Source organism: Cavia porcellus, unplaced genomic scaffold (assembly GCF_034190915.1).
Source record: "Cavia porcellus strain 051 isolate PalLab524CR breed Dunkin Hartley unplaced genomic scaffold, mCavPor4.1 scaffold_7, whole genome shotgun sequence".
NCBI classification, from domain to species: Eukaryota; Metazoa; Chordata; class Mammalia; order Rodentia; family Caviidae; genus Cavia; species Cavia porcellus.
This window is the reverse complement of record NW_026947490.1, coordinates 40,137,314-40,281,492: the sequence shown is the minus strand read 5'-3', so window position 1 is coordinate 40,281,492 and position 144,179 is coordinate 40,137,314.

The following is a 144,179-nucleotide window of genomic DNA, read 5'->3' as shown; positions in this document are numbered from 1 at the left end:
ATCTGGGTAGTAACAGGGACCCAGAAATCCTGGCATCTGGAAGTATTTGTCTTAAAAGAGCCAAATTCCTTCTTGATGTTGATTATCAGTTCAGCTTCCAGCCAACAGACCAGATATTCTCTTCCATGGCCCAGACCCACAGGATGCTGCCTTCAGGGTATGTGAAATGTCCCTTCTGTGGGCCACTATGTTGAGGGCATCCACAGATCTGCTCCTACCCCAGTCAGTGGGGGAAACAGGTGGATGCCAACACAGCTAGAGCATTTGCAATAGACTCATGGGTGTGCATGTGCACACACACACAAACTCACTACAGAAGATGATATCAGACACTGAGGAGGTCAAGTGCAAATGTCCTGAGACAGGACACCCTAGTTAGCTTAAAGAACTCACCCTCTGGCAGAGACATTAAGTATTTATTGACGTGCAGCTATGTGCTTAGCTCAGCTCTAAGCTTTGACACTTTAAATTGACAATTTAAGAACTTTTCTGGGTTTTTTTGTTGTTGTTGTTGGTTTTTTTTTTGTACCGGGAATAGAACTCACTACCTCACGCCTGCAGGCAGGTGCTTATGCCACTGAGTTAAATCCCCAGCTAAGTTACTTTTCTTCCTGAGACAAAATACAGGGTATCCAAGTTAAAGGGTGAAAGATTTACTTAGCTCACTATGTGTAGAGGTCTCAGTACATAATTGGCTGGCTCCAAGGCAGGGTGGCACATGGCAGAGGGCAACAGTTTATGGCAGCAGAAGACAGCAAAAGTAACAAGAGAGCAAGGCATTCTCTTCCTGCCCCTGGTATTGTATCCAGTCTTCTGGGATCAGCTCGGTGCCAGTCCAGTCGGTGGGCTGATCAGCAGTCACCCATCCTTCATCTCAGCACCCTTATCCCAGCACTGCACCACCATCATACTCTAGACTCAGCCCCCTCCAAATAAATCCTCAGACTACAGGAGGTTTTGTGGGGAGAACTAGACACAAACTTAACACTGGTCAAGTGTGATGTCTAGTACTGGGGAGTCAAGAATGCACAGAAGATGGAGCTCACAGGCCACAGGAAGGGAGGAAGCTGACCCCACAGAATTCAGCCTCCTCCTGCTCTGATCCTGTACAAATGTCTTCCCTGCCTGGGCTCTGCTACTCCCATGCTTAGGACAGAAAGTGCGGCTCCAGGGGTTCTAGAACTCCCAGCTGAGTGGGGGGCTGCCCAGTGCTTGGGCAGAATTCTGCAGACTCATGGTTGTGCCTAAAAACTATGTAAAGTCCAGCAAATGTGGTTTTGTGTATCTGACCCTCTCTACAAGATTTCCTGTGTCTATTATAGAAAGGCGAGATTAAGAATACATAAGCAAAATATAAATATATACTGTACAATTTAAATTGTTCTCTTATTTTGCCAAGTATGTATATTTAATTCATAAATACGCATTGAAGAAATATGACCAACTGTTTAACATTCCTGCAAGTTGATCAGGCTTAAACCCCCTGACCTTATTTTAGAATAATCTAGTTAGAAATTTCTAACAGAAACTTACTTTCTTGCAATAACTTTGCAAACAGTGAACAGGCCTGAAATCACCTCTACTGATTTCTCTACAGTAGCAAAGCCACACACACAAAAAAAGCTACACAGAGAGCCCAGGGTCACCAAGTTCTTTACTTGTTGATGTTTTTTATTTTTTGAAGTACAGGGCATTGAACCAAGGGCCTTTGCACTGAGCTACATCACCAACCCTTTTTTAAAAAATTTTTAGACGGGATCTTGTTAAGTCATTAAGTTGCATGGGCAGGGCTTGAACTTAGGATCCTCCTGCTTCAGCCTCCTGAGTGCTGGGATCAGAAGTGCACACAGCCAGCTCAGGCATTTTATTCGCATGCTGGAAACAGAGAAGCCCAGCTGGCTGTGCAGTGGTCTGTTTAACAAACTACTTGCTGGCCTCCAAGTACTTTGTTTTAAAAGCGTTTTTTCCTGTGCAAGCCAGCTGGGGAGGTGGAATTCCCCTTTTAGTGGAAAGAAGCCACATTTTTACATAATCTTTGCTGTCTGACTCTCCTGCAATATCTTCCCCAGAGGTAAGTAGCCCTCAAACCAGCTCTTTCCAAGAATGCAAAACCTCTAGAAAGTTTCTTTTATCAGGTTTTTGATAAAGAAAAACCTTTTCACCTGAGCTTTCTAGTCCATCCCATTACAGCTCTGAATTCTCCTTCTCTCCCTGCCCCGGGGATTAGGATTTCACAGGCATGAATTACAGCCGTAGCCCTTTATTTATTTATGTATTTATTAGCCAGGACCACCCTATATCACAGCACTGCTCAGGCTGGGCTTGAACTTGAAATCTTCCTGCCTCAGCCTCACAGAGTCCTGGTATTGCAGGTGCACGCCGTCAAGCTTGTGCCCGAAGGGCGTTTTGTAGAATTGCTGGGGTGACAGCAATTCCAACTCAACCCCTGCCCTAGTGAGAGAAGTTAAAAGCAAGAGCACAGCCAGCTGAAACCAGTCTGAAATCAGCTGATGGCAAACTCATCAGTCAGTACAGGGGATCCCGGGTGGGGTGAGGCCTCAGGGCAAGGGGCAAGGAGGCACCCCAAGGTCCTCGCGGAAAGGAGCGCTGGCTTTCTGGTAGGCGTGACCTCCATGGCGCCGCTCCCTGCTCAGCAGGCTGGGTGGCAGATGCCTCCTCCCCGTGTGGGCCCCTCCCCAACAGGAAGGCTTCCAGGCTCACTGCCTGTCTCTGCCAAGGCCGTAAAAGTATCTGGGCACAGGTGCGGACGCTGCCAGCCTCCAGGGCCAGCAAGCGGAAACTCAGCGGAGAAAATGGGGCTGCGCAGCCACAAGGCCATTATGTTTTCCCAGAACATGCAACGCTCCCAAATAAATGTGTCTCCAATGTTATAACAGCACAATATTCATACGGCTCATTACTGGTTTTAATTTTGCCCGTTGCTTATTTACTGTCTCCTTCCCCACTTTACTGCCAGGGTGGAAGAGTTCTCATCCACGCCCAGAACGGAAGAGCCCTGGAGCTAGCCTTTGCAGAAGCCTGGCCCAGCTCAGGACCTGCAGGGCAGAGGGGCTCCGGCCCAAAGCTACGCAGCGCTGAGGGGTCTCCAGCGGCTCTTCCTGCCACCGCCCTGCCACGGGAGAGCTTTCGTGTCCGTGGGGTGTGCCCGTCCCCGTCCCATGTGCCAAAGCTGTGGCACCACCTCCTGTAGAGGCAGGTGGACCTAGATAAGGATGCGGAATGTGGGTGACTCTGCTGGCGTAGTTGGAGGACACTGACACTCACAAAGACGCCTTCCCTGAGCAAACCACTGTCCCTTCCTGCAGTGAGAAGGGGTCTGCTATGCTTACCTGCCAGGCCCTCCTTCCTGGGAGCTGATGGGACCCCAAAGCCACCTGAAGAACTGTGACATTCCATCTCCAAGACAAAGGCCTCCACAAGAGCAAAATCCACCTCCCCTTGAAGGGAAGAGGATGGGGAAAACGATCTCACTAACATAATTTTCAAAACTAATTTGGAATGAATGATTTTTAATTTTAATTTGGAAAATCCAGAAAAGTATGAAGAGGCAAATCACTATGCAATATCTCTCTGCTCATCAGAGGTAAATACCGTTAACAACTTTTTGTTGCTTTTATATCTTTATTTTTTTTTAACCTGGGTAGGGGAGCTGCAGAGCATAATCCTGTCCTGGAACCTTTTATTAATTCCATTTTCCAAAATGCTAAAATCACCCCTGCTCCTTGTAACCAGTGTTGAAAAACAAAGGCACACATACAAAAGTATAATGTATCCCATTCCTCCATTCCCTTCTCCATCCTCATAAAATAACCAGCGCTAACAGCATGTCCCAGGCCTTTCCACTGCTGTGGTTCTGTTCATAAACAAGAAGCAAGAAAGGCAAGAAGAGGAAAGGAGGAGGGCGGGGAGGGGGAGACAGAGAGACTAATTTAACAACAACAACTACAAAAACATAGAAAAGCTAAAAAGGAAACCAAACAAAGATATAACAAAAACAGGCTTTTAATCGCAGACACACACATATCTTATGACTTTTCTTTCCTCTCAGTTAATTAGCATGGTTATCCTTTTGGGAAAACAAATTTAGACCTTGTTCAGACACTCCTTCACCTCTTTCTCTCCGTCTTTCTTTCTTTCTTTTCCTCCTACATTATGTTCTACACTTCTCTCACACGCACTCAAGCTATTCCATCATTTTTTCAGAAGATCTTCTCTCCCTACTTTGTGAAAATGTTGCTTTTTATTTATCTGCGATAGAGGCATAAAGTAAAATCTCTGGGACGCAGGATGCTCGCACTTCCGTTTCCACAGATTGCAAAGTCGGTGTTCCCAAAAGGCTGAAGCAGGTCTCACTGTCTCTGGCAGGGCAGCAGCTGCTTGATACATGCTTCAACTGTCCCTGGTACATTGCCCTCAGCTTGATGGATAAATCATGATACTTCATTTTTATTTTAATTCTCTTCTCCAATTCCCAGGTGTTAAACACGTTCTCATAAGTTTGTTCAGCCTTTGGATTTGTAAATTGCTTGTTGACAACTTTGCCATGCTAGTAACTGGGTCACTTTGTAGATACTCTTATATGTTGTAAGATGATTGTAAATAATGATCATGTACTATTTCAAAAAGTCGAGTTTGAATGCTTTTGTCATAAAAATGATTAACATTTGAGAAGCTAGATACGTTTAACCTGATTTAAATAGTACACAATATATAAATGTATCAAAATATCACATGGTGCCCCATAAACATGTAAAATTTTTTATGTGTTTATGTATCAATTAAAATTATATAAATTGAAATTAATTTATCTACACTCCTGCCAAGGGTTGTGAATATTTTTTCTCAATCTCTATCACTGCATGACATGCAATTTCTCATGTCTTTCAACACTGTGTAAACATAAGTGATGACGCCCACAGCCCATCTAGGGTGAGAAGGTTTGTGTCACCCTCCTCCACATCACTGCAGGCTCACATGTTTCTCTCATGCCATATTTGATGGTTTTCCTGTGAAGCTAGTTTGCACATTTGGAAAAATAAGAACTTATTGTTAAAACAGTTTTATTAAGTTAAAATATGAACATTTGAAGCGCTGTTTTGCATAGTACTAGGTTGCTCTCTTAATGGTTACAACCATTTGCTCTGCACCAACTCCACATTTGGTCTCTTTAGACCTCAGGATCATTGGAACAGACTACAAGGTGCAGCACCCTCTAATTGTGCAGCACAACTCTAAGCATGCTCAGCGACCTTATCTTTGACAAGGGAGCAATACATTCGCTGGAAGGAAGATACCCTCTTTCAGAAATGGTGTTGGCAAAAGTGACTTCCCACGTGCCAAGGACTGAACCTAGACACATATCCCTCCTCATGCACTAAACTAAGATTGAAATGGATCCAAGATCTAAATGTTAAAACAGCTGGAAGATAGACTAGGTAAAACTCTTAAGATGTAGCCATAGGCAAAGCCCTTATGAACAAAACCCCAATTGCATAAGAAATATTACAGTGAATCAACAAACAGGATCACAGCCAATTACAAAGCTTCTGCACAGTGAAGAAAACCACGAGTGAAGGGAAGGGCATCTTGTGAAATGCTATGCATTAATGGTTTAAAATAGTACGATGATATTGTTTTCTAAGATTGATAATTTTATATGCTCAGACATCTGTCTTTACTTATGAGTCAACTTGTTTGTGTTGCCTTTGCAATTTTGTTTTGGAGTCTTGACTTTTTTATGTATGTGAACTTCTGTGTAAATAAGATGAGATCAATTGCTGTATTTTTGGAAAACATTTTCCCAGTAGTATGGTCTGTATCTGGATGTCCCCAAGGCCTCAAGTGTCTGGAGGCAGGCTCGTGGAAGGCGGCTGGATTAAGGGGGGCGATAGTTGGTTTGCTGCTAGGTGGTGGGTCTGCTCTGCGAGGTGATTCATGGGGGCTGTGACCTGCGGGGGGCTTATTTTCCTCCCTGGCTCTTACTTTTCTCTGCCGCTGCTGGGATGCCATGACCTCAGCAGCTTCCCCTCACTCCAGCCTTCAGCCCTGCACTGACAAGGCAAAGACTAAAACTTCTGAAACATAGGCCAAAATAAACCTCTCCTCCTTTTAATTGTTGGTATTGGGTGTTTTATCCCAGCAATGAGAAAAGTGACTCAGATATTCAGTTATGAGTTCTCTTTATTGAACAGATAAGACATTTAAATCCTGTGGAGTTAAATCCATTGGTTCAGTATGATATTTTCCCTCTATCTTTAGTCCTTTATCAGGCAAGAGATCATTTCATGCATTGATGTGTTCTTATAGTTTATAGTGGTTGGATTTTGTTTACTTAAAACTTAACATTTTATTCTGCCTTGGCTCATGTTGGAGTATGCCAATGCAAAAAATCTGATTGTTTAATTTGTGTACCTTTCCAGTATCATTCAGTTAAATGAACATTAAGGTCTTTTAACAAGAGACTTTGGGAGATCTCTGTCTTGTGTTTTAAATGTTTATACAGTTGATCTTCAGTATCTGAAGAAGATTGGTTTTAGGACTCCTCACATACAAAATGCTCAGATGCTCAAATCCCTTGTATAAAATGTATATTTGCATACCATCTATGTACATCTTCAAATTAACTTTCAATAATCTTTAGATTACTTGTAATACCTCATACAATGTAAATACTGTGTAAATTGGTGTTATATATATTATTTAGGAAATAACAACAAGAAAAGAACTTTCACATGCTCAGTACAGATACAACTCTCCTAGGCTTAACTATGTATATAACACATCAGCAACAATGTAACTTTTTTTTTTTTGTCTTTTTGAGACAAGGTCTCCCTGTGCAGTGCAGGCTGTCCTTGAGCTCACTTTGTAGCCCAGGCTGATCTCGAACTCACAACAATCCTCCTGCCTCAGCCTCCCTAGTGCTGGGATTACAGGTGTGAGCCACCACGCCTGGCTCAATGTAACATTTTATGTAATAATTCCATAAGCAGTTGATTGAATCCATATATGCATAACCAATAGATACCCATGACCAATTTAGTGCCATTTATCAAATTTAATAACCCTTGCTTCATGATGTATTTTATCTTCTAGAACACGGCTACCTGGGACATCAGCTTTCTATCCCATTGTAAACCCCAGCTCTTCGGCTGAGTTTGGGCACCCTTTTCATCATGGGATCAGGTAAGATGAGTCGTGAACCAGTGTCCACAGCGCTGTGGAGTTTTAAGTCCCTTTCCTCCACAAGATTCCCTAGTGTATTTCAAGAATGTTTATAATATTCTTCCAGAGAGGAAATAGATTTAGTTATTTTCTGGTTTTGATTTTTTAACTGGAGTTCACTCATATAAATATTCCAGATAGCCTTTAGAAACAGTTTGTTCCTTACTCCACCCCAAGAAATCCTTTCAACATTTTGATTAGGATTACATTGAACTCCAATTTAATTTAAAGAGATTTTAGGGATTCAGTCTCTCCATTCAATTACATTTACAGTTTTTTAAGTTCAAAGCTGTTCTTAAAATTTTTATTACTATTCTTCGTATTTTCTTTAAGTAGATTCTATACCATTCTTAAAATTTGTCCTGGGTGTTTATTCTCATGGTTTTTAATTGAGTTTCACTGTTAGGTTAAAAAAAAGAAACTTGCATGTTTATTAAGAATGTAGTCATTGTATATAATTATAATACTAATAATTATAAGACAATGGTAATAATATTGATTTTATAGATGTTACACATATCAAAATTTTTAGTCCAATTACAATTACCAATTGTATTAATAGTAATAAAACTATTATTAACTACATCTGGAATTCTTCTAAAATTAACATTCTCTATATGCTTCTAAGATGCCATAGATTTTTGTGCATGGCTTTTGATTTCTTTCACTTTTAGCTTTAAGCAACAGGAAATTTGTTAGTACTTTCCAATTAGGAACTTTTCAAATTAAGAACCAAATTTTGTCTAAGACAGCAGAGATTTCTACCAAGCTTTAATTGTTCTAGAAAGTAATTTCTGCACTCATCCCTGATGGAAGCTGTCACTTCTGTGATTTCATTGGTCAGCCTAAGGAATAATGTAATACTTATTTCCCTGAACCCATTTCAGTTTGCAGAGTTTGTGAGTGCTGGTTGTATAATTACGGTAACTATGAGAACTATTACAATTATGTCAACCAGGAGAAGGCTCCTTTCCAAGCATACTCACCCTAAGGACCTGGCTCCAGACACCCACCTCAGCCTTCACTGACACAGGTCACACTCCAAGGGCTCCATGTTCATTATCTCCTACAATTCTTTTTTAGCATTGTTGGAGTATAATTGGCAAGTAGGAATTCTATATATTTCATATATACAATTGCTGTAAAATCATAGCCATAGTCAAGATAATTCATAATTAACATACTCATTGCCTCACATATTATTATTATTATTGAAAAAGTTATGGGGCCATGTTATCCAGGCTTATCTCAAATTTCTGGGCTGAAATGATCCTCTTACCTCAGCCTAACAAGTATCTGGTACATAGATGCATGTCACGGTACCCAACTCTTCCTGTTTTCTTTTTTCTTTGTGATAAGAACATTTAAATCTATGTATCTACATCATTCACAGTAGCCAAGACGTGGGAATAATTAAATATTCATCGAAGGATTACTCAATAAAGAAACTGTAATATATAGACACAGATACATGAGTGTTTTTCAGCACTTTTAAAAAATACGATCTTGGCATTTGCAGCAACATGCACGAACCTGGACTGCCTTTATGCTAAGTGAAACATGTCATTCTGAACACTCTGTGTCTATACAGCTTGAATTCACCATAGTTTCCCAAATCCAGATAACTCTTACTTCTATTCTCAGTAGACACAGACTTAAATTTTACCAAGAGAAAGAGGGAGAATTAGCCTTACATTTCCAGTAAATTTCTAACTCCAGTTTGCAATTCATCTAACAAGATGATCATTTCTCCTGCTTTTTAAAAAAATAAATCATGCTGTGCAAAATTTTGGTGAAGGTGATTTCTCTAGATGTACATATTGGAAATTAGGAATTAAAATTACCTTTATTTGAAGATAATGGGATGTTTTAGATGGAAAAATATGGACTCTAGAAAAAAATATACCAGAACTAGTTAGAGTTTAACAAAATCACAAGGTATTATATCAATAAACAATTTACTAACAATAAATAATAAATTTTAAAAATTTAAATTCATAGGTATATTAGAATATCAAATATGCATAACTATACTTTAACAAAATATATGCAAGACTACTAAACATAAAACTATAGCACCACTGAGAAATTAAACAAAACTCTACCAAAAGGGGAAATATACCATCTTCATGGAGTCACCGAGATACTGCTTCTTTCCCAAATGAACTACAAGTATAATAGTTACAATTAAATTTTAGCATGTTTATCTCATTAAAGAATTTGACAAAATGATTCTAAAAGTTATCTATAAATTCAAGGATCTAAAATAACCAAATAAATTTTGTAAAGAACAAGTTTAGAAGTATCTTACTCCCTGCTTTCAAGTCTTAGCATAAAGAAACAATAATCATGACTATGTGCTTTGGGCATAGGGGTAGACATATAGATCAATGAAACCAAATAGATTGTTCAGATGGAGACCCATGTGTATGTGATCAATTGATTCCTGACAAAGGTGATTTATGGGGAAAGACTAACCCCCCAGCAAATGGTGATGAGACAATTGGCTATCCATATGGGTGTAAAAACTTGCAACTCTTAAAAATTGTTAATGGATTATAAACCTAAGAATGCAAACTAAAGCTAGTTCTGTGAACAAAAACAAAACATAGTTGGAAATCATTGTGATACTGATTTAGATCAAGAATTTCAGGATAAAAAGGTACAAATCAAAATAAATATTGGTAGAATTGATTTCATTAATGTTAGGACATGTGTTCCATAACATACACAATGCTCAAATGAAAATGCAAATATTTCCAAACTACAATAAAGAAATTACATCCAGAATATATAAAAAGCTCTTACAGATCAATAATAAGAAAAAGAGATCAACAAAAAAATAGTCAAAACCTTGAGCAGTTATTGTTGGCTAAGAAGGGCACAAATAGAAGTTCAACATCATTCATCAACAGAAAAAAAATCAAAGTAGGAATGTCATGGCCTCATTATTTAGTTACTACTAAATCTAAAAAGATTAAACAGAATCATGGGCAACAAAAGAAAAAAATACTAATTTGAAATTTATGAAATTTTCAAAAATTTGTACATGAAAAGACACTGTTGACATGATAAGGCAAATCACAAAACGGAAGGCATGTGTACATACCATGTAGAGGGTTAGTATTCAGATTCCATAGAGAACTCCTAAAACACAACAATACAAGAAAAAACTGACTCAAAAATGAACCAAAGATTTGAATGTACAGTTTTCCAAAGAAGATATGCGGCTGGTCAACTGGTACATGAAATGTGCTCAGAATCACTAATCATTAGGAAAATGTTCATCAAGAATACAGTGAGATATCTCCTGATGTCCATTGTGATAAGGACTATCAAAAGCCAGTGGCAGGGAGGTGGAGACACTGGATCCCTTGTGAATGGTTAGCAGCACTGGTAAAACAATGAAAAATAATATGGAAATTCTAAACAAACTGTATTGACATAGAATTACCACATGAGCCAACAATTCCACTTCCCAGTGTATACTATTCAGAATGAAAGCACAGTCTCAGAAATTTTACATCTATGCTAATATCACTGAGGATTTTTTAAACAGTTTCAGTGTGTATGCTATTGAAGTGAGCCCTGAAGCAACCCAGATGCCCTTTGATGGGTATTTGATAAGAAAATGTAATATATGCATACAGTGAATTATTGCTCAATCTTATAAAGAATGACAGAAAATATCCTACAATATGGAAGAATCTATAATCAGTAAAATACAACAAATATAGATGTTTTAGTAAATAAAATAAGTCACTTACAAAAAGGAAGTCATTTTATTATTCCACTATAAAGGGCAGAATCATAGATGCAGAAGATAGCATGGTGGATACCAAGAGTCAGGGGTAAGTGGTGGAGTAGATAATGTTTAACGGAGGTTGAGTTTAAATTCTGCAAGATTAGAAAAGTTCTGGAAACGGATGATGGTGATGGCTTCGCAGAAGCATGAATGTACAATACTGCAATTCCACTAAACCATATACTTAAAAATGATTACAATAGTAAATATTATGTTATATGTACTTACTACAATAAAACATCGGGGGAAAAGACTGGAAATACCAACTGTTGGAGAGAAGGAGTAACTGGGACTTGTGTACATTGTTGGTGGAAATGTAAAAAATACAATTTCTTGAAAACAGGCAATTTCTTATAAAACTAAACATATGTTCAGCATATTACACTCGGTATAATGTATTGCGTATATTTTACCCAGCATATTAAACATATATGATATTTTCAGTCAAAATGAAGACATATGTTCACAAAAAGTCTTATGCAAAAATGATTATAGAAGCTTTATTTGTATTGTTCCAAACTGGAAATACCAGAAACGTCCATCAACAAGGGAATGAACAAAACTGGTACATTCGTACAGTGCAATACTGCTTGAAAAAATGGAATGACCCCTGATACACACCTCCTAATCATTATATTAAATGACTCAAAAGCCTGCACACTGAACAATTCCAATAATAGGACATTCTGAGAATAAAAGAAAAGCCAGGAACAGAAATTAGGAGAAGGATTGGACCCGAGTGTCATGAGGCATCTTCGACTGCAGTGTAAATATTCTTATCTTGGTTGTGGTGTTGGTTACACTGCTACGCATATTTTCCAAAAGTCAGGGAGTTAGTAACCCAAAAAAGGGTGACTGCTGGTGTAAAGTACACAAAAAAACCCTTGAATTTTAAAGTCTTAAGAGAACTGTATAAAGAAAATTCAACGAATTTTTAAGGAAAAATGCAAATCATGTTGGCTAAGAAGATACAATATTTCAAAGATCCTAATTCTTCCAAACTAACATACTGCATTTAGGCAGTGCTAAACAAAAATCCTAATGGATCTCTTCTAGGATTGAGATGAAACTTGACAAAATGATTAAAATGTATGTGCAAACGTCAGCTACTGATAATGCCAGAGAAAGTTGAGAAAAACAAAGCAGGAAGAGCAAAGTACTTACTACACACACACACACACACACACACACACACACACACACCTGAATGATGATTTTCACCCTCCATTGTGTGTGTATGTGTGTGCATGTGTATGAGTCAATGTGGTTGTCAGTGTGCACTCAGGTGTGTGCATCTATTTTGTTATGGTTAACGGGCAGTTTGAAGACTGAAAAGGATATTATATAAGAACTTCTCAAGAAAACTTTGCCGAACATCTCAGGAGAGAGAAAGCAGTTGAAAAATGGAGTACTGAATCTTATTCTCAAGTTTTAAAAACTAATTTTTTTAAATTACACAATAAGTAATTAAGGGATTCTGTTTTATATCTGAAAAGAGAAAACTGAACTTACACCAGAAATCTTCTATACCTAAAATAACTGGATTACATAATATAGTAATAATATTGTAATTTTTAATATCAGGTAATACTATAAACATTTGGATAACCTTGAAATATAGATTAAACTTATGGAAGGATAGCAAAAGAAAGATGCTCACTAATCTTTCAGAGTTTGTTTGTTTCTCTGAACATTGTGATGTGCCAGGAAGTCATTGTTGAACTCACCTGACTTACCTTTGGTATAAAATTTAATAATATATAAAGTTACAAAAAACCTTGAAATAATCATTCATAAAACTGGAATCAGCTATTCACTTATGCATTTTGTTTACTCATAGATATGTATGCACGTATCTTGCAAAACTAGGATACCTTCCTGACTTTCCCTTCTTTCCCGGAACCACCCCTTACATGAGCAGCCAACATATTTCTCCATACAATACCCATTGAATTTCAACACAGAGTTCTCTAGAATCCCAGTGTTATATACTCATATGTGAGCCTCTAGCAAGGTAATTGGATCACGGGTGACTGGCATCACTAGATTCTTTGACAAGCTTGTAGCTAAATGGGATTTGAGAGGTGAAACCCTGTTGGAGGAGGTGGGTCAATGGGGGTGTGACCCCTTCCCTCCATCTCACTCTGGTTCCTGACTGCCAGGCCAAAAGCAAACTTCCTCTCCCGTGCCCGTCTGCCATGCCAACCTGATTAGAGCCAGCAATCTATACATTGAAACCTCTACAAATTGTGAGCCAAAACAAGTGTTGCCTCTTGGCAACATTTGTGAATCTCGGGCACTGTACTCTAGTGACAAGAAAGAGATTAAGACACCTATTTACATAGGTATATGGGTTTATGTACATGATTTCTTTGAAGGATACTTTTAGTTCCTTGATTACAACAAAATCAAATATCTAGAAAGGTATATCACCCTCTTAAATGAGAAAATAATATTGTCATATACGTTACTTTTTCTAAAATATTACTTCCTCTAAAATTATAAATGTAATTATTACTAGAATTCAAAAAAGTTAAAATAAGCACTGAATTCGTATGGATGAGTATGCCTAAGATGTGCCCATAGGTCTCTGTTTTTGACTGTAGTGGGCATTGAATCCAGGTCCTGCACACAGAGCTATGTGCCTAGCCTTTTAAATTTTACTTTTAGACAGGTTTGCTATGTTGCCCAAGCTAGGCTCACACTTGCAATCCTCCTGCCTCGGTCTGCTCAAAAATATTTTTAAAAGTGAGTGAGGACTTTATGACTTAGGAGAATCTTCCCAAAAACCACCATAATAATGCTAGCATGGCATAGACATTGGAATAAACAAATAGATTTGCAGCAGTTAATGGGAAATTCAGAATTTGATCCCAGTATATGTCAAGCAATAGTTGGCAAATGACCCTAATTATTTAATTTGTGAATAAGGACATTTAAAAAAATAATTCTGAAAAAATAGTTACCCATACAAAAATAAATATTTAAACTGGACTTTAATAACCCAGACAAAAATAAATTTCAAATATACAAAAAGTTTAAATAAGACAAATCCTATGAGAAAATCAGAAAATTAATCATGCAATCTAGCAGTTAATGCAGACTTTCTATGTATGCATAGTAACTCAGAATCTAAAAAGGAGTTATATCTGTGCTTATACAATTGAAAATATTCATTTGGAAAAAATAGTAAAAAATCAACTTACAGATGGTATGCCTGGAAAGTAATATTCTTAATAAAGTTAACTTCTATGTGACAATAAACTCAGGCAACTAATTAGAAAATGGCAAACAATCCAATTTTTTTTTTTTTTTTTTTTTTTTTTTTGGTACTGGGAATCGAACTCATGACTGTGCACTTGCAAGGCAGGCACTTATGCCGCTGAGCTAAATCTCCTGCCCCAAACAGGAGCCCAGTACTCTCAGATTAAACATGAACACTGAGCAAATCAAAGAGGCATAAGTCACCTGCGCTTGAAATACTCTCCTCTGCTCCAGCTAACTCCCCTTTTTCATGTGTGTCAATCACCACAGAAGTTTCTCTAAACACAAGACCATAATCACCAGCATCATCAGCACAACAGGAAAATTGAGAAGATAGTATGATTTCACTTTGCACAAATTAAAAAAAAAAACATGTTAAAATCAAAAGGCGAATTGCTTGTTACAGAGCCCGTTACAGTAGACACAAGGGTCTCACCAGATGCACATAGGCCTGCAGGCCAGGAGAGGACGACCAGCTGACAGGGATCCCAGAGAAGCTGGTCAAGGGGATTTGGATGGTGTAGAGAGGTTGGTTGCTCTATCCCATCTTCGGTGCGTGCAGTGACCTGGCAAGTTCTGGAGACAGGACCATGCAGAGACAGACAGTCCGGGGAACAATGAGATCAGGAGTGCTGGCAAAGCTCACTGCTGTCCTCTGCCTAAGGGGAAGGTCAGTAGGGCTTATCTCCCACCCCGCCACCACCATGGACTAACTCCAGGAGAAGGAATCCACTCCATTATGAAGAACTGCAAGAAAAGAAATTTCAGCATGAAAAATCCTCTCTTCTAGCTCTGGTGGAAGAAGTTTCTTTAAAATGTGATCTGTACACACACTGGAGTACTATTTTGCCATACGAATGGACAAATCGTATCATTTGTATCAACGTGGATGGAACTGGAGATCAAAATGTTAAGTAAAATAAATTAGGTACATAAATACTACAAGCCTTCACTCAGGCGAGAAATATTAAAAGATGACCTCATAAAAATGAGCAGAATAGAGGTTACCAGAAGCTGGGGTGAGCAGATGAAGATAAGGAGGTGATAGGGAGAGATCACCTGATGGACACCAAATCACAACCAGGTGGGAGGAGTAAGCCTTGGTACCGTTGTGTTACAAAAAGGATGACTATATTAGACATACTGTATGTACACAAGATTGTGAATTGTTTTATCTCAAAGAAATGATAATCCTGTAATCCCAGCACTCTTCACGTTTGAGGCAGGAGGATTGCATGTTCAGCTTCACCCTGGGCAAATTAGTGACTTAACACTGAAAAGAAAATAAATAAAAATGACTGAGAATGTAGCTCCATGCAAAGGTACTGGGTTCTGCCCCTGTACCACACACACACACACACACACACACACGCATGCATGCATGCACACACATGCATGCACACACAGAGATAAACGTGTGACATGATCAATAAACTAAATATCTTTAGTCAATCAATACACAATGTAATTGCAACAAAACAATACATTGTACTCTTTAAAGACGTGCAGTTACAATCTATCCATAAAGGATTTTTTAAATTAAAAAATTATTTCTTTTCTTTTGCAAAGGAAAGGTAGAGTGACTGCTCTGTCAGTTGAAGCTGATTGTGAAGTGAAGGCTGGAAAATCACCTGTCCAGGGTGCCAAAGGAAGGAATTCGTCCAAGTTTTCAGGAAGGTTAACAACCAATCTCTTTGAATCCCAAATTTCCAAAGCCCTATGACCACATAGTCAGTAATGGATTAAAGGATTATGAGTTTGGCTTCTGCTTTCAAAGTGCACTAAAGATATTCTGACCCTCACCTGACTTTAGGAAATATTGCTACCCATATAGGAGATGAGACTAAGGCATCTCACTTTGATCAGGATTGCTTGCATACCCCACCCTTCCCTCCACTGAGAACATCACAGTGGACAGCTGAGACTTTACTTGGTCCTTCCTCGTTTATGAAACAGTTTCTCCATAACTGAATTTGAGCATCTCAACAGCTCATCAAGGGATGCATTTTCCTATGAAGTCAGAGAGTCATGGAGCTGTACTGTGTATATTTTCAAGGCACTTGCACTAATTATACAATTATAAATGAATTAAGTATATAGCTAGAGTTGAGAATTTATTCAATTAATTCACATAATCTGAGTCCAAGGTGGCCATCTCCACCCTCAAGAGTCAGAGGATCAAACAACTGCTAAGTCCAAGAAACTGGAAGACTCAGAGCAAGAGGAACCAAAAATGCAGACTCAGTCCAAACCTGAAGACTTGGAAACTCCTACAAGAGCAGTTGGTGTAAGCTGGCATCAGTGGCTGAAGAGGCTACAGTTAGATGCCCATAGTGATAGCAGCAGCAAAGTCACACCTACTCAAGGGCAACTGAGCTACAAGCTCAGGCCAGGCTTTTCTTGCTTCTGCTTTTGTTCCATCAGGGCAGGTCTTTCCACTCCGGTTGCTGGTCCACAAAAGTCATCTCAGGAAATGTCCTCGCTAACACACCTGGAAGTGTCTTCACTAGTCTCCTAGACTTCTCTCCATCAACTCAAGTTGATAGTCAAGACTGACCACCAAAACACTGTATGCTTAGGGAGACAACTTTGTCTGCAACTCAACTCCATCCTGCTTGAGGCAAAACTCTGAATCAGCCATGGATTCTCATTCAGTTCCTCAGAAATTCTTCCTCACTCCCGCTCCCTGGTCATCGTGGTGGAGAGAGGCAGAGTGGTTTCAGCATTTGAGCTGTCCTCTGTCCACGCATGTCTGTTAAGCTATGCGTGGTCCCTTTCTGTTTCTTGCTGATCTCCCAGTACACACAAGCATCAGCGGAGATGCCACCATCTCCTGATCTCATGATAACAAAGCTGCTGTGCTTTGCAGCCCTCCCTCACTTGTCTGAGACCCCACAGGAAGCCAGCTCACTCTGCCACCCTCTGAGCCCTTGGAAAGGCAGGTGCTCCCCACACTTTTCAGGTATGGCAGGTACTTGGAGGGTAACTGGACTGAGATCACCTAGCACATGCACTGGGTTACTCTACTGAGATTAACCAGAGTTAGGAAGTAGACCCTTCTGGATTACAGATAAATGATAATAATAACCACCAGTGTCTTCTTCAGATTTTGCTGTATGTTTCTGAGGTTGAAGAGTGAGTTGTAAGGAATTATGGGGAACAAGGAGCAGATGAGATTTCTGGGACTAAGGATTAATTAACAAAAAAAGAAAATTGATGTTTAGTAACAGCATCCCACTGCAGCAAAATTACGAGTTTCTAAGATCTCAGGCTCATCAAGTGGCAGAATTTGACCTGAATCCTAGGGCTTCCTTCCGAGGAGGAGCCAGGAGTCTATGGACTGAGTGCTGGCATGTCTGTCTCCATCCTTCCCCCTCCGCTGCTTCTCTAAGGAAGACATTGTTAACTAGCTGTCTTCAAAGCACCAAAGACACCCGCAAAGCTTCTTCCCCAAGGAGGCATTTTGGGTGAATCCAGAGAATAGTTGTTATCAACCAAAGGGTGTCACTCTCATTACTTCAAACACACTGCACAGAATAAGGACCCCAAGGGGCTGTGGGAACCTTGAGTGGGTACTACCATTCCAGCTCCACTGCACAGGGAGCTGTGCCTGTCACTCTTCCTTCCCATCCAGGAGACTGACAGATCTCCCCACAACACATGCCGGGCTAGGGGAAGGAATGACAGTGCTGCTCTGAGGGATGATTAATTCTTCAGAAAGAGGTGCTCATGCCTGGCTCTGCCACTCCCCAACCATGCTGCACCATTTTGATTGACAACACACATTGCTCCTGCCCTCACACATCATTGGGTGTAATTGCTAGGGGCTTATTAATTACCATGATTAAGGCCTCAAGCACACACACAGAGTGACTTTTGCCTCAATGCAGTCATCACAACAAAGGTGGCCCCTGTAGGTTAGTGACCAAAAGCCTGCACTCATGGACCTAGAAGGAGTTCCTCGGGCTGACTGTCAAAGGGCTGGTCATCTTGCACACTGTGGTTGTTCCTGTGTGACAGGATCTGATACTCAAGCACGTTTGGGATGCCATCTCACTGCCCAGACCCCAGCATTAACTCATCTTAGTCACCCAGACCTCTTTCCTGCAACCAGCACCCCAGACAGCCCAGACCTCTTATTCCTGGAGTGCGACATTCAGAGAACTCAGGCTGGCTGTGTCCTAGAAAGATCTAGCCTACACCTTTATTTTTCTAAGTGAGGAGATGAAGACCCAAAAATGACTGTGAACTAACTCAAGATTATCAAACAATGAGTGATGTGATGAAGTCAAAATGGTTTTTCTCTTTCAGAGTGATTAGGATTTGAGAGTTTTCAGCAATCACTACACTTAAAATGTTCAAGGCAATACTGATATCTATTGGGTGCAAAATGTGGCCTAAACTTATATTCTTTTATTTTTATTATTTCTTCTTTTATTTTTATTATTTCTAACAAGCCTAAGGCATTTATCTCGTTGGTGGTTGTTTTTGTTGCTTTTGTTTTTAGATGCATAGTTGCTATGTGCTATTTGAAGCACTTTAGTTTTAAAACTCTTATTTACTACTACATTTGACATTTCTATAAGTTATATACCATTCTCATCCCATACTGTTCATATCATTCTTGTTTCATGAAAGGATATACAAATGATACATATATGCATTTTTAAAATTTGCTTTATATAAAATGAAATGCAAGCAACCTTCTGTAGATTTTGAAGTTTCTTTTTTATTTGCAAAGCTGAGGATTGAACTCAAGCCTTCATAACTGCTTGAGTATGCAGTCATTCTGCCTCAGCCTCCTGCAGTTTTAGAGTGCATCACCATTTCCAATTCACAATTCTCTCTGTGTCAGAAAAGTAATACTTATTAACTTAATGAATCAATAATGGTGTGCATACATGTATTGTCTGGTACATGGGAGTTGGTGTAAGTATTAGAAATACAATGGAAAACATGATGGACAAGATTTCTGCTTTCAAGAAATTCATATTCTGGCAAGAAATACTGAAAGTAAGTAAAGATATTAATCAAAATAATCTCAAACAGTGAAAAGTCTCTAAAGGAAATAAAACGAGCTGATTTGATAATAAGTAACTAGGAATTCCTTTGTGTCAGCAATTATAAATGACTAAGTTGAACATAAGACAGAACAGAAGCAGTTGCACTGAAGAGCACTGGCGTGATGCTTCTGCATTGAGTTTTAGTCCACCCCATTCCTCAGACCTCCCTGTGTGGATTAAGTCTCCCTAGTGTGGAATGGACTCACTTCCCGACAGCAGCCAATCGAGAGCAAGCCCTCAATCTGCTCCCAGATTCAACATCAGCCTAACACAAGTTCAACACCTATAAGGACCATACCCACCCCTATCCTGGTACCTTCTGAGATCACATTGTTCACACGGTGCTCGACTCCTGCTGTCCGGTTGCAGGTGTGCTCTTGGGGCTTGAGCAGGCAAAAGTAAGGAGAAACTGGAATCAAAGAGCTCACCATGATCCTTCTGAGCTTATGTAGTTTGCATGTGTCCTCAGACTACAGCATTCAGTGATAAGGGCTAGAGGTGTGGCAGTACCCACTCACCCACTAATATGAATCTCAGCATGATAGGGCTACAAGGACTTAGTAGTAAGGTTATTTTCATCCCTCAGATCCTCTACCCTTTCCCGTTGTGTGACAGCCTAGTGATTAACAGCATCCACGTTTCCTGAGACAAATAGCAGTCAAAGACAGATACAGGTAGCTTAGGTAATGGGGAGGACATAGCAACATATCAAGGGAGAGGAGTGTCCTGTGTCATCCTGTCCTGGGTTTTTTTATGAGCTTTTGGGACAGAGTAATCCAGTGGAAAGTGTCAGACTTGATATTCAAAATACTGAGAGTCTATCCTGGCACCAACCTCAAATCTTACACCCCTAGAGAGGCACTGTCAGGTGTAACTCCTGTCACCTAAGTGACAGCTAGATGACAAAGCAAAATTGGACACGTCTTACTGTTATAAACCCTTCCAAACTGAAATCCATCAAATAATCACCGAAACACATTAGATGTTTGTCTTAGACAATATACACATATTTAGCTACAATATTTTTGTTATATACAAAAAATGTAAAAATAATAACAACCTCAATATTTACTATTGAGAGACTGATCAAATTGACATTCGGTTACCAAATACTATCCAAACATTTAAAGTGACATACTGGAAAAATATTTGACTAAGAAAGCTACATCTATGTATATTTATCAAAGAAAAATATCAGATTGTAAACCATATATGTCTAAAATATCCTGTTTTTTAAAAATATGCATTGACTATGAAGCATCAAATAAACAGCTGGTTCTAATCCCATGTGAGTAGTGGTCATACTCTTCTGTTTCCTGTCCACGGCTATATGATCATAACAAAAACAATAGCAGGAAGAGGTTTTTTTTCTTGCTTTTAAGAGATCTTAGGGATAGAGGAAAGGAGAGGATAGGAAAGGAAGGGGAAGGGAAAGGACAGGAGGACAGGTAAAAAAAATTAAAAGTGTGATATGAATATATGCTAACTTTCCACAATTGTTGTGTTAATTATACATCAGAAACACATGCTAATAATAAACCTATCAATCAAAGAGACAGAGAGCCCACCTCATCCTGTGAGCTTGGGTGGTGTATTGGGAACCAGACACTCAGATGAGAAGTAGCTGGTTTGGGAGCATTCCAGGGAGGGACCCCAACAGCTGCAGGTTTGGACCTGAGTCACTTTTCTAGTGCATATGAATTTCTGAGATTAAAGATTCTGTTCTTCAAGACAGAGACTTCAAGACCTTCCCACGTAAGCCATGTACTGGCATGTTTTCTGAGTCTTGCATTTCAATGTCACCTTACAAACCAAAAATTTACAAACTTGCTGAAGTTCAGCAAGAATGATGTGAAATGGCCATGATCTGGCCACAGAACCCAGTTCCCCTTTCCTTCATTCCAAGTCCTGCTGTGAATTATGCTGCTGCTGTCAAGATGGATACTTTCCTACGATCTAATGAAGGTACAAAAGGTTCTTACAAGGAGAACAAAATAATAGGAGGTCAGAAGTTGGAAGTCATTTCTCCAAACCAAAATTCTGAGGACTTTAGGTGTGGCTATCGTGCTCAAAATAAGCCTAGCCCACATAGAAATCTATGGATGCCCATGCCGAGGGCAGGTGGGCTGCCCTTTAACCCAAGGATCGCCATCTGAGGCATCGTATTTAGGCTCACATAGCCCAAGGCTCCTTTTATTTTGCTTTTTGCTGATTTCATTTCATCTTCCTTTTTTCTCCAATAGTAAAGATAGTCTTTCACCACTCTCTATATACCAGGGGCACTCAATGAAAAGTATTATATGTTTTGTCTGTTTATTATCTGCTGTGAACATAAACTAACTCTGTGGCAACCCAGAAGCCAGGTCCTAATGAAATATAATTAAACTCAGAACCTTCACATATCTGAAAAAGAGAAGTCATGGAAGCAGTGTAGGCCATATGAACATCTTTCTAAACCAAAAGGGGAGGTTTGGTTGTCACTCCTGAACTCTAGCTTGGGGATCCAAGGTCAGTTTCCCTGGATCATTGAGGAACTCACAGTATCAGAATCTCCAGAGTTCAGGCCTCGCAACTGTGGTTTTGGGAAGTTCACTAGCTGTTTCTCATGCATTGCCCTAAGGAAAACCAGTTTAAATTGGACGAGGTCCATGCTAGGGTTGTCTTTATTGCAAGTCCACTTAGATGCAGTTTGACTGACATGTCCTAGTACTAGGAGTTCTGGGCAGGGGCAGCAAAAATAAAATAGCAAGCCCTATTCAGTGCTACTGGAATTTTTCATGTAGATGCTTCGCCATGGTGAGAGAAGGCTGCTTCCAAGAGCCAGGGTGGTGGATGGAGAACCCCAGTTAGGTACCACAGGGATCTACCCCATGCTGCTCTACTATCCCCAGCCCAGGGCTCTTCTTCAATCAACAAGTCTACCTCTAAACATGATGGAGTTGTCAGAAAACACCCATTTCATTAGAGAGCGACTTACTGATGTGTTAGTGTACCCACCTCTACCCAGATGCAAATATATATTATTCCCAAAGCTGAAGCCCTGAAAGGTGATCAGGCTTCTTCTTAGTGGAGTCATTGGTGAACCAACAGTGACTGGTAAGAACATTACCCAGTCCTGCCTGCAGGGAAGATTGGCCTAATGGGAGAATCTATACAAGACCATTCAAAGCTAGCATGCAGATATTATTTCAGATAGTGTTCCAGATAGGACATTCATTTTTATTTGACAGATACTGTGTTTACAAAAGCATTTTTTCCAATATAAAATCCACATTCCCTTCTCCACCATCACCTTCAGATATGGCTAATCAGTTCATAGTAAAGAAAAAATGAAGTTTCAATCCAATGGCTATTATGCACTGGAATTGGTGACACAGGGAACAGTGATGCTTGAAAGCATACATATGTTTCCTATTTTAACAGCAGCCATCTTAGTCCTTCCTAAATGGCTGTTGGAACCATTAGGAAGCCCCATTCAGACAGGCTCTGATTTCCTTGTTCTGAAATTAGCCCACACATCAGTATTTTATCATTTATTTATCTATTTATTTAACTATTTATTTACTTTTTAAAAATGTGTTTGCTGTTTGGAGAATTGAATCCAGGGCCTTCTCACTGAGATAGGTATACTTTCAGTCCTATCTCATTTATTCTTGTTTTTTTAAGACAGGATCTCTCTCAGTCACTAAATTACCCGGGCTGAGCTTGAACTTAATCCTGCCTCAGCCCCTCAAGAGAACTTGTGTCACTATGCCTAGCTCAGAGGTTTGTATTGAAAAAAAATCACACAAGTTTCTAATAAGCAGCCAGGGCTAAGGATCACTGGTCTAGGATGGAGAATGAGGCAACAAACATTAATTAAACAAAACTTCATTGAGAACTTGTTATGTGTAAGGCATGCTACATGTGGACCATGGAGCTGGGTTTTCCTGGGGTAAAATGCTGCTCTGTAGTTAATATTAATGCCAGGGAAAAGATGGAGCCATTTTTAAACCATCTGTGCACACCGCTCCTTAGGAAGGAGTTGAACTTTACACATCGTACTGTATTCAAGCAGAACTGCAGAGCTCAACACAAACTACAGCAGCAGAGAATAAATCTGTAAGTGACACAGAAGGCTGGCAAAAGGGTGAGATATGAGAACAGAGACTGTACATTACGGAAATCTCTGGCAATTCCAGGATATTGACAAAGGTACATGCTGATAGCCAAGGAGCATATAAGGATTTTAATACCACATTTCCAGTTATGACTAGCGAAGCATAATTAGGTACTAAATTATAATGTTAATATTCATTTGAACAAATAAGTACTTGTAGTGGTAACACCAGAGCCCAGGAGGGCAGCAGAGGAGCTGATTAAGTGGACAGAGAGTTTCTTAGGATGAGTTTTGTCATGGGTTGGGTAAGGCTGGTTCTCAGTTGAGCCTTGAAAGGTCAAAACATCCACTGTCAAGGGTTTTATTTTTCCTATTGTAGTTACAATCAAAGGATTCAGAATTAAGCAAATAAACACACAAGTAATTACAAATTGCAGTTTGCAATACACGCTAGGAAAAGGGCAGCCAGAGAAGGCCACTGTGCAGGGCCATTCCAGACAGCAGATGGATAATGGAGCAGGAAGTCCTGAACTCAGCCATGTAATTTTTCTAGCAAAAATAAAAAGAAAGGGTCTTGCTGAGGTCTCCTATTATTGTGGATTTATCTATTTATACCTCCATTTCATCCAAAAAGAGTCTGAGGTGGGGCTTACCTGTCATGTGTAAGAAAATTAAAGTCATTTTCTAAAAGGGGCAAAAGGAAATTGAAGTAATGAGGAGGGAGAGAGAAAGAGGTTAAGAGAGAGACAGAGGAAAAGAGAAACAAGACACACAGAGCCACACACACAACCGTGCTTTTGAGTTCCTTTCTGAGGTCCAAATCTTAAATAGAGCACACTTTTCCTTTCGCCCATTTCCCCAGGAATTGGTTGTCTTCCCGTATAGTTTCTCTGGGCTTCATACAAAAGGAAAAATTCTGTACTGAGCAATACTAAGTAGCTGGGGCCATCTCAAGTATGTAACAAAAGCAAATCTATCACCAGCTGTAGAAAAAAAGAAAGAAAGAAAAAACAGTCCTCAGCTCCCCCAAACCCCAAAACACATAAGCTCAGCATTTTAACTGGCTGGGGTAAGAGCCATTATTTTCATTAATGGAGCTCATTTTTATTTTATTGGGCTTTTTTACTATCAGATTAAAAGCATGTTTTTTATTGTAGTTTTTTCTAATGCAATCTTGGGTGATGGGCTCAGGATGAATGGAATAGTTATTGTTTTAATTATTTTTTCATTTTGTGTTTTTATTTCGTTTGTTCCTTTTATTTACTACTCTTAAGGTTGCCACAATAACGTGGACTCAGGGTGTTCAGAGGCCTCCAGTCAGCATCCCTGCAGTGGTTTGCATCCGCTAAAGACCAAGGAATGAGAAAATCACCAGCGAGCTGATGCTCTCTGCACCCGCCCAGCCTCTAAATCAAACCTTACTGAGGGAGGTGTACCTTTAGGAGTAAGGGTGGCAGTGTGACTTCCAGGGGCAGCAGGTATCTTTTTAGGTCACTTTTGTTCCTGCTTCTGTTCCCAGCTGTCTTTGTTCACTAGGTCAAGGAATGGTTAGAAGGAGTCTCAAAGCAGAGAAGTCAACTGTGAAATATGTTCTTCACTTACAGCCACATTTCAGTGATGGCCAATTCCATGAGAACACATGGCTTTGTCAGGCAGATCAAGTTCTTGGCCCTTCCCAGCATGTTCACTGTCTTGGCAACCCAGCAGGCTTGGGAGAACCAGAGACAGGCCAGGGCAGGATGTCTAGATGCCTCATTTAGAACAAGAAATTGACATGCGAGTTGGCTGCTGAGAAATAATCTTAACAAATAGTGAATACCACAGGCTTCCTTGAAGCACTGTTAACAGGTAGGCTTGCCATTTACAACAACATGGACAAACTCAGAAGGCATTTTACTAGATGAAATAAAACAGACTTGGAAACAGAAGTACCACTTCATCCCTCTTACATGTGGACTCTAAAGTTTCAAACTAAGGAAGTGAAATGTGGGTACTGGAAGAAGGAAGTGGAGAAATGTTGGTCAAAGTGGAAAAGTTGCTTCTGTGTAGTTGAGTGAGTCTGGAGGTGTGACGACTGGTTAATAATGCCACAGTATTGTCACATACTGGAAATTTGCCAAGGGAGTAGACTTCAGAAGTTCTCACCACATTCAGGTAACTACAGTGGTACCTCGGTTCATGATTCTGGTCTCAAATTGAATTGGGTGATAACCAAATCAAATTTCCCCATAAAGTTAACACTGAGCCTAACCACCTTAGTTTTGTTTGACAGTGGTAGCAATCATTTCAGTATGTATATGAAAATGTCATGTTGCATATCTTAAATACATAAAATAAAAATCTAGGACTTGTAAATGCCTGCAATGGCCTGACCAATGATTTACTTGGTATCACTACACACCAGATACTTGCAGTCTCTCTGAACTTGTTCCTCACAGTGATGAAAGCAAGCATCCGCCTTCCACCATGGAGGCTCCCATCTGTGCCTGGGCTTCCCTCCCTCCCTCACATTCCCTGAGGCTTCTCTACTTTCTCTGCTATGGCTTGAATGTGTTCCCCAAAGTCCATCACCGAGGCAGCAGTGTTAGGAGGTAGGACTAATAAGAGACCGTATGTTAAGTGAAATGAGTCAGACACCGAAAGTTAAATATCGCATCCATTTCTCCCATATGAAAAATCCAAAATATAATACATTAAAGAGCAAAGCAAAAGAGAGATGGGAGGGAGCAAAACAAAAGAAAATGGGAGGAAGACTTCTGGAGACGGGAAAAAGATCAATGGCAGGAGAGAGCAAAAACTTTAGTTGTTTTTCTCATTGCTAAAACGAATTATCTGACAGCCACAAACTAAAGAAGGAAAGGTTTACTTTAGCTCACAGCTTGTAGAGGTTTCTTTCAGTCCATAGTCCACTGGCTTCAAGGCAGGGCAGCAAAGTCACCTCTGAAAGCTCCACCTATGAGCTTATGAGGCTTTGCAGGGATCTAGACACATCACAGAGGAGGAGTGGGGGCCCAAGCAAAGGACCAAATATGTTCAAGATATGATTTATATATATATACCAGTTCCCCCCACCCCAAATGATGTAATAATTATGTTTTGTAAACTCACACTAGTAAACAGAAAAAGGTGATGAGTTTATACAAGTGTTCTGCCTTTTTGGGTAGATTAGTGTCACTGTTGAAGATGTGAATTAGTTATCATGCAGTGTGTTACAAAAAAGGAGCTAATCTCTCCTCCCCAGCGTTGCAATCTGACTCTCATTGTCTCTTGCCCTCGTGCCTTCCACTAAGGGATGAAAGCCCTCGCCAGTTACTACTGCCTTGATACTGTGCTACAAAGCTTTCATAACTGTGAGCCATGAAAATTTCTGTCTGTTATAAATCTCCAGTCTCTGGAATGCTGCTATGGCAACACAAAACAGGCTAAGACTTTCCCTTTGCCTATCTGTACCCTCTTGCAGAAGTGTCCCCAAAGGATGCTCCAGTTTCCCAAGCTGGTAGCCTGTGTATTTATACAACTAGCAAAAAATTAAACATGTGTTACTTCTAGTACAAAGCACCTTTCCATCACTTTCAAATAAAATATGAATCCATTGAAGGTCCTCCGTTATGCTCTGACTGCCCACACACCCCAGTCTGGCCCTCGTTCTCATCTATTCCCATCTGTCTCTCCAATTCTTCCCTGTCCAGCCACTCTTAGAGTGAGGCATGGCTTCCTAGAGGCTCATTCTCAACTCTTGAGGGCTCTGTCCTAATAGGATCTTCTCAAAGAGGCCCCTTCACCTCCATCTGCCTCCCTGAAAGCTCTCTGGATGTACACATATCTGCTTCATTTCCATCATGACACTTACCACCCAATATTTTGCATCTTGTATGCTTTTGTTAGTGCCTCCCAGTAAGTGGATGAAGAAAAGATGCTGTCTGCCTTAACTACTAATGTATCCTCAGCACAGGAAGCATTGGGACCTAATAGATGGTCAAGAAATGATTCTAGGAAAATGGTAAAGACCCTCTTATTCCTGCTGTATCCCCAACACTAAAGCCACAGAAGATGGTCAATAAATAGCTGTTGTCCAGGAGCAGTTAATGCCAGCATTGCCTGACTGAAAACTTGTTACTTATGAATCAGGAATTTCAGGAGTGATAGGGACCCCAGTATGGAGGTGTCTCTTTCCAAGCCTCCTCAAACCCACAGAATACTATGAAGACTACTTCATTTTATTTCTGAAGAATAGTAAGGCATATGATATTTTAAAATCTCATTAAGCTCACTTCCTAATGAATGTTGAATCACTGGCACAGTTTATCACATCCTTTGATTTGCACATGTCTCTCTTCACAAGACATATTCTCTCTAAACCAGCATAAGAATTGAAACCGAATATTGAGCACAGTTTAACAACATCCAAGCACTAATTTGTGGAAACAAATTCTACTTATCAAAAGATGTTCCCTTAAGGGAAGTGAACACTACATTTAAAGAACTATTTTTTTTTCATAGGGGTAATTTGGAAGGAACTCTCGTGCCTTTGGAGCGAATACACAGATTTAAGTTACATACACAAAAGGCATCCATTTATCATGCTCCAAACTTGTAGCAGTCAAGTGCCAAGGGTTCTGTTATCTCTGGGCATCCTGAGCATCAGAGATGAATTCACCAGCAGTAGAGACTAGACTGTGATCCTTGCACAATGCTTTTGTGAATTCTATACTGCATAAAATTATAGTTTTCCTCAGAAGTTTGGAACAATCTGAGACATTAAAAGTTCTTGATACAAGTTAGGTAGGCTTTGGCTGATTATTTTTGCCAAACATCCCTTCACTTTAAAAAGTGTTTCAGGAAACAACCAAGTTTGTACGACACATTTATATAAAGAAAGCATTCAGCACTCACACACTACTGCATGGACTTTGGCTGGAAGGATTTGGGAGGCAAGGAGAGACTCAGGTTTAATCCCTGGGTTGAGCTGCATGTGGTATCTGTGTTGGCTCATCAGGAAGTGCAGACTGCTAGTAATTATTATTACACATTAATACATATTATAAAAATTATATGGTTAAACATTGTGTAAAGACAGCCATAAAAATTATAATGGCCAGCATTGCTTTCTCTCTACCAAACATTTAGAATAGGCATTTCCTCACTTAATCCCCACAGCAGTGTGAGGTAGGATTATTATTACTCCCATTTTCTGTTGAGGAAAGTGAAAAAGAAAGAAGACCAAGGTTACTTGCCCGGGAGGACCACTCTTGCAAATGGGACTAAGGCAAAGATGGGTATGTGAGCAGAGAGTGGATGAGATGTGATATGAAGCTAACAGAAAGTGTCTGGCAAACTCTATCAATCAGCTCTGGTGTTACACCCAGAGCTCTCAAGTTTTCAGAAGAAACCCACACAAACCAGGAGTAGTGATGCACACCTGTGACCCCAGGACTCTTGGAAGCTGGGGAAAAAGGATCCCAGTTTGAGCCTAGCCTGAGAAACTTAACAATTTAGTGAGATCTTGTTTCAAAATGTAAAAAAGAAAAAAAGTTGGAAAGGGCTAGGATTGTAACTCAGTGCCAAACCGCTGGGTTCAATTCCTGGTGCCAGAAAAAAAAAAGATTTAAATGTGAAAATTCAGAAATTCGTGTACTTATGCACACAAAGCATACTTCCTGGTCACAATCAAACCTCTGAATAACATTTGATCACCTGCCCTCTTTTCCTTCTCCTGTGCTAGTCGTATGGTTCATGGCTAATGTTCACAGCTAACTCATGCAGCTCTGAAAGTAACAACCCACATTGCATGTGGCGTTCATCTCCTCCTGGATGATGCTGGCTTTTGTTAGGAAAATGCAATAGTGCCTTGGGGGAGATAGTATCCCAAGTCCTCAGAATCCCAGTACTGCCAGCTTTTGTTTGAGTGGGTACAATCAGTCATCTGGAGACTTACCTTTCATTTCTCACTTACTTTCTTTTGAAAACTGCCCATTCTAAGCTGAAGAATGAGCCCAGGCTTTCTAAGTGGGTTTAAGGAGCATGTGAGTCTGGAGACTGAAGGTATAGGCTCAGGTTAAAGGTTTGACTCTGCCAGGCACAGCTCAGAGGTCTACTGCCAAAGACTGCAGCAACTATTCAGACAGCTCCCTGGTCTGCAGCCTCATTCGTGGTCTATTTACTTATAGTCTTCTCACCATCTGCCCTTTCTCTGTCCAAATTTGAAGGGACACTACACGGGCATATGGCTCAGATGTCCACATGCTACACACCAACATACAGATGTGCACACCCAGGATGTCAGAGCATGTGTGTTCACACCCTGTGATGGTTAGGTTAAGGTGCTAACTGGAGTGGATGAAGTGACACTCAGCGAACTGAGAAGGCACTATTTCTGGTGTGTCTGAGACGGCTCCTGGAAGGCCCTGGCGTTTGAGTCAGTGCATTGAGTTAAGGAAGATTCACACTCATCCAATGTGAACAAGTATCATCCATCTGGTTGGGGGCACTGATAGAAGAAAAAAAGGTAGAGGAAATGTAAATTCACTCTCTTCTGGAGCATCTCCAACTACCTTTTCCTGTCCTTGGACTTCAGAAACCCAGGTTCACCTGTTTTTGGATTCTACACTTATACTAGAGTCTGTCTATTCTATAGGGTTGTCAGACCTTCAGCCTATGACTGAGCCACACTAGTGGCCTTCCTGGTACTTCAGCTTACAAAAGGCAGATTATGGAAGTTATGAGTCTCCATAATTCCAAGAGTCAATTCCCATAACAGATTATCTATCTATCTATCTATCTATCTATCTATCTATCTATCTATCTAATTTATCTATCCATCTATCTATCTATTTCCCTATCCATCCATTAATCTATTGGTTCTGTTTCCAGTGTGCATATCCAAAACATTGGAACAAAGCTGACCAGTACGCTCATCTCACTTCAGAGACACGTTGGAGAGAATTCAAGGGTTGTTTATTTCTCTCATCTCCAGCCCAGGAATGAAGGAAAAAGAATGAACAAGAAGAGATGACTAGTCTTCTCAGAGTTCCTGAGAATAGATGATCTCTTAGTGTAATGAGGGAGCTAGAGAAGGAAGCTCCTCATGAGAAAATGAGACCAGGAAGAAGAGTGTGGCTCTTTAGTGTCCCCTGGCCCATGGCTGCCTCTGCTGTGGGTTTTACCCAGACAGCATCTTTCTGCGAGGATGAAATTGTCTTGGAGGCTGGTGCTGAGTCCTAATGCTCTATCCTCACTGTTTCTTTATTTTGTTTGTGTTTCCCATTCTAACTCATCAGGAAAAATCCAGGAGACAAAGATGGGGAAGAAGTGAGCATCCTGAGTTATGAATATTATCTCAGTCTTTTGCAGTCCTGTGAGGTTGCAAACACTTACCCAGGAGACACAGAAAGCATTGATGCAACAGAGTGTCTGTCCATCTACCCCAAACCCTCACACGTGCCTACAAGCATACACATGTGTACGTACACACACACACACACACACACACACACACACACACACACACACTGCTGAAGAGCCTTCAGCATGAACCACCACCTCATGCACACAGTGAGTCCAGGATTTAATGACTGAGCTTATCTTGTGCAACATTCCCAAGGCCCCATTTTTCATTAAGCAATTTTTAAAGAGTTTTATGACCCTGTGAACAATAATTTTTTTTAGTGAAAGCAGACTGAATTGTAAGTGGTGATAATTACACCAAACTAATTGTAGGCAAAATTAGTAAGAGGTCAGATCAGTTTGGTTGCAAAGGAAAATATATGCCTGGATCACACCTTAATTGATCTCTAGGAAATTAATTCATCATGGGAATAAAAGGAATTTTCCTAAATCAACAGTGCTTTCTCCTCCAAGATCTGCATGGGTAAGATTCTCTCTTTAGTTGTTGTTGTTGTTGTTGTTGTTGTTGTTGTTGTGGTTGGATATTCAGATGCAAGTTTGTACCAGAACTTCAATAGGACAGAGGACCAGAGATCTGTTTAAGTGCAGGGAGGATCCTATGAACATTGGTTTTGACAATGTCTTGCTGTGTTGTTCAGGCTGGATTTAAACTCCTGAACTCAAGTGATCCTTCTACTTCAGCCTACTTAGTAGTTTGAGTGACTCTGAGCTAAGCTTTGTGTGGACATCTTCCCATTCCCAGGTTCTGAGTCTTCTCTGCTAACATGGCCCATAAGATTCTTTGGGACTGACCCTTCCTACATCTCGGAGTTTTGCCTGCCACACTTGCTAAGATAGCCTTTGTGCCTTTGACTTAAACCATATTTTCCAGAAACTTCTATCTGCAACTTGTATGTCTACCTAATCCTTCCCTGTCATCCTCCCAAACACCTCAGTATCACAGCCTGGGAGCAATGGAGATTCTTTCCTACCTTCCGTTGGACTGGGGATCCCTGCTCTGTCCCTCACAGGACACTGATCTTGCATTGTCATAAGCACTTTTTCATCCTGTGTTATTATAATACCATGAGACATGAGAACATATAGTAGGTTCCAGATATGCACCAATCAGGGGCTGGAGTCAAAGATCTGGTGGCTTGTGATGGATGATTTGGTCCTGTTGTCTCCAAGTCACACACTTTGCTGTCTTTGGTGACAATTATGCCTTCTATGTTCAAAGAGAAGTAGCATTGATAAGATATCAATTAGCATATCCTTCCTTCTAGAACATTCTACCACCAGGCTCTGAAGCATGATCACAATCACCATTTTGAATCCCAAAGTGATTGCAATATTCAAGCATCAAAATCAATGGCAAAGAAGATGAGAAGAGAAAGAAGAAGGTGGGGAGGAAGATAGGTGAGAAAGAACTGATCCTTATACCTCAGGTTAGCCAGGCTAGCTAGGCAGAGAGGCCTATAGACCTCTGACCCCACAGGGAAAAACTCTAAGTAGAGAAGGTTGTAAGGAAGACAGTCTAGGCAGATTTTGAGAGAACAAATATGGATGTAAAGACTCAGAACTATTCTGAAATCTTTCAGCAGTGGCTTTAGCCAAGTAGCTACAGGAAAGGCCCTCAGAGATACAAAATCTAAGAAAAATAGTCCTGGCATCTAATTACAACTGTGCAGTTTGCTGCTTTTATCTGTAATTGGACTGTATAGTCTTTCATTCTAATTTACTTTACATCTAAACTGTGATAATCAAGACAAGCAGAACAGAATGGTCTCTAACTGGCTATCTTACTGACACCCGTTAATGCCTAATTATAACAACTAAATTAAAGATGCGACTGTAAAGAGGTGGAATATCAGTTTGAAGCTTTTAATTCTGTGGAAAGGAGTAGAGATTTTAAATCCTAAGTAAGAAAATCAATATTATGCCTCATTATATTGGTATTGCTAAATAGATTAATGAAATTAAGTATTTTGTTGTGTTGCTTTTTCCCCCCAATGTTATCCTGATGCAATGATGGTATGTAATGAAAGAATTCTGCGGGGGGAAAAGTCTAAATTGAGAGCCAATTTATACACAGACATTGCGAGATAGCTAACCTCATTGCTAGAGCAAGGGCTACTTTTGATATGGTTGGATTTTTAGATAGGTACATGGATGTGGATTTTTGTAGTCCCACAGAACAAAAATCAACTCCTTTCAAAGTTAAGGGAAGGAAGGTGCCTTCCCTTCTTTTCCTATGAGCTGATGTGTCATCTAGGAAGACTTTGGCTTAGAGTAAGCATCCTTGGAGCTTTATTCAGTAGTGGCCTTATGATTTATGCAAGACTGAAAATAGCCACTCATGAAAATACACAAGGGGACAGAGAGAAGCTACCCAAGTGCATGGAGTAATACATAAATTCCCGAACCTATTCAGTTAGTCAGAGGCGTGGAGCTATTCAGATTTGACAAGAAAGCTTAGAAGTCGGACCAAGGTTTGGGAGTGGAAGGTGTGCTGTTCCTTGCACAGGTAAGGCAGTGTGTAAAGTGATAGCAACATGTCCAATCAGCCTATTTAATGAAAACTAGCTTTTTCATTTTATTCATTTATTCATATACACACATGTGCATACATATATATAATTCCCCACCTTAATCCTAAGCCTTGTATCTCTAAGTCTATGTAAGACTTAAAACCTAAAAGTGGGAAATGATGACTGTGTCAGTTATTATGTAGGACTTCTGCCTAAGCTCTCACACCATAGAGATGCACCAAAGACCTTGCATAACAAACTGACCACATGTAGAAATCACCTAGCACTGGATTTACTCACCAGTGAGTTACTGTGAGCAAACAACTTGAGTGATACATGTGCAATCTTCTTGGAGCTGGGGACAAAAATGAAAAAAAAAAAAAAGCCACAGTGAGGCCCCTGAAGCTTACTCTTTATATATATGACTAAGCCACACAAGTCTCAGAGGCCCCCTCCCAGAGAAGAACACAACCCAGAGGGCCCCATCCAAGGAGGGAAATGCAGCTTCGACAAACTTAACCAGAACTTTCAAACCATAAAATCAAAAGCAAAGACATTTTAATTCCAACTTGTATTTAAATAGTTATTTTGGCAAGAAGAATTTTATGTTGAAGTTTGCTCATGTCGTCACCTTTTCAGATTTCTCATGCCATTACCAAGCTCTTACACATGTGTAGCAATGAAGGTGCCCTGGAGGCACATAAACAAGCATACCAGGGAAAGGCAACGGGTTCCCTCCGGAAGGGAAGTGTAGCTCCTGATCTTGTGCGGCCAGGCAGGGTTCTAACCGGTGCTGCTGGCACTTGGAAGTTAAATGCCGACTCTTCCACCAGACACAGCTCCCAGCTGCACACACAAAGCCAAATAAAACCTGCTGGCGGCCGCTGGTCCCACTGTGACAGATGTGGTGCCTCTGTACCATCTTGTCTGTTCTTAAGGAACTTTTTAATTGCAAACAGACAGATGTAGCTTGTCCCTTCCATCTTGTTTATGATGCTGCAGGCACACCTGTGGAAGAAAGGATCCCCACAGAAATCCTTGACTTTCGTTCAGATGGCTTGTGACTAAGCAGCTGCCTCAGCAACACCGTCTGCTAATGATCGCAGGAGTTAACATGAAGAACCACTCCTTAGCATAATCCCAGGCACAGGAGCATCACAGGCGATATTTATAATGTGTACACATGCATTCAAACACATGCTGAAGACCCACTATGTGTGTGACTCCTGGTTGCAAGGCTAGCTCTCATTATGTGGCCTGGTTCCATTTAATCAGAGCACCCACTGGATTGAAACCCATTGGTAAGAATCGTAAGGACTGTGACCATCACCATGTTGATTCTCCTCATTTAGCACGAAGTAACTCACAATCTGGTTTGGAGAACAGACGTAGAAGCCACCAGTGTGAATGCTATAGCTTAGATCAGAGAGGAGAGCAGAGGGGAGGGTTGTTGGCAAGACAAACTCAAACTTGGGGGATATCCCTGCTCTCGTTCTGATTCTGTATCTTCTTACAGCTCTGCAGCCTTAGTCATACATTACAGGCTGTTTGCCTAGCATTTACTTCTTTGGGTTATGGAAGAACAGTGATACAACTTGAATCTTTGTGTGACAACTGCCTCTTTCTCCTTAACCTTAGGTATGAAAAGCTAACCACAAAACTCTGGCTTAGAAACAGCCACCATCCATGAATTAACAATGAATTAACAATGAATTAACATTCATTATTCTGGGGCTGAGTGGAATGGTGCACCAGGCTGAGTTGGTCTATGCTGGGCTCATTTATGGATCTCAGATCAGCTGCCTAGGCTGATAGTTGAAAGATAGATCGAAGATGTCCTCAGTCACATGGCCGGCACCTGTCAGGCTGTTGCTCAAAACAACAAGCGTGACAGGCCCACAAAACTCTCATCACAAGGTAGCCTACCCTAGACTTTTTCACACGGTGACCTCAGCAAAGCAGTCAAATGTGCTTGTGCTCTTCAAGGCTCTGCCTGCTCCATGTTTTCCACTGGACTGCGGGCTAAAACAAGTCCCAGAGTCAGTCCTACTACAGAGCTGGGGCATCAAGAGGGAGAAATGTGTGTCTTTTCGGCAATCCACAACAGGTTTTCAAAGTCCTTGAAATTTGTTTTCCAACCTGTTCCATGAAACGTTTCATTTACTTTCAATACTTACGATGCGATGCGCAAGTTTGGTTTTGATTCCATGTTCAATATGACTATATTAGAAAAATATTTATAAATTGTAAATAGGTTGTATATTTGCTTAACATTTGGCTTTTTAATAAATTTGCAATAGAAGAGTCAAATAATTGGTTTGAATTAGTCCTTTTTTAGGCTTTAAAAATGTTTGTCTTTGCGTGTCTCTCTCTGTAAGTTTTAACATATTATGGCTATTTTTAAAATGTCTGTATTGTTTTTTGACACAAATATTATAGATACAGATATAGGTAGATTTAGATTTAGGTATACAATTAGTTTTACCTACAATGTAGTTTGTAAATTTTTCTATTGTTATTTTCTTTTTTTTTTATTTAAGAGGAAAAAGAGAAAAACACAAAACAAAACAAAGCAGTGTAAGGTTACACATAATACAGAACTACAAAAAAAAAACATAACAGTAAGAAATCACCTGTTAATAGATTACATATTATCATCTTGGAAATAGTTGCTCAAATCACAGTATCAAAGAATACAAAGTAGACATTCAAACAGAGAGACTGCAAACAGCTGTGTTCAATGATCCAAAAACATTAATATAGTCAGCTATTTAACACCCCTAAACACACTTGCTGTTATATCCGTTAGAGCTCTTTTTTTTTTCTTCCCTCTCTTTTTTACAACAAAATTTACACATTTTGGATTTTATTACTCCTTAGTTCTTATTACTTTTTTTTGGGGGGGGGGGAGAATAAAGTCAAATATGGCAAAACAAAGCTGTAAGTCAAAACCAAGGATAGACATAGCACATGATGTAGAACAGAGTACAAGGTTATTAACAATGGTTATCAACGTTGTCTCTTGTTTCCTTAAAAGGAATTGTCTATCTCATTAGTGTCGATGTCGCTCCTGGCCGGCAGGAAGGACACACGACAAAGTCTGGCAGTGGACAACCTTTTCTTTTATTTTCCTTCTCCGTACAGCCTGCCCTGGGATCGCTCCCAGCCGAAGCCTCCTTTGGTCCGCTCCCCGCGGCTCCTTCTGGGCTTCTACTTCCGGGCTTCTTCTTCCCCCCCAGGGGTGGCACCAGTATATATACGGATACAGTGTCCAATCATGTTAAAGTAAGCAAGGCAAGCTGATTGGCTAACATCATCAGTTGCCAGGCAGACTATATTGTTGAGCGGGTTGCTTACGCGGTAAGCAGGAAACTAACGTGCTCGATGGGAGGGGTAATCTACCTCAGGCTTTACTCTTTACTACAGGCCTCACGTCCGCCAAGTGAGGCGACCGGGCTCGGGGCTGCGGCTCCCAACACATTAGATATTATAAAGTTGGACAAAACAGTGGAGAACAAGACCAATAAAACTTAGGCATTGTGAACATTACAGGACTTCCAAAGGAGACAATAGTCAAACCAGAATGGGCATCTTTGTGAATCTTACTGCCTTCAAATTAGTTGCCTATACCCTCAGACTTGCTACTATCGCACAGAATGGAACAGAGTCTAATCAGTCAAAACAAGATCGTGGGAGTATTACAGGACTTCAAAACAAGTTAATAGGAGATCGAAAAGAGTTACTATTATATATCCTAATATATTTAATTTTTCCCTTAATTAAAATAAACATAAGAAATAGCTAAATAATTTTTTTAAAGAATAGTAGTTACCATAGTGTCTGTCTTTTTCCTTAAAATATTTGGATAAAACTTCATATACTATAGCTTCAAATATTTCCATATCAAGAAGCCCAGAATAAAGCCTTTCTAATTAATAAGTGAAAATTTTATAAGGCTTCAAGGCCACATAATGGGGAATCATGATTATCACATATTTTTATATATTTGAATCATTACTTACATTAGGGAAAGTATTTGGTATTCATACATGCGAGATTGATTTATTTCACTTATGAGTATGGTCTCAAGCTGCGCCCATTTATTGATAAATATCTCAATGCGATCCTTCTTTATAGCTGAATAATACTCGATTGTATAGAAATACCACAACTTTTTTATCCATTCCTCAGTTGATGGACACTTGGGTTGTTTCCAAGATCTGGCGATTACAAATTGTGCTGCTATAAACATAGGTGCACATATATCCCTGTGGTATGATGCTTTCAGTTCTTCTGGGAATATGCCTAGAAGTGGAATAGCTGGAATAAATGGGATTTCCAATCCCAACTTTTTGAGAAACCTCCAGACAGACCTCCACAAAGGCTGTACCAGTCTACACTCCCACCAACAGTGCAGAAGAGTTCCTTTTTCCCCACAACCTCTCCAGCATTTGTTGTTGTTGGTTTTCTTGATCCTGGCCACTCTTTGAGGAGTGAGATGGTATCTCAGTGTGGTTTTAATTTGCATTTCTTTAATGACCAATGATGATGAGCATTTTTTCATGTATTTATTTGCCATTTGCATTTCTTCATCTGAGAATTGCGTATTCATCTCAGATGCCCATTTTTGGATTGGATCTTTGAATTTTGGAGGTCTGAGTTTTTTTTAATTCTTTATATGTTTTAGACAAGAGTCCCTTGTCTGAGAGAGAGTTCACTAAAATCTTTTCCCAGTTTGTGGGTTTTCTTTTCACTGTGCTGGAGATTTCTTTTGACATGCAGAAACTTTTTAATAAGAAGTGGTCTAGTACCAAAACCTGAGAAAGACCCAACTAAAAAAGAGAACTATAGACCGATCTCCCTAATGAACACAGATGCAAAAATCCTCAATAAAATATTGGCAAATAGGATCCAGCAAATCATCAAGAAGATTATACACCATGACCAAGTGGGATTCATCCCAGGAATGCAAGGATGGTTCAACATACGCAAATCAATAAATGTAATCCACCATATCAATAAAGCCAAAAATAAGAATCACATGATCATTTCTATAGATGCAGAAAAAGCCTTCGATAAGGTCCAACATTTATTCATGATAAAAACTCTACAGAAAATTGGAATAGATGGTCTTTACCTCAATATAATAAAGGCCATTTATGACAAACCAACAGCCAGCATCATACTAAATGGCCAAAAATTGAAAGCCTTTACTTTAAAATCAGGCACAAGACAAGGATGTCCTTTATCACCTCTCCTATTTAATATAGTACTGGAAGTACTAGCCAGAGCAATTAGGCAAGAAAGAGAAATAAAAGGGGTAAAGATAGGAAAAGAAGAAGTTAAGTTGTCATTGTTTGCAGATGACATGATACTCTACATAGACGACCCCCTAAGCTCCATTGAAAGACTCTTAGATACAATAAATAAATTCAGTAATGTGGCTGGATACAAAATCAATACTCAGAAATCAATAGCATTCCTATACACAAACAACAAAATCACAGAGAGGGAAATAAGGGAAACTGGACTATTCACATTAGCAAGCAAAAAAATGAAATATTTAGGAATTACTCTCACGAAAGAAGTGAAAGACTTATACAGTGAAAACTATAATACACTGAAAAAGGAAATTGAAGATGATCTCAGAAAATGGAAAGACATCCCTTGCTCATGGATAGGAAGAACAAACATTGTGAAGATGGCCATTCTCCCAAAACTCTTATACAGATTCAATGCAATCCCAATAGAAATACCATCAACATACCTTATAGATCTAGAGAAATCACTCCTAAATTTCATCTGGAACCAGAAGAGACCTAGAATCGCAAAAGCAATTCTAAGCAGCAAAGACAAAGCAGGAGGCATCACAATCCCTGACTTGAAATTATACTACAAAGCAACAGTAGTAAAATCAACATGGTATTGGAATCAAAACAGAGCCGAAGATCAATGGAATAGATTAGAAGATACAACCACAACTACAAACACACTCAACCACCTTATCTTTGATAAAGGAGCCAAGCAGGTTCACTGGAAGAATGACAGTCTCTTTAATAAATGGTGCTGGAAAAACTGGCTCTCCATTTGCCGAAAACTAAAGCTAGACCCATATCTATCACCATGTACTAAATTAAAATCTAAATGGGTCAAAGATCTGAATATTAAAACAGAAACGCTAAATCTATTGGAAGACAAATTGGGTAGAAACCTTGGAGACATAGGAGTAGGTAGAGAATTCATGAACAGGACTCAAACTGCACAGGAAATACTTCCCAGAATCTATTGTTATTTTCTAGCTAATCTGCTAATTTCGGAGAGGAGAATGTCTTGCTGTTGTGAGTTTTTACTTAATATACTTTTGTGCCATGATGTACAAATAAGAATTCATTATTTATACAAGAATTATCTCATATATCAAATAGACTTAAGCTCAAAAACTGCAATAATAATATTGAACGTTAGATTAAGATATCAAGGCCAAAGAATGTTTACAAGAAATAGTCTTTAACTAGAGAGGCCCAGGATATAAAAAGGTATGTACACAATATGAATGAGAAAGATGACATGCTCATGTTGTAATCAGAAAAGATTTCAAAACTAAGAAGAGTAGCCTAGAATGATTAGCAAGGTTGCTGAGGCAGGTACTTTATCAAAAGCCACCTGATTGGAAGCCAAGGGTTTCTGCAAGATCCTTCTCTTCCCTGGGTGTTAATGCAGCTTCTAAGATTTTAAGCAAGCTAAAAAGGACAAAGTATGCCAGTTTGTAAAGACAAAAGTGTATATGGAGAAAGCACCAATCCATCAACATTACCTATGTAATCCCAGTAGTCTGGGAGGCTGAGGCAAGAGGATTGAACATTTGAGCCCAGTCTGGACAAGCTAACAACAACCCTTGGTAGAAAATAAGAGTACTGGGATACAGCTATTTGCAAACTCCCTGGGTTCAACCTTCAGAGCCCATTGCCACCCTCACATGCAACTGAAAGAGTATGTAAATTCTAAATGAATGTGCATATAACAACTCATTCTCAAATACATTGATGAAATATTAATAGAATTAGTGGGAGAAATGGGAAAATTCACAATCATAACTAAGACTATTACCTTTCTAGTAGTTGCTATAACAAATGTACAAAAAGTAGAAGTAAGTAGAAGGATTGTGGGAATATTATCAACCAATTTAACCTTACAGAGCTGAGAAAAACAATACATTGAAAATGTGTATTTATTTCAAGTGTACATGACACATTCACTATGACAGACCATCTGTTGAGAGATTAAAGAAGACTTGATAAATATTATACATTGAAATTTATAGAACCTTTTTCAGACCATAATAGAACTGAATCATGAGAGAATTATAAATTGACAAATATAAAGTATGTAATTCTATACTATACTGTGTTCGGAAATTAAACAAATTATTCTAAATATGCCATGGCTCAAAGAAAGAATGACGGGGCTGGGGATTTAGCTCAGGGGCATAAGCACCTGCCTTGCAAGCAGGCAGTCGTGAGTTCGATCCCTGGTACCGATAAAAACGAAAAAAAAAAAAGAAAGAAAAAAACAAAGAAAGAATGACAATATATATTATAAAATATTTTCAATAGAATAGCAATAAAAATTTTGAAATCTATAGGATACAGTTAAAGTGGTACGTGAGGTAATTTTATAGCTTTGATTGCTTTGATTAGAAAAGTGAATTATGATTTAAAATTAAAGATTTACAACTTTAACTTAAAAGGCAATAACAAAGAACAAATCAAACAAAAAAACTGGTAGGAGGAAACAACACATATATCAAAGGTGATCAAAAATAGATTGTTTCTTTGAAATAATAAATAAAATGAATAATTCCTAGTGAGACAAATCAATTAAAAAACACAAATTACTAACACCAGAAATACAAATCAAGATATTATTACAGATCCTACAAGCATTAAAAGAATAATACAAGGTAAGCCAATAAATTTGACAATTTGGATGTACATTATTTGAAAAAAAGTTATTGTGTATAATTAATAATAAAATATCTCCAAGAAAAAAGTATAGTCTTATATTTATTAAAGAACAAAAATTCACCATTAAAACTTTCCCACAAGGAGATTCATAATCAGATTACTTAAACGATATATTTTCTCAAGTATTTATAGAATAAATAATATTAAACTTTCATAAACTCTTTTCAAAAAGTAGAGGTTATTTTTCTATGCTATTTTACAAAGAGAGCATAAACACGGTACAAAAATCCAATATTGCAAGAAAAGAACACTATAGTCCAATACTCTTCACTAACGTAGGTGATAAAGTACCATTTACCAAAAATTATGAAATCTGGTTTACAATGCATAAAAAAATTATATGTCTCAAACAAGAGATTATTACCAAAGCACAGGCTGAATTGACATTTGAGATAAACCTGGAACTCACCACATAAAAAACCAAAGAAATGTCATTCCATGTATTTAGAACAAAAAATTTGATACAGTTCAACACCATCTTTTGTCAGTAAAACAGAAACACTATCGTAGGAAAAGTTACAGCTAACAGCACTGCTTCGTGTTAGATAACTGAAAGCTTTCCGATGAAGATCAGGAAGAAAGGGAAGATGTCTTTCCTGGAAGTGTAGGAGCTCCCAGTCATTGTTACACATAGAGAAAATCTTAGGAAAATTACAAAACTGCTACTTGAACTAATGAGTTTAGTAATGTGACAATATACAAAATATACACGCAAAAACCAATTGCACTTCCACATATTAGGCATAAAAATCAGACTCTATGTTCAAATCAGCATTCCAAAGATAAAATTTTAGAAATAAATCTAGTAAAGAATATGCAAGGAATTCATACTAAAAATTACACATAACCTCCAAGGGAAAATTTAACATATCTAAATAAATAAAAGTCTGTACCGTCACCATAGGTTGAGATTCTCCTTACTTTCAAGATGTTTATTCTTCTGAGATTGATCCATTGATTCAATTCTAATGCCAAATAAATCCAACAAGGCTTTTAAAAAATAATAAATTTTTTAAACTTCTAAAAGGCATGAAAACATACATGTAGTACACAGTCAAAGCAATTTTGAAAAAGAAAGACAAAGGCTTTTAAGATTTATTATAAAGTAGCAATAAAAAATGTTCTTATCAGTCAGCACAGTGTCCAGGCTCTTGTCCTATTCAAAGAGAACTGACTAGGAAAATTGAAGGTAACACTTTCACACTCACTGAAGATGAAAAGAAGTGAAAAACAGTGTAAAGGGAGAAAATATACCACGCATGGAGGTCATTTGAAGAATAAGAAAACAGTGACCAGAGCCCAAGGCCTCTATCTTTTGCACCCTTTTTCTGACCTCAGGGCCTAGACGTGGCCGACGTCACACTCCAGGATTCCACAGCGTTATGTGACTGGCGGGTTGTACACTACCGTCCAGCCTCCCTGCCGTGCCCCAATCAACTCTCTCACCAGGGCTTTGTAGAAGACTAAAAATATCTGTGAAACAAAACAAAGTATCTGGAAGTAAATCCTCATGTATAGAGTAAATAAAAGTTTGATGAAAGCATTGAACTGATAGGCTATTAAAAATAATAGGTTTTTCAATGTAAAACTCTGAAATATCTCAACATTTATACAGAAAAGTCTTTCAATTCTACCTTATGCCACAGACAATAACTCAAAGTATACAGGAGAATTAAACTTGAGTCAAAGTAAAGCTCCTTGAAGAAAGCATAGGAGAGTATCTTTATGATTATGAAGCAAAAAGATTTCTTACAGAAGATCCAAAACACTCTTGAAAGAATAGTAAATTGAACTTCACTAAAATTAAAAAATATTGATAAATGTTTTGAAATTAAAGCTGATGAATAAGTTGATATTGAAAAATAAAGAGCACTGATAAACATATTGCCATTGATAAAGATATTGATTAAAGAAGACATTTTTAAATTGATGAAAGAACCAAAAACTGAAAATATGTCAAATGCCTTGCACTTTGAATATATGATATCTTAAAGCTCAATTAGAAGACAAATGACACAACCCAACGGTGCAAACTACTAAACACTTCGCAAAAAACATGCAAATATGTTTGACACCACTAATTACCAGAGACGTTCTAACTCTGGGAAACCACTCCAAATCTTAGAATGTCAATAGTTGAAAGGAATGAATACACCAAATGCTATTGAGAATATTGTCACCTAGAACTTCCATACACAGAAAGTGGTAGAGTAAAATAGTCCAGTTCATTTTGGAAACCAATTCGTTGTTTTCATACAGAACACACATATACCTACCCCATGATCTACTGACGTACTCCCTGATTCTTATCTGAGAGAAAGTAATCTGAATATCCACAAAAAGACTCTTGCACAAGAATGGTAACAGGAACAATGAATGCTGAAAAGGAAAACAGACCAACTATCCATCAACAACAGAACAAATTTTAAGAATTATGGTGTTTCCCTACAATGGTGTGCTTTTTAGCATTAAAAGAGTAAACCACTAACACATGCAACCATAGGGAAGGGACTTGAAAACACTTCTCTCAACAAAAAAAGCATACAAAGTAATCCATGTTTTGTATAATTCCATTTACAAAGAGACAAAACAAATCTATGATGATAGAAATTAAAACTATGTTTGCCTTTGGAAAGAAGGGAGTGAGAACTTACTAGGAAGGGTAGCGAGCAATCTTCTCAAGTGGACATGCAGTGTATTGTGCTATAAGCGTAAGTCAATCAGTAGGAAATTCTTCAAAACCATTTTACATATACGATTAGTTTAATATCTATGCATTTTGCTACATGCTAATTATATTTCAATAAAGTAATCTCTTTAAAATAAAAAAAAATCTTGACTGATAATCCTATCTTTTCTGCTTATTAGTTACAGTCCTCAAAAGGAACCCCAACCTCCAGGTCTCCTATAAAAACACTTTGCAGCTGCCCAGAGAATGAGTTGACAAACTACAATCTAACACGATTCCACACCCACTTTTCCTCCAACCACAGCCCCCTGCACCAGCAACATTGTACCTTACACAATGTAGAAAGAGCAGGTTTTGAAAACTAGATGGACTTTTGTCTGTATTTATTACTGAACAAGATCCCAGGTAAACAAAAGTACTACCTCTTTTTCATAGTCAGGCAGATAAAACAGTTGATACACATCTTTCTAAGTAGGTTAAACACTTCTCTAGTTTGAAAAATTTGTTTTCATTAAATTTGGATATTTCCTATCTTTAAGCACTAGCTGATTCATATACTTGGAATAGAAAGACCACTACATTTAATTAACAAAGTTCCTTCCATTTTATCCCCAAGCCCAGTCAAAATCCTCTGTAAAATCTCAAGTTCCAGGACTCCTGAGCTGAGACATCCCTAAATAGAGGGCTATAAATGTCCCAAGAAACTCATCATGAGACAGTAATCTGCAAGCTGAAGTTTTGAAAAATTCCTAAACCCCTTTTCCCATCCTGGTTATGAAAACGCATGGAAAATTCTTAAAGTGAAACAGCTAAAAAGTCCCATTTGGCATGATCAGTAACATCAAGGTTTGAGCGTTTTCAAAATAAGCTTTATAATCATGCTAATTAATAACTTTCAAAGACCAGGGAAGTCAGTTTCTAAATTGCTAAAGAGGAAAAAATAAAATACTTTGATGATGCTTTGCATTTATGTTGAAATTTCAGTGAAATATTCATCCCTTGGTCTCAAAAACTAAACATGACATTAACATCCATCATTCTATCTTATTAGACCAAGAAATCCCATCACTCTCAAGGCGTGATCATAAATTTCATGTAAAAAACAATAGAATCAGATAGCAATAAGACGTAACGCCTGTTTCCTAGATAAGCCTTTTGTTGTTGCTATGATTTGGATAAGGTTTGAGTATGCTCATGTGTTGGAGGGTTGGTTTCCAGTGTAGCAATGTTAAGAGGCGGGGCTTAGGGGAAGGTCATTGCTGCCCCCCTGAATTACTATTTGACTTCCTGTCTCACCATATGATTTTTCCTCCATGCTCCTAGTATGATGCCATTGGCCTGAGTTGATAAAGCTTTGAGGACCTCATCAGAATCCATGTGATGCTATTTGGACTTCGGTCTCTAAATTTTGGAGCTAGACATCTATTTTCTTTGCAAGTATTCAACCTCGGGTATTTCATTACAGTAGTAGAAGCTGGACTAATGCATACTTATAGCCAATATTTGTCTCTTGAGAAGTTTTTAGCCATCAGTCCTTGCTGCACTGAAATGAATTAGTGTCAAGGGCAAAGGACTTCGCCAAAGTGACAGCTCCTAAAAACTGAGAAGCATTCTTCTCTAGCTGTTTGTTTCCTAAATCACTCCAAACCCACCTCTAACTGACTGAGTTGCAGACTAGATCTCATCAGACACACAATGTCCAGGTGTGATAGGGAGTCAGCATGTCTGGCCACTGGTCCCAACTCTGCCACTGTGTAACCATTGATAACCTCTTCATTCCTGTTCCTGTGCATCTCTTTGTCTAACAACATCCAGTTTGGCAATTATAGAGGTCACTTTGTGCAAATATTTCTATAAACATAAAAATATTCTTTGAAACATAGACAGCTGGGATGTACCTTAACATTCCACCATCAAATGCTCAATTTAACTGCATTGTTCCCCTCTTCCCTCCTTCTTTTCTATTGCAGTGAGCAACTCTCCGTGTATCAATGGAATAACTGCTGCAACTATTCTTAGGAATTCCAGCTCTGAGTATTTTCTAAGACAGTGGTGACAAACCTGTGGCACATATTCCTCAGTGGGCACACAGAGTGCTATCTTTCAGCTTGTGAGCCAAGTCACCCCAGCATCACCCCAGCTGCAAAGAATCGAGGAAGCGTACACATAGGGACGAGGCACTTGCTAAGAAAGCAGTAGCAGCACCACACACAGTTTTTGCACTCAGTCTCTAAAACGTTTGACATGACTTTTCTAGGACAAACCGTTCTTAACTTTGTGAATCACCCACTGAGATTTCTGTTTAAAATTAGTAATAATATCAGCAACAGCAACAACATTGCTTTCCTCCAAAAGGAAATGCTGGAGCATATGAATAGAGGTTTTTCTAGATTTGTTTCTCAACTCTGAACAAAATTCAGAGTTGATGAGCTTATCTCAAAAAGATCGTGCCATCTGTTATTATTTTTGTCTGTCAGGTATTCAGACACAGTTAAGTCTCACACTGCAAAAGTACCTCCATAAATTCCTCCACCTCTCTGCATCTTCCAACTTTATTTTTTATGATATATTACCCTTTTTATTTGTTGACTTGACTTGTTTATTTGTTGCCTTCCTGAATTGTTTCATCTACATTCATAAAGGAATATTGCACTGTAATTTCCTTACGCTTCCTATGTCAATGTTTAGTACTAAGATGATTTTGGTCTTGGAGGATGAGTTGAGAAATATTTTCTCCTCTTATAGTTGGTGTTATTTCTTCCTTAAATGCTTGGTAAAACCCCCCAGTGGAGCCAGGTAGGCATGGAATTTTCTTTATGAAAAGGTTGTTAACTAAAAATTCATTTTCTTTATTAGATACAGGGCTTCTTGGGTTATCTAATTCATCTTTGATTGTTCATGTTTTTGGAGATTTTTCTCTGTTCTACCTTAGTTAAGTTTATTGTCAAAGTTATTTATTCTTTCATTTGCTCAATAACTGTAGAAAGGATACAGTTCCCTCTCTCACTTACTGTATTCATAACTGTTATCTTTGCTCTTTTGTCAAAATCAGTGGAGCCAGAGAATTTATGATGTTTTTAGTAGTGGAGATTGAACTCAATGCCCTATGCACAATAGGCAAGTTTCTATCAATGAGCTCCACTTCCCATGAAATTTTTATAATTTATTCACTTGCTCAGACAAACAATTTTGGTTTCATTGATCTCATTCCACCCCATTTTTTAGTTTGTTTTAGTTTCCTCTGTGATTCACATTATTTTATTTTTTCTACTTATGCTTAGTTTCACTTACTCTTTTTCAAATTTCTTAAGGTGGAAGCTAAAGTCATAGATTGGGTTAATTGCCAATCTTGGTACTTTTCTATTATAGATAATTAGTGCTATAAACTTCCCTCAAAATACTGTTTTTATTGGCATCTCACAAACATTAACGTTATGTGTTTTTACTTTATGCAGTTCAAAATACTTTCAAATGTCAAATTGTATTTCTTTTTTGACAAATAAATTATTTAACAGTGTGTCATTTATTTTCCAATTATTTAGGGACTTTCCACCAATATTTCTGTTACTGAGTTCAAATTTCCTTCCACTGTGGTTATACAACATGTAGTTTACATGAAATGAATCTTGCACATTTTTATAAATAATCTTTGTGTCTCAAAATAAATTTGATCTTGGTAAAGTTCCATGTGTACTTTTTAAAAGATGTCTATCCTGTTATAGTTGAATGGAATGTCCTATAAATGTTACTCAAATAACTTCCTCTATTAATTAATGAGGAAAGGGACTTGATATCTCAGATTAAATTGTACATTTGCTCCTGTTTCCTTATCATTCTTCCTGAAACTTCTCTCTGGGCAGTAAGCTACAGCAATTACAGGACTTTCTCATTTGTTTTCCAATCTTTGGAAGCATATCTGTTACTGCTTAATATCTAATGTCACTTTTATACGTGTAATTTGTCCATTTTTTTTAGGCAGGAAGGTATTTCTCATCCTCGTTATACCACTTTGGCTGGAATATGCATACCAGGTTGTTATTTTTGACATCTGCTTCTTTCTTATTTACCTTAAGCCCACATTTCTCATCAAAATATCTTTTCAAGGGTAATAGTTTTTCTCCATTTTAATTGCTTTTTCTCTAGTTCAAAATGTAAATAATTTAATGACTTTCCTAGACTTGCTGTATAACCAGTGATTTCCAAAAGGGGTTCTTTTATCTGATTTGCCAAAGCCTCATCTTCATTCGTCCCTCAGAGAGCACCAGGAAATCCTTTGCAGCAGCAAAAGTTCATCCACCATAAATTCTCACAACGCTTACAAAATGAAGAGTGGATAAATAAACCACAGAATGGAATGTGTTAATTGCAACATATGTGTGCCCAATTCAAAATTATATCAAGGAAATTTATATCAATAATATCTAATGGTTTTTATAGTTCAAAAAGAGATTAATTAGTATCATAGAAAAATATGAACCAGCCACTGACAATGACCCATACACATATGAAAAAATGCTCTGTTTTCAGAGAGATGAAATTGCAATTCTAGTAACACACCAAGCACCTTCTATAAATAGTAAGGTATCAGAAAGTCTTACAGTATCAAGGGTGGGCAATAGGAACCATAATAGGCTGTTGGAAATATAAAAATAAATACCGCCACTTAGAAGAATAATTAAATTTGAGAACATAGAGCCATGTAACCTAACAATTCTGCTCTTGAGTCTTTGCCCCAAAACCTTCTACAAACATATATAATGATATAAATATGAAAATGTCCTAAAATATTTCTTGTAATAACAACCCAAATGCATATAGGATGTTACAAGGAAAATAACTAGTCATGCAATGAAATACTATACTGGAGTGAAAAGGAATGAATTGTATAAACTGTTAACGTTATGGAAGCATCTAAATAATAGTGTAGAAAAGATGAAAGTTACAGAAAATTTTGGTGTGATTTTATAAAACCTAGAAGTAAGCAAAATATCGTATTTACTTAGAGACAAAATATATCATTATAGCTTTCTCAAAGCAGAATGTGAGATAAGCACTTATATACAGATACTTTATTTGAAAATTGATTCCAGGAAACACTTAAAGGAGAGAGAATAACTTAGAGGGAAGGGAAGGCAGCCAACAAAAGGTGTGTTACTTAGCCAGATACCACCACAGATAATTGCAGCTTAACCTGCAGGGAAAGTTTACATTTCAGGATATCTCATCCAAGGGGGTAAGGAGTCAGGGTATTTATATGCTAACTCCATCTGTCTTTGGGGGATATTGAAAGAGAGATATTAATTTCTCACCACTTCTCATCTGCCACATGGTGGCGAAGTAACTTCTGATGCCAGAGAAATCCTATAGACAAAAGAAAAAAAAGTGCAGTTACTAAAAATTGCATGTTGATCCCAAATCTCTGAAATGGAAAGGGAGACAGACCACTGCTAAGAGCACAAAACATTCATGGCACGGGTTTCTACAGTGAGAACAGTGGTTCCCGTGATGACTAGCATCAGAGTTTGACCAAGAAGAGGTCCATAAATGTTCTGGTCATTTTATTTCTGGGGCTTTGTGGTGGGTACTGGTATGAAACAGTTCACACGCATGATTGGGTAAACAGGGGAGCTAGTTGCAAAGATGAGGCCAAGGTGCTGGAGAACACAGAGAGAGCAAGGGCTTTTACCTACTGGCTGGGTGGAGGGGAGAATGGCTGGGAAAGCTCCTGGAGCGAGGAACTGAGTAGAGCCTAAAGAGGGGGAGCCAGGGGCTTCAGTCATGCCTTAGTTTGCTCAGTCCCTCCAGTTTCCCCATCATGCTTTTATGGGTTCCCCAACAGTAAGACAGGTGGGGAGGGCCAGACGACAGTCAGCCAGGAGGCAAGGAGAAGCCAAGGGCAACTGATAAATGTTACTTAAATTTTTGTATTTTTGAGTGGGATTCAGTACCACTTGATACATTTTAAGAGTACATCTCTAAATAGCTTTGTGTATTATGTGTAGACACCCAAACTTGACAAATCACTTGGTCCTCCTCTGGGTCCAGTTCTCCAGCCTCAGCCAGGGTCTCCTCCTTGATCTGTCTTTGGTTATCACTGGGTTCTTCTGTGATCCTGTGAATTCTGCATCCTTTCCAGGGATTAGAGTCTCAGTACATGTTGTTCTTTGCCATGCAATACTTTTCTTAGTCTTTGTTCATCCAACCCTAAATGTTCAAGTCGTAAACTCCGTTTTAAATGTCTCACTCCACAGAACGCTTTCCTGTGGTGTCAGACCATCTAAGAGCCCTGATGTCCACGCTGCTTGTAAATAAGGCTCCTTGATAATTCCATCACAGTAGCTTATGTATGCATCACCAGCACTAGCAATGTAGCAATAGTCATGATCTCTTTCTGGTCTGAGGAAATTAACTTTACTTGTGAATTAACCAATAAATTTGGGAACTGAGGCAAAAATAGAGAGTCTGGCATTGTTTATCACACAGCAACAGGCACTTTAGTGGACAATGATGGAATTTTGAAAAATCCATTATTAAAGTATTTATCACTTTATCATTGCAACACAATGCTTATTTTGTCTCAGGACATTACTTCCTTCTAGAATTCATGCCTAACATCAATGCCCTTAAAAGCAGAATGGACCTCAAGAAAGTCTTACATTACTGAAGAAACACTTCAGGGAGTTTGACTTGCCATGAAAAGGTGAAGCAATATGGCTCTGAAATTCCAGAAGGACTTAATTGTGGTGCAAGGTGAAACAGAACAAATGTAAAGACACAATGTAAACATCTAGTCATTCATGCTCTATTTTCTGGAGAAGATCAAGTTGGAATACAAGGGACAAAATCTTTCACCCTATTTGCTCCTGGTTCTGTTTTGTGTCATACATTATTTTACATTTTGGTTAATATTAAGTCTCTTAGCACCACACATCTGCAACTTTGGCCAATCAATATATTCAGGGTTTATGAACCTGATAATTAAGTCAAGGAAATGGAAACAACCTGAAGTCAGTAACTAAGCATATTCTGTCTTAGTTCCTTTTTACATTGCTGAGACAAAATACCCAACACCCAAAATTAAAAGAGGAAAGGCTTGTTTTGGCTCACAGTTTACAGAGGTTTCAATCCACAGTCGGCAGGCTCTAAGGCAAGATTGCATGGCAGAGGCACATCCCAGAGGAAAAACTATTCATGGTGTAGCAGGCAAAAGGCAGCAAGAAGCAAGCAGCAGCTGCAGCAGTCTGCCTTTTTCTGTCTTTTTAAATTCTATCCAGGCTACATTGACTGGCGCCACCCACACCCAAGGTCGGGCTTCCATTATCCATATCCATTAATTTCAATGTCATATCCTTAGTCCACATGCACACATCTTAAATCCAGCCACCTGCAAAACACCTCATCTATGGCCCCATCTATGACCTCATGAGGCTTTGGGGAGACATAAATAACAAGCCATAATATTTCACCCTCTATCCAGACAAATAGGAAGTTTAACAACACAAGAACAGGTTAAAGTATATGTAACATCAGGGGTTCGTAGAAGGGGCTGAATTAGAGAAAAAGAATTGAGTTAGAAAGAACCAAAACCTATGGTTCCCACCAAAGAATCCATGGAGCCAAACTAGTTGGGGTCTGAGGAGATGGAGGAGTCCAGGGCTGGGTAGTGTCTTTTAAAGGTCTTCCTAAATTTCCCTACCACAAGCTTCTCCCCATACACATGACTGGCCAAAAGACATTGATCCATTGGAATTATGGCTGCTCCAAGAAGGACTCATTGGCTTAAGAAATGATGATCCTTTAAAAAGTTATGAATGCATACATACTTGGCATGAAATATAGAAAAGAACAAGGAAGAAAATGCTAACTACCCAAAATACAATCACTCAAAACTAAGTATGCAAGTATTTGGGGGCTTTATTCTCATATTCTTGTTCCTTAAGAATGTCGAATACAAGTGCTTGTGTGCACATGTGTGTGTGATGTGTGTGTGCAAGCATGTGCCCACTGCATGTGCTCTTTGTTGGGTGTCATATGCTAGGTGTGTTGTATATGAGCATTGCTGCTATTATATGGTTTTGGGTCCAGTGCAGTGGGTTTGGGTATGTGTATGGTGGATGTGAGAGTGTCTGTGTCATATGTGCTGTGTGTTTTTATGTGGTGCAAGTGCTATGTATGTGTTTGTGTTATGTGTTTATGCATCATCTGTGCTATATAGTTTTCTATTCCTGCACTATACATGCTGTTAGGTAGTGAGTGTGTGTGTGTGTGTGTGTGTGTGTGTGTGTGTGTTGTGCTGTCTGATGTGTGAATTCTGTATGTAATTGTGAGTTTGTTATTTTTGGGAGTCATGGGCAGCAGAAAGGCCAGTGGGAGTGACATCGTACCCATCTCAGAATTGTTCCCTTATCAGGGTACATGACACAGAATCCTCAGTACCATCATGAATTCTGCTTTACTTTAAAACTAAATTTCAAAATTTTAAAAGAAGTTCATTTAAGTAAAAATAATAATCAATTAACTGAATAAATGTTGAATGGGATGTGGCAAACACTTTTCAGGGAAGTTTTGAAAACATTGTGCTAGAGGAGATTTGAACCCTTTCCAATAATTCAATGATAAAAACTCTGAATTTTCATTCAGAAATTTTAAGAGGCAGGAAACTGCTAAGCTGGAGTAAGAAAGGAGTCAAGATTCTTGCTCTCTGACTAACCAAGTCCAGAAAGGGGTTGTGCCCCTTCACCTGTGGACAGGCAAGGAGTTACCATGGTCACATGGACAAGGTGGCATCATGGTAGCATATGGAAATATGACCGGCTTCTTTGCTCAGTGGCATCCCTCCAGAAGCCCAGTGTCAGCCTGGCTTCTTTCTATGTAAAAAAACAGGCCTTTTTTTCTCTTGTTTTGGCCTCTTTCAAGACTTTTCTTTTTCACATGGAGGACGAATCCAGGTCCAAGGCTGTGGAAAAAGATTTATGGTACAAGGATCCATGCAAGCATAGGCCCCTCCCTGAGCCCAGAATACCACCACTGTGACTGACCACACCTTGGCCCTGGGGCATGGCAATAACTTACAATGGCAATGCCTTCCTAGACCTGCCTTGGTCTTTCTTCTATGACTATCCCTGTCAAGGTTCCACAGCAGGCATTTTACATGCAGTTCACATACTGCTTTTGTTTACATGATTATTTTCCCTAGACAAACCTATGCAGGACATATTATACAATCAAGTGAAAAAGAAAAGAAAAACTATGGTGAATGTTGAATGTTTAAATTTAAAAAAAATACGCTAGAAGTCAGATTACCCTTAGTACTCTCCAAATATGCTCCTTGCTTCAAACATACTTACCTAATCATTCTTGCCACATTGCGAAGCATTTTTGAAAATCTTCTTTCCTGAGTATCTTTGGTTGAACAGTTTTGGCTGCCATGATGTCCTGAATCGCTTTAAGACATTTACCTTTCACGGTCATTTCAACTTTGGTAAGAAACAGAAGTTGTACAGTGACAGATGGCCAGATCCAGGAGATAATGTGGATGAGGACACATCACAGTATCTTTATTTGACAGAAACTCCCATAAATACATTGAATCAACCCAGAACATTGGGGAAGCCATGAAAAGACACTCACAAAAGAGGGCTTGAGGATTGCTTCACAAAGTGGTAGGACTGATGGGATCCATGTGTTTGGAGTGAGAGAGAGCCTTTCAAGGGAGATTAATGCCAACATATCATTTACCATAGTAAATTTTATTTATTTAAAATTCACCATATTTTTTGGTCAGTACTCCTCCCAATCCATGAGCAATGCATGTATCTCAGGAAAACTGTGAAGGTGACATTGGCTCACTTTGAGTTTTTGGTACTTTCATTAACAAGGTAAAACTCTGCTTTAGAGTCACATAGGTATTCAGAGACCCAGTTGGCACCTACACTAGGTGCCCAGATCCTTCTCTCTCACATATTATGTGGTACCCAGATTCTGTGGTACCCCATATTCTGTGGTTGAGCCCTCTGAATGTAACTCTTACCCCACCATCTCCAGTGCCCCAGCCCTCCCCCCTGCAGCCTCAAGACTCTACCCTGTACAGTCATCTTCTCCCAAGTGCCCCCTCTAGAGGACTTGGGGCTGTTTGCCCTCTCCAGGCATAGAGCAATTTCTCTCTGAGACAGGCATGGAACATAATGAATGAACAAGACCTTAAGGAAAACAGAGAGGAAACCATATTTTTCTTTCTTTCCAGATAAAAATAATATGCCAGCATGTCAGAATCTCCTGTGACAGAGCTAATGTCCAGGAGCGAAATGAGAAAGAATGCAACCTCCTCTTGCTAATGTGAACATAACAATCCCCTCTGAAGAGCAGGGAGCCACAAAAATCCTTCTCCAGAGATGGAACTGGGCAAGACCTGAGAAAGTTCTAAAGGAAAAACCTTCCCTTTGCTTCATTTTATCCCTATTCGTTAAGTACAGCTGGAAAGTATCTGTAAAAGTTAACCTAAAGCTTAATGGCTTATGTAAGAATGCCTTAATAAAAATATGTTGGTATGGTTATTGAACTGTACAATGAAACCCCTCCCACTCAATACTTTCCAGTCTAATTTCTGTCTGAAGCTTATTCAGCAAACCAAAATGCCAATGCTTTCCTTCAATTTCCACTTCTTTGAACCTGCTAATTTACGAATAAGAAAGGATTTATTTGTGTTATTAGCTACATGTAACCTCTTGTTGAAAAAGTGATTTTAAATACTGAAATCCTAAGATGCTTTAAGATCCACCAGATATCTAAAGGATGACTTTGATTTTTTTCTACAAGCTGTGTTTGATTTACATCAATTAGATCCTCCCCATAAGGTATCATATCACAGGAAGGCTAATAACCCAGAAATAACCTCATTAAAAGAGACAGCATATCGGTCTAAACAGAATGAACTCTAAGCAGAAAAATTAGTGACCTGGAAAGTAGCAGGAAGAGGTAATGGCAGTACCAAGGAAAAAATGCATTCCTGTTAGCAAGTCAAAGGAGAAATCACCAGCAATAAAGTCAAAACACAATAGAGGCAGAAGCTGAACATTTTTAAAATGTTTTTAATCTGTTCAAGTCCTGTAACATGCAATTTTTTTTCTCTCCCAGTCAAAAGTGGTCTCTTGATTTGCGGTATATATTCCCCACAGACTCAAACACAAGTGACCCAGTACCAATCCATTCCTATCCTGGAAGTACTGACTGCATCTCTGTGCTCTATGGCTTTGGGAGCTCTGAATCTTTCCACCTTCGTGAATAGATGCCCAGGTGTATGAGCTCCTCTTTGACCATTACCTGCCTGACACCACCCACACAAGGCCTTTCTCTCCTTCTCGTGCAGACCCTCCACTTGGTTATACAGAAATCACCAAGGGCACCAGGTTCTCCTCTGACAGTACATGCTGATTCAAGGGCCAACTCCCGTGACCCTCCCTGAACCCTCTTGTATGTGAAGTGGCAATAATAAATAAATAATAAATAAAGCAAAGCAGAAAATGGTCACAGGAGAGGGAGATCATTTTTAACTACAAAAAGCAACAGAAGGAGGATGTGGTCATGCCAGCCTCAAGCACCTGATACTGAGAGGTCAGACTTCCCAGAGAGATTCTCGGAGCTGCATTCAAATGGAAGCCAGATGAAATAATTCTAGCATGAGGGAAGTTCAGATAGGAGGACCATAAGTTCAAGTCTATCCTGGACAAATCAGCAAGATCCTGACTCAAAAAACAAAACAAAAAAAAAAAAAAAAAAAAAAAAAAAAAAAAACACTGAATCTATAGTTTATTGTAAAGGCGCTGGGTTGAACCCACAGTGCTACATGTAAAACAGAGGTACCCATTTCCTCAATAAGTAAGAGTAATGCTTAAATACACAAATAAGATAAAACTATGCTTGAAATGCCCATGTGTTTTTATATAGCACATTAAGACTAGGGTTGTGGTTATACTAATGAGAACCTCTCAATTAGCTCTTGCGCAAATTTTCTATTGCTTATGCTTGGTCAGGTACAGAAATCATCTCTTCAGGCACCATGGACTTTGAGTATTTCCTTAGGAGCATAAAATGCAGGAGCCAGAGTCTTTGCTCAGCCCAAGAGAAGCATCAGAAAGTCCACTTGTGATATTATGAAACATATTTGGTTTTCAACTCTATATCCTGGCACACAACTCCTAGAATGCTTGGTATTTTCAACATGCTTGAGTTTTCGTGTGTTAATAAGTTGATCCATGGCTAGCTACCCCTAGGTAGCTTCAGAATATGGCTGATCAGTAGAAAGACCAGGGAAGAATTAAAGATGGAACTTTAGTTCCGCCCCAAACACTGGGGAGGAGAGACCAGCTGAGGTTAAGTGGATCGACAATGACCAATGATTTAGTCACTCATGTCTACATGACAAGACTCCAGAAAAACTTGAAGGGACACGGTTCAGGAGTTCCTAGATAGCTGCACAGGTGGAGGTGGAGGTGCAGGATCCTGGAGAGTGCCTTCCACTCACCTACAAGGCACAGAAGCTCCCTATACCTTGCCACAGCCATCTCTTTTTTCTTTCTATTTCTTTTTTACCTTTGGGTTCCATGAGCCACTATAGTAAATTAATCAGTTCCTGAATATGAGCTGATAGGAATCCCAATTCACACCCATCAGTCAGAAGAACAGGCCACAATCAGAGGCTTCTAACTGGCACTGGAAGCGAGGGCAGGGACACTTGGGAATGGGCCCTCAACTAGTGGAACTGGATGCTGTTCTTGGAAAGTAGCATCAGGATTGAATGCAATTAGAGGACACCCAGCTGGTGTCCCCTGCAGAAACAATTGCTAGCATGATATGTAAGGAAAGACTGCCATACATTTTTGTCACAGACGTCTTCTGTGTTGATTGTTGAGAATAGAAAGGAAATTGAGTTTATCTGTTCATCATCCATACAGAGCAGGAAGTAGGGGTCCAGGAGACCCAGCAGGAAGGACTGAGATCCCAGCTCCAAATGACCCATGTAGGGGCCCTTCTGGGGATCTGAGCTTTGGAGCCTCCACAGATTCCTTGGTCTGTGTCTTTTCTCTGTTACTCCCTCCTTCCTGTGCCACCTACCTACCTAGCTACCAGTGGCAAGTAAAGCCACCACATAGAAATCACCTCTCTCCGCTTTAAAGCAATTCCTGAGCAACATGAAATATGGGAGCATGAGTCCTTGCTCAAACCAAGAAAAGGGTCAAAAAGTCCACACATGATACTACGAAGGCTGTATTTGTCTTTCAACTCTACTTCCTGATATTTAGTTCCTAAAAGCCTTGGAATCTTAAACATGATTGTGTCATATGTATGAGTAAGTTGGCTTGGGGCCGGCAGCCCCTAAGTAGCTTCAGGATGGGGTTGATCACCTGATAGACCTTGTAGTGGGTTGAGGTATGGAGGGAGATGTGGGTTAAGTGGGTTAGGTGTTAAGGATTCAATGAAGAAGTCTGACAGGACACTTGGTTCTTCTGCACCAGCTCTCCTATTTCCTCACAAGATCACACACGCAGTTGGACAAACCACTCCGGGCTTCTGTGGCCTTGGTCACACAACTCTCCCAGTTTTGAGGTCATGATCTTTTCCTTTCCCAAAGAACCCTCTGGGCATGTTCAATGTCACCTTTCAATGAAAACCAAACCCACACCTGCCTGTATCCCTCCTTGCCTCTTCCTACCCTAACCTACACAGCCTCAGGCTCTAGTTCCCCTCCCTGTCCTCGGAAGACTTCTGAGGGCTGAGGCCGAGGATGCTATGGACACTCACAGCATCATCTTCTGGCCTAGCTCTAGAATCACAAGACCCTTCCCTTCGGATCTTTTTTTTGTTGTTGTTGTTCCTTAACATTCTAGGAAGATGATTCGTGTGCATTTTAGAACACAAACCTCAGACCTGGACTTTTGCACGAGCTGTGCAAGCAGCTTGGTGAGGACAGTGGCCAGGAATAATTGCTGCTTCATGTCTTCTTTTACCAAAACAAAAACAAAAAGAAAGAAAAAAAAAGGAAAGCCAAAATGTTAATCAGACATCAGGATTTTTGTTATAAAGTCTCATGAAGTTTGCAGTGGACTCAGTAACATTCTTTCTGTTTTGTCATTTTGTTTTGTACTGTTTTGTTTTGTTTTGCTTTCTTTGCTTTGCTTTGTACTGGAGAATGAACCCAGGGAATTTTGCTAAATTGCCTAGGATGGACCGGAACTTGGGATCATTCTGCCTCAGTTTCCCAGAGTTCGTAGGTTTCAGGCATGTGCCACCATGCCTTATTTCAATCACAGTTTTCACTGTGAATTACCAAGCCAGTCCTTTATCTAGAGACTGTACACCCTCTCCTAGAGGATGAGCAACTTAAAAGGAGCACCCAGCCACCCGCCTCTCACACAGCCCAACCAGCTGTAGCCCAGAGGTGGGAAGAAGTCACATGCTGAGAAAGCTCAGGGTATCTGCTTCTTCGTCTCCTGCAAGGAAACAAAGTCCTATGCTCTAACTCCCACCTGCTGCAGTGGGCTACGCTGGCATTGCTCACAACATCATTAAGGCAGAGGAAATAACTGCAAAGCATTTCACTCCACTCTGTGAGAATTGCCAGAAAGCTAAGAGCTTCTTAAGCAGATTCGTTCCAAGCCATTTGGGCTCTTTCTATAAATAAAGCTTTAGACAATTTCAGAAAAGCATATTTATTTACCTGATACATCATAACCGCTCCTTCGAAGCCGTTAGCCCTGTCGGGTGATCTTCAAGCACTTAGTTTCCTTTCTCCCTAGTTAGGCCTCTCAGTAGGGAGGAAAAAGTGGAGTTTAACTCCTTGGAGGAGCAGGTACCTGACGGGACACAGTGGTCCTCACCGAGGGCTCGCTTTGATCCAAGCCATTAACACAGAGCCAGTAGCAGATGCCAAGGGGAAATTGTTAATAAGTAGTGACTGCAGAGCCCAAGCCAGCACAAACATTTCTCAAGTGGTTACAGGCTACAGGGAATGGGTAAGAAGAAAAGTGGCAGGAACCGTGGTGTTTTTCTCAGAACAGCAGGGAAAGAACAGAGGAAGGACAATAGGAGACACTGTCTTATGTGATCACAAAGAAAACGATGCTTTCTCTTTCTATATTTCACTGCCATTCTCCACTCAAGCTGTATGGAATTGTAGCCCATGCTTTTTCAGCGTTAGCACTATGGAGGCTCTGGGACAGGCTAACACTTGTCACGAACTATCCCATGGAGTTTAAGATGCTTTGCGACATCAGCTTCTACCCACTGGACGCCAGCACTCACTGTAACAACTAAGTGTCTCCAGACACGGGCAAATGTCCCTCAGAAGCAGAATCATTTTTCTAAAAACAATTTATGTATTTTCCCCCCTGGTACCTCGGATCAAACCCAGTGCTTTATACTATGCAACATCCCAATCCTTTATTTGTTAATTTTTCATTTTGAGATACAGTCTTGCTAAGTCACAAAGTTGCCCAGGCTGGATTCAAGCTTGCAACGCTCCTGCTTCATTATCCCAGAGTTCTGGGATTGTAGGGGTGGGCCACCACAAACAGTGGCCAGAATCATTTCTGATTTAGAAAGGTTGGTTCAGACATAGAGATGAACTTAGGAGTCAGTGCAGAGGAAAACAGTCAAAATCAAATGGACTTGGAATCAATTCGAACTCTTGACACTTCCAAGGCAACTTTGATCAAATTCCTTTACATTTTGGTCTCAATGTTCTCACCTACAAAATGGGACTGCAGATGCTCCCTGATTTACAATGGGTTACATTCCAACCAACCCATCACAAATCAAAAATATCATCAGTCAAATAATCAGTTAATATACCTGACAAACCAGAATAACTTAGTGATACAGTATCTTGTGGAGAATAAACTGTACCCCCTCATAATCATCTGGTGGCCTAGGGGTAGAATTTCTGACCATTGTCTCATATCTTGAAAGATTTTCATTGCATATCAATAACCCAGGAAAAGATTCAAAATTCAAAGGAGTGTTTCTATCAAGAGCACACCATTGTAAACTCAAGAAATTATAAGTCAAACTGTAGTAAATCGGGGACTATTTGTGTAATTATGATGCCAATCACATAAGATTGTAGTGAGAAATTACTGTTCATATCATATTCTTAGAACAAAGGTTAGCATAACTTAGATTGAGCTTTTGTTATAATTATAATAATAATAATAATAATTATTATTATGTCTATCAGGATGGAAAAGGATCTCTGTCACAACCTAAATCAGGAACCTAAAGTTCCTCTAACCAATCTTCCTTCTACAAGAAATCTTTGTACGGAAACTGAGTTGGAGTCATGACCCTTGACCATAAGCAGTTCTAGTTCATGAAGGCCTCATAGAAACTGCTGTACTAGTAAGAATTTGAAATCCACACTTAAATAGAAGAGGAATATCCCAGAATGCTGTGGGTAGGTCCAAATTCCAGAATACCAAAAGCAGTGGAACCAGTGTTACCAAAGGGCAGAAGCAGAGCAGCCCTAGGAACTGTGTAGCGAGTGTTTCGTGGTGCTGTCAAAGTACAGTCTCTAGGGTTAGTGCCAATCAGTTTGCCTTTTTCTATTCTTGCATCACCCTACTTAAGAGGCAAAGTACCAAGGGAAAATGTGATTGGCTAGGTTGGAGCATTATGTTCATTCTGGCCTGGGTGGGCAAAAGGAAGCCTTGGTTGACAAGCCTGGAAAGCTATTCCCAAAAGAGAAGGGGAAGAGTTCTTACTAAAAGGAAACTAGAGTGTTGTTATCCCTAAAAAGTAACAGACACTGGGGCTATGTGGACAAAAGTAACAGATACTCACCACACTTCTCTATCCAAGGATGTCCCTGTCTGCAATTTGTTGCAGCAACCACCAAGTGTCACATCAACAGAGGAAGCAGAAATACTCTACTTGGTCAGCAAAGCAGTCACCCCTTATGAATGGGTCATCTGTTCCAAGCCCTTCAATGGATGCCTAAGCCATGGAAAATACTAAACTCTGTGTACTGTTTATTTCTACACATTCATACCTACGTTGAAGTTTAATAAACAAACTAGGCACAACAAGAGATTAATTGACAATAACTTGTAATCAAATAGAATTATAATGATATATTGTTATTATACAATATATTGTTGTTGTATGTATATTATCTTGCCACTCAAATTTATCTGTTATATTTTTATTCATCTTATGATAATGTGAGATGATACAATATCCATGTAATAATGAGAGTGAAGTGAGCGATATAGGCTTTGTGACATAGCCTCAGGTTATTAATTAAGCACTGAGCACTGAGGTAGCTCAACATTCAACCTGATAACTAAGCAGTAGCTAATGGGAGGGTGGGTAGCAAATAAAGTACTGGTACACTAGACAAAGGGATGATTTGTGTCTTGTGCAGTACAGTAGGCAAGATAATGTAAGATTTCATCACACTACACAGAACAGTACAGTTTAAAGCTTATGCTTATTATTGGAATTTTCCATTTGATATTTAGGTAACTAAAATCATGAAAATTTAATCTGAAGATAAAGAGAGTCTACTATGTTCACTTCCAAACTCATCGCAAGCCCCAAAATAAGACTCACATCCTTTAAAGTGATCTGAAATACTAAGGAGAGAAGATACTTCATGAAAGGCTTTTATTTATTCCAGGGTGAGAAAGCTGGGGCACTTTGCTCCCACTAGGATCAACAACAGCCATCATATCTCCCATGCTCTCAGAGCTCTGTCCCTTATCACTTCTTCCTGTCCTCAGAATCTCCCTTCATCCCAGAAGGACTAAACTGAGTCTTGACACTCAGTTTTCCCCTATCCCTACCGATGTCTGATTCTCATCTCCAAATGGGACTACAAGCATGATCAAGTCATGCCTGGAAGTAAGTCCCCAGCACTAATTAATCCAAATTTTCTTTATGAACTAAAACCAGGGAGATGAACAGAAATAAACAAGGCCTCTGTGGGACTAAAGCTCAATGTTGAGCTAAGCAAGAGTGAAGGTTGGCAAGTCCAAGGTATTGATTTGTCAATACATGAAACACAGCCTGAGAGTCCTTGTTTCTGCTGAGGTTACTATTTCTCCCGGAAGATGCTCTTGGCTTTAAAGTGTAGCATGAAAGCTTCCCTGAGATGGCAGGATAAGGGAGATGTTAGCCACGCAGAGAGAGTAACTTGGCACCTGAGATCCATTAATATTTTAAATGTGGAAGGCATCCATTCCAGGGCTTACTCATTGCTTCCTGGGGCAGAATCCAGGTAAACAAATTTGCAACATCATTAAGAACAGAATATTCACTTTTGCATCTTGTTCCTTCATCCAATAATGGTGATAAGCTAACTTTTCAGATATAAGTAGCATCTTTCAGACAATAGGATCAAGGGTCTTAACTACATACATACCCATGGTTTCTCCATCATTACATCCTGGGAGACAGAATTTAAGTCATGATTTTATTAATGATTCTTGAAGGATTGGATCAGGTTTTCCAAGGACTCAGCAAGGAAGACATCAGAATGAAAACTTTAAAAAAGAAGAGGAATAAACAAACTTAGGACACTTTGTTCTCCACATAGAACTTTTTCTACTAAAGAGAAACAAAAATAAAGAAATAATCAGAGGTCATTCTACGGGCAGAATCTCTAGCCAGGATACACTATGATTTGTTGAAAGAAATACAGTCCCTTCTACTTACTCCTTGCAGAGATGGTTCCACCTGCATCAGTTCATCCAGGTGAAAAAAGCAAGAATCATTTCAAGCCACGTGCTTTATTTCAGTAAAGAGATCACTCATGATAGCAATAAAAAAACATCAAAACTTCAATAATTTTAGCCAAAGCAAAGGAAACTGAAGCACAAAATGGAGTCTATTTAAGAAGTAATAACCTGTTTTTTCAAAATTTTAAGATTTGACTTTAGCAGAACCATGTCAGATCCTTGAGGGCCTTTGAAGACCTACTATCAGAATGTCAGTGGAAAAGAAGTGTCTTTTTAAGGATGATAGGCTGAAAAGAACTCTTAAGACTGCATTTCATAGTTAGAATTTTGCATTTTATACACATGACCCACATGCATTTTATAGCTGGCCTGGAACTTTGGCCTGGGTTATGGGGCCCCAGATGTTTCTCTACCCAGTGTGCTCTCTCTGAGGATAATCCAACCCCCTACAAAGTTCAGGTCAGAAGGACCTCTTCTACGAGGGCATTTGTGAACCCTCTAGTCCAGTTCTTCCCTGCCAGGTGTTTGCTCCCTCCTGAATGACATCAGCACACTTTGAACAGACATTTATTATTGCTCTTCCCATTGTCAGCTCTAGGAAGACACCTGTTTCCACCCATAGGCTTAAGTTTTGCATGCTGCAAGTCTAAGGACCCATAACCAACTCCTGGACAAATTCACAGGTGCATGAGTTAATTCTGTGTTGGACTAGCCTGCTCATGGGAACCAAACCCAGGTCAGAAGAAGACAAGGCATCAGATAAGAGTTTCCAGCCATTTTACCCGTTATCACAGCCTTACTTACACAGGTGAGTTTGAGTGGGAAGATCAGCAGGAGACTCCACCCTGGGCCCCATGGAGAGCCACTCCACAGGTGCATTCTGCAATCTGCAAGGATACAGGGCTGACTTGACTTAATAAACTAGAGACCCTTGTCTATCTCAGCATGTGGTGGGAGTTGAAGGGCCCCTGGGAGTCTCCCCAGCAGCTCAAATGCTGCCCCTTCCTAATGTGCTTCCCATAAGAAATTGGTAGGGAACGTAAAGGAGAGAGAATCAGCTGCATGGAAGAAGGAAAGAGCGTCAGTCATGGAAGGATTCGTGGAAGTGGGTCAAGCTTGACCATTCCATGTTCCTAGGACATAAGTGACCAAGTCTACATAGCATGCACACCTCTGTAGTGTATTTGCCTACTTCCCTTGCAGAACCTTTCTAGGGCGACTTTTATCTGTCTCTGTGTCTGACACTAACCATGTGTCTCATAAGCATATAAAGAGTATGGTAAGCAGCACATGGGAGCCAAATCCAGCCAGACTTTGTCTCCCGTCCAATGAGTCAGCACTGCCTAAATCACCAGCACAGCGCTAATGGACTGCCTTCACAAGCAGCATCTCTTCTCAAGTTCTCCAGAGTCCTCCTACCTTCTGATCTTAATTACTCATTTACAATACCTAAATAGCCCTAGTAAGCATTTGCATTCGCTACTCTTGACACAAGCGAATAAAACATGGGAAGGATTCTGATATGAAGGAGGCATGTGCCAGGTGTGATGATGCATGCCTGAAATCCCAGCTCTCTGGGTGGCTGAGACAGAAAGATCTCAAGCTAAGCCTGGGCAACTGACCAACTGAGCAAGACTATATTAAAATTTAAAAAAGAAAAGGGCTGGGGATGTAGCTTAGTGTATGGGCCCTGGGTTTGATTCCCAGATTCCTCAAACTTCCCACACACCTATTCCCCAAAATAAATAACACATGCAGGTGGCAGGAAAGCATGAAGGAAAAGATTGAAAATTGACACAAGGGGCTTCATACATGGGTTTGGTAATGGTGAGAAGGCACCTGCTACGGGAGAGAGGCTGTGGACAAGCAGGGAGTTGAGAGTCTAATTATAGGACTGATTTCTGGGTTTAGGACAGGGGGAATCTGATCTTCACCCAACATTTACCAAAACTATCCTTCTTACTATCTCTTGGTAATTTTTGTTTTGTCTGCACATCATATTCTAAAATTTACTTTTACAAAATTTTGTCTAACTTTGAAAAATATTAAACCTCATTCCATGGAACAGTCAACACAAAATTCCCAAGTTCCATTTTCTGGTTGCACATCTTCTGATATACATCTCAAGTTGAGCATCCCTTATCCAAAACACCTAAAACTGGAAGCGTTTCAGATTTAGGAAATTTTTTCAGGTTCTGAAATATTTGCAAATCATATGAGATATCTTAGACATGGGGAATAAGTTTAAATATGAAATTCATTTCTGTTTCATATACACTTTAAACATGTAGCCTGAGGGTACTTTTAAATAATATCTTTAGGGCATCTGCATTTGACTGCAACGCATTACACTGAATCAGGTGTGAGATTTTCCTCTTAGAGCATCATATGGGCATTCAAAAAGTTCTTGCTTTGCGAACATTTTAGATTTTAGGCTTTTTGATTAGGTGTGCTCAGTTAGTAAGATGTTACCAAACCAGGCTCTGTTATTACTTGAATTTATTTGTTTATTTTTAAGACAAAGTTTCCACATATTGCCCAGGCTGAGCCTGAACTCCAGCACCCAATGATCCTCCACTTCAGCCTCCCAAACATGGGGACTGTAGCAGCAGCATTTCTGGCTTCCTGTGAAATTGTTGAACCCACAGATCCAGGGGACTCAAGTTCCACATTGAGAAATACGCCTGAGTCTTTCTTTATTCAAAAAAAAAAAAAGCAAGATTTAAACAAGGCCTCCATTTAAATGAAGCCACTTTTTTGAAAAACAACTCAGTGTTGATGAAGCAGGATAGATTTTTGCAACTTTCTGGGGCCTGGGATCTTAATATTCCTCTCAAATCCAACAAGTTGTGGTAATTCCTCTCCTGTGCTTTCCCATTTCTCTTCACCTCGTTTCAACCACGCTTTTATTAACCTGGACCCTATGAGTTCAACGGGCCAGTACAACTGGAACCTCAATCCATCAACAACTGAATACATTCTAGGTACACTTTGGGGCCAGATTGCTGAGTTCAGTGGTCAGTTCCACCCCATAGCATCTATGAGATCATAAGCTTGTTACTGAGCTTCTCTATGCCTGTTTGTTAGCTATAAAATGGGGATGGTAACGTTACCCATCTGAGAGAGAATTAACCAATGTCAGTGTGTTGTTACTACATGTAAAAGTCTGAACAATGCCCAGCACATAAAAATACACAGTATATGCAAGCTATGATTATATAACTATTATTTATTGTTAATGTGTCTCACTAAGTATGTATCTCCTAAATACCCCATTCTTTAAAGATCTCAAGTTTATCACCACTTTGAATAGCTTTTTCCATCTCTGCAATCTCTTCTGAGGAGAAGGGTGTTGGATTTGCTATTATACTCCTGCTCTAGGTCTTAGACCATCTCTATTCACTTTACCCAGGTCATAGCACCAGCTGCCAGAAAAGTGCACCTCATTCCTCAAGTCCATCAATGCACCAGGGCCTGGGTCACATTGCTGCTCCTCTGCTCTGGAGAATGTAGTATCTCTCTATTTCTTGGTGACAGAAGAACAAACTTTCTTACAGGCTTCCATGTCCTGCCATAGTTGGTGTCTTGCAATCCAGTCATCTGCATTCCCCAGTGTACTGAGTTTCTGGTTCTAGACTTTACTCCCCTCTCTGTGATTCAATATGAAAACAACTCCAGAATCCTGCCAATGTATAAGCACCCTGGCTTTTTGTTGAAGCTGTTCAGAGTTAGTTTATATTTTTAGAAAGCAGTCCTATAGCCTGTGCTTCAGAGTCTGTAAATTGAAACAAGATCGTCCAAATTGACTGAACTTCTGTAATTCAACATGTTTTTTCTTTCATGATTCCAACATCACCTGTTGTTTTTAATTCTGTCGATCTTGTCAGGAGAAAAGACATTCTACTTACATAAAAAAAGACTCATTTGCCTTCTCTGTGAAATATGCGGACATAAAAGTCTTTGGGATAGTTAAAACTGTATTAAATGTGTGTATTTTTTACTTTTAGTTGTTCACGTATCTGAGTCGTCCCTCTCTGGAGGGGAGATGATCATGTCTCAAGTTTTTTGCTTTTCACCCTATCTTGAGCACAAAGTAGATACTCATTAAATGCCTAGGCCCACAGAATAGGTTACAGTTGGCTGGCAGGTCCAGCTGCAAAGAGAAAAATTCACAATAATCTGGAGCTAGCTACAAAAGCACTAGTCACAAATGTACAATAATTGAGTCACAGAGAATTATGGTTTTCTTAGTAAAGTTTGCTTAAAACAAAAGCCCATTTATCTGCCTTCAGAAGACATTTAATCAATTTACATGAGGGATTTCAAAATTAGTCAGACTGTAATGAACTATGAAATACTGATTAATGCATTTTTGCAGTGTTTGATTAGAAACTTAACATGTATGCTCGCACGTTTTTACCATAACAGCATTTATATGTTAATATCTGCTTTCTTAAAAATATCAGAATGCATATTTTGAATTGCAGAACCAACAACACAGAAATAGTTTTTCTGCTGGGAAATGCTTCTTGAGTCTAAAGAGCTATTTCACTTTTAAGGGTTGGGGAGTAGTCACAGGATGTGTTCAGTATGGTACTGGGTATTAGTGGTTAAATTATGAGAGTGTTTTCCAGAAATTACTAGGAGAAGGAGTCAGCCCGTGTACATGCTAGTTTTCCCCTACTATAACAAATGTCTGAGACAGTCAGTGCATACAGAGAAAAGACTTATGGTGACTCACAACTTCGGAGCCATGATCAGTTGGCTCTGTCTCTTTGGGGACCATAGTGAAGCAGTACATTGCATCAGGAAAAAGAAGATAGAGTACCTTGCTCACCTCGTGGCCAGAAAGGGCCAGTGAGGCAGACAAAGAGTTCAGCGTCCCGCAGCCCCGTAATAGGAGCTGAAAAGCTACCTGGTAGGTCTCACTTCTTAGAGGTTCCACTACCTCCCAATAGCTCCAAGCTGCGCATGAAGTCTTTAACACATGGCACTTGAGGGGCACTTGAGATCCAAAATATGGTACCCCGTCTCTTCTACCTTGGCCCTCCCTTGACAGTGATGTGTTCCTTAAAGAGGAAATGATCCAAATATAACCAAAGCAGAAGAAATTTAATTCTTTTGTCCAAAATTTGAATGTAGTCCATGGATCAAGAAATTGTAAAGTTTCGAAAATCCTCCTAAACATAGAGAGGACACAGTTTTAACGTTCTCAAAGACTTTTATGTCTGCATATTTCACAGAGAAGGCAAGTGAGTCTCTTTTATGTAAATGGAATGTCTTTTCTCCCGACAAGATCAGCAGAATTCAAAACAACAGGTGATGCTGGAATCATGAAAGAGAAAACATGTCCAGTCAATTTGAATGATCTTGTTTAATTTTACAGAAACTAATCCTATTTGCATAAATGCAGAAGACATTTAAAGAAGTGAATTACCCCCTAAAAGTGTTAAATAAAGCTAAATTTAACAAATTTGGAGATGGATTTCCACAGTGGGTTTGTAAGAACATAAACATGCTAAGCAGAGTCACAGCTATGAAATCAGTGACAAATGTCAGTTGTAAAAGATACACTATGGAAATCCCAATATCATAGAGCAAAACAGAAAAATACAGATGCGTTTGCATAAAGAAGATGAGGTCATGTGTGTGACTGTGCATGTGAGTGCCTGTAGCAAAAGAAACATATTTCGTGATTATCACAAGTGTAAGCAATTATCTTGCATTTAGATTTTAAGCCTCCCTTAGAATTTAAAAAATCATTATTTTACAGGACCACCATTATTCTGATTCATTAGCAAGGCATACTTATTAGGGTCTTAAAATAACCAGGATGCTGGACATGTAAAAACATGTTTCTTGCTGTCATGACAACTAAATAACAACAATAATGCTCACATCCGAATGACTACAGGGAACAAAGTTATTGTGCCTGAATATAGATAAGTTAATTATGGAATCATCAAAAGAACAACAGCTCTGTCAATGCAAAGATGATTCCAAAATAATCAATAATGACAATCTTGTTTGGTAATTGGCTATTTGTTTCCAATAGGGGATCTACCTTTGATCTGTGTGGAAATGTAGCAGCCTCTTTAGCCAGTAGAAAGGGGAAAAAAAGGAAAATCTTTCTGTTTAGGGTTGGTGGTTGTCAGTAGCAACAAATAATGGAAAATTGCCATCTGGCTTCTTTTTTTAAATGAGATTTGAATAATCAATTTAATAATGGATAGAGCACTTGCTTACAGAAATAATCCATTGTCATTGCTTAGAATAAAAAAAAATCTTTGGCACAGGAGACAAAGCAGTGCAGCGTGACTATAAGGTAAAACAAATAAACATCTACATACATGTCACAATTTTTATTTTCTTTGCTGACTTTACACAAACTAGAGGATAACTCTTCCTTCTATATGCTTAGCTTTTCACATTCAGTGTTTAATAATCAGGCTGAAATCTATGGAGCAGTTGGCTTGCTACAGGCATTTAAGTCTGCTGAGGGGTAGAAGGAAAGAGACACACAAATGGTACATTTTTAAAGCACATTTTCCCTCCATCATCATGTGACATATGGGGACCATCCCAATTTCAGCAGAACAGAGGAGATCAGAATGCACCTGGCTATGGTATGTGTGTTTCCCATATACAACTGCTCCGGAGGAAAGGACTATCCAGAAAATAAGAACAAGGTGACATCACAGTTCAAAGCAACTCATTGATTTATAAGATAAAAATGAAAATAGCAAGAAAGGCATTCCTAGTCCAGACAGCAACTGGAGTGATATCACCAGAATATGGGGCTTGTGCCCATGTCATTATGTGATTTTTTAAAAATGAAATTTGCGTGTAGAATGAAATTTGCATATTAAAAGAATTGGAATCTTTACTAGAAAAACTCACTGTGTGCTAGGAAGAAAGTGGAGGGATGGATTCCGTGTCTGAGAACTTTTTGTAGAAGTGCATTAGGGCTCCATCACAGTGTCTGGGGCTTTATTTATGGAGCTATGTGACCTAAAGCTTCTTCTCACTTTGACTGCTGAGAACCAGAGGGTCTTAAGCCGGGTGGTCTTGCACATCCCCAGCCTTTGGTTTCCTTTCCCTGAAGCTTCTGATCCACTTGGAGAGATTTCCCCGTCACCCCATGTGGAATTTTCCCACTGCACTGTATTATCTTACTTCACTTCTGATTGTTGGCCTCTCCTCACACTGCAGTCTCATTACTGTTCCCCTTTCCCCTGCCCCTGCCCAGTCTACTTCTCATTCACTCTCCCTGGACCTCCAGTGGCTAGGCCCCTCCCTGGGTCATGGTCTCATTAACTCCTTTCATTCAGCAGGGAAGTAAAAGCCTGTTAACTGTCATCTGGAGACTCCCTTTGGACCCTAACTTGGCACCATAGTTACCAGTGTTTTCTTCACCACAAAGTACTCCCACCCGATTTCTGAACCCAGTCTTGCCTTGCACTGCAGAGATTTTCATAAAATCTCAGACATGGCTGAGTTTTTTGGAGCAGTTATGTTAGTAATTCCATTTGGAGCCTTTTCCCGGCTGAATCTCATGGATTCCCTAGCCAGAGCCCCACGGTGACCACACACAGTATTCCTGTGCTGCTCTAGCCCGTATCCTAACTCCCGGAGACAATGAAGACACTAGGCTCAATGTCTTTCACCTCCCCATATCGACCTCGCCTATTACCTAGACCCCTGCAGGTGTGCCACCTTGCCAGGATTTCTGCTGTAAAGGAAAGACTTGGAAAACTCCAGATACACTTGTATGTCCTCACCACCTTCTACCAGACTCAGTCCAAGCAGAAGATCCTAATTTAAAGAAAGGGTTATTGATACCTTATTCCACTAAACCTCTTACTCCATTTCACCCCTTCTCTCCCTCTTTCCCTACTTCTCCAAATGCTTCCCTCACCCAAGCAGCTCCAATCTCCTCCATCTCACTTGTTCCTTCTGTCCCCTGGCATGCCCAGATTCGCCGGTCTTGAAATGGAATAACAATTTCTCTCAACTCTACATTTCAGATGTCAAACAGGCTGCTGGATTCTCAGGTCAGAGGTCCACGAGAGACACCTGTACTTCTTGTACTTTCCAAAGCCTGAAAACTGAGAAGGCAGGTGTATCAGTCTGCTCAGGCAGCCAGAATGAAATAGGAGACTAGCAGCTTGAGCAGAAGAAATGTATTCCTCATAGTCCTGGAGGCTAGCAGTGCAAGAGCAAGGAGTCAGCACAGTTGCTTCTTCTGAGCCCTCTCTCCTTAGCTGGCAGCTGTCCACATCCTCACTGTGTCTGCCAGGGTCTTCCCTCTGTGCACCTACATCCCTGTGTTCTCTCTGTGCATCCTAATTTCTTCTTATGAGGACAGGAGTCAGATTGCATTAGAGCTCACTCTAAAGCTTCATTTTAATTGATTCACCTCTCTAAAGGCTTTATCTCCAAATACAGTCACATCCTGTAGTGCTGGAGTTAGAGCTTGGACATGTGAATGGGGCGAGATGGTCGCAATTCAGTTCATAACAACAGGTAAAAACATCCAAAGGGTGCATGTCGAATGACGGAAAAACAGCTGCAGGTCACCTTCCTGGGGATTAGAGACAGAAAAAGAAGAGAATGAGAAAATACATACTGAAGAATATTTGGAGAGTTTTTTAGTTAAAGAGCAATCTGTGGACACCAGTGGGCAGGTTGGACAGATGGACAAGAGCAAAAAAAAATGCTGAGACCCAGCAATCTGTTGTGCAGAGTGCCTTTATAAAATGAATTTGAACAGCACTGGACCCAAAAGTCAGATTACTAAAGTCTAAGCAGCAAAGATAAGTTAGGAAAACAGAGACAAAGCGTACGGAGAAGTGTGTTTTAAGAACTGGAGTACATTAGTTAGTTTTCCATCACTGTAACAAATACCTAAGATAATCCATTCATGAAGAAGAAAGGTTTAAAAAAATTTTAAAAAAATTTTGGGGGCTGGGGATTTAGCTCAGCGGCATAAGCGCCTGCCTTGTAAGCAGGCAGTCGTGAGTTTGATCCCCGGTACCGATAAAAAGGAAAAAAGACAAAAAAAAAAAAAAATTTAAAGAAGAAAAGTTCATTTGTCTCAGTTCTGAAATTTTTCCCCAGGCTGGTTGGCCACATTGCATTTGAAACTCTGGTGGCAGGAGACAGTGCACTGTAGCAGGATCACATGGCATAGCAAAACTGTTCATCTATACTGGTTTTCAGCAAAACAAAAAGAAGAAAGAAGAGCCTGAGGTTCCAATAGCCTCCAAAACAGCACAATCATGATAACTAGAAGCCTCCCATTATTAGGTGGCTCCTCCTAAAGTTTTCTCCCAACAGTGCCCTGAGAGGGACTAAGCCTTTCATCCACGGGCCTCTAGGGGACACTTCAGTCCACACTCTAGCACTAAGTGATCAAAAAGAAAGAGACTTGTGACAAGGCCAAGTGGAGGACACTAAGGGTTGGATAGGAAGGATAATTGTAGAAAAAATATAAAAGCCCAAACTGACTTTATTTATTTAATTCAAATACTAAAAATAAAAAAGTACACATTTAGAAAGCATTTAGAAAATCCAATCAATTTTATTATAATTATCACTGTTATAATAATTAGTCTTTACGCAAGATCTTCTGCATATGTTACAGATATCATTTCATGAAAGCTCTGTCTGGATTAGTGCTACGAAATGAAAGACAGAAAACTCCAAACATATTTTTATATCCACATCATCACTAATGGATCCGATTGGAACCACAGCTCCTACTTAGCTAATGACTTAGATGGCAATGGAAATGCAAACAGGCTCCTGTACTTTTAAATGCCTTCCTGGTTCTTTCCAAATCCAAGCTGATGTTTTTGTGCAGCTCTGCCATGTGAGCTCATGACACTGCAGTATCACAGGCCTGATGGACATCCAGGAAACATTAATCCTGGAAGCCACATTTGCATACGGAATTAGCTCGTAACCTGTGAACTGGCTTGCTAGAATTTGAACCAGACATAAATTACTAACATGACTGAGAAATTAATCAGTCTTCTATAAAAGAATAAACTCTACCAAGAAAAAATATCTGGCCATTGCACCCAAGGATGCTGTGCTCCCAACAAGCAAGAAAGCTCTCATGACAGGAGAAAGTTTTTTCCTAGTGTTGTAGTTACTTTCTAGAATTCAGAAAAGTCCTGTTTGCCTCTAGGTCTCCAGCTCATAGAATCTGCTTAAAGAGTAGTAGACACATTGATGTTTCCAGAATCAATGGTTGATGAGGAGTTGTTAAAAGGAAAAGTCTGGACATGACTCAGGTTTTCGGCCCCACCTGAGGATACTGTCAACTTTCTGTCCTCAGCTCATTTGGAAATCTCATACCTGCTCTTTAAAAGCAGAAAAGGCTTTTCTAGAGATAGACACTAGACACTTGTCCTCCAAAAACAATATGTAGAGCTGAATGTGATGGCATCTGCCTATCATCTCAGCCCTTTGCAAGGATGTGGCAGAAGAATCACAAGTTCAAGCCTGGGCAATTTAGCTAGACATGGAGTTCAGTGGGAAAGCCCTGGGTTTATCCCCAGACACCAACACCAACAAAGCAAATCAAACCAAACACCTAATTGTGAGAGAAAGAAAGGCACAGTGTACCCTAGTTTGACCAGGAGAGGGTGACTGACTCAAAATGGGGTGATAAAGATCAATTGCCATGGCCTGCAGTTATGACACCAACAAAGTTGCAATGACATTAGCACAAAGAGAGAGACACAAATCCATTACAAAGATACAATCAAATATTCAAAAAAGCCTGGCACGCTCATTACTTATTCAGGCTAATATAAGTATATTAAGAAATCTAAACAGTGTTAGTGCTCAATCACTCACTAACCAAATGAGGTTTTGCATTTATCAGACCCCAGTCATCAGAACCCAGTAGAGCTGTACAAAGGTGGTAATGTGACACAACCAGAGATATTTATATCAGGCTACATGGACTGAGAGATACACCAGGATTTATTAAACTGAGCAATGCCATCACAGTCACAGAGCAATAAAAGAAATAACTGTGCAGAAGTCATTTCCCCAGACAATAAGATTTACCTTTGCAATCTCTTAAAGATGTTGTATCTGTTTTCAAAGGGTTGCTGGCAGCATTTCCGACCTTGATAAACTATTTACAGATTAATTTTTTTTCAACAAAGGACGAGTCACCCAAAGGTAGGTTTCCTTCTCCAGAGACAGCAAGACTCTCAGCTATTCTATTCCTGATGACTCTGAGCACAGTCAAGCTTTTCCACTTCCTCAAGGACTGCTGTATTTTTTGATTAAGTGGCAACCCTCAATTTTCAATAAAGAGAAGTCCACTTCAGATACAGAAAGACAACTCCAATAGTACTCAAGAACGTGGATTTTGGGAATCCTGAGATGATAATTAACAAGAACCACACATATTTACAAGGAGAAGCACAGCACAGAACACAACAGAATAGAATATTCTGAAGAAGCTCTGGCATGATCAAGTTCTGGCATGAAGATTTCATCACAAGTTTTGGTCTTGTCTATCTGCTAGATTTCTGCTACCCTGACTTCTGAGATGTTCTTCTCTTCTTCTGTTATCACACTCTTTAGGTGGTTCCTCTTTCTTAGGTTCTTGACGTTATTTGTATACAAATATGTTTTTCTTTTTCTATTTCAGGCTATTCCTTCTCCCCACCTGGTCTCACTCATCCCTGCAGCTTGTAGCATGCCCACACCCTGTTGAATCTCCAAATTATTATGGTCCAGGTTTCTATAGAATCTCAAAGCCTCACATTCAGTTGCTCAGTCCAGCCTCACCACCAAGTGAGCCTCAGATGCTTGATTTTTCCTTATCTACAGTAGTCAGCCCCTTGTGAAGTATCCAGTCCCCTCTACTCTGTCCTTCCTGGAAATGCCTTTGAATGAACTTAACCCATTTCTCACCCACTGGTACAGTCCAATCTCATCTCTTCTGATCCCACAGAGAGCATGCCACAGTATACTTAGATCTTGACAGTACACTGGTTAAATGCCTAGAATGAAGCCCAGACATTGCCTGGCCCCCACATTAGCCTTGTTGTTCTCAGAAAGCACATGGCCTTGCTGGCATTCAGCCAATTGCATGAAGCCTCCATCATAACTACATTCTAAGATGCACTATGCCTCCAGGCAGCTCAGCACTCATGCCCTTTTTGCATGCTTGTGTACCTAGTATCTGAGGACCCTTCCTTCTCCTTCCTTTGGGACCTAGCTCAAAAGGGGGAAACAACAATATTTTGGGGGAAACAACTTAAGCCTATACCCCTCAGGAATGATCTCTGTTCTTCCAGACCTTTGTGCTTTCTTCCACAAGTCTCCCACTAAGATGTTTATGGGACTTCTCCCTAGACAGACAGTGAGCCCCTGAAGGTCTGGCACTGTGCCTCCCTCCTTCCTACAGTCCAAGCCTGGCCTGATTCCTGGCCCACATCAGATGCTGTCCTACTTACCTCCTTTCCCTCTGTTTTCCCTCAGTATGAGAATTCCAGAGTTGGGATGAAAGCCTAATAAGTTCTTGTCTGGAAACAGGTAGAAGAGAAAACTCTTTCCCAATAATCTATAACATAATCAATGCAGGTCATCCCTAGCGCTAATCACTCCAAGAAATACAAAGAGAAGACATATGGGTACCACTCCTTGTCTAACTTGCCAATACCAAGAAGATGATTTCCAGGAACATGAAAGTTGGAATGCACCAGTTGAAGACCACCTCCTGGAGGGAAAGACTGGAAAGTTCAGGTTAGAATTCTAGTTCCATCACACTTATGGGCTGCCCTTAACCCCTGACTTCAGCATTCTCCTCTGAACATCTTCGGATGAGGAAATAGCATTGACATCATCGTGTTGTTAGAAGTTAAGTTTCATGTAGGCCACGATCTTGTCTTTCCCGTGCTCTATTCTGTGTCCAGTGCCTGGTACATAGTAGACATCAGCAAATGGACAAGAGGAAGGGAAGCAGGGGAAGGAAAGAGACGGTGCAGGAGTTAGAGTGAAGGAGAGAGAAAAGGAAGAATGAAGAAGAGAAGAAGAAAGCCAGACTGATGAGGTGGTGGTTCCCCCCTCACTTTTTATTAAATTTATTGGTTCAATTTAGATATACATAATGATCATAATAATCATAAAAAATTTGTACCTGCATATATCTTGAGTCTTCTTTTTTTCCTAACGCCTTTCTTTCAACCCCTTCCTCCTTATTTACAAAGATTTGTCTCCACTTTATCCTTCTTTTATCAATTTTTTCTTTCCTTTCCTTCATGGAATTCATCTTCCTCTAATTTTTAAGCAGTAAATGAGTTAAGAGTTTCTATGTCTTTGTTCAATCTTTATATTTGAATGATAATGTTGGCAGAGAATTTCAAGTGGAGGTAATTGTCTTTCATTATTTTAATGGCATTTCTCCCTTACCTTCTAGCTTCCAGTGTTGGTGAGATGATGGAATCCATTTTACACACACACACACACACACACACACACACGCACACGCACACGCACACGCGCGCACACACACACACAACACCACTGAGCATGTGCACCAACACACATACACATGTATATGCAGTAGATTTTGTTCCCATCATTCGTTAGTTTGGCAGTAATGCTTTTAAGTGGAGATCAGTGCTCATTCACTGGGCTAGTCATTCAACATGGAAACTCCTCTACAGCAGCCATGGAATGTTATCTTGAATCAGTCCCTTGGTGAGCTTCTTCCTTTCATTTTCTGTACTCTCTTTTATTATTCAGATTTTTGAATTCCTAAAGAAATATCCAATTATTTTCTGTCCTCTTTTCCACCTTTGTCTTTTTGCTCTACATTTTGGGTTATTTCCCTAAGAATGCCTTTCAGCTTCATTGGTGGGGGGGCATCAGATGTAACCACTTCTTAAGAAGAGGCAGCCGATTCCTGAATTACTGGGGTACTCTGGGGTATAGATTAGTAGCCTCTCAGCTTCCCTTTCACCTTGACTACCCCAAGTACTTAACTACTAAAATAATTGTTTCCTGTCTTCTAAAAATTCTGTTGCTGCTGTTCCATTTGCTGTACCTCCATCTCTGTATTTTTAAAGTAGTCTTTCCTGTCTTTTCAGAGGGGTAACAGAAGAGAGACCAAACCCAATTTTATATTATGTATAAAGACTTCTATACAGTGTATACACTGAAAATACATTCTCCCACTCTCCACTTGCCTTTTACCACTCACTGCTTGTGTTATCTTTCTAGATGAAGGTGTTGTTTGCTTTATATACACAAGACTGTCAGTCTGTCTACTGAATTTGAAATCTTTCAAAACTTTAATTAGCAGGGCTTTCTAGTTACTGCTCTTTTAGGGAATTGAGGCAGCCTCACTACTTTTTGCAAATAAACAGAACTCTGAAAGGTCACCCATCCCTTCACTGAGAACCCTCCTATCACAATATGAAGGCACAGCCTCATTGTGTTAACTGGATGGGCTTGGGGAGTTCTCAGGAGATTGATGGAATACACTTCTGGAGGTATTTGGGTGGGTCAGAGAAGCATGACTTTGGGTTCTGTATCTGGCCCTTTGCTCTCTAGCACTGTTCCCCTGCTATGCTTCCCCTGTGCTTAAGCCAGCAGCTTGGCCCCGCCATGCCTTTCCACTGTGATGCTCTCACCTTAGCGTCAGATGATCACAGCCTGAAAACTCTTAAAACATGAGGTTAAGTCAGCTCCTCCTCTTTTAAGCTGTGGGTCTCATGCCTTGCAGCCAACCACAGGAAAACTGACTAATACAACACTCCTTCCTAATTCTCAGGACGTCCATTTGCCCTTTGTGCTTCATCTCTCCAGTCAGAAAGCCAAGGCCCACGTCCCTGACCGGGATGCCACTCTAGTCTTCATATTCAGGGCATCCCTCCCAAAATAACTACATGTTCCTATTTATTGGGGGAAAATGTGTGTATGCCTCCCACTCCAAGTGTGTTCAACAGCCGTGATCTCTTCCCACAGGGTAAAACTCCATAGAGCAACCAAACAGGCTTCTGACACATGCAAACAGGTCTTAGCTTGATGCCATTTGTAAGCGGTGACTGATAAATCCAGAGCTTTGGATCAGATAAAACTTTGATAAATGGTTTCTTAGTGTGCTGGTAGCAATACCTACTGCTGACCACTCCGAGCCAACTGCTGCAATCAGCTTCATTTTGTTTAATCAACAGCACAGGCAACAATTCTTGAAAGCCATCATGCTGGCAGGAGATAGTGGTGATAGTCCCCCAGTGCAGGGTACTGTGCTACAGAAAAATACAAAAACTCACAGTCCTGTTCAGCATCCTCAGTGCCTGGGTTAGCACCTCTCATCCTTCATCACCTTGTATGTTTGAATCACAACCTATGTAGCATCACACAGTATACCACAGAGGTCCCTGGACCTCTGCACAAATGTCGGATCCCACTCAGAGCAGTGCCTTAGCTGGGCTGGCAAAGCTACCTTTGGTTCAGTTGTTTCTAGAGCAAGTTACACACAAACCTGGCTCTGGCTACATTACAAAGAGGGTAAAGGGCTACTGTCCCTTTTGTGTTTATAAAAGCAACACCTGGCCACTGTCACATCCACAAACCTAGGCCCACAAACCCCTGCCAAGGATTTGTAGTAACTCAGAATCACTGAGACCAAGAAGTTGTGTTGACCAAGCTTGACTGTGTGCCAATTTGTAAAAGAAAAGGCACTTGAAAAGTCAGAAAGGACTCTAAAAGTGCTGGTGAAAAATTCAGTCCTGTTTAGGTTCCTTGACAACAGGCACAGCTCCACGCATGAGGCAGCCCACTAACAACCATCCCCACCCACCAGGACTTGTTTCTCATTTGCCCTGATTACTTTACCCAAGAATGAAGATGAGGACAACTTCTCAGGAAGGATGCTGTGGAAGAGATGAGACATACAAATCACTCATCTCATGATGCCACAATAAACATGAATGCACATACCCAACATAACTGTATCCTGAGCAGCTTTGGGCCTGAAAAGTTCTCTGAATCTGTTGCTTCCTTTGTAAAAGGAAGAGTGAAGGAGACAGTGAGGGCTAATTTCAACGTCTAGCTCTGCCACTGATTTTCTGTTCAGCCCTGAGCATGGTAATATACATTTCTGGGCTTGGTTCTCTGTCTATAAAATGAGGATTGTGCAGCTCAGGGTGTATCCGTTCACTCAGTCATTCCAGAATGGCTTCCTGGACTTGTATTGGGCTATTGGCAGTGTTCTCGGTGCTGGCAATACAGTGAATGAATGAACTGTGCACTAACTGCACTGGACAGCCCAGCTTGTGGGGGCTAAGAAAATAATGGCTGTAACTGCTCTTACTATTGCTAACAAGTACTGTCATGAAGAGCTACTGGAATTAGATGCTAGTGTACTTTGTAAGTGTGAAGCTCTCTGCAGACATTAGCTAATATTCCTCCTGTGGGTTAAACTCTAAGAAACAGTCACTTTGTTGTTGCCCTCAGCCTTTTTCAATATCCCAAGACAGCTGCCACCAGCTTTTGTGATATTTCCTGTCCATGCCACACCACATCCTAGAAATTTGAACAGGCAACAGGGTACATGGGTTTTGTGTCCCAAGTCCTGAGGGGTTTCATGTATCTTTCTGTGTAAATTCTATACTTTAAAGTTGTACACATCTGTGTGTGTGTGTGTGTGTGTATGCGTGTGTACACACTCATTCCTCAGTGTGTGGGTGTACAGTCCCAGAAACCCAGCAGATACTCAGATCACTGGATGTTCAAATCCTTGATATTAAATGGTATAATATTTGTATAAAACTTGCGTGCCTCCTTCTGTATGTTTTAAATGATCTCCAGATTACTTATACTAATGCAACAAATTGTAATGGAAATAGTTGCTGTTGCACTATATTTTTAAGGAATAATGACAGGGAAAAAAGTGTTCAATATAGTTGTAAATTTTTAAAATATGCTCAATTCATGATTACTTACAGTTGGGGATATGGAACTTATAGATATGGAACCTCTATTGTATATTTATACCTTGCTTTAAAAAACCAAGCAAAGGCCATAAATAGACCACAAGTCAACATGACTATATTTCTAATCTTTTGTTTTAGTCTAAACATTAGATTAGAAATTACTATAAGTAATCTAGATATCATAAATTAAATGAAATAAAATAAATTATTTTCAAAAGCAAAAATAAATAGGACCATTAACTCTTAATAATCCCTCACTGTGGACCAAGGTCCTAACATGCAAAGTTTGGGGGGTAAAACATATGCAATCCATGGTAGTGACAGATCCTGAAGGCATATGGTATATAGAGAGATAGATCTACAGTCACCCACCTAAAATAAAGACTTTGCAAGATTCCATGAAACTAAGACCGCAGAGAAGAGGAAAAGGAAGAAGGAAAGGCCTCTTGGTTCTACTGTCAACCCCAGAAAGTCATCAGGCTTCAAAGGGTGATCAAAAATTATAAACATTTAAACTTTAAAAATTTATTACAGTAAAAGACGTATTACCACTAATCACCACCACTGTAAAAGGCCTTTTTACTTTAAACACAAATTATCCCATCACTGTTGAAGTTTTTTGAGCAGTTCTAGAAGATTTTCATCAATGTCTTTACAAAATGTGATCAAGGATACAGTGAGCCCCACTACCATCCTCCATCCAATGGAAAGGCAGGACTGTAAAGACATTAAGATGTGTCCTCACCCTGTCACCTGATCCGGCACTGTATGACTTCCGGCTTTTCCTTCAATCAAAATGGCCATGAAAGGTAAACACTGTGAATCAGATGAGGGCATTGAGGCAGCCACAAGACCACCACCAAACACACTCACAAAAAATGGCTCCCAGACTGCTTCAGAAAATGGCAGGAACAGTGGGATAAGTGTGTTCAAAATGAAAGGAAGTGTGTTGAGAGGGATTATAGCCAATGTCTTTTGCTATAAAACATATTTTTAATATATGTATTTTTTTTTAATTTAAAGACACTCTGTTTCTTGACCACACTACATACAGCCAAATCCTGAGCAGAAAGAGATGTGACAAAGTCAAAATAGGAACATGGTCACTGTGAATGGCTCAGGGTTCAAGCTACTTAACCAGTGGTTTTTTACTTTAGAGAGAGGAGCTCTGCTTCTGGGCCTTTGTCCATGTGTGATGAGTGCCTGGAATCAGAAATGCATGCAGGAGAAAGACAGTGAGCTAGTGTTTCTGCAGAAGCCAAAGGTGAAGTACACACAATGTAAGGCCAAGGCTTGTCCCTGCTGGCTCCTGTTATAATGACCAGCAGGACACAGTGTTGTGTCTTCTTGTCTTGGCCATTCGCCTTGGCAGTGTCCTTTCAGTATCTACAATCAAGCCACCATCAGACACTCTGGGAAGCTGAGGGCATCCAACCTCCCCAAAGGTGGCAAAAGGAATCCAGTCCCTCACCCTACCCCGAATTGCAAAGGTAAAATCAGGACAGAAACCAAAAGAACCATTTTTGTACTTAATTTCCATTGATTAAAAAAATATGTAAATGCAAAGATGTTGACACGATTAAGCCATTATGGGCTATTGTGCAATTATTTCTTTGATAGTTCATGACGGCTCAATTGGAGGCATAATGGACTATTATGCAATGACATCTTTGCCGAATTTTTTGCTTGTTTTCTTCTTTTCCTTAATTTTCTTTCTTTCATCTTTTCTCCTTTAAAAAGAGAGAGAGAGAATTTTTCATTTGCAGACCATTGACTTTTTAATGTCAGATTATTTACTCAATAGTCAATAACGATGCCTTTGGATTCATTATGGGCTATCGTGTAAATAGCTAATTGCATTAATTACAGCCTTTTTACAAATGTTTAGTTTGCAGCTCATCACACCCGTGGACTGTGTAATTGCTGCTATCGGGGCTGATGGGCAGGCACAGCCCTGGGTGTCTGCCTGGTGACAGGGAGATGTGTGCTGCCTTTGTTCTAACCTGACCAGGTTATGAGCACTCACCACATCTGTGTGTGCTTGTGTGTATGTGCATGTGTGTGTAAAGAGGAGCTATGGATGTATACATTTAACCATGATCTCACTTCATATTTATAAAGATGGGAAATAATGATCCCTATACAAGTGAAAACTTTGCTTTGAAAAGCATACTGCTAATTTAATGGTGGGGGGCACAGATAGTTTTAAAACATTCACATATTAAAACATAGTGTGTTCAATGCGGCTCTTCTGTGGATTATAACCTGCTAACTCAGTAATGGATTTGATCCTAGAGAGTGCAAAGAACAAATTTCCCGGGACCTGGCTAACATATTCATGAGGCTTAGTGTCTTCTTGTAAATAGGGCTTTATAGTTTGGAGATTCTTTTGGGTACAAAATCTTTTTGAAAATTCATCTTTATCTTTTCCCAGTACCATATTTTTCATGTACATTTAGGTAAAATGAAATCCAATTTGGGCAAGAGTTACCCAAAGTCAGCTATGGTTGCTTATATTTGGGCAAATGGCTCCTTACATCAGTGACTATTTCCCATTCTTGGTAGTTGCTCTTGTGAGCTCCTTAGCAACTATTTTCTGAGCCTCATGAAAGAGCTACCTACTGGTTCTTTCTTACCCACACTTGTTTTCTTCCCCAGTACCATTTTATACTTTTCACTGCTTAGTTGAGACAACCCTTGGCCAATTTGCCAGCCAAGATGGGTTGTTTTTATATCAGAAATCCAGCAGTACATTCAGAATGGGAGGAAATGTTTTGATTTTGTCTATGGATAAATCAGGATAACTACAAGCAATGGACTGAGGTTGCTATCTTGAATAAGAGAACATAGAAATAGTACTCTGCCCCAAACCTTCAAGGTCATCCCCTATGACTATAGCTGACACTGCAGTATGCAGAATTTAGATCCAAAATGTCCAGCCAGCACTGAGCCTCCAAACATCCATGCTCTTCCTGCATAAACCCTTACACGCAGAGACCCTCATATATCAATCAAACATTTTAGTTCTCACCATCTTTTTTCTTTGTGGGTCTTGGGTTTAATCAAGGCTTTTCACAGACTTGACAAATGTTCTCTCACTGAGCTATATCCACAGCCATTTTTGTTTTGAGACAAAGTCTCTTTAAGTGTTCAGACTGGTCTTAAATTTGTAATCCTCCTGCTTTAGCCACTTGAATAGCTGGGCTTATCGATGTGAGCCACCATGCCTAGCACTCCCACCAATTTTAATGTTGATCTTCTCAAACTTCACTTAAGGGTACCATAAAGAAATTCAAGAAACTAGACTTTTGAACATATCAAAGAAAATGATCGTGTTTTCCACATTAAAAAAAATATTGATGTTAGGTATTAATACAAAAAGTCAACTTCAACTTCTGGATTAGGTACCAAAGGCCAATCATGATTCCTTCCAGTCTCACTTTCTTTCTAGATCTAAATCCATTTTTTCTTGGACAATAGGACCTAGTTTCCCATTCTGAGCTAGAATCTGACCATCAGGCAATAATCCTCATGTGGCGTCCACTGTGCACTGAGCAGGAAATCGAATGCAAATATTAAGAAAATATTTTCCAAATGTAAAGTTAAAAATGCAAGGGTTTGGGGGAGTTATCTTTCAAATAATTATGCAAATTTTAATTGCTCAGAGACCACAGCTGTCAAGCATTCTAGAGCTCAAAATTTTTAGCGATGCGGGAAAATCCCTCACATGTGCTCCAAAGGGAGCTATGAGTCTACTTGGCTCAAGGTCCCAGAGTACGGTGCTGGCATTAGCTCCTTATCTGCTCAGGGCCTTTGCTCTGTATCTTAATGCAGTGTTGGATATTACACAGTGAGTCAGAGCAAGAGTATTCACATCTCTTTCTTTTTTATTATGACATGGGCAGGGGGTCCCATCTTTACGATCTCATCTAATCCTAATTACCTATTAACATATGAGTGCAGAACAAATTTCCAACATGAAAATTCCAGAGGACAAAATTCAAAGCATCACAGGACTCCCTGTTGCCCATACAGATGTAATCTCTTCCACTTGCTCAATGGTGACAAAATGCTGGAGAATCTCAGGGCTTTTCAGATCTACCTTCTGGAACTTGTACTCAGTGAGCTGGTAAAATAATACACAGATAACTCTAGCTATTTCCATACCTAGTCTCCCAGCTTTATAATGTTTTCTTTATATTATTAACTTTTCAAATATTAATGGTTAATAACAGTTCCAAAATAATTTGAAAGGCAGGAGAAAATAAATATGTACCACCTAGGAGATAAAGAAAATATACAGTAACTAATTTAAATAAAATTATGGCATGCATCATTCAACGAAAAAGAAACTAAAATCATAATATCAATAAGTGTTTTACACATTGTATGGTCATATTTTTTTTAAAAAAGGAATTAATAAAACTTTCTTTTTACTCAGCAACGTTAGGTTCTCACATGTATTCAGATTGTTTCACTACCACCAAAAGATTTGGAAAAGGAGAAAGTAAGGGTGCTTGCTAATTGAAAAAATTCATTGCATTTCTGAACCTTTGTTGCAAGTATCAGAAATGAATGTCAAGGTAGTTTAAGTCAGAAATTAGATTTCCTAAGAAATCTTGTGGGTGTCTCTTGGAGCCAGACACCAAACATGTCTGGATCTTAGGATCCTCGGCAGGCAGATCATGCAATACCTCACATCATTACTTCCTTCTTTCTGTCAGGGTGGGAACCATGGCTACGCTCAAGTTTTCATTGCTAGAGAGAACAAACTTGTCTCTCAGGTTATGAAATCAAATATGACCAATTGTCAGTAACCCACAGGTGGTTTTATCATTGGTGCCCAGAAGATCATAGGAATCACAGCCCCACACCAGAACCATGAGAAGGTACAGCTGGAGCACAACCTGGTAAAGGAGGTAGGGGATGGTAAGGACATGCTAAGCATATAGGCAGGACTTCTTCTGGCAGTGATCATGACCATCTTTCAATTATCTATCACAGGTTTAATCAACAGCAATATGTGTCGGTGTCGCTCCCGGCCGGCAGGAAAGACACACGACAAGGTCTGGCGGTGGTCAGGCTTTTCTTTATTCTCTCCTTATACAGTCTGCCCCGAAGCCTCTACCGGTCCGCTCTCCGCGGCTCCTTCCATGCTTCAGTCTGCCCCGAAGCCTCTACCGGTCCGCTCCCCGCGGCTCCTTTCGTGCTTCTCTCCTCCAGGGGTGGAGGTACTGGCTATATATAGGATTGTGGCCTCCAATCAAATCAAGGCGGGTCGCGTAAGCTGATTGGCTAGCAACATTAGTAGCTAGGCAGACTACCCTGCGAGGCGGGAACTTAGTGGGGTGATAGGGATCAGGAAGCAGGAAACAGGCGCCACACAGGCGGGCTCGATGAGAGGGGTAATCTAGCTCAGGCTTTTGTACTTTCCTACAGGCCTCGCAATCACCGCGTCTGATGACTTGACAGTGCCACGGCTCCCAACAAATATGGACAATCTGAACTAAGTTCTTAGACAATCAGCAGAGCCTGCTCAGCCTTTGCAATGTGACCCAACCAGAGTCAGAGGAAAAACATGTCCTCCAGCTCATGAAACACAAGGTCTCAGGTATTAGGAAGACAGAGTGAATTCCATGGTCAAATGTTGTAACATTGGTTGAGGAAAACATCTAAGTAACTGATCTTGGCCAGAAGGATATAATGATAACAGACAATGTGACAAGACATTTGTATATGCTCCTCTTAGAGCAGAGTCATAGGGGACACCCATCAAGAAGAGATGGGGTATGGATCACCCAGAGTTTTTGGTACAGCAAGTGGGTCCACCTCCCAGAGATGAGGCTCAGAGTCTCCAAAAGCCCAAGTGAAAAGGTTTAACCCTTAAATGAATCTTCCCACAAGTCTTAAATAATGTTTTCTTCCCTGAGATTTAAGATAATTCTTTATAGAACTTCCCAAAGGGATGGTGCAAGGTGGACGTGGCGTTCCTGGAGGCACAGAAAGCAAATGTGCTTATCCAAAGGCATTTCCTAGGACACCCAAGAACTGGCCTAAGATTTAAGGCTATTATCTGTACAATCCAGAGATTTGCCCTGGCTGAAAATCATCAGCTCCAGGTCAACATCATTCTGCACCTTTGCCAGGGAAACTGGAGATGCACATAGACCTCACTGCAGGAAAATCCAACATCAGTCAACTGATAGCAAGTGAGCAAGTTACTTACACATAATGATTGCTGGAATAAATAATTCACTTCAGAGTTGTCTTCAGTATCAAGATTCCATAATTTTCTTTTTAAACTAGAGCAAATTACAAAAACTTAAATTCTTACACAACTTCAGGAACACACAAAAACAAACCATATAATCATAGTATTGGAACTCTAGGGAGATGGAAGATGAAACTATCACAGGGCTCTCCCAGCCCATTGATTTTTAAACCAAAAAAAAAAAAAAAAAAAGAATCATTGTAGCACTTGTCGAAGACACCCTTATGTAACTCCCAGAACTGTGGCAGAACCAGCAAGCCAGACACTGCAGCTCCAGGTACCGAACTTTAAGAAACACGATGCCAATGCCTAGGAAATGGGAGCACAAGAATCTCAGTGATTCCTGGAATCATGCAAAAGCCAAGGAGAGCTGGGACTAGAACCCAGGGCCCTGATGCCAAGAGCAACACCCTGAGCTCAGTATCTTCATTCTGTAGTGCCAAGATGATTAATGACTTAAACAATAATAATATTTTATCTCTGATTTGAGTAAGCAGCAATTATTTCCCAGAAGGTGGAGCAAAAAGAATAGAAGGCAAAAGTTAAGGATGTTTTATAAACTGAAAAAGAAGCTTCTAGTCCTGTATTAATCCCCAGGACTTTGCGCTAAACTAGAAAATTGCATTTACTTTTTTATTTTTTTGTCTTTGAAATAGAAGACAGAAAGCAAACAACACAGTAGAAAATCAAATGAAAGCCCAAACCATGTGCTCCAAAGGAAAGAATATTGAGCAAACCTTTAATGCAAATGATCCTGGAACAATTTAATAGCTAAGTGGTCCATGATTTTTCTTAACATATATCCTCATTAAAAGAGAGAGAGAGGGAGACAGCCCAGAGGGTGAGAGAAAAGAAAGAAGCCAAGAAATATCTTTAAAAACCAATGAATTCAATGCCATTTCTTTTTCTTTTACTTAATTTTCCAGGTATCTCAGCATGATCTGAATAAATTATGCTGACAATACCATAATATACATGATAAATCATCAACACAATTTTAGTGATATATTGCATGAAATGTAAATAATAACCAGCACCACTAATTGGCTCGCTTCTTAGGAACAAAGCTATGACCGCATGGTTCTGCCAGTCTGGGTTCTCAGTCATTAAGCATTTCTGCTGTTTAGCTCTTTCTGCTGATCTGGACAGAAAGCCCAGGTACAGGGACAGACCTTTGTGTGGAAGCACATTGGGCTAGAGCACGTGCCTCAGCAAGATCACGGTGAGTCGTGGGCAGTTGCTCTGAGTCCTCGCAGAGCACAGTGGGCAGTGACTTACACTTGCTTGAAGGGAGGGAGGGAGACATGTTCCCTGGAAGAACCAGCAAGAAAAACCTCCTTAACTTAGTTAGGTTGTTGCATCTTTCCAAAAACTCTTCTGACTCATTTTGATTTTATTTTTGCTTTGATAATGATTTGATTACAACTTCATTTGACCAGAAACATAAGCTGTTTCTATGTGCTTCTGATTTTGAAAATACCTTGTTAGCATTCATCATATGTTTATAGAGCTTAAAAATATATTTTGTTTCATTTTCCCAAACAAATCCTTCTGCTTTTTGACAGGGTTGAGCTTCTTATCTACAGTGTTCCTACTCTGTCAAACTGTGTCCTAGGAAGAAAATAACCTGAGGTCTGGTGGGTGTATACCCACTGGCAATCCCAGACCCAACATCTGAATTCCTGGGGGAGGTCACCAGTTTCTCACTCTGTGGGGCAGGCAGGAAGGAAGGAAAGAACATAGACATAAGCAAACTGATTTGACATTGTGTTACATAAAACAGTACAAGACAAGGGGATGCAGTGACAGAGACTATAATTGGGGGGAGGAGGACTCCAAAAGGCGGTGACATTTGAGTTGGGAGACCAGAAGAAGCCAGCCACGCATTGAGCTAGGGAAAGTGCACTACAAACAGAAGGAAGGTATATGCAAAGGTCCTGGGAAGGGTGGCCCAGATGAAGGAGAGAAAGGGTAGGAAGAGTGTTGATCAGAGATCAAGGAATTGGATTTCCAGTGTAGGAAGAACTCTACCACACTGAGTTATTTTGTAGAAAGAAAGGTTTATGCCACATTCAGAGTCCCTGCCTCCATAGCTTCCCTTTCTCACACCTTCCATCAGCAGAACTGAGGCTTCTGAACCATCAGTGGATGCAGTTGCCACACCCTGATTTCTCCTAGCAATTTTTCCCCAGGATTCATATTTGTCCCTGGAGTGACTTCATACACTGATCTATCATAAGATCACCAGCACCCATTCTGAATACAAATTCGACTTCCTGCTACCAGAAGCAGGGTTTAGTAACCCTTGACACAGTTGCTAGTTCTTTACCACATGCGAGTGACGCTAGCTGGTGGCCACAGGTCAGAACGTAGAACCACCTCTCCAGTCCTGCCAAGTGGGCCCCTCTCTTTCCTGACAGTCCTTTAATGAACCATTCAGACATTTACTCATAAACTTGAGGTTACACCATTTCACTCTTCCCCTTACTGCTTGTTGTCATGCTGTCTTTCTGCCTGACCCCTCATCTTTGCTTTGTGTGACCAGGGACAGTGGACAGCCCTCCTGATGGATTAGGCCTTCCTTGCCCAGGAGCTGTAAGTGAAATCTTCAAACCTGTCTCCTATTTAGGTGGTATAGTGAATTCATGCCTTCGATCAGAAGAATCAGGAGCTATTCCAGGTCATATTTTCCCCAGGATTCCAGGGATAACTCACATTCAGGTTTCTGGGCCAGAGGAATGATCAAGTAATATAAACTTGGACATGGATTGGACAAAAAGGCATCTATTGTATAAACAAGCTTTCTGTGTGAAGTTCCCTAGTTGCAAGCAGGACAGTAAATTATCAAGCTGTGTACCAGGTAAAAAGGCATCCTATAGAAAACATCCTATAAATTCTCACATCTAGTTTCCTTTGATTTCCTGTTAGGGCCAAGTTGTCAGTACTTTGATGCTAGACAACTAATGTGGCTGAAAATGATCCATCCTCAAACCCCTGGGCTTTCTAATAGTAGGTTCATTCTGCTTACAGACTGGCCAGATTGCCATCAATGTGATCTGGCTCAAGTATAGCTCCTGGATGATACCATCATAGACTGGGCCTAGTGGTGTTTTTGGCATTCATTTCTACTTTGGAATAGAGCATAGAGACCCCTGCCCAGCCACCCCACTGACCAGTGGTAAGTGTATTGCCCTAGCCTCCTATTGTTCTTTAAGGTCAGCTAATCCTGGGAGCTGACTGCCCCTCCCCATATGAAAGGATAGGATGGATCCTGACACTAAAAGGTGAACTGTCAATGCTGTCCCTAGGAAGCTGTCTAATGCTGCACATACCAGGCTCAACCTTCTTGATGGAGATCTCTGATGGATAAATCACTGCTCCTAAATGGTGCTCCTTCAGATGAGCTGGTAGCACTGGTTCTTCCCAAGCTTTTTAGTTGGACACTGACCCGCACCCCAGGAAAGGCCTCATAGTGTCAAATAATAACTGAATCAAGACAAGTTTTAATGTCAAAAATGATCAAGACAAGGATCGTAGCCAAACAGAGTAGCTGCAAGATTTAGCAACTCTTTTCTTGCTGCTGTCATTTCTACTCTCCCAAACTCCCATGGTCAAATCCATTTATTAAGCACTTCATCTGCATAGAGCTCCAATATCAGCCTGGGACATAGTGAGTTAATTAGACCAAAGGTCTCCTTAGCTGAAGTGTGGGTCCATCAAGGCAGACAGTGATGAAGCAGACTGGCTAATTAAGGCAGGCATGAAGCCAGGAGGCAACATTAAAAGGTATTTGCATTTAATACAGGCAGAAGGGTCAAAAGAGTCTAGTGGGAACAGGAAAGGGAGAAAGAACAATTCTTCCATTTGGTACCCAAATGCTCCCTTAGCCAATGGAAGGTGCTTGCATTGGATTAAAAGTCAAAGGATGATCAGTCTTTTATTTAACTTGAATGTTAAAGACATACGAGACTGCTGCTTCAGGAACAAGGAGGCATAGACTCACTTCTCACTTCTCTTGCTCCCTACAAGGACATAAAACTAAATACTGTGGAAATTACTTGACAGCTATGAAAGATGTCTAATCAGGCTAGAAAAAAAGAGGGTAAATTGCCAAGAAAACTCAAGATTTGAATGAGACTGTGAAGAGCTTCTCAGGTTTGCTTTTTATCTCCCACATATTACTAGATCAGCATTTGAGAAGCCTGAAACCCAGAATGGCAAACAAGCACACATGGGATGCACACAGACACACACAAATACACATACACACATACACATATACATGCACATACATGCAAAAAGTGAAGAAAAAGATTGGAAAGGGAGGGTCAATGAAGATCTAGTAGAAAGTCTCAACCCTGCTTCATGACCTGGAGTGGTCTGAACCATAGGCAGCAGCAACAGCAGCAGAGCCCAGATGTTCCAACTCTTGCTTTTGCATCTAGGGTCCTGAAGGGAAGTTTGGTCTCTTTTCAGCGGCAACGATTCCCAGAATGTCCTAGGCTCCACTCCACAAACAGGCATACATGAGCAGTCCAATCTACAGAGCCTATTTTGATTTTACTCTCTCGTAGCTCAATGAGACCTTTGCTCATAGCTTGTCGAATACTTTCCATAGTTTTTAGTTTTATGCATTTGGAGAGGGTGAGATTACGTCTCCTTGTTTCTGAACCAGAGTCTCATATATGTCTTTAACATGAAAGTTGAATAAAACACTGATCACCCTTTGACTTTTAACCCAATGCAAGTACCTTTCCAAGGGATAAGGAATCAGCAGCAGCAATGGCAAAAATTGCATCTCTCTGACCTTCCACCAAGGTTATAAGATGACCCAAGCTCACCTGCATCTCATCATCCTTCCCAGAAGGTAACTCAATTAGGTTTCAATCCTCATATCAAGAACCAGGATTATCATAATTTAAAATAAAAGGGATAAACAAGTGATACTAACAGCAAAATGAATCAGATGTTGAATTTAGCTGATAGGGCTTTTAGGGCAACTCTCAAAAAGTGCTCCTATAAGCAAAAATTCAAATAAAAAAAACTACAACAGCTGAGGTAGAAGTTATAAAAATAGAGCCAATTTAAGCTGTCAAATTGAAAAATACAATGACCAAAATAAAAAATCCACTGATGGTCTCAATAGTATACTGAAGATGATGAGACTGGAGCACTGAGCTGAAGGCAAACCAAAGTACTTACTCATTTCAGGTAAGACAGAGGAAAATGTAATAGAGACTCAGAAATCTGTAGGACAACAACAAAATGCCTAATTTTCATATCATTGGAGGTATAAAAGAAAGAGAAAAATAGCAGTGAAAACATATTTAAAGAAATGATGGCTAAAAGTGTCATAATTTACTGGAAAACATAAACCTATAGACTCAGGAAACTAAAGAAAAACCCCAAAGAAATTCGCATCATGACACATTACAATAAAATACATATTGTCTTTCACTGGCTCAGCCTATGAATTTTTGGCTTTTTGATGATATGAAATTGTACTCATACTCTGATTTTTTACTTTCAGTACCAGACTTAATAACATAAGACACTCAACTATTTGTCACAAAACAGGTTTTTAGATGATTTTGCCTAACTGTAAGCTAATGTAAATGTTTGGAGAATATTTCTAATAGGAAGACACGATGTTGGAAAATGTTTTTTTCCTTCAGCCCTGGAGCTAGAAATTAGGACTTCCATGCTGAGTTCCATTCTTATCCACTCTTTTTTTTTTTTCTTTTTTTTTTTTTACTTTTAAAACAGATTTGACTAAGGATGGACTCAGTTACCCATGCTGGGCTTGAAATTCAAGAATGTTAGTATTAAAGGTATCTGCCACAGTTCATGGCTTTAAAAATCCAGTTTTGACTTAAGATGTTTTCATTGCAATCACTTACCAGTTCACTTATGTAAACACAACATGATCAAAAAATTCCTATATTTTTCATTAATTTTATTAGATAATATAAAAATGACAAATTTGTCAAATATATTCAATATAAGAATTAACTAATAGAAATGACACTTCTCTGAGTGATGCTCAGGATAGTCAATTAAAAAACCAGACTGACCAAGGGACATTTGGGGGTAAACTGTTTAGTGGTTAAAACGGGTTTATCAAGACATAACCTCATTGTAAATTCAGAACTATTCACATTATAAAAAAGTGATTACAACAAAGATGACCTAAGAAGCATCCGAAGACAAACATTTCATGCTGTAGCTTAGAAATGTCCTCTGAAAACCATGGTTAAAGGATTAGTCCCTAGCTTGATGCTACTGGAAAGTGATAGAAACTTTAACAGGTGGGGATGGATGGGAGGTCTTGTGGCTGTTGAATGGTGCCTTGAAAGGGATATTTGGACTGCAGACTTCCACTTCCTTGCTTGTTGCTTCCTGGCTGCCATGAGTCAAACAGCTTGCCGTCCGTGTGCTCCTGCCATGAACTGCTACTTAGTTATAGACCTAAAAACACTAGGGTCAACTGAGGTTGGATTGAATACTCCAAAACTGTGAGCCAAAATAATATTTTCCCCCCTTTTAGTAGACTACCTCAGGTATTTGGTTGCAATATGGAAAACTAATTCACAATGCATTACCATATGTCACCAAATTGAGTGATAGTGGATTTCTCATTTATTCCATGAAAGATGGAAGTGACTCAATATTTTTAACTACTGGAGAAAAAAAAGAACTGCCAATTTCTAACATTATTTCTGGCAAAATTATCATTCAAGAATAAGAATTGTTTTGGACAAATGTAAGACAGTAACCACTAAGAAAGAATACAAATTAATATACACAAAAACAGTATAAATAAATAAAAAAGTAACTCTAAAGATTTTCAATTAGCTCACAGAAAAGCAAGAAAAAGACATACCAAAAAGAAATTTATGTCAGTAAATGTTTATATTAGAAAAGAGGCAGGATACCGAACAATCTGGTTTCCAATCTCAAAAAGCTACAAAAATCAGCAAATGTTAAAGCAATGTTTGCCAAGGAACTGAAGAACAGAGAGATGAGTACGTGGAGCACAGAGGATTTTGAGGGCCTGAAACTATCATGTATGATACTGTAATGGTGAATAAACTGGTCATTACAAAGTGGTCCAAAACCATGCAAACTATGAAACCAACACAGTGAGTCCCAAGGCAAACAATAGACTTTGGATGATCATGATGTGTCGGGCAGTGTCACCAGTTGTATCGAATGTGCTACTCTGGTGGGCAACCCTGGTAATGGCTTAAGTTCTGCATGTTTGGAGGATATATGAAAAGTCTCTACAATTTCTGCTTAATTCTGTTGTGATTCTAATGTTCTCTAAAGAAATGATTTAAACTTTTGTCTTAATAGATGCAAAGTGAGTTTGAAATTAAGGCCTTAAATAACCTTTATTTAAATGTTGTGTCTTGAGTGCACTGTTATCCCACTATGACCACAACAAAGAGAAATTGTTTCATACAGGGTACTTATTGATGACAGTAGAGGCATGATGAGTTCTTAAGAAGTAAGATTTGTGCTTCATTATTGTTGCAGTTTATATCTATTATAACACTTCAAAGCCTCATGAACTCATGGATGGGGCTTTTGAAAGGTGCTTGAATTATGGGGGTGCTATAGTTAAATGTGATGCCTAGAGGAGCAGCCTGATGGGAAGAGTTAGGTGACTGCATATGTGACCTCCCTTCTCAGCCTGTCCCTTTTCTCTCTGCTTCCTCCTCTACAACAGGCCTTTCTCCCATGCCCTTCTGCCCTGGATCCCACCAATTATGGAGTGAACCCTCTAAAAACTCTAAATCCAAATAAATTTTTCTTCTTTAGATATTATATATTTTGTTCCAGTGATGAGGAAAGTGAATAAGACAATTTTAATCTGTTACCCTCATAGACAAAGGACCATTACAAAGTAAATCTATAAACCATGTGCCCACGTGTACTGTTATGCCAGTTGAATACCTGTGCTATAAGAAAGATGCCTTTCTTGGCCTCACTGAAGTTGAGCTCAATGTTTTACAGAAAAAAGATAATTACAAAAGAATGTCCATAGATTGAATTGATTTCCTAAAAAAAAAAGTGTCTATAATTTTTTCAAATAGTATGGCTGATAAAAAATACAAGAATTGTAAGAAAGTGATAAGACCATGAGCAGAGAAAACATCAAAATGGAAGCATCTCCACAGGCCTAGGATTATCAGAAATTGATTTTTAAATAATTATGATAATATGTTCATAAAAATAGGTACAATAAAGTTCTAGCAATGGAACTGAATTTTTAAGGAATAAAATGTACATTCTACATCTGAAAAAATTAAATCAGGTACTCAGTAATGTTTAATAGCAAATTAAGCCTGTTTTAAGAGACAATAAGTGACCTGGAAAATAGACAATAAGCACACACCTAGGTACATATATGTACATATGTGTGAAATGTTCAAAGGAATTATGGGACATAGTGAAAAGATTCAGTATACACATAACTGAAGGAAATGACAGAGGAGAAAGAAAAGAGAAAAAGCAATATTTAAAGATAAAATTATCAATATTAATTGAAGAAAATAATTCGCCAAAATAACAGCAAACTGATAAAAGATATCTAAGCAAGATTCAAATGACTCCACAGACCTTAGACACAATAAATTCAAAAAGACTTTACCTCGAAACATCAGACTCCAGCAGATGGTAGCAAAGAAAAGGGTAAGTGTTAAAAGCATCCAGCAAGAGAAGGACAACCTAAAAATAACAGCAACAGGGCTGACAGCTGATTCCTGTGTAAAAATGATGAAAGTCAGAAGGAAATAGAAAATAATGAGCAACCTAAGGACGAAACAAAATTGAAGAGAAATTTTAAAGCATTTTCATAAAAAGAGAAAACTAAACTCTGTAAGATGCATCATAAGCAGTCCTGCAGGGAAGTTTACAGCAGCAAATCATATATCAAAGAATAGAATAAATGATCACAAATGAACACCATATACTACTCTTTAAGAAAATAGGAAGATAAGAAAAAATGAAGCTCAAAGTTAGCAAAAGGAAGGAATAATAAACATCAGAAAATAAATAAGTGAAGTATAGACTAGAAAACAAAACAGAAAAGAACTAATCATCTGTTTTCTGAGAAGATAAATAAAAATGATAAATTTTTCTTATATAAGAGAAAAGAAGACTCAAGTAAACAAAATCAAAATAAAAGACGAGACATTAAAACTGATACCTTAGAAATGCAAAGATCATCACAGACTTCTTAGAACGATTATATGCTAAAATACTGGATAATCTAGAAGAAATGAATAAATTTCCAGGAACATACAACCTATTGAGATGAAATCACAATGGAAATCTGAGCAGACTAACAGTAAGTAAGAAGACTGGATCAAAAATACAATTTCTCTCACCAAATAAATGCCCAGGATTTGATGGTTTCACCAGTAAATTCTAGTAAATATTGAAAGAAAAAGAATACCAGTCTTCAGTCACTACCAGAGACAGAGACGAGACAGAGAGAGAGAGAGAGAAGAAAACAAGGAAAAGGAGTGAATACCTCCAAATTCCTTTTAAAAGACCCACATTATCCTGAGACCAAGCCAGACAGCAACCAGCAACATTACAGGCCCAAAGCCATGCTGAACTTAGACTAGAAACCCCTTAAAAGAAACCCAGCAAAGTGGCTAGAGGCAGCATGGTGTGCTTCTAATCCCCACTACTCAGAAGACAGAGGCAGGATAAGCTTGAGATTGATGCCAAATTATCAAGATCTTGCTGCTTAAATCAATGAATAAATGGAAAGGGCTTGCACTGAAGGCCTGGAGGAGCTCTCTGAGTTCAATGCTCAGTACCTAAAAAAAAAAACAAGCACAAATTTTTGCAAACTAAAGTTTAGCAAACTACTTCAGTGGCACATTCAAAATTCAAAGCAATTGTATCCCATAACCAAGTGGCATTTATTCCTAGGACACAACAAATACTCAGCATACACAAATCAGTAAATGTGATATGTTAGCTTAACAGATAAAGGCAAAATCCATATAGTCATCTCATTTAAAACAATAAATAGCTTTTGACAAAATTCAATGTCTTTCATGATTAGAACTCCCCACATATAGAGTTAAGAAAGGTTCTGTTCATGGTGGCTCACCCTGTAATCCTAGTACTTGGGAGGCTGAGGCAGGAGGATTGTTGCTAGTTCGAGACCAGCCTGGGCTACAAAGTGAGCTCAAGGTCAGCCTGAACTGCATAGAGAGACTCTGTCTCAAAAAGACAAAAAAGACCAAAAGGATGTATGTTCAAAGAATAAATCCAACATATGACAATCCTATGTATTACCAGTAAAAATTACTGAGGGTAGACTTCAAATTCTCATGACCAAACAAAGTATGAAATAAATCATATGCTAATTAACTTGATATAGCCATTGCATAATACATGCTTGATTCAAAATAATACATAAATACTTTAAATACATAAAAACAAAATTATTTTTTTCAGTTAAAATATTTAAAAATACCAAATAGATAATAGCTAATACTTAATTTGCATTTGGTTTTGGACTATAATAAAAATATCAACTCAGTAAAAGGAAAAAATAAAATATCAATATAAATTTAAACGTTAGAAGCTAATTTTCAAGTAGAATAATATAACTATTGAAAATACGTTGTGCAATAAAAATATAGTGTAATTTGAAAATGTAAACTGTCGGTGTCGCTCCCGGCCGGCAGGAAAAACACACGACAGATTCTGACGGTGTGCAACCTTGTCTTTATTTGTCTCCGTGTGGGCCCCGCGAGGCCTCTGCTCTGCCACCAGTCCTTTCTTACCGGTGGACTTTCTCTATCTCTCTCTGTGCTTCTCTCTCGTAGCGGGAGAGGCACTCACTTTTATAGGGTAACAGTGGCCAATCAGTTTAAAGCGCGCGATGTGGGCTGACTGGCTAACATCAGTTGTTGCTAGGCAGACTATCTTACAGAGCGGGTTGTTTAAGTCGCCAGGGCAATCAGGGGGCAGGAAGCAGGCGCCAACTTGGCTCACTCGATGGGAGGGGCAATCTAGCTCAGGCTTTGTTCTTTCTTACAGGCCTCACGTCCGCCAAGTAAGGCGACCGGGCTCGGCCGCGGCTCCCAACAGTAAACTTCTTAAAAATTTGTTAGAATAAAAGACACATTGACGTTAATCTCCCCTCACTTCAAACATACTTATCCTACCATTATTTCAACATTTTGCAGCAGTTCTGGAAGTCTTCTTCCATACCTTTAAGAGATATGATCAAAAATAAGGTAAATGCTCCTGCTGTCTTCCAATACAAAAGCTGGCTATGCTCAGAAAACTGTTCCAGTGTGTTCTTACTGACCTTCTTCGCTGAATCTTGCACTCTGTAACTGCTGGCTCTTCCTGAAAGTCAAAGCAATCATAAAAAGTAAATCTTCAAGTCAGTTCAGGACATTGAGGAAGCCACAGTAACACAAGTAAAGATGCTCAGGAAATGAGGCTTCAGAATCTGTCTCAGAAAGTGTGGAGAATGATGGGATAACTATGAAGGATTTTGAAGGAAATAAGTGACAATGTGTCTTTTACTGTAATAAATATTTTTAAAAATTTATACATTAACATATTTTGTGATCATACCTCCTATCTTTTAAAAGTGAAAGTGTCATTGACTTAGGACAATATTGAAGCAAGAGGAAATGAATGTAATCACTTGCCTTAAATAAAAGTAAAAGTACTTTTGGACATGAATAAAACCAAAGGAGGTGATCTTCTCAGTATCTTGAAGCTCCTGCCTCCCTGGAGAGTTGTTAGGTCATGGAGCAAGGAAGGGGAACTCAAACAGAGCACTGTGAGCAATTATGAGGTAAGAAGGCAAATTTTTGAATTGAAGGAGATCAAGTAAGTCAGAATTCACTGGGTAGAATGTAAGAGAAAATACTTCTGTAGGCAAAGAATTCTAAAGTTCTGGGAAAGGCTCTCCCCAATTTTTCAGCTTAGTACTGATGAACACATTTGTGTGAGGAAATTACCTAAAGCCAGGGAAAACACCAGAAAGGAGTTTGTGTATGACATTCAAGGTCACACATGGCCAAATATAATTCACCTTCACTACAGCCACAGTGGAGAAGCTTTAGAAAACACAGGCTACTGGATAGAGTACTCATAGGAGTATTGCCTCAAAATTGAAGCTACAGTAACATTATTATAATATTGGCAAAAATACTAGAAAAGGAGATGTGAAGTGGTCTTAAGTTTCCATACTATAACAAAAGTAAAGTAATATTGAAAGCAGACTGTGATAAGTTATAGATATATACTATAACCCAAAAGCCCAACCCAAACAATTTCAAGATGATAAAGTTAAACATGGTTGTATTAATAATCAAATTGACTATAAGAGGCTAAATACTCAAATTTGAAGACAGAGATTCTCAGAATGGACTTAAAGAAATGCACATGAATTCTTGTATCAAAGATTCTTGCATCTCTGTAGTGGACAACACTACCGAGGCTGCAACTATTAAGAGGGTAGTAAATAGGGGTCTGAGAATCACCCATGTCTGATCCACAGAGAGTCTGTCAGTAGTTTTGAATCCTAGACCCCCACATCATCATAGCAGCTATGAATCTCTTGGGGATGATAAGTGATAGGGGATGTGATAGGCTTCTTGACTTTTGCTAACACCGCAGATAACTAAGGCAAACTACAATCCAAGGTGCATTGCTTAAGAGTAAACTCAGCTAGTTCCTAGGGTTTATATGTATGAAAAAAGATGGGCCATCAGTTCCAGAGGCTGGGTGGCCTGGATTAAGTGCCCCATGCAGTTTCCCCGAGTCCAGCTAGTATGGGTTCCTCTCTCAGCCCAGAGAGGGATCTTTGTGGCTTCCCAGTGCACCAGACCAGCACTGTGCATCCTGGGCGGGCCTGCAGCAGCCTCCCCACTCCCACCAATGGTTGGTGGACTCTGGAGTTCTGAGCAGGCAAGTGGGGGGGAGGCGCCATCAGATCCAGAAGCTGGGCAGCCTGGCATAAGTGCCCCACGCACATTCTCCTGAGTCCAGCTAGTTTGGGAGCCTTTCTCAGCCTCAAGAGGGAACTTTTTGGCTTCCTGGTTCACTGGACCAGTGCAGTGGGTCCTGAGTGGGCCTAGAGTGGACTCCCCGCTCTCGGCTATGCTTGGAGGACTCTGGAGTTCTGGGTGAGCAGGCACCATCAGTTCCAGGGCCTGGGTTTGGGCCGGCCTGCCCCACTCCTAGAGACCCTCTCTCAATCTGGGGAGCTGGGTGGCCAGAGTCCCAGGAGCTGAGGGCATAGAAGAGGAATTCCAACAAGCCCTAGGGAAGCCTCAGAACAACACTTGATACACATGAAACACAGAAATATAGGAAAATGACAAAACTAAAGACCAAATTATAATCTTAAACCTCCAGCCCATCTCAAGAAACTTTAGGAGCTATGTACATAGAAGAAAATATATGCCATACACCTGAAATATCAGCCATAATAACAACTGAAATAAAGAAGCAACTCAGGGAAGCTTTAAAGAAATTCAAACTAGAAATAATCTCCCAGGTAAAAGAAGAAATGATAAAAGTAATAAAGGAGATGCTGAACATATCTAAAGAAGACACAGTTTAAAAATTGGAGGAACTAAAGAAAGGTAGAATCCCTGGATGAGCAATATAAGAAACAAACAGAATACATAAAGCAGATGCACAGAGATATACAGGAAATAAAAAATTACATTGAAAGCTGTAAAAACCACCTCAATGAAAGTTAAGATAGAATTTCAGACCTCAAAGACAAGATTGGAGCTAGTGAACAGGAAAGGAAAGATCTTTTAAAAATAATAAGGAATCAGGGAATCACAATTCAACAACTGCAAGATGATGCAAAGAAAAACAACATAAGATTGATAGAGATTAATGAAAAAGAAGGGGACAACATAAGGGATGTCAAGAGGATATTTAGAGAAGTAATAACTGAAAATTTTCCAAACATGAAATCGGAAACTGACATCGGGATCAGTGAAGCATATAGAACTCCAAATAGTCATAACCAAAATAAAACTACACCCAGATATATAATAATCACCATCCCAGAAGTCCAACATAAGAATGGAATACTAAAAGCTGTCAGAGAGAAAAGACAGATCAATTATAAAGGAAAACCTATCAGAATCACTGAAGACTTCTCCGCACAAACAATAAAGTCAAGAAGAGCATGGAGTGAAGCATTCCAGATCCTAAAGGAAAATGATTTCCAACCTAGACCGATGTACCCTGAAAAACTGTCCTTCAAAATCGATGGAGAAATAAGATACTTCCATGACAAAAACAGCTGAAGAACTTTATGATCACCAAGCCAACCCTGCAAAGAATATTGAAAGACAGTTTAGAAACACTTAGGAAAAAACCACTAAGCAAAGGAGACAATTAAACAGAACAGAATGATGAAGATGCAACAGCAGAAAGATAACATATCAACAATAAACCAATATATAACAGTTACAACCATTAATGTAAATGGTCTCAATGCACCAATTAAAAGAAACAGACTGGCAGAATGGATCAAGAAACAAAATCCAAACATATGCCATCTACAAGAAACGCATATAACCCAGAAGGATACTCACAGACTGAAAGTCAAAGGATGGAAAACAATACTTCATGCAACAGGAACCAAAAAAAAAAAAAAAAAAAGCAGGAGTAGCCTTTCTGTTTGCAGACAATGTGAAATTTAAACCAATAATGATCAGAAGAGACAAAGACGGTCACTATATAATCGTTAGGGGAAAACTTCAAGAGAAAGAGATAATTATCTTAAATACATATGCACCAAATTCCAGAGCACCCAGTTATATAAAACAAGTATTAACAGAAATGAAAAATCAAATTATCAGTAACACAATTGTAACAGGAGACCTTAACACATCATTGACAACAAGGGACAGATCAACCAAACAGAAAATCAGCAAAGAAATAACAGAACTGAATCACACCTGTGAACAAACGGACTTGATAGATATATACAGAGTGTTCCATCCAACAACATCAGAATACACATTCTTCTCAGCAGTACATGGGTCATTCTCTAAAATAGACCATATATTAACTCACAGAACATATTTTAATAAATGCAAAGGATTTAAAATTATCCCTTGCATGTCATCAGATCATAGTGCTTAGAACCTAGAAATTAATGATAAAAGATACTGCAAAAATCCCACAAACACATAGAAACGGAATAACACACTCTTGAGTAATCAGTGGGTCACAGGGGAAATTACAGAAGAAATTAAACAATATCTACAAGAAAATGAAAATACAAATACATCTTACTGGAATCTGTGGGATGCAATGAAAGCCATCATCAGAGGAAAATTTATTGCACTGAGTTCCCACATCAGGAAAACAGAATGAATACAAATAAACAACCCGATGCTACACCTCACACAGCTAGAAAAAGAAGAGCAAGTCAAGCCCAAAGCCAAAAGAGGAGAGGAAATTGTAAAACTCAGAACAGAAATCAATGCAATAGAGACTAAAGAAATAATCCAAAGAATCAATGAATCAAAGAGTTGGTTCTTTAAAAGAATAAATAAAATTGATAAGCCCCTAGCCAACCTTATTAAAAAAGGGAAGAAAAAGCTCAAGTTCATGCAATAAGAAATGAAAAAGGTGAAATCACTACAGGCTCTATAGAAATACAGATCATTAACACCTATTTTTAAAGCCTCTACTCTTGTAGGTTTGATAACACAGAAGAAATAGACAGATTCCTAGAAACATATAAAGTACCAAAGCTAGGTCAAGAAGACGTAAAACTGCTGAATAACCCAATCTCTATTAATTAAATTGAAAATGTAATTAAGTTCCTACATGCAAAGAAGAGCCCAGGCCCAGACAGATTCACTGCAGAATTCTACAAGAAATACAAAGAAGACTTAATGCCGACACTCCTCAAACTCTTCAATGAAATTGAAAGGGAAGCAATCCTTCCTAAGTCATTCTTGGAAGCAAATATTACTCTAGTACCAAAACCTGAGACAGACTCAACTAAAAAAGAGAACTACAGATCAATCTTCCTAATGAACATAGATGCAAAAATCCTCAATAGAATATTGACAAATAGGATGCAGCAAATCGTCAAGAAGATTATATACCATGACCAAGTGGGATTCATCCCAGGCATGCAGGGATGGCTCAGCATAAGTAAATCAATAAATGTAATCCACCATATCAATAAGGCCAAAAGTAAGAATCACATGATCATTTCTATACATGCAGAAAAAGCCTTTGATAAGGTCCAACATTCACTTATGATAAGAACTTTACAGAAAATAGGAATAGATGGTCTTTACCTCAATATAATAAAGGACATCTACTACAAACCAACAGCCAGTATCATACTAAATGGTCAAAAACTGAAGGCCTTTACTTTAAAATCAGGTACAAGACAAGGATGTCCCTTATCACCATTCCTATTTAGTATAGTACTGGAAATACTAGCCAGAACAATTAGACAAGAGAGAGAACTAAAAGGGGTAAAGATAGGAAAAAAAGAAGTTAAATTATCATTGTTTGCAGATGACATGATACTTACTTAGAAGACCTCCAAAACTCCATTGAAAGACTCTTAGATATAATAAATAAATTCAGTAATGTACCTGCATACAAAATCAATACTCAAAAATCAATAGCATTCCTATACACTAACAATAAAATCAGAGAGAGAAATAAAGGAAGTCACACCTTTCACACTAGCAACAAAAAAGTGAAATATTTAGGAATTACTCTTATGAAAGAAGTGAAAGACCTATACAGGGAAAATTATAATACACTAAAAAAAGAAATTGAAGACAATTTCAGAAAATGGAAAGACATCCCTTGCTCATGGATAGGAAGAATAAATATTGTGAAAATGGTCATTCTCCAAAGACTGTTATACAGATTCATGCAATCCCAATAAAAATACCATCGGCATACCTGATAGATCTCGAGAAATCAATCTTGATCTGGAGCGAGAAGAGACCTAGAATAGCAAAGACAGTTCTAAGCAGCAAAGGCAAGGCAGAAGTACTGGAAGAATGACAGTCTCTTTAATAAATGGTGTTGTAAAAACTGGCTCTCCACATGCTGAAGACTAAAACTACACCCATGCCTATCACAATGTACTAAATTAAAATCTAAACGGATCAAAGATCTGAATATTAAAACAGAAACACTAAATCTATTGGAAGACAAATTGGGTGAAAACCTTGAAGACATAGGGGTTGGTAGAGAATTCATGAACAGGACTCAAACCGCACGAGAAATACTTCCCAGAATCAATAACGGGGATCACCTCTCATTATAAAGTTTCTGCATGTCAAAAGAAATCTCCAGCACAGTGAAAAGAAAACCCACAAACTGGGAAAAAAATCTTAGTGAACTGTCCCTCAGACAAAGGACTTTTGTCTAAAACATACAAAAAATTTAAAAACCCTAAAATTCAAAGATCCAATCCAAAAATGGGCATCTGAGATGAATACACACTTCTCAGATAAAGAAATACAAATGGCAAATAAATACATAAAAAAATGTTCATCATCATTACTCATTAGAGAAATGAAAATTAAAACCACACTGAGATTTCATCTCACTCTTGAAAGAATGGCCAGGATCAAGAAAACTACCAACAACAAATGCTGGAGAGACTGTGGGGAAAAGGAAGTCTCTACACTGTTGGTGGGAGTGTAGACTGGTGCAGCTTTTGTGGAGGTCAGTCTGGAGATTTCTCAAAAAACTGGGATTAGAAGTCCCAATTGTTCCAGCTATGCCACTTCTAGGCATATTCCCAGAAGAACTGAAAGCATCATACCACAGTGATATATGTGCACCTATGTTTATAGCAGCACAATTTGTAATTGCCAGATCTTGGAAACAACCCAAGTGTCCATCAACTGAGGAATGGATTAAAAAGTTGCAGTATTTTTTATTTTATCATTATTTTTTAATTAAGGGAAAAATTTTTTAAAGTTAGCAGGATATATTACAGTAACGTTTTTGATTTCCTATTAACTTGATTTGAAGCCCCATATTGCTCTCACCATCTTGTTTTGACTGATTTTACTCTATTTTGTTCTGCTTGATATTATCAGTTTTGAGGGCATAGGCAACTACTTTGAAGGCAATAAGATTCACTATGATGCCCACTCTGGTTTGACTATTATCTTCTTTTGAAGTTCAGTAATGTCTCCAATGTTTAGGGTTTTTTGGTTTTGTTCTGTACTGTTTAGTTGAATTTTATTATACTTGATGATATAAGCAATTCTTTTTAAGGTAGCAAGGGGCATTATGGTAACCATTGTTGATTACCTTGTATTCTGTTTTTACATCATGTACTATGTCCATCCTTTGTTTTGACCAACTCTGCTTTGTTTTTTCACATTTGGTTTTATTCTCTTCCAAAAAAAGTAATAAGAACTATGGGAGTAATAAAGCCTAAAATGTGTAAATGTTATCATAAAAAAGAGAGGAAAAGAAAGTGCTCTAAAGGACACAACTGTAAGTGTGTTTAGGTGTGTAAGATAGATGACCATATTACTAAGTTTTTATTGGATCACTGAACAGAGCTGTTTGCATTTTCACTGTTTGAATGTCCACTTTGTGTGCTTTAATTTTGTAACTTCAACAACTATTTCTAAGATGACAATATGTAATCTATTAACTAGTGATTTCGTACTGTTTATTTTTATTTTTTGAAATTCTGTATTACTTGTACCCTATTACTGTTTTGTTTTGTTTTCACTTTAAATTTAAAAAATGGCGCTGTTCTTTAATGACCTACATGAGAATTCTAGATCTCTACTCTTAGGAAACAGTTTTCTTAGGTGCAGTTGATGTAAGTAAAATTGACATGGCCATGAATTGAAGATTCTCTTCATTTTTTCTTTGTAGGAAACATATGCTGAACATCAAATAGGTGGCACTATCCATGGTCATATTCCAAAGAAGGGAAAAATTAACCATCCACCACAATTAAATTTCCCAATGATATTTCTTGCTATCTGTACAAAAGCCCTTTTTCAATTTCTGTCAGAATTCAGCATTCCAGCTATAGCACCAACTCCTTCATCCTTACCTAGGAATCAATTGAAAATAAAGAAGTTAAAATAATGTGATGGAGTGATACACTGTGTGTTGGATATGTTTTAAATATTAATCACTCATGAATAGGCTCCTCTCAGTTTCATCAGTGATAAACAGTTCCCAAATAAGCAGCACTAGCTGGTCATATTATCATCTTTGTAACCTCGGAGCAGCCCGACACTGGGCTCTGTGCTGCTCAGACAAGGGTATTCTCTGGTCACAGCCGACTCCTCAAACCCTAGAAACTCTCAGTGACTTAGACTGCCATCATACTACCAGGCTAGAGCCTATTACATTTTGCGTAAATACAGATTTTCAAGGAAAATGAATGCACGGCAACACTCATTATTGATCATTCTCAAAACTGTCTGGAGAATTCCCCTAGAGGGCTTAAGAAAGAAATTAAACATGGTTTTCCTGAGTTGTTTCCTGCTGTTTTTCCACTTCATTGGTTTTGCTCCCGTAATTGTGTGTGTTCCTATAGCCACATAATGTTTTAATGTGGCTGAGTTATTTCATACAACTTCTGGATCGGATGTCAACAATTTGGGTATGAATGACTATAATAATAATTGTGATAAGCTATCCTTAGTGACTCCCTTTTACCATTATTGCTTAACTCTTTAACTTCTTTTAAACTGCCCCAAACTTCTTCCTGCATCTCAAACCTTCTGTCCCACATCTACTTTTCATTTCTCATTATACTTGACACCAATGACCACCGCTTCTTTCAGGGAGCTCTTTGGTCTTTTCCTTCACGTTGCTGTCCTCCTCCAGTGTTCATCCTATTTCCCTGATGTTATAGGTCTTTGTCACCATTTTTGTTAGTTCAGAAACCTGAATTTTTCAGTTTTTTTCATTAATTTCAAATACTTTCTAAGCTTTCAGGGTCATAATCAGGACTGAAATCTTTGATACAGGATTCCAGGTAGCATGTGTCTATGTCTCAGTTTGTTTTTCCAGGACCGTTTCCCATTGCTGTCTTATACAACCTGTTTCATCAGCTACTCTGCTCAAGAAAAATGTACGTTTCAGAGGCTTTCTTATATCCATAGCTTTGACTTTCTAGTCTTGCTGCCGATGACTCAACAAATTATATCTATCAGTATATCTTAAAAATCACAATCCACTATCAAGTCCATTTTAGCCAAAAAAGTAAAGATGATGCAACATTAGAAATTATAACAGCAGAGGATATAAGATATTTTTCCATATGTTGGAGAAAAGACATACAAAGATTCAGTAATCATTCTTGATTTTAAGGGCATAGAATGCTAAAACATAAAAGAATAAGTCTTTTTCCATGATGGAAAATAAACCCTATCTCAAACCAATGATCATTTATTATACCAAGCAATATAATATTAACATCATCCCTTTAAAACAAAAATCTTTACAAGGCTTCTCATTATCAGGACTATTATTTAATAGTTTTCAGAAATGTCTGTCCAAAGCAATGAGACAAGAAAAAGATATATAAATATAAGTTTAGTGAAGAAAAAGGAAAACATATCATTCTGTGGGTATTACATATGGTAATAGAATTTAGTAAAGTGGCCAGGTAATAAACATTAAAAATCCATTATTTTCCTGAAGTAAAGCAGTGACTGATCATTGAGAAAATGTAACCAACAAGGTATCCAGAATGACCTGCATCATAAGGGTAAAAAAAATTCCAGATATGCACAAATATATTCATACCATGGTTATTTCCATAGCTATCCATTTAAATCATCACTGTGAAGTTTTAAAACTGTGATTAGTAAAAGAGTTTCAGAAATTGTCTTGCAGTAAGTGGTTCATTCTAATGAGAACAACAAAAGGAGATTTAAGTTTGAGGACATACAATGAATGTTTTAATTTTTAAATCACAGTAAAAGACACATTGTCTTCTCAAAGTACTCCTCCTAATATCAAATACACTTATCCCATATTCTTTGCACTTTCGAAGGGGAGTTATTTTTTTTATTTTGTTTTTGTTTTTTATTAGTCCGTATTTGTGGCTTATAATGATTACATTCCTTGTGTGAAGTTAGCACACATTCATAGCACATCTTAATTCTTTTTCTGACTCTTTTCCCTCCCCATAATCCCTTCCCTCTCCCTTACCATTTGAGAAAGATCTATCTCCTTATTTCCTATTACCTATCTTTTATTTTACTCTTTATGTTTTGGGCTTCTCATGTAAAAGAAGCCATGTTATATGTAAGTTTCTGTGTCTGATTTATTTCATTTAAATTATGATCTCAAGGTCCATCCATTTTCTTACAAATGACTCAATTTTATGTTTTTATGACACAGTAGTACTCCATTGGGTAAATAACAAATTTTCTTTATCCATTTATTTGCTAATGGACATAGAAATTGTTTCCAAGATTTAGCTATTATTAATTATACTGCCATAAACATAGGTATGATATATCATTATAATATGATGTTTTTAGCTGTTTTGGGAAAATACCTAGGAGGATGGATAATAGCTGACTTGAATGGAATTTCTATTTTTAGTTTCTTGAGGAATCTCGATACTTATTTCCATAGTGGGTTTATTAGTCTATTTTCCTATCAATAATTGAGAGTGAATCGTTTCTCACTGCAGTCACATTAGCGTGTTATTATTTGGTAGCCACTATTGCTGAGTAAGATGGAATCTCAGTGTTGCTTCCCTTTGCACTTCTGTAATAGCCAACAATGTTGCATATTTCTTTATGTATGTATTGGCCATTTATACCACTCAGAAGTGTCTGTTCATTTCACTTGCCCATGTTTTGATTGGGTCTCTTGTTTGGGGGGACGATTTTTAATTTTTTGTATATTCTAGATATTAGTCCTCTGTCTGAAGAACTGACAAATTCTTCCATTCTGTAGGTTGTCTCTTCACTGTTTCACTGCCCCAGTGTCTTGACTCAATTCAAAATATTTACCTTTCATGGTCAATTTGACTTTGGAAAAGAGCCCGAAGTTACACAGTGCCAGGTTCAGTGGATAAGGTAAATAAGGACACATTATAATGTTTTCACAAGCCTGTCTTTTCCTTACATGGCACCTGGCTGCAACATTCACTGTATTTTTTATCAGACTTCATTAAAACACTCACAAAAAATAACTGATAGATGTGCTTCAGCAAATGGAAAAAACAGTGGAATACATGTGTTTGAATAAAGTAGGAGTATTGAAAGAAGATTAATAGCAATGTGCCTTTTATTGTTTTAATGCTTAAAATGTAAACATTCACTATATATTCTGATCACACCTTGTAGTTTCCACATTTGATGCTCATACCACACTCCTAGAAGTGTCTACATGGACTCTATGATAGAGAAATCTCTTGAAAATATCTATTGCAGACAGAGAACATTATGAAAGGAATCCTTAATATGATTAAATTTCCAGCAGTTATTTGTAGAGGGGGTAAGAACTTGAAATAGTGGAGGATTCCAATAACAAGTGATATAAATTTGTGAAAAAATGATTCACCTCAAGAATAAACAAAGAAAGCAAATGGAATAGGTTAACATTTGTGAGAATATTTTATTAGCAAAGAGTTAAAGTAGTAAAATAAAATACTAGAAGAGTGATCAAAGCTTAGCAAATGGAAACTCTGAAAGGGAAAGAAAATTTGAGGTAAACTTCCTATGGGGATCTTATCATTTATTTCCTTAAAATGTGCCCTTAGAAAGAGTCCTACATGTGCAGAAATAGTCGCTCGTCTAGCATTGCAGGAATTACAACTGCAGGAAGCTACACACGCTCTAGGTGTTCAACAGCAGGAGGGTGGACTAAATTAGTGGATGAATTAATAGAAGAAAACACAGAATCTGCTTTCATGAACTTGAAAACATAGTCATAATGTAAACTTCACACACAAAGCCAGCATGGTGGTACACACCTGAATCCCAGCACTGAGGCTCAAGCAAGAGGATTGCAATTTCAGTTCTAACCTGAGCAATTTAGCAATTTAGCAAAGTTCTGTCTCAAAATCATGAAAAGGACTCAAGGCTCAGTTCATTGTAAAGGGCTTGTATTTAATCCCCATTATTACTAAAAGTGGTACACCTCAGTAATAAACAAAGAAAGCAATATGTATACGTATATGTGTATGTATATGTATATGTGTATGTATATGTATATACATGGGTTTTTAGGAGTGAAAAGAAGGCAATAATGAGCATGTATATGAGCATTCTTTTTTAAAAAAATAACAATTGCACATATATTTATATGCATATATTATGTATTGGTTTTTACATGTGCATACACACATTCTATATACACATTCTTCATGAGAAAAGATTTCAGTGAATGAGTACAAAAATACTAGAACTTCAAATTCGTTTTCATCTTGGTCCATCTTTTCTTTTTGTTTTTGCTTCTCTGTGTTTCCATAATTATTTTTACACTTATATCCAACTGTACTTCTACTCATGAGCTTCCCAGGACCTTGGGCAGCTCTTGGAAAGAGCTTGCTGACCAGCCATGAGCACGGTGGGTAGCAAAGGTGTAGTGAATCTTGAGAGTCGGCCTGAGACGCTCCTGGTCTCCTCTCCAGCTTGCTGCTCACAGAGATGCTAGGCTGGCTCAGGCCTGACGGTGACGCCAACAACGGCGACAGGGAGGTGTGCGAAGCCGGGCGCGAGCTGTGCCAGATCTCGCTAATCCTCTGCAGTATGGTTCGCTGCTAATTTGTCATGGCACATATTTGCCTTATGTCTAATTAGCATCAAATTGCAAACTGCTATTTGCTAACAATTTGTTGCATCAATCTGCTTGAAAATCTATAGTTTAGAATTGGATTGCAACTTATCCTGTCTATCAAAATGCTAGTTCACACATACACAAAATAACTTCCCCTTCCAGCCAACAACGTTGCAATGTTTGCAGTAGCACAAAAGGAGAGTGATGTGGGGTTTGTTGTAGTTGTTTATTGTTCTTGTTGTTGTTGTTTAAAGGAGAATCATTGTGAGTTGTTTCATTTGTCCAGGTTTTGATTTCTGTTGGCCAGGGAAGACCCTCAGGAACATCCTCCAACAAAGGGAGGATGCTGATTCAGTCCTTTTACAAAGACTTTCTGAAAGTTAAGAGACACAAATGGACCAAAAATGGGATATTCTTAGGCCTGCATCAGTCAGGGTGAAAAATGCAGCCTTGCCCAGCATTCTGAACACATTTAATAGGCCAGTATTTCACATGCGTTAGTCCATTTAATACTAGCAACCACCTAAGGAAGTAGGGTTGATGCTATTCTCACTTACAAATTGCAAAACTGAGGCTGAGGAGTAAACTTTCCAAGGTCATATGTATAGCAAGTGACAGAATAGAGATTTGAAGCATAGCCAAGGACATTTCATTGGCAAGATGATCTTCTAAATATCAAAACAACATAGTAGAAAAAATAATTATAATCATAAAAACTGTGAAATGAATATTAATAAAAATTTTAAAAGAGTCTTACAATAAAAAGAAATATCTGATCATTGCTTCTTACTTGACAGTTTGGCCTCAGGAACTACATCTAGAGGACTACCCACTATTTGGGTTTGATGCCATGTCCCATGTACATGCTAAAGATCTTCAGATTCCTATCACCTCCTTAGAGTCTCAAAAGCTACCTTTTGAGGTCTGTTAGAACAAAGAGCTGAGACGGCATCTCTGGTAGTGGGGACAATAACTGCAGAGTCTAAAGAGAGTCAGAGGGTGACATTGAGCTAGGACATGCTGTGCCATCCTGATGATGGATGGAGAGGAGTAGATGGTTACAGCAGAGAAAAGCTGGACGAGCTCCACTGAGGAGGATAAGTGGGTAGTTGTGACCCATTCAGCCTAGTAGGTAGTTGTTTAAGAAATGTGCCAGTGATTAAAACTCTTGACATTTTTAATAATAACAACTATTATTACTTTTCTGGCATTGGGGATTGAACTCAGAGCCTTTGCAGTGAGCTATAGCCCTAGATCTCATTTATTTTTTATTTTGAGACAGAGTCTTATTAAGTCACTAAGTTGCCCAGGTTGGCCTTGAATTTGTAATTCTCCTGCTTCAGCAGGGATTACTGACATGCACAGTCATGCCCTGCTTATTATCTTTATTATATTATTCAAAATCTCTCTTTTTGTACCTTCTCAGATTTCCTTGGGGTAAAGGTAAAAATTTATCTAACAGCATCTTCAAAGAAGGAGCTGGAGAAATCACAAAGATCCCTGGACAATTGATGTAGTAGCCTTTTCTTCACTCTCACAACAGAATCAAGAATACATTCCCTCTCTGGGTTTCAGGACCCTCAGAGATACTACAATCTAAAGATACTCAAATTTCTTGTATAATATAGATAATATTTACATATAACTTATGCACATCTTCCTGTATATTTAAATCAGCTCTAGATCACTTATAATACCTAAGACAAAGTAAATGTTATATAAATAATTATTATTCTGTACTGTTTAGGAAATAATGAAAAGAAAAAAAAAAAAACCTGTGCATGTTCAATACCATTGCAACCATCTTGGGTCTCATCATGTTTTCCATCCATGATTAGCTGAATCAGTGGATGTGTAACCCACAAATATACAGGGCTGACTGTAATTACGTTGATATACAGCACCATTGTTCCTTTAACAGATGCTTACCAAGCACTTTCCAGGTGTCACCACCTGTGATAGGTTCTGGGGACAGAGAATGGAGCAAGTGAGTCAAGCTGTCACTGAGCATGAGAATTTAAAGACACAAGAAAATGGAAGACAATGAGGGAAGTTCTCCGTGAGGACACAACATGGTGGCCACTCATCAGTCTATGAATAGACACGCAGAGAAGGCTTTCTGCAAAAGCAATGTCCAAGTAGTTGAAACATAAAGATCGGGTGAGATGGTGAATCTTCCAGGTAGGGAGAAGTAGGTACAAAGGCCCAAGATGCAAGTGGAGTGGTTCTCCGGAGTAGCTGGAGCTACTGAGCAGCAGACGCCCACCTTGGCACATGGCAAGGCCAAGGATGAGCCCAGTGTTCCTGCTTTTGCCTGCCTTTTGAGGAAGTCATTTCCCAAAGCAGAGCCTGCACATGCCTTTCCACTCTTCTTTGGGTGTAAAGCATGTCCCTTTTGACTCCTTCCTTGAGTGTAAAGCAGTTTTCAGCTCACTGGAGAAGTTGAATAAACGGAAGGAAATTCTGAGCTGATACACTTAGACACAGGAAGCAGGTTAAGAAGCTTGTTCTTAGAATGACACTTACACTTAATAAGACATTAAGTGGGTTTTTGCCCCATGCAGAGATTCAAACAGAAACAATGCTACCAGCTACCTTTCAAATGCACATTTCCCTGTATTTGGACAGGAAGGAGGCCAAACACTGCATAGATCTGCAACCAACACAGAACTGCCCTGGGGAAAAAACCAAAATGTACTCAGGAAAAACAAACACTGTTATCACTGTGTTTGGAAGGACTGGTTTGAGAACAACCCTCTCTAGCACTGCAAAATCCACAGTGCCCAAGGTCTTCATATAAAGTGGCATGGTAGTTACATTGAACCAATGCACACTCTAGTCTACACTTTAAATTAGCTCTAGATTACTTACCAACCCTAATATAATATAAATGCTGTGTAAGTAGTTGTCATACTGTACTGTTTAGAGAATGATGATAAGAAAAATTCTCTTTAAATTCAATAAAGATGCAATTTTTAGAAAAAATTTCACATACAATTGGTTGAATTTGTGAATGTGGGATCCTCATCTATGAGGACTAACAGTAATCTTCCACATCTGCCACTGAGTAGGAAAAGAATGTCCACATTAAAGAAATGAGAACCAAGTGATTGTGTTCAAGTCTACTCACTGGGTCACACAAGCTTTTAGCATCCCTTTCCATGCACAAATGCAAAAGCTCAGGATGTGGGAGACATGCAAGATATAAGAAAATAGAGGTAGCTATGGCTGACAGCCAGAAGAAGAGCTGTCCAGAGATTAGAACAGCAATCTACCAGGTAATAGGGGTCAGAGTCTAGCATGGAACAGTGCCAGCCATCCACCAAGCCTAAGCCATGGCACCAGGGATATAGGTGGCATCCTGGAACACAAAGCCATTGATTCTTTTAAGCAAAGCCTAGGTACTCTCTAGATTTGGCTTAAATCAGAGGTCTACAAATAACACTGCTTAGGTTCTCATGGATCCAGTACCCCACTGGTTTACCCACAGATTTTGCTGTATGCCCCACCTCCTGTTAGTCCCAGCAGAGGACTGAAAGGCAGGCAGCTCCCTCTACCTGTGTGTTCTGATTTGGGTGAGCAAAGATCTAAAGTTGCAGGGAGCTGAGTTCATCCACATATTCTCCTTAAAAGACTGAAGGCATTAATGGAATCTTGGACAGGAAGTGAGAAGTGCCCCAAAGCTCCTCCACTCCAGCAAAGTGTATGGGAACCAGCTCAGGATCTCTGTATCACCCCTCGGGCTGCTGGGCAGAGCCACCTTTGTCTCCCTCCTGCCTGCACTGCACATTGATCTTTAACCTTTTCAGCAACTCCAAGACATCTCTGGAAACCCCCCCACCCAGCTCCTGTCAAAATGCTGGGCTGTTAACTATAAACTTTATTTTGATGTCTTGCTTTTTGAGAATAATTACTCTGCACCTAAAATGTTAGCCTACTTACTGCTTGTGCAAAAAGATGACAATAAAATCAATGTTGCACAATTCCCCAAAGCTGTCAAAGCCTTTTGCAATGTGAATGGAACAGTGAGTCTAAGAGGTGTGAGCTCATGCCGGCAAATGTGGGTGCCCAGCATCAGTGAAGGAAGTTCTTCCTCTCACCAGTTTGCTACCCACTGCCTGCCAAATTTATTAATTCTAAAAAGTTGGCTCCATCTTTGAGGTAAGAGAATAAATATAATGGGAGCGTGATCAGAAGAGATTGACAAGTACACAAAATCACGAACTGAGCTGAAAGCCACATGGTGGGGAGGGAGACATGAGTGAGTTAGACGGAGGCCAAAATAAGGGTGCTGATAGAGGCTAGAAAACTGGGGGAGGGGGGGATTGAGCATCCTCTTGTTTGCCCTAACATTATGCCTAATTGAGGGGACATCATTTAGAAGGTAAAGCATGAGAACAAAAGGCCATTTGGCCCCTGCATAGTGGTGGACACCTGTAATCCTAGCTATTCCAGAGGCTGATGGAAGAGGCTCAATTCAAGGCCAACTTGGACAACTTAGTGAGACCCTATCTCAAAATAAAATAAACATAAAGCATTTGCATAATTAAGGAAGCCCTAGGTTTAATTCTCAGCACTGAAAAATGAAAGTCCTTTGGAAGGGACCCATACTGTGGTGTTCAGCTAATTTGACCAACTCTCATGACAACTCTGGTGTGTCATTATTAAATGCAAGATCTGCACTGTCAGTGTGACTGTCACTGAGGCTGCATCAGTTGGTCTGTGTACAGCAGGCTCCACTGAGGCCGAATGTGCCCTGTCCAGATACTAAATCCATACACTGAAGCACTCCGGTGAGAAGATAGACTTGCTGGCTGCATGGCCAATGTGACACATTTCCCTTTGGCTTTCCCTCCCTAGTCATTTTCCACCTTCCATGACTGCATGCAGGAAACTTAGGACTTTAGGAAACTTCTCAACCTCTTTCCCTGGGCCACGTCTGCTGTATTCTCATCCCTGGCCATGTTCACCCTGTGGTTTACCTGGCTCCTTTGTGGGCTTTTCCTGCAGCCTCTCCCATAGGCCCAGCAGAACACTCCCCGAAGAAATGCAATGCTGCATCTATGAAATAACCTTTGAACCCTGTCTTGTTTTTTCTGACCCCCAAACAAATGTATGTTAATGCAAATGTTCCCCAAGAATAGGATTTTAAACAACTTTTGGAAGGAATGTGTTTGAAATCTACCATGAGGTCTGGGCTCCCTGGATTGCCCTTTGTTTTACTCAGAAAAACTCAATTGAATCAGGGAGGCATGATTCCCTGTTAGAGAAATCATTTTTCCTTTCCTCTGGTGGGTTAGATTTGTTTAGGTGTTCACTGATCCTGCACTTGATTAATCACCCCCTGCTGCCTTCTCCCAGCTCACCAGTTGGGGCTGTGAAACTCACTGGGTTGCAGAGAGGTATGAGGGCCTCTAGTGCCTTGATCTTATGGGGACCAGAGACTGCACCCATCCCCCCCTCGAATATCTTCACAGCTTCCAGGGATGCAAGAACCGATCCCACTTATTGATTTCAAACTCAGCTGTGGACACCGTCCCCCAACCTGCGTGCTCAGTCTCATTGGAACTAATCCCTCCCACCCACCTTCCGGGAACAGAAATTGGGTAATTGGTTCCTTGGGAAAAAACAAAGAGAGAGACCACAGGGAGAGGCGGATGAATTGACCAAGATGGTGAAAACTGGGTCTGATATGGCAGAAATGAGAGATGAGATAGAAAAGTAGGAAACGGAAGGAGAGAAATAGGAAATATATAGTCAGAGAGGGAGGCTTTCTACTGCTCCTGCAGCAGGTTGCCAAGTCCAGGCAAACGTCACAGGTACATGATGGAGGAACTCTGTCCCCTTACTTATGACCAGCGGCGATGTTTTTTCAGCGATTCCACAGGAGTCAAAAACCCAACAAAGCGCATCGCGGGCGCTGTAAAGGGAGCACGCTGCTGGTGTCTGTGACCACTGTATGCAAAGCTTGGCATTAGTCACAGCCAGGCCGGCTGTGACAGGCCTGAAGTGAGGGAGATTAATGCGAGGCTGGGGCACTTTATTATTGTCATTCTGTTCTTTCAGACTCTGCCTCTGACTTTCAATTTTGCTCCAGAATTAATTGTCTGCTCCCTGCAGTATGACTGATGGAGAAGGATACGCGTAGCCCAGGCACCTGGCTCTGGCCTTGACAGACTCGGCCGGCGTGGGATGTATTGTGTGAGGTCCAAGTAGGGGACAGACGGGCATCCCTCAAAGAAATCAGCCATGCTTCACCTGACGCTAGTCAGATGGGACCAGAGATTATCCTTTGCGAGAATCGTTTGGGCTTGTAGAGCTCCTACCGACATGTCCCTGTCCTGTAAATGATTCTCCCTGCCACCCACAACTATGTCTGTTGGTGAAGCCCTTCCAAGCCCTTCCAGTTTCTGATTTTCTTTCTTTCCAGGCACTAAATGAGCTGTAGAACCTCTAAGTCCCAGTCTTTCAGATACAAACACTTTCTGGGAGGGTGTCATCCACGATGTCTCTGACAATAGGAAATGGCAGGTGTGTGCGATCCTCTGGTTAGCACTAAATAGCCACCTCTCTCCTCATTATCCATTTCTGCCTCAGCTTCCCCGACTCCAGATAAAATCATTGCATGCTTAAACTGGGGGGACTGCCTTCACATCGGATCCTAGTAAAGCCTTGCATAAATGGCAAGTTTCTCTATTTTAGAAAGAATTAGACACCCAAGAAATGATTATTGAATGTGTGAGTGCATAAAAAATAAATTAAAAGATTAATAAATAGGTTTCCTAAAAAAATAATGAAACACAGAAAAGTATATTTGGTTTTATGTCTGCTTGTTTTCAGTACTAGAGATTAAATCCCAGGCCTTCATACTAAACTAAATTCCCAGACTAACAATCTATCAACTTAGTTACTTAAGTGGTTGATTTTTTATTTATTTATTTTGAGACAGGCACTAAATTGCCCAGGCTGGGTTCAATTTATGATCCTCCTGCCTTAGTTTCCCACAGTACTGGGATTTAAGGTCTGCGCCATGATGCTCACCTGGTATATTTGGCTTTTATAAACAAATAAAAAAAATCCTCTTCAGTCATTATCAAGCTGAATTCAGATGCCATTCGGTGTTCTAGCCCTTAACAATCCTTATTCTCCCTGCAGCTATGCCCATGAAAGCAGGAGTACAATTTTTTTCTTTTTTGCGATGAAAATATGTAAGAATTTTGAGGAGGAGAAAGTCTTGGTGAAACACATTTACCATGCTAGCTTTCATGCTCTGGTCTAGGTGTGTGTAGTTCCCAGGCCCCTCTTCTGGGCTGCCGGAGAAGATTACCCTCTGGGATGGGGAAACACCAGCCAGGAAAGAGAAGTGTTGGTGAGCTGAGAACCATTTAAAGGCTGGTTTTCTGTAAAACTTTCAGGAGTTCCTTCTAAATACACTGCCTGGCTGTAACCTGCAGTAAATTATTACAGCTTTAACTCATCTGGTACTTTCATACGATTACGGTATTATGTTAAAGGGTACAGAAATATATAATATACTCAACTGTCTCTATAGTTGATACCAGAGGGAAAATTACCACCACTCAGTGAAGAAGATCCAACCTCATTACATTAATGATTTATCACAATGGGAAAATGTGAAAAGTAACTAGTTGCTTTTATGAAAAGAGGCAGCATTTCCCACTGGCAACTGCTGCAGGCTCACACAGAGGGAGAATTTAGGAGGGGCTCCATTCAGCCACACTCTCCCGTCCCCTTCCAAAACTCTCTCTGCAACTTTAAGGGAAAGGTGTGTAGGCAAACGAAATATCCTTCAAACCTGACATTAAGTATTCAAATGTTACTTAAGCAAAGTGTGAGCAATTAAATTAATCAATCTTCCCAGCCATGTACAGAACAGATGTTCAATAAATCCTCTTTGCTTACAGTGAGGGGGGAAGAGTCCACTTTTAACTGTCCTTCAGCGGTGACACTGCTCAGGCGTCCTCTGCCGGCCTCCTGGGCCACCATCAGGCGCTTCTGCTGTGCTTTCCTTTATTATAAATAACAACAGGCCACCTGGCCTACCTGCACTACCTGGGAGCCTCAAGTTTAATGAACCTTCCAATGCAGGGCTGCACTCTCTCCTGATCCCCATAATGGGGCTGATGGGAATGGCTATGGAATGATGGCTGGCAGTGACAGATGACTCCTGGCCACCTCGCACTGCTGACAAGCAGCGAATATAGGCCAGTTTTGCAGAGAGGTCAGGATAAAAGTATCTGCTTGACTTTCAAAGTTCCTCCAAAAAAAAAAATAAACAAACAGGCCGGCAAACCCAAACCATCCAGATCACACACAAGGGTGAAAACGACAGCTTGCCCCAGGATGACTGGCTGGTTCTCGGGTCTGGAAAAGGGCGCAGTGTCCACCGGAAGCTGACAGGGTTAGAAGAGGAAAGTCTCATGATAGGCAGCCAGAGGCTTGTTTGCTTGGAATGAAGAGTTTCGGGTGAGTAACTTCATCTCCGTGTTGCCAGGGGACATAGAGGGAGGGACTTGGTGAGCAACCTTTCCTCTCACCCACAAGTGATCACAGAGAGGCTCTATGTCTCCCTGCATATCACCCAGTCCCCATAAGGACTCCTTTTGCTCAATTCTCTGCTCAAAGAGAGTTAGCATCCAACTGAAAAAAGTAATTAAAGCCACAAATGTGCCAGTTTGCCAAAGATTACAGGGCTTGCCATATCCACCGGTGGCTTTTCTAACTAAATATACTGCCTTAAGGGGAGATCTGGAGAATTCCAAAACAAGGTACCCCAGTTCTGCAGTACCACTGCCCCTCCGGACAAAAGTAACTCCCAGCTTGTGCCTCTGGCCACCACCCACTGAAACCCACTGTCAGGCCACCAACAGTCAGAAGTGGTGGTTACAATCCCTGCCCTACAGATATATAACTTCAACCTTTTGAAGGCTGCCTTTCCATATATGGACTTTATCCACATTTTAATGAGGCTTTAAAATCTCCAAGATTAAGCTGGTATTTTATGTAGAACTGCCTGCTTTTTATGATATCCTGACATGTTGTACAACATTTGGCGACTATATTGATCCTTATAAATTCAGCATCTCTATATATTCATGAAAAGTACCTTTTCTCCCCATTCGGGCCACGAGATGATCCCGGCACACATTTTCCTGAGTGAAGACAATAAAACTGCAATTGTCATGGTTTTGAGTGTACACACTGTTTCAGTGTTTTCAAATTAAACCCCTTTTACCATCTGCCTGAAAACTCCGCAGCGAGGAAATGACAGCATCTCTCCAGGTATCCGATGGTAGAAGCCCCCATTTCTCCTTCAGGTGAGCCTATCATAAATCCTGAGGGGCTTGGCAAGGCTCCTTCCCTCATGGGACATTATACATCTTCATGCCCTCCTCTTTGCCCAACCACAGAGGCCAACTTTCCCATATTTCTTTGTACCGTTTCTTGGTTTTAATCTGAAACAAATGATTGGAGAATGTAGGGGGAGAAAAAGTATTATCACCTTGGTGAAACATCAGGAGTTTTAAAAAAAAGAAAAAGAAGAAAGAGGCTATGGGCAAATTCATCTTCAGCTGCTACAATCAATCTCTCACCTAAAGAAATACACAATAACTAGGCGGGAAAGAGCCAAGATTTATGAGTCAGAAACATCTACACTGACCAGCATATACCTAGTCTTCTTGGCTCCCTCCCTATCCGAATGGCTCTCTCTAACAGTTACAATGATAAACTGTCTCTCCCTACTGTTTTACAAGTACATTAGCTTTATTTAATGAGATCTCAGAGTAATTTAACAGATGTATATAGAACATAAGACTAGGAAAACTCTTGCTACTTAGATACTTTTGCCAAGGTATTCTAGGACAGCTCATCTGAGGTGTAGCTCTATGTTCTTTGAGAAAGCGTTACTTGGATTTTTTGGAAGGCTTTTAAAAATGATTTTTGTAGAAATATTATATTATAATCAAAGAGGAGAGAGGCATTCTCACATTCCCTTGCATGCAGCCCATCAAGAGCCACGAAAAATGGGCTTTCTAAAAGTCACGGGGACTCAAATATATATTGAGTTGTCAGGAAGAATGCCACTGTCAGAAATTTGTAAATTTGTGCAAAAAAATAGTCTTTGATTTAGCCGCCTCTCAGAAAGAAGAGAGTGCAGGAAAAGAGAGATGGAGGAAAAGGCAGGGAGGAAGAGGCCTGGCGGAGAGAGAAGCCAGTGTCACAGTGTTGAGGGGCCCTGGGTGTCCTTGTCGTCCCCCACCACCCCGCCCCACCAACCCCGCAGGCCTAGCATGTTCAGGACCTCCCTTTCCTGGACCGCTGCTTTCTTTCCTTCCCTCACATTCTTTTTAGCCCTTGCCTTTCTGGGAATTATAACTGAGAAATGACAATGGTATTAACTTTTTAAAAATTGCTTTAATAAACTGCCAATTAATAAGCAAGAGGAGAAAGCTATGGGAAATTACCTGGTCATGCTTAAAATAAAATTAAAAGGAGAAGGGGATTAATTTTTGCCTCTCTGTTTCTTGAAACGTACAAGGATTATGCTTGCATATACCAGGTTGTGGTTTTCAAAACCAGATCCTTCTAAGTAAAACAAAATCTGTACTGTCCAGCACCACATTCTCATCTAAAATACAATTAACTCAGCTTAACAGTGAAATATTTGCCTTGGTTGAGTAAATGATGATAAAAACACATGACAAAAGATAAAACAGAGCAAAAAAGAACAGCAACTCAAAATATCACCCTTTGGTGAATCAGTTCTTACCACAGTAGCAACTGTTTTGGTCTTATTCAATTATACGGAATAATTTTTTTTTATTGAAACAGCTTTTAACCCTTTAAATGGTTTATAGCTAACCCCAACTGCTATTTGAAATTTTCTAAAACTGTCCCATGTCCCTGACCTTTTAGGCTGTTCAAATCTCTCAAAAGTGTACCTTAAACAAAGACAATTTTGATAGCCCCTGAAATTACGGTGCTTATGTGACAGCCTATAAGCATGGATTTTAAAGCATGCTACACATATGCCTTCTCAGGGTAAATATATTTAACAGGATTTTACAAGATATATACTATTTTACATAGTGTTTATGGATCCTTGTGAATAATTTAGGGAATCCAGTGTGGCCTTTTTAAAACAGAGCATTCACAGTGAGTATACAAATTCAGTCAAGTGAAAGGTTATGAAACTAGCAATGACCAAACAAAATTGTAATAAGAAATCACACTGAATCAGCTCATTTTGGGAGTGAGGAGCTCAGAAAGAAAGAGGAAAAGAGAGATGGTAAATGGGGGGGAGCAGAACACCTCAAGTTGGGGGCGAACAAATCTGTTGCATAGAATTTCATTTCTTGAGAGCTATACATCAAATCGTATTTGTTTAATGAGGTTGGCACCAGAAAGATGTATAGAACATGTCAGACACCTGGTACCAATGCGTAGTGGGGGAAAGATAACATCTCAGTCTCTGGCCACTCACTTAGTCTTCCAGCCAGCACCTCTATCTGTTGTTCCTTTGGGGAATAATAAATGAGAGGGCAGAAGGAACAAGGAGCCAAATAATGAAAAACACACACACACACAAAGAGAAAAATTATAACATTGGAAAGCAAAATAGAGCCAGATTTACTGACCTCACAACTCCATAATCAAGAGAAAGTTATCACTGAAGAAACTTTTACTAAGCGGAATGATCTTAAATAACAAGGAGTCTTGTGAAATTTACAGCACTTTTAAGATATGCAAATTGAATGCAAGGTATAGACATAAGGGTAATTAATTGTAAATCTAAGAATAATGTTTCTTTGTCAGGCTGTCTCCATGTTGTGGAATACATTCTAATGTGCCTTAACTTGGAATATTTTTTAAAAGCTGCTCTAATTATAAGATGTTCAGAATTTCAAAATACCAGTTATTCTTATCATTTAATTTAGCTGCTGTACCATTTCATAACAGAATTTACTGATTGCATGAAAATACTTTAATCTTTCAAGGTTAAAGCACTTGTTCCTAAGTCCAGACAGGATCGTTCTGTATTATGTGAAAAACCATGGTCCAGAGGTCTGATCAGGTACAGCAGCTCACGCAGGGACAAAGTGACTGCTCAGGGCTACTTTGTTGTCAGTTTTCATTAGTTGGCCCAGGCACTGGCTCTTAGAATGATTTCCTCTTGATGCTAGGAAAAATATAACTGCATTGAATACTTTATGTTTAATTTTTGGTTTTGTTGGTGGTATTGATAGTGGAATTGAACCCCAGGGCCTTTCCACTGAGCCCAGCCCTTTTAAAAAATGTTTAAATGATAAGACAGGAATTTGATAAGCAACTAAGTTGCCCAGGATCCTCTTGAACTATAGCCCTTCTGCCTCAGTCTCCAGAGTGCTGGGATCACAGGTGTGTGCCACCATTTCTTGCTCAGCTCTCTTCTTTTAGCCACCCACGATGACCTCTCACATCTTGCTCATGAAAGAGATGAAAAGATTGTGAGTTATTAGAAACTTGGGCATGTGAAGGCAGGTAGAGAAATTTCCAAATCAGGGAATCTGGCATCCGCCTCTCACCAGGAAGGTTCTTAAGAAACTCAGCAAAGCGGTGGGAAGCCATGAGTAGTGAAGGATACTAGCGAAGCCAAGGGAGAATGAGACTGAAGAGACTGGGACCGCAGCTCCATCATCTGCCCACCCTTAAGGGTCCAGATCAGGGAAGTGGCCTGTGGGAATACAGTTATCTCCTCTGAGACTGAAGATAAGTATGCTTTGTGGAATCCTACCCCGTTTCTCAGAAGGCATTTGATCAAAACGTAGCACACGATGGCATAAAATGTAAGGATGGAGTATGGAAGTGGGATGGCCCCAAGGAGAGCACCAGGAAAGACAGACTCCTCCCCTTGGGACACAGAGGGCAGGTGACCCGTGACACTCTCTTTCCAAGTGTTTGCACTTGGGCATGTACATCTGTTTACTACTGTCACAGTGCCTTCGGCCGCCTCCCCTTCTGCTTCCTTGACTGGTCTCCTCTGCCTCTTTCACTTACTCCATGTCCATTCGAAAGGAAGGCAAGAAAAGGAAAACACCAACGCGATGGCACCACCCCCAGTACCATTCCTGCAGGTTCTGTTCCTCCTTGCTTTCTCCACACTCACTCTGGGATTTCATCCAGTCCCAAAACACACAATGCCAGCTCCTAAATTGCAGTCTTCAGTCCAGGCCTGTGGGATGTATGCAGCATCAGCGTCAGTGATCAGTGAAAAGCATTTCGTCCTACTGTGTCCTACATAGAACTCGTCTTGTCTGGTTTTCTCTGTTCTACCCTAGACAAGGCCCAGGGTTTGGTGTCAGATTTGTCAGCTGTCTGACTTCTCTGATCACCCTATCGAATTTAAGGCACTGCTCTCATTTCTCTATATAGTGTTCTCATTAGAGAAACATACATGATTTATATTCTTTTCATTTTATATCCCTTGAATGATCCACTAAAGTAGAAGTTGGGTGAAAGATGTGAAGAGCAGTGGACATCTCAGGTATGTGCAGCTCAGCCTGCTGCCACTGCTCCTCTGTGCACCTTCCAGTCACTGATAGTTGAAGTTTATTTTTTTACCATCTCAGAAAGTGAATGTGGTCCAGGGTAAGCCCCAGTCACAGCTCTGCACAGACAGCATCACTGCACACAGAGCGCATATCCCAGCCTGTTGTGCTCATCTCTAGGCATCTCGAAACAAACCAAAGCTGGACTAAAGCAAGATGGTGACTCCAGTAGAAGGTCTGGAAAGCCACCATCCAGAACTTCATTGTAAGAGATCAGGAGTCTAGAGCCTAAAGGAAAAGGATAATGTGATGGCATTATGGAAATTATTTGCAAAAAAAATCTGGAGGGAAAGGAATCTAATGCTGAGTGGAGGAGTGCAAAACGGACCCCAGAGCAAAGCAGCCTCAACTCCAGTGCTTACTACCTGGTAGGAATCAGGGCAACTTGTTTCCTTTCCAGTCTAATCCCATTTCCCTGGTGACAGAATTTCATGAAGTGTTTACAGAACGCTCACCTCTCAAATGTCAAAGAGCAAGGTTTAGGAAAACACAGTCCCTGGATTTACATCAGTAGGAACTAGTGAGACTCTATTGAGGCTAATTGCTGAATATAGCAACTATTAATCCCTCCCTAGCTATGTAGTAACTCTGGTGTCTCGGAAAGTTGTATACTCCCATTCCCACTCATAGGCATGTCTAAGACTCACTAAGGGACTGCTTCTTTCATATTTCGATAAATCATCATTCTGCTCCTGCTGGCCATGGCTACTTTGGAGTCACTTGGAATGAGGCTCTAACTCCAGTGGAAACCACTACAAAAAGTCATACCAGGTCCTGAAGTTATCAGTATTTATGTTGCAGGAATAGCTTTTACAAAGTGAGAAAAAACAAGGTTTTTCTTTCCCTACCAAAAAGAAAAAATTAAGAAAATTTAAAAGCAAGACCAAGCCTGGGAGAAAACATGTATGATGCACATATCTAAAAATGGAACTGATTCTATAATATGTAAAGAATTCCTACCATACCATGAAGAGATATATGCATGGAAAATGGTTCTATAAAGACTTCATGAATTGGACATTCATACCATGTAAATTTAAAACCACAATAAGATGTCACTTTGTACCTAGAATAGTAACTAAATTAAAAATAGTGGCAACCCTAAACATACAAAGGATGTGGAGTAGCCAGAGTTCTCCTTTATTGCTAATGCAACATACAAAGGAACAGTGGAATAATCACTTTGGAGAACTATTAAAAATCAAGCATCCATTTGTCATTTTCCCAGAAAGTTTTACTTTCAGCTGAGAAAAGAAGGAAGGGAGGAAGGAAGAGAGAAAGTGAGGGAGGGAGGCAAGGAAAGAGAAAGAGAAAGAAACAAACAAAAGAAAACATAATTTATATTTTAAAAAAGACTTTTGCACAAATATTCATAGCAGCATTGTAATTGTCTCTAAATAGCTCCAAAGTAGAAATAATCCAATGCCCACCAATGCATAAGTGGATTTTAAAAAGTCACTCTACAGTGATACAGTGAGGTACTACTCATAAATAAAACAAGCAAAATCCCTACTGCTCCTGAAACAACATGGGAGAATCTCAAAAATATCACACTGAACCAGACCAAAGAAAAGAGTTCGCACAGTATGATCCCTTTGTATAAAGTACTGTAACAGGCGAAAGTCAGCAATGGTGACAGACTCAGATCAGTGGCTGCCTGGGCATCGAATACTCTTTAGCATGACTTCAAAAGGGGCTGAAGAGAGCGCTCTGGGGCAACAGGCAGTCTCCATCCAGACGGCGGTTGGTTACAGGGGTGTGCACATTTACTGAAATTCACCAAATCATACCCTTAAAATCTGTGCATTTTCTTGATTTATTTTTTTTTCATATAATGGATTGTAAATGGACAAATAAAAGATAAAACAGTAATAGCAAAATATCCCTCTACATTAGATTATGCTCCATTGAAGACAGGGTGGCCGGTGGTACCTGGGACCAGAGTTGAAAGTTCAATGAAGAGTATCTTTAAGACTGTTGGCTCTTCTGTCCCTTCGGTATGCTCAAGCTACCAGGCAGTCAGGCCCACCCTAGTTCTGCCACATCTGTTCCCTAAAGATCAGTTAATATAAACAGAGGAGAGAAGGGAAGACCCCACAGTGCCTCACAGAAGGTAGCAACCTGTGTTGGCTGAGGTGATGCACAGCTGTCTCCATGGTGAGTCTCCACTTTCATGGCCCTGGGGCTAAGGGTACCTGTTCCTCTGCCATTGAATCTTGGGTGGCCAGATATTTCAGTGTACCCTTAAATATGACTGCAGAATGAAGCATCAGTTCCACTTCTTACCCAAAAAGGTGGCCTAAAAGAACAGCAACAAACAAAGAGTAATTCACCACCACCATACTTTTGGGGGCCATCACTAGCACGTCAGATATTCACAGCACAAGTCCTGGCTCTACCTCCTCACTAGGTGTGGGATGTTTAGTAAATATCTTAATCTCTCTGTGCTGCAGTTAACTCATCTCCATAATATGTACAGTCAAAATACCTGCTTCTCTCAAGGTTGTCATTAGAAGTATCTAAAATGGTGAAAATATTGGTTTTGGAACTTGACTACTGTTAAGTGTGGGGTACAGCTAGCAAAAGTCAGCTCCTACTATTCTATGGATATTCAGATGGAGAAGTCAAAGATTTTGGAAGGAAATAAAAGAAAGGGAGAAATAAGAGAGACAGAGAATGAGTCAAAGAAAAAGACTAAGATGAGAGGGAAAAAAATGGTCTGAGCAAAAAAGGCAGAGAAGAAAGATGAACCCCAATTTCATCCCTCTGCCTCAAGCTTGCCCAAGCGTTCTCTACAGCTTGCGGAGCATAATTTGGACTCGGTTATTTAAAAGGCTATGGGATAATACAGTGGGAAGACAGGTCTGCCCTGTAACTCACACAATTTATCACACAGGGAAGAGCCACTAATCTTTTTAGGAAGCAAGGTATTCACAGTTATTTAAGGCTAATATTTATGCATCACCACACATGGTGAGCACAGCCCAGTCTCCGTCCTCACACAGCTGAAATCTGGGAAGGTCTTTAGCAGCGACGTTCCATATTTTAAGCCCCTTATAGAAGTCTCACCAGGTAATCTGAAGCAGCCTTGTTATTAACTGCACCCATACACCCACTGTATTCACGCATACTGTGCTAATTAAAAGAGCAGATTTTCCAAAGGTGGGTGAGTGTTAAGCCGAGTTGGTTAGATTCGGTCTTGCTTGAATTTCTTACAGCCCAATGCCACAGCGCTGCCTTGCAGAACATAATCAATTATTCAAACTCAGAACCTTCGGGACATGCATAAATACAGTCCCTGCACAGTCCAGCTGGTCCATTGCAGGAACGTACTTCTTACACGGTGCTGAGAACACAAGCGAGGGGGTAGCAGCGCAGGTGACCCAGTGACAACAAGCAAGACCCCTGGTCTTCAGTCGTCCCAAAAGGCCTGGATCTTGTCATCTGGCTAGAACATGACTTAGTAGGTACATTTGCCCAAACCATTACCAAGGCTCTTCCAGGACCTCCATCCCAGAAAAGGCTCTTTCCTTTCTGCCTGCCCACCTTTTCTTCCCCTTCTCCAAGGGACAGCCCCACCCTGTCACAGCCCCATTTGGATCGTGCCCTCGCTTCCTTACATTTCATTATATGACCCAGAGTCATGGCGTTTGTTTAGCTTTGCTTCTTTCTGGTATTGGGGATTGGACTCACCACCTTCACACTGAACTATATCTCTAGATCTTTTTTTTGGAGACAGGATCCATTAAGTTGCCCAGGCCAGACTTGAAATCTTTCTCCCTCAGTCTCTCAGAGTGCTGAGATGTGCCAGAAGTCTGAATGTACTATAACAGAAGGCCAAAGAGTCTGCAATGGAAGCCAGGATACAACGTCTAAGTGGAAGGCAAAGACTGGAGCTCCTCCCAGAGAGGAACCAGTCTGTCTTTTCTTATTTTCCCTTCATGCCACCCAGGTGATGAGCCACCTTAGGGTGGGTCTTTTATACCCTAATGTGTAGAAGAGCTGCCCCAGGGTAGCTCCTCTATTTCCTAAGGTCTAGAATTTCTGAGCTGATTTTAACTTCTCCAACTGACAGAATCAATCATCCAGTACACCAATCTCTCCATGAAACAACCTCAGAATTGTTTATCTTCTATCAGCTGATCACAAGGGAACTCTTAGACAGGGGAACCATCTGAGGGGAAAGTGTGATACAATAGCAGAGGGTGATACAAGGATCTGGATCCATTACTGATGCCAGTCACAAGCACTGATGAGTACCATTCACACCTGACCCCCCCCCACACACATCATTCTGGCCCTGATTATGTAAATGAGCTGATTAGTCTAAAAGACAGGATCTTGTGATGGGCATCTATGGTCGCATGGTCACCTGGTAGGTCCCCTGTGGTCAGGTGCTTCATCTGCACCAGGACCCATTAAACAATGCAGAGTTGTTTTTGGTGTGTAATTGTCTCCTCTTACACCATGGCCTTGGACTCCAAAGCACTGCCATCATTTGTCTCATTGGAGCTTGCCACAAACTTCACACGGCATGTGTTCCATCCACTATAGTAGACATCTAGCTCCTTTGGAGCTGCTGGGTTTTACAAGCCAAGCAGCAGAACTGTTTCCACATTAGGACTTGCTGCAAGGTCATTTCCTGTTCTATGCCTCTTTTAATTTTGTCTATGAGTCAGAGCACTATAAACAGATTGCTCTGCCTCTACAATCCAGTTTGCTGGACATTGTGTTTCCTTTTCATGGTAGAAAATATGAGATGAAATTGTCACTTCTTTACTTTGGACAGAATATTGTGACATCTCCCTTACCAGTAAAGCTTTATGCTTCCCTACTCTGGTAGGCTCCTCAATCTTCCCAGAGTCTATCTCCATCCTCTGGAGCACGTATGTCACACAAAGGCCTCCACCATGTTACATGCATTTGTTCATCTGGTACAGTTACCTTAATCTGCATGTAGTGGGTCATTGTGATGTTCTGCTGGGTGTGTGTGTAAAGCAGACTACCTAGGACTATATTATGACAGAGGGCAAGAAAGTCAACATAGCTCTGGGGAAAAACTATAAATGTAACTGTTATCTCTTCTATGTGAATGTAAACTGTTTATTATCATTTCTAGCAGTTATGGGGAAAAAACACATTTACCAAATTAGTGCTGCATACCATGAATCTGAGACCGTGCTAATCTGCTCTAACAAAGATCCTACATCTGCCATGGCAGCTGTAACCACAGTTACTGAAAAGTGGAGTTTGTGGTAGTCACTGTGGTTTTCAAGACCCATTTGGTTTTAACGGGCATAATACTGGCAGATTAAAGAAAGGACATAATTTCCCCTCCCCTACAACATCCTTTAGATCTTCAAAAATAGAGCCATTCTTTATCATATCGTTCCTCCTAGAATAACACTGCTTTTACTATCTTGGTAGCAGTGAGGAAAAGGGCAGTTTCAGAAACTTCTCGTGGCTTTCCTATCGTGATGGTTCTTTGCTACAGTCTGAGAACCCAGCATGAGAGTTTCACTACTGCTCAGACTATCCATTTGGATTACACATCTAGTGGATAGGGAAATAAATGACCAGGACTACATTTGTTACCTGGTCCTGATGTGCCTGCACTCATATAAAACGGCCAGGATAACGCCTTCAGCCTCCAGGTACTGTCGTCACCTTGAACCCTGTGTCCAACAGACCTTGAAATACCAGCTAGTCCCATTTTTCCAGGACACCGTTACCTGATACATGACTAAGCTGTCTTTGGAAGCTGGGGGACAAAACCAGGCACACTTTCCATAGAACTACAGGGTCCTTCCTCTTGGACATAGGGTCCTTTCGTCAGCCCAAGGGTTCTAGGTTCAAAACAAATGCTCAGAACCCCAAACAGAGGACATAATATTGTACAGTTTCATATGGGACAGTTTCCTAGGTCTCCTAATCAATCACTCTTGGTTGCTTTTGAAATCAAGCAAAATTAAGTAGTACTGACTCGTAACTTGCAGAGTACCCATTAAAACGGCTCAGTTTCATTCATCTATGTGCTGCTCTGTGGAGAAGTCTCACACTATGGCTACCAGTAAGATCATCTTATTTACCTGGCTTCTGAAGTTTCAGCACCACCCCCAGCTTCTATTGGTTTGAGGGCGCCTAATATCCCCATTGTTGCCAGTAAGCTAGCTCCACGGTGCTTCTCCCAATGTCAGCCCTGACACACAGAGGCCAGCCCATGAACTCTTGGTATTTTAACCTTATTTAGAATAAGCTATTGCTCCTTCCATCTCCTGCAGTGATTGGCAGAGACAAGTATATTTGGCACACCTGGGAGAGCGTTACAATAGTAAGAACAAAAAGCTCCCTTATCAGACCTACTATTTTTGTCCCCTTGACCAACCCCTTTCAGGATCTAAGTCTCATCATTATTCCCCTGGAGCACATGGTCCCTATGGTCCCTTCCCTCCCCTATCAGTCAAGCATATACCTAGGTAGATAATTAGGGTGAAACTGATAGAAGAGAGCATCAAAAATGGGACAAGAATCCAGTTCACCTGCATTCCTTGCACTTTCTGAAACATCAGAAATTAAAAAGTGCCCTAAAGAGGAATCAGTGATAATAACATTCAGTCAGTTAACATTTCAACGTTCTATTGTCTATAGCAAGATAAATAAAAGATATTTTTCATATGTAAAATATTGTTGAACCTATGGCAAGGGGTTTTCAAACCAGTCCAAAATACTGTTTTTAAACTATCATTTGTCTTCTACCTACATCTTCAACCTTCTTTAAGGGAATTCTTTATTCTTCAAAGGGTGACATGGCAGCAAGCACATAGGGAGAAGAAAGGAACATTACTGCTCAGTAGTACCACCAGCTTCTTTAGGAAAGAGGCCAGGAAATGCACTGGTTTTCAGTCTTTAAAAGCACATGCATTCTTCCTTCTCCATATGTAAAATGTCTCCAAAATTAGCTTTTGGCAATATTATTGGTACAGTGTAGATCTTAGGAGTTTTTCCCGGGGCCCATGTGTTGCTGGATGGGTGGTCCCCATCTTGGTGCTACTGGGAAATGGTGGAGCCTAGGAGGTGAAGCCTAAGGGGATGTTTCAGGTAGCTGAGGGTGTGCCCTTCAAGTGGAATGTGGGATACCATTCTCTTTCTGGCTATGGGGCACTTTGGCCTTGTCGCATGTTCTATACCATGATATGCTGCTTCACCACAGGCCCAAATCAAGAACCTCAATTGATCATGGACTTTAACGTCTGAAACTATAAGCTAAATAAGTCTTTTATCTTTATTAACTGGTTACTTCAGGTATTTGCTACAGTAATAGAACACTGGCTAACAGCTGTGATATAAAGTAAAATTATAGTATAACAGTGTGCTCATAGTTCATTCACTATATCATTACATGAGATTATTAAGCACCTATTGTATACAGATACTACACCAGGCCCCATGGCCAAACAGGAACATCTTGTGAAACAGCAGAAAATCATAGGGTGTTTGGTCATAATCTCAAGTCTGAAATGCTGCCACTGCCAATTGGATGGCATTTGACAATGTCCAAGCCTTGGTTAACAGATCTGTAATACGCTCCCTTCAAAGGGCTGTTAGGAAGAACCAATTGCATCATAAATACAAAATCATCATCTATGCCAGAAAACCATCTTCCATGGCTACCGCTGGTCACTGAAAGACAAGCTAGGTTGTACTTCCAAATGTAGAAGAGAAAATAAAACAATTAAGGAAAATACAGAATGAAAATGATCCAAAACTCAAACAGGAACAAATGGAGTTCTCCCTCCACCGTGAACAAAGGAGATTTTATAGCTGGGGAACTTGGAGGCATGATAAATATTTACACATTTCAGACACAAAACACTACCTGTGGGGGAACAGAGGAAGGCTGAAAGCTCTATGGGGATTGGCTCATGGACACTACAAAATCTGAATGCTAGTGTGTGGGATGGTTTTTTAATCCTTCAAAAAACTGCTTTAAAAACTATCCCATTGGGGCTGGGGATTTAGCTCAGCAGCATAAGTGCCTGCCTTGCAAGCAGGCAGTTGTGAGTTTGATCCCTGGTACCGATAAAAACGACAAAAGGCCAAAAAAAAAAAAAAAAAAACTGTCCCATAATCTTTGCCAAATCCATGCATTCCTTATTTTTTGATTCAGACATGATATTGTACATATTTATGGGGTACAATGTTATTTTTGATACATTGGATTAATGCTACACACAGAGAGAAAGAGAGAGAGAGAGAAAAAATCATTCAGCTTGAAATCCTTTTGTAACAACATGAACATGGAGGATATAATGTTAAGCTACATAGAGCAAGACAAATCTGGTGTGACTCATATTAAAATTTTTAAACAGTATCTCTATAAATTGAGAGTAGAACCATTAGGTACTGCAAACATATACCAATGAAAAATTAAAACTGAGAACATAAGTAAATCGAGAGTAGAATAGATTAGAGACTTGCTATGGTGGGAAAGAGAAGAAGAAATGTGGACCAGTGGGTACAACATCTTGGATAGACTGGAAAAAACTTCTGGTGCTCTGCTACCAGGGATGGTGACTCTGGTCGGCAAGAACATGCTGCATATGGCATCTCATTCTCACCACAAGGATAAATGCTCCCTGTTAGATTATCAATTTAATAGTTTCCATAAATGTTTACATTGACTCACTGCACAGCTTTAATATAAGTAAACACTTTTTTACTACCTATGAAAATTAATTTACAACCATAAAAATTATTACTAGGGAGCTATTAATATTTATTTATGACTGTAAATGGCAACATAAAAGATTTAATTTTTAGCTATTTTTGCATCTTGCCTAATATCCCATTATGTCTGACCTTGGTAAAATGGGAAGCAGCACCACTCTGACAGGTGTGCGGGGAAGGAAGGCTATCACCAGGACGGTCTCTTTTCCAGCAGTCTACTTTGGTAGTAGCTAGGAAGTAATGTCATTTGTCCAGTCACTCCTCTGACGCTGGGGAGAGAGGAGTGAGGACAGGGAGGAGAAAGGGCACTGAAACAAACGCATGGTGGCCAGTCAAACAGATTGCACATTCCCATAATCCTAGGACTTCATAAGGCTGAGGCAAGAGGATCGTAAGTTCAAGCCCAGCTCATGCAACTTAGCAATTTAATAAGATTCTGACTCAAAATTTAAAAAAAAATACATAATAAAAGGGCCAAGGACGTGCCTCAGTGTGAAGGTCCTACTTTCAATCCCCAGGACAACCTCCACTGCCCCAGAAGAAAGAAAAAGTCAACATGGCTGCAGAACAGACACTAAGTCCTGAATGCCCTGTGTCATGTGTGAGGCCAGAGAAAGCCAGGAGCCCTGCAAGATACCCACGGATCTGAAATGCAGATACCAAAATCCTCCATACGCCAAGAAAATGCCTTCAGTCTGCACTGATTCACTGAAAAGCAGAACTTTACATAAATTAACTCAACCTAAGTTCAAAAAATTCTAGGTCACCACCCCTTTGGGGGAACCAGAAGGAAATTAATAGGATAATTTACATATAGAAGTTTAAAAACTATCTGAGGGTAATTGGGTTCTGAGATACTAATGTGTTTTCACTCAACTAAGATCCATTTAGGGATATCACTCCATCAGGAAACCATTTGTGAAAAACATTAAGATAGCACAGATAAATGGTTTAAGAATGGGACAAACAAGTTACAAAAGAGGAGGTATAACTGGCCAAGAAAGGATGAAGAAATACTAAGACTTACCAAGAAAAATAATGTCAGTGAAAGCAACAATGTGTTATTATTTTCAGCGATCAAATAAGCAGCCTCACTGTGTTAGTCATTAGGGCCTCCACCAGGGATTTCCAGCTCTCCCTTAAGGGCACAGGAAGGATTCCACTTCCTGTTTCTGTGTGGGTGGGTGGGGCCATGCGACTAGCATCAGCCAGTGCATTATGACCAGAAGTGATATTTATGACTTTTGGGCTGGATCACTTAGCTGCCAGTTGGAGACGCCCATAGCTTTCTTTCCATTAGCAAGTGACCAAGCAGCAATCCAGATGGTGGCTGTTCCATCAGTGGTCCCCGAGTAAGGACACCTGGAGCAGAGCCCAGCTGGTGCAGGCCAGACATGGGGCGTGAGCAAGAAGTAAACTTGAGCTGTCAGAGCCATAAGAACTGAGGGTCATTAATAACCCCACCAACTGATTCAGTGATAAGACCCAGTGCCAGCAATAGGAAATACAAGAGGAGAAAATATAATCTGACTAACTTTTAAAAGTTGTTGTTTTAAAAGTTGTTTAAAAATCCTTTTGGTCTAAACATTCTCCTTATGGGAGTTTATCCCAGAAATGAAAAATAAAAACATAAGCCAGGTGTGGTGGTACATGCCTGTAATCCCTGAGCTCGGAGAATCTGAAGTGGAAGGATCACAAATTTGAGCCCAGACTGGGCAACATAGCAATTTAGAAAGATCATGTCTCAAAATAAAAAGAAAAAAAGAAAAAGTAACAATCAGAGGATATAGCTCAATGCCAAGGTCCTGAGTTCAATTCCTACTGCTTTAAAATTAAAATTAAAAAAGTTTAAAAGCATAATGTGGAAAAATCTTTATGTTTGAATTAGAAGATAGTAATCAAAAGAACGAACTTTGGGAAAACGTTAGTAGCTTGAATTCTGATGTTGTCTAATGCCACCTGTATAACTTGGATGGTTATTATTTAACTAAACAGCAGTTTCTTCATCTGCAACATGGCAGAGTTATTTCTTTGTCTCACAGAGTTATTCCAAGAATAAATCAGATGCTCCACATTCAAACTTTACAAAAGGCTAATTTTGGAATGTCTCACACACACACACACCAGCTCACAATGTTACTTTGTTAGCTTGTCTAGGGAAAACTTGGATTGAACCCAATCAAAACAGAAGAGAAATAGTAAAGGATAATAAACCACAAGATGAAAAATGTTTATGTGATAATATTAATTTTAAATGCATAAGATAAAATTGATTACAGCATCTAATCATAATTATGGAAAAACAATGCATAGAAAAATAATGAATAGAAATGAATCAAAATCATAATGAGCTGTATTTGGAAAGTGAAATTATTGTGATTTTTTTCTAATTTTTTTCAGAACTTCCTGAAATGAAGCAAATATGTGGATCCTCAAACAAGACTTCTCAAGTTTGCAATCTCAGGACCCCTGCTGCATGACACTGTGTTATGTAACTTCTCTGGATAGGGCTCTTTTCATGCCAAATGGAAACCATACATCTATCTCTATGGTGCTGCTTTGAGTGATAATTTTGTAATTTGTAAATTTCTAAATATAATGTCTGTAACACAGTAAACAATCAATTTACATTATCTATTTCTATTATAATTATCACTTTACATTTATTTTGCAGTGGGGCCGAGAACACTATTTTAAAATCTGAGATGGAACTTTTAACAACAGGAGGTTGTCATGGATTCTACAGCCGCCTTGCCTTGGGAAGTTCATGATCCAGAATAGACACAAGGCAGGAGGCAAGCAGGTCAGGGCCACAGAACAAAACAGGAAGCAGATCTCTGTTAAGACGTTCCAAATGCAGTCCCAAGGAAGACTCTTGGCTTGGAGCTGCCATCTCCCCAAGGTCAGGGCCATCATGTTGGAACATGCAGACTCCTCTCCCTGACAGCTGCCCCTACAGCAGCTGGCTTGCCCCCGTGATGAATGGGAATTACAGTCGTTTTCAAGAGACCAACAGAAGGCAGGCTGTGTCCTGATAAGCTATAACAACAGTAGTAAAGTTCTAAGGAGACCGGAGGGTCCCTACAACCACACACTCCCGAGGCCATGCTGCGTAATTATAGCAGTGACAGCTGGGCAGCCCAGAGACATGACTGGAATAGACTAAGGCGTGGGCATATGGCGCTGCTGTTGGGCAAGGCCAGCCCCTCCCTCCCTCCTCGGCTGCCCAAGTTCAGCTGTGTCTTCAGGCCTGACTGTCAGGAGGCCATTAAAGAGAGGGCCAGTACACCAAGGGAGCAGGTACCAGCTAGGGGGCCCAGGCCCTGAGTTTCCATGGTGCCTGAGGCCAGGACACAGTGGCTCAATGTGCACCAGCAGTGCATTCCAGAGCTCCGCCCTGCTGAATGTGTGCTACCTCTCAGGCCTTGTGCTATGGCCCATGCTACCAGAACATTCTCTAGCCGTCCTTTGGAACCTGCTTTCCAGGCTCCTCTTCTCCAAGAAACACCTAAAATCACCTGTTCTCAGGCAGAAGGAACCAATCATCTCCCTCTCCTAGAGATTCCCTTCAATGAGCAGGTACTCAAGAACATCTTCTTGAGCGTACTTTTGCAAGATTCTCTTCCATAAACTTCTTGCACAGAGAGGCTGTGCCTGCCTCTTTTATATCCAGTCATTCATTCAATCATTTGTTCAATCAACTAAGGATCTAGAGCAGGACATGAATATGCCAGCTACTGACCAAGAAAGATGCATCATCCCAGAGCCAAAATTGATTACCAGGAATCAAAGAGAAATTACAAAACAACCTCAGGGTTTAGGGGTGGATGCACTACCACATGTGACCAGGAGACCTAATCTAATCCTAAGGAGTCAAGGAAGGCTTCCTGGAGGAAAACTGAGTAGGTGTTAAAGAAGTGAGTGAAAATGAGATCTAGGAGTATATGTGCTTAGCATGCACACGCACTACACACACTCATCAGAAAAGTGCATGGAAACTGTCTGCAGGGAGGGGCAGCTGGTAGCAGAATTACAGAGCTGCAGGGGAGACAAGCTGGTGAGTTATGGTGGGCTGCTCACAACTTCCGTCTTGGAGGCAGCAGAAAGTCACTGGAGACCAAGCCCGAGAAGCCAGGCAGGCATTTTATAAGACACCTGAGTGTCCTTCAGAGCGAAGAGGACAGAGTCAGGGCTCACAGACTGGATGTGTCTTTACTGAGCACAGACCCAAGGAGATAACCACTGCTCTTTGTTTTTATATTTGTTCTTGCATTTTTTTTTCCAGTACTGAGAACTGGGCCCAAAGCCTTGGCACTGAGATCCAACCCCAGCTATTTTTATTTTTGAGAAAGTCACACTAAGTTGCTGAGTTATACAAGCTGAGATCTAATTTGGGATCCTCCTGCCACAGCCTCCTAGAGTGCTGGGATTATAGGCAAGTGCCATTATAAGCTATTGGCTATTTGTTGACTGATCTAAATGAGGAGGAAGCAAAATAGGAACCCAAGTGGTACATTTCAGAGTTTTGTTCACCCTGTTACCCAGCATGGTCAACCCAGAAATCTTTCAAGGAACCCTACTTCCTGCAGATAATTTCACGCATGTTCATCTTCCTCCTAGAGAAGAGAATAACACTCGATTGCAGAAAGAGACACGCAGGCCTCCAAGCCTGCTGTCCAGATTCCCATGCCTGTGGTAGCACAGAACGTAGTTCTAATTACGATAGAGGGTAGCACAAACTTTCAGCCACAGTGAAGACTTCTGCAGGTGTGGGGGCTGGGAAGATGCTCCCCAGGGAGGCTGCCAATTGCAGTCTGTGGGTCTACCTCCTGATCTATCGGCTAAGCATTTAGGGTGCTGCCACTCAAGCCCTGTGTTTATACAGCTAAATGCCTCTGCTCCTATTGACACAATGTCAATACGGAGGGATGTATTGGGCTCCTCCACCTCGAAGCCCGTCATGTATCCCAGATTGATTAAGCTTCCAGACCCTCTCAGCACCTGCCATCCATATGCCTCCGCCATTCTGCTGTTCTCTATCACCTCTACTAATGAAGGGCTGTCCAAGTGGGGAGGTTATGAGGGAAATCTCAAATATTTGACCCAAATCTCAATTTCCAAATTTCCAAGAATCTTCTGAAAATTGAAAAAACATACTTACCTATGCAATCTTCCTGCTTACAAAATTACCCCTTACTCTTTATAAAATATATTGAAAAATATACACAGTCATAGAAAAGTTAAAATCATCCACGATCCCATTGTTGAGAAGTAAACACTGACACTTTCAAACTCATCTCCACATTTCTTCCCTGCAGATATACACCTTTTTAAACACAGCATTCATCTCATTTGTTAGACTGGGACTGAGTTCAATAAACTGTTTTCTATATTATTATTAATCACCACATTTTCTGCCACGTGAGTTTTTAAAAAAATTAGTATTGGTCCATGTTTGCAATACATATATTTACACTTCTTGCATGGAGTTGGTACATGTGCATGAAGCATAATTCCTTTTATCAGCTCCTTTTCATCCTCGCCTTCCATCTCTCGATCCCCTTTCCATTTGAGAAAGGTCTTCTTCCTGCTTCCTATTATCTACCTTTTATTTTGTTCTTTATTTATAATTTGAGAATTGCAATACATAATTCTCAAGAGGAACCATGCAATATTTAAGCTCATATGTCTGATACTTTACCCAGTCTCTTATTGTACCCAATTTTATGGTAACCATTGCTAATATTGTCATGAACATCCTGGTAATAAATCCTTACAGAAAATTTCATTCTGTTTTGTTAGAAAAATCTATCAGAAAACATTTGTCCTTTTCACCTTTTTGATTATGTATGGTAGAATTACACTTTGGAAAATCAGTTTGTTCTTCCACCACCTGAGTCACTTCTCTATCACTTGTCCACATGTTGTTAACTGTTGAAGGAAATACCGTCATCATCACCTTCATTATCATCATCAAGTTACCAAAAGTTAATACTTATCTACTAAATAAACATTCCTAGCATTGAGCTAGCTATGTTGAATGTGTTGTTCTTTTTCATTGTAATTTCTTAATTTATAGTGAGGTTATTAAACATCTCTCTTTATATCATTGGCCACTGTGGTTCTTTGCTATAGAATTTCTCACTGTTGCTCTTTGCCTGTTTCCTCTTACATGCTCGCTGCTTACTTACTGGTTTGTAAGTACCCTTTATATAATGTTATTAGACACTTTTCTTGCAAAAGTGCTCTCCCCCAGTTTGTGGTCCAATATTTACTTTTGTTTATGATAATGTTACTTACAGCATTTTCTTATTTGGAGTAATCAAATTGCATGGTCCCTTATTTTGTGGATTATACCTCTTAGAAAGTGCAACATGGCTTCAAAAAGTATCCGTGTATTTTACTTAAAATCTTTACATGGGTTCAAATTTCATATTAAAGTACTTTACAAATATGAAACTTGTTAGCACATGTTGTGCTGTAAAGATCTATTTTTCCACATGGCCAGCAAATTGACCCAATTTGACTTATGGAATTCTTCACCTTTTCCCCACTGATTTGAGATGCCACATTCATCTTATATGAAATTCATATTTCCATATGCCTGCTTCAGCTCTTCTGGTACTGTTTCATTGATTTATCTGTCTATTTCTGTAATTAAACCAGACTGTTTAAATATATACAAAGCTACGTGTACATTACAGCTTACCAGGAGTATAAGTCTTTGATTTTCTTGCAGTGTTTTCTTGGCTATTCCAAAGTTCCAAATGAATTTCCAAGTTTTATAAAGCAGTACCACCTCCAAAGTCCTTTAGATATCTTCACTTGCATCCATTAACCCTCTAGAGATACTACAGACAACTGATAACTTTAGATTGTTTTTTAACACTTTAATTCAACAGCACCACACGTCTTACCACTTACAATCCTTATATTTTTTCCATCCATTTCTATATGTTTCTTCTTAATTTCATGCGAGATATTTTATGATGTATTTGTGCTATTGTGAATGACATCTTCAGAATCATATCACTGGCATATAGAAGAGCTATAATTTTATTTTATATTATCATATTATAATTTTGTAGTATATTTTATTCTGATAACCAAACTTTATTTCTGAACTCACTTAGTGGTATAGTAATTTTTCCTCCTTACATTCTCCGGGTAGATGATTCTATTATATGTAAATCAAAAGCTATGTTGTCAATATTGAAATAGTTCTTGTATTTTTTTATTCTTATTTTACTCACTGGTCAGTATTTAAAAATGAAATCAATATACCAGATACCTGCATGCCCATGTTTATTATGACACTACACACAATAGCTAAGATGGGACCAAGTAGGTGGCCATCAGTGAATGAACAGACAAAGAAAATGTGGTGTATACACACAAGGGGTATTACTCAGTCGTGAAGAAAACTGAAATCCTGTCAACTGCAGCAAAATTGATGGAGCTGGAGGACCTTATATTAAGTGAAATAAGACAGATATGGAACCACAAGTACCACTTTTTTCTCTTTCATATGTGTATGCTAAAACAAGTGGACCTAAAAGTTAAATGATGACTTCAAGAGATTAGAAAGAGTAGGAGGATCGGCATGAAGAAAGAGAGGCAGAATGTGTCTGTGATCTGCATATATGGAAATGTTACACTGCACCCCATTAATATGGACAATTGATGTGTAAATAAATTTTTTAAAATACTGTTACATAAGGCAAGAATTATGGAAATCCTTTCTTATTTAAATAAACATGCCTTTATTTTTTCATTCTAAGGTACCATTCCATTGTTGATTTGGAAGTTAAAGCCTCATTGCTAAAACACAAAAAACAAACAAAATAAGGGCCTAATTTCACCCACGCTAATACCTACTGGCTTTGGGATTTTCTTGAGAATCATTGTTGAGTTTTATTATACTTCCATAGAAGATGGATATACATTTTCTGTCCTGATATTTTAATATATTTAAATATATTAACACATTTCCTAGTATTAAATTATCCTTGAGTTACTTAACCAAAAACATAGAGGATATTTTTTTATTCTACTGTTAGATTTTTTTCATTATATTTTATTGTCATTTTCACATTTTGTTCAAAAATGAGTTTCATTTTCTTGTACTATCTTTGTTCAGCTGAAGTACTGAAGTTACCACATCATAAAAAGAATTAAGTGGTGTTTTTTAGAGGTAACTATGCTCTGAAAATGTTTATATTTTTAAAAATATGTTTCTCATAAAAACATCTTATGTTTCCTTTTTGGTTGGAAGTAAATTGTTGATAAGTGAAAATAGTCCTGTCTAAGTTATTTATTTATTCAAGAGTTCTACAGTCTTGGGATTTTATGTAATGCAATTTTTCTTCTCAAAACACAACCAATTAATGTATATATTCTCTAATTTATTTATTATAAACATAATGTGCTAAAATTAAAATTGAAATCATTTTTCTCATATTTTTTGAAATGGAATTTTGTCCTTACTGTCTTATTAAATATGTGTGAAATTGTGTACAGTTTTAAAGAATAATAAAAACTTATTAACCCTACCACCTATTAATTTTTGCTCTTCAAAATAATATATTTCATTTCGGTTAATTTTATGTTTAAAATAAAAGCTTAGATGTATAGTAATTTTAATTATCTGCTTAAAATCTTGGCTTATATTCTAAGTATATATAAATTTTATGTGTAATGTGTAATGCTATGCAATATATATATATATATATATATATATATATATATATATATATATACAGTGTTTCAAATCCAACAGGTCTTATATATGATTACATATATTGAATCATAGATTAAGATTTTTACTTTTATTATTCCCTTTCTCTTTTTTATAGTCCTTATTTGTGATAACTTTTCTAATATCTTGTATTTAATACTTAGTTCCTTTGGATTTGCACTTTTAGAATTAGTAATAAAAGCACATAGATTATGAACTGTCCTAATTTCTGCTTTGACAGCATCCTATGAATTTTGCTCTTCAGTGGCCCTTCATTATTTTCATCCACTTTATTTTTAACTGTGATCCATACTTATTTTTTAAAAAACTTTTGAAATTGCATCATCATTTCTCTCTATTAAATAGTTACTTTCATAGGTAGAAGTAATGTATGCTTGTTGTAAATAAATTCATCATAAAAATGTATATAATTAGAACCTAGCTGGTCATGATATAATAATTTCAGAAGTAATTTTAGAGGTAACTAACTCCAAGCACATAACAAATTGAAATGTCCTTGCTGCAAATAATACCATGAAATAAATTTTTTTAAAAGCAAATTATGAAGATTTTCCAATAAGTGAATTTTCTTATATTATTGGAATAGTGTAAATATAGAAAAATAAGAATATACACAGCCCACCAGTACAGTTTTTTAATCCTGTAACATTAATCATTCAATTAACCAAAGTAAAATAACAAAAAAGAGAAACCAAAGATGATTCAATCAACTTGTGTATGTCACTTCTAATTTTGAATTAGTATTGTATTTTTCTTATTGATTAAACGAACTTCATATATGATTATTAAAGCTTCATTACTTATTTTGAAATTCTTTAGTGATTTTTCATTTACTTACTAATGTTAAGCTCGATTGGCTATATATTTTGAAAAAATTTGGCTACTAAATCCATCAGATTTTTCAAGTAACCCATTTACTTTTCACTAAATTTTTGTAGCCAAGGCAATCCTCAAATTCCAGTAGTTTCTTAAAAATTCTGTCTCTTGATTAACATCTATCAACACTAGTGTTACTCAGCATATCAGTTTTGGTTAGAACTCTGACAATTTCCTTAGGAATTACTTACTTTTAAAATCAAATTTGTAATATCTATCACATGTATTTTTAAACACATATCATTATCCTTTACCTTAAAACAATATACAATAATGCCCATGAGAAAGAGCTGTGGTCATCCCCTGCTGCTTTGCTGATTTCTGCCTACTGTGAACTCTTCTTCCCTGAGATGGCACTGGAATTGGAGCCAGCCAATTATGGATGGAAACCTCTACAAACTGTAAGCTAAGTAAGCCTGTTCTCCTTTAACTATGGGTGTCAGGTATGTTGTCTCAGCAAGGAATAAAGTAACTAAAACATTATGTATTAATTTTTGTTTGTTTTACAGTGAAGGAGACCTAAACCTGGGCCTCATGCATCCTAGACAAGGGCTTTACCACTGAGCTAATCTGCAACCCACTAGAACTTCCATGTCTGATGAAATGGCATAGTTATGTTATGTCTGCTGCTGGGAAGACGCTCTCATACACTCAGGTTGTTTATAAACTTGAGAGTTCATATTCAGGTTTTTGTTCTCACTTTGTATTTATGGAGCAAGACCACACAGCCTTTGGATGCTTGTTGTTCAGTAATGTAATTTGCAAACTATCTCAGTATTATTCATTTATTCCTTTTCTTTCTTGTCCACATTACTCTGTTTAAGGTTTTGGTTTGAGTTTTCCACTTTGATTTTTCCACCAGAAGAGATAAGGAAAGGAAGAGTTTGACTGGCATTGTGTTAAGTTTGAAAATAATGTAAGGAAGCATCTTTTTAGCTTCTTTGCCTAGTTTCTTCTTGTTACATTTTATTAGTGCATGCTCATATTACACAATGATGGACTCATTTGGGGAAGTCAGCACATTCATTTAAAACATCTTGATCCGTTTTAATCCTTTACTGTCTTCTCCTCCTCCTCTCTTGCACTTGTTACCTTCCTGGTTTTCGGAAATCTACCTTTTGGTTTTCTCTCTGCTCTCTTCATCATTCTCCGTGTTCCCCAGTTGGTTTTTCTTTGTAGTTTTTGTATCTTGATCCCATGTTATACACTTTTTTATGCTATATTCCACCTGCCAGCTGTGACTCATACTCTACAAAGGCAGCATGCTCCTGCTCACCTCTGTATCTCCAGGACCACACACCAAGTATGTACTCGAAGCATATTTCTCAAATCAAGTCCTTGATGCCGTTTTTGAGCTGATTCTTTTGAGTTTTTCACAATTCTATCATTCATTTATTTTCCTTTCTAATTACTTTGCCTCACAATTCCAGAGGCATGTTAAGTACAACTGAGCATAAACTTACTTCATTACTAATTTTAAAGAATTATTCTAATATCTTGTTTTCTGCTTTCATTTGAGATAGATGCTAGTTAATGTAGTTAGGGAAGAATTCTTATTTATGTGAGTCAGAGGCGTTTTCTAAGTTTTGTTACATAAAAGTGGTAGATGATATCTGTGTCCTCTTGCTTACTTTACTATAAATGTTTTGATTGTTTTCCCATCAAGCCCAATGTCAACTAATATTTTTGAAAGATGTGTTTATTAGCATCGTGTTACAAGAATAGCAGGTGTTCTTTGAAAGCTTAAAAAAAGGAAAATGCCTGAGCCACAAGTGTTTGACAGAAATCCTAAAACAAATTTTTCAGTTTGTACCACAGTTGTTTAGTTTTTGTCCTTCTTTGAGATTAATATTCATATGCTCATATAAAACTACTATTACATTCATTTATTCAATGCCTTTTAGACCACAAGTTTACAAAGTTATTTATGCTATCTTTCCATTTTCTATTTATAACTGTTTTCTCTCTATTAATGTTACACAGTTTGCCTGCACTTAACTAGATTTTCTAGTTAACCTCCCTCTTATATTTTAATCCTGCTCTCAGTTTCATTTTTTTCTAAGATATTTTTCTGATTCCTAATTCATCAAATTTCAGCTATCATCATTATTAAGTCTTTTTCTATGTTGCTTAGGTTAAATTTGTTGCTTTTTAATCAACTCTTTGTGTTGAACTTTGAATTTAGTGTCTTTTCTTTTTGGTTTTGTGTGATTTTTAAAAGATAAAGAATATAAATTTTCAACTAAATGCTATACTGAGAGGAAAATGTTCTATAATTACAATTTTGAATTTACCTTCAGTCTAAGGGTTTGA